The sequence below is a fragment of the Populus nigra genome, chromosome 15 (assembly GCF_951802175.1).
Source record: "Populus nigra chromosome 15, ddPopNigr1.1, whole genome shotgun sequence".
NCBI classification, from domain to species: domain Eukaryota; kingdom Viridiplantae; phylum Streptophyta; class Magnoliopsida; order Malpighiales; family Salicaceae; genus Populus; species Populus nigra.
The window spans coordinates 8,146,552-8,287,916 of record NC_084866.1 but is presented as its reverse complement, the minus strand read 5'-3'; the positions used below and the strand labels follow the sequence as shown (position 1 = coordinate 8,287,916).

Genomic DNA, 141,365 nt, shown 5'->3' with positions numbered 1-141,365 from the left:
AATGTTGTTGTGGTTGGTTGAGGGTTGTTGGAAACCTTTCAACAGCTTGGTAATCTTGGCAGCGTATAGAATCATGCAGCGCTATCACTGTCAATGTGTGAAATGATGCATTGTTTTTATTGGAGGAGAAACTGCTGAATATGAAACTCCTTTGTCTCCTCTTCGATCCCTCACTGACAGTGCAGCAAACAGACACCTGTAGAGGGAGCTCTGCTCTGTTGAAGTTTCAATCTTCTTTCTATTTTTCAGCCGAGGTCTGTCTCTTTTCCCTACTTTTGCATTTTCAAACTAACATCGATGAGAGAAAATTATAGATGATCAAAAACTACTGCATCCCTTCTTGGACTCTCCACTTGTAGATCTACAAACCGATTTCTGCAGAGAGAGCTCTGCCATGGTGAAGTTCTATATTTGCTCCTGTTTTCTAGCTCAAGTCTGGCTTTTCTGCCTACTACAGTGTTTTGATGCTGAAACTGGTGGGGTAAGTTTTCATATCGTTTGGAACTACTACATCCCCTCTTGCATTCCCCACTTGCAGAGCCATAAACGGGTTTTTGTAGAGAGAGCTCTGCCACGTCAAAGTTCGATGACTGGTCATGTTTTCAGACTAGGTCTGACTCTTTGGCCTACTCCAGTGTTTTAGTGCTGAAACTGATGAGCCAAAGTTTTGTATCGTTTGAAAGTACTGCATCCCCTCTTGCATTCCCCACTTGCAGAGCCATAAACGGGTTTTGGTAGAGAGAGCTCTGCCACGTCAAAGTTCGATGATTGCTCATGTTTTCAGACTAGGTCTGACTCTTTGGCCTACTCCAGTGTTTCAGTGCTGAAACTGATGAGCCAAAGTTTTGTAGCATTTGAAAGTACTGCATCCCCTCTTGCATTCCCCACTGGCAGATCTCCAAACAAATCTCTACAGAGAGAGCTCTACAACGTAGAAGTTTGATGTCTGTTCATGTTTTTCAGACTAGGTCTGGCTCTTCAACCTACCACGGTGTCTTTGTGCTGAAACTGATGAGAGATTTTTATAGCATATGCAACTTATAAATCCCCTCTTGCATTCCCAACTTGCAGAGCCATAAACGGATTTTTGTAGAGAGAGCTCTGCCACATTGAAGTTCAACGTCTAATCATGGTTTTTTTTTTTTTTTTTTTTGCTGCTGAACTGGAATTAAGCTCACAGTAAGGGTAACCTCCAAGAAGGCTAACGCACCATGCACAGAAGGCTAGTAGTTATTTGGTGCCATTGAAAGATGTGGAGGCGATGGACAATCAACAGGGTAATTGACCGAGAACAAAAGTTGTCATTAGTTATGACTGAAGGCATTGTTGTCGTTGTTCATGACTGCAAAGGAGAGGTGCAGCTTCAATGGGACGTGGACGAGCAGTGTTCCCACAGAAGATTGTGCAAACATTCCCTTTCCATTTGATGCTCAACACTTGTTCAAGCAGATCTGAGCCTAGCTACTTCCCCTTTGATACTCTCAACTTTCTTTGTGATAATGAGCCTCTATCTGATATCTTTCTTCATTTCCATCATCTTTTTCAATCACGTGTAGCAAACCTCGGACAGGGGAACCTATTTTCCCTCATGGTACATGCATGATAAATGTATGAACATGTAATCTATATGAAGAACTCGCCCTTCGAGGGGTGACATATGGTCGTAACTCTTGTATGATGAAACAAGAATCTTGTTCTTGTCCAAACTTTACAATGAAAATTTCTAAGTGACGGCCATTGGGTCACCCGCAAGTCCTGAATTCAAGATGCTTCAAGAAGGGCTTGCTCAAATGCAAAACAACTATTTACGAAACATACATCCTAACGGCAGGTTCTAATCTTTTTAAGTGAGACAAGAGGTAGGTTTACTACTTGGTCTCTAAAAAGGGTCTCTCGTTGTCCCAGTGATCGCCCTTGTAAAGACAATATGGGGGTTCAGCAGATAGTGGGATGGCACATGTACCAATCACTATCAGTCTAAACACTCAGCAAAGAGTTGGGGTTTACACAAACTTAAACCTTGACTCAAGTCATAAGGCAAGCTGCTAGTCCCCCACCTAACCTGGAGCTTGTGTGTACTAAAAATAAATACAAGTGATGCATGAAACAATTCTAAAAATGCATGGATAAAACAAAAATAAAACAAGACAAAAATGCTAAAAAACTTAAACACATCAAATACACAAAGCTTAGTCCGATATCGTCAGAAACAATACCTTCCCCAGTGGAGTCGCCATTCTGTCGCACGGCAAAAAATCCACGCGGCGTCTGCTGGCGATTTTTCTTTTGTCGTTTGATTTGATTGGTTCGTTGGAGTCGCCACCTAGTATTTAACTGAAGGCTACTAGGAAACCCGGGTACTGGTCTTATCAGAGATTTGCGGGTAAGGGACTGGTTGTGGTTAGGGAAGGTATTAGCACCCCTAACGCACCCTACCTGAGGTAAGCTGCTTCGTGGACTTGATGTGTTAAAGAAGTTTTAAAAATTCAGTTCTTTCATCGAATTTTAGAAATACGACTTACATGTAAGTTCATAATTCTTTATCCGTGATCAAATCAAAATATTAAATTCTTCTTTATTCTTACAATTTTATCATACAAAAAAAAAACATTCATAAACAAAGTACAAATCACACATTTCCTTTTCACTATACTTTTCTTTTCTTTCTTTTCCTTTTCTTTTTTGGTTCTTTTTATACATCACATTACAAAATTATAAAAAATTAAACACTAAACAAAAATTACATTACATAATTTAAAATTACAAAATAATCCCTAAACTCCAGAAATTGCAGGGAAGGACTTCTGCAAGCCGGAACAGTGTCGCAGGAACAGTGGCGGCGCGTGGGTTCACGCGCCGCCGCCAAAAACTCCAAAAATCAGGGGATCTGGAATGCCTTCTTCCCCTCTGTCTTCCTAAACCGGCGGTGACCTGCAAAAACACCAAAAAACGCAACAAACAAGTCTGTTTTGGCCTTGTTTTCAGATCGGCTCCTCTTCCTTCTCCTTGTTCAGATCTGCTGCTCTCTCTGCAAGTTTTCTTTTGTTTCCTCTTCTTCTGCTTCTGCTTCAGGTCTGTGGGCGCTGCTGGGTTGCTGTGGAGCTGTTGTCGTCGTGGGACTGAGAGAAGGCTGGGAAGAAGACAGCGGGGCTGCCGCTGTGTTCGGCCTGAGGAAGCAAGGAGCTGCTGCGGGGCTGGTCTCCTGTGTCAGTGGCTGTTGCTGTTTAGGAAACAAAAGGGGAAGCAGACGTTGCTGGTGGGGAAGGAGCTGGTGGATCTGTTTCTTCGGGCATGGAGATCGGCTGCTGCTGCTGGCCTCTGTCGGGTGGAGCTGGAGACCGTGAGAAGGAAATGGGGAAATGTTGGATGTGCTCTGGACGTTGATTGTTGTCAAGAGGGAGAAGGAAGGCTGTGTCGGTTTTGGGAGAGCTGTGAGGGGAAGAGGCAGAGGTGAAAGGTCCAGTGGTGGTGGCTCAGGCGAAGAAGGAGATGGGAAAGTCTTTTGGGGGCTATTTTTGTGCTCCCTGGTGCTCTTTTAGGCAAGGGAAAAGGCCAAACTCTGGCTGGTTTCGGGAGAAGGAAAATGAGGAGAGGCAGGGGGTTTTGCCGTGGCTTTGGTTCTCCTTGTTTCTGGCCAAGGGAGGGGGCAGCCTTGTGAAGGAGAAGATGATAAAAATCTGAGCAGGATGGGGGGTCTCTCCAAGGCTGGCGGCCAGAAATGAAGAAGAGGGAGGGGGCTGGCGGCTGCTGCCTAGGGTGCAGGAGAGAAAAAAAGTTCAGCTCTTAGGGGTTTTTTTTGGTTGCTTTCTTTAATTGCAAAATTGCCCCCCCATTTGTTTGAGTTGTGGACCAGTATTTATAGGTAAAATGTTGCATGGATCTCAAAATTGGTCCCTCAACTTTCTTTTTTTTTGTAAATTTGATTTTTCTTAATTTTTTTGTATTTTTTGAAAACGAGCAATATCAACGTCGACTCAATGAAGAAAATCAATGATTTTAAAAATAACGCATTAAAATTTGAACGCGTTCCAAATGTCTTTCAAAAATTTAAATTCTTTTGAGACGATGCTAAAAATGCTAAAAACGATGCAAATATATTAAAAATGTATTTTTTGGATTTTCAATGTTTTTCGCTATTTTTGGATTTTTCTGAAAATTTATCAAAACATGGGTCAAAAATTGGGTAGCAACATTGATTAATGCAGCATTTGAAAATGAAATACTTAGCTTCATGGATGGTCACTCTTGTTGTAACTAAATATTTATATTAGTAAAAGATGTTTCCAAAACTACATTTAGATGTTTTGATTGACTAAGGATGTATAAATGTGTGGTAATGCCCTTTAGACTGAAAAATGTTGGTGCAATATACCAAAGGGCATTAAACTAGATCTTTTATGCTATGACAATCACAATATAAAGTTTTACATAGATTATATTATGGTTAAGTTAAAATAAAAATCCACTCACATAAATGAACTACTTTAAAGGAGAAAAAATCTAAAAAAATAAAATACAGTTTTGGGTTGCAATGGGGTAAGAATTTAATTTATAGTTGATCAAAAAATCATGCAGGTATACAATTTAAGGTTTAATTGAACAAAATTGGAAGAAAGGGCTAAAATTATAATAAGTGCACAAATTGAAAAACCAATTATCAAGAAGAAAGAGATGGCAAAGTTTGGAAGTCTAATTAATTGAATTGAGGTCCTAATTGAGGAGAAAAAATAGAATTGATAGCAAAATTGGCTAAACTTGCAAGCCAATTATCAAAGTAAAAGAGATGGAAAAAAGATGATGATGTGGTAGTATAAAGACAAGTATAAAAAGGTTGTAAGATCATATTATATTGATTTTTTCACATCAGAAGAAGATATGATAAGGGAAAAAGATGATGTGGTAGTAATAATGAGATCAATGTGAAGATTCAGGCTAGAAGTGGTAGATAAAGATGAAAAGGACACAAGTGAGTAAGTGATAACTTGACGAGAGGAAAGCGAGAGGGACTTGGAAGAATAGGACGAAAAGGTAAAGAATTCAAAACATGTTGGTTTTTGTTACGAAATAAACATAAATAAGAAGACTAAAAAGAAAGATTGTGAAAGAGCTTGAATAGAGGTTGGGTAACCCAATTGGTAGAAGTAGAGCTTACCTCCAAAGAAGATTGAGAGGGGAAAACATTATTTAGACTAAAGGAATTAAAAAAAAATGATGATTCATAAAAAGTATAATGATGAACAACATAGATATGGTGAGAATGAATGTTCATATACTAGTAATTGATATGAAGTGAACTATAACCTTATAAGATACATGATAAGGATCGTAAAACCATTTTTTAATGATTGTATGGTCAAATATAGGGAAATTATAAGCATCCAAAAACTTTAAGTAAAGTATAGTGAGGAAAAAGTCAAAGTATCATTTCAAATGTTGCTTTAAAACATAAAATTAAAGTTGGCATTTAATTAATAAGATGTACAATGGTTTCAAGGGCACATAACCGAAAGGTAAATGGAAAGGATGTTTAAATAAGATGTGTAAGTCCTGTCTCAATAATATACTAATGATGGCATTCATAATTCTTCTTTACTAATGAGTATGAAATATGAGCGAAAATGATACGATAAATAATACTAGAATTGTAAAAAAAAGGTGTGAAGTATTTTAAATTCACTATTTGACTAAATTCATTTGTTTTTACCTTATATGTTAAATCAAAAGGTGTTAAATTTATAAGCTTTTAATACAAGTATGAAATTGATTCTCAACAAGTTTTTAAAACTAAATAAAAATATCATAAACTTTTGATTTAACGTATAAGGTAAAAACAAATGAATTTAGTCAAATGGTCCACAAAATGACAAAACAACCTTTCAACCAAGAAAATAGAGAAAAGACCCAAAACATTACTAAAGCTTAAATTTACAGGAGAAATATTAGTATGTTTTAAAGGAAATAAAGTTGATCTACTGGATTAGCCCATAAGAGGAGAAGTACAATTGAAATTGAAAGAAGATGATAACACATAAAAAAAATGTATTGGAAACTAAATGTCACAATAAATATTAATGAGGATGACCAAAATGATGATGTCAAAGTTCATGTGACACATGAATAGCAAGAATGGTATATGAACTAGGCAAAAAAGGACATAAATGATGTAAATACCATTTTAAACGGTGCTTGAAAAAAGGATAGCCTTAGAAGTGCAATCCTTGGGAAGAAAAAAAAGACCATAGAACTTAAGAAAAAAACATTATTATGAATAAAAAATTATTCCATAAAAGTTAAGAGTTCGTTATATCAAAAACATGTATGATAGATGTAAACTTTCTATTAGAATTTTTCCAGAAATGTAAAATAAATTAGATAAAAGATTATTATAATATGTCTAGATGGTTGTGAATAGAAGATGAAGAGGTTAAGGGCATTTCAGAATAAATTTATGGAATGATTTTTGGTGATAGAAAATTATTGTTCAATAAAATGAATATAATAAATTGAGAAAAGAGTTAAGAGGGTAAAAGAAGAATGGTTTATGGTTAAAGTGATACATTAGTCCAAAACCAGAAACAATCTAGCCATTTTAAGAAATGACTAAACCAATTTAAATAAAATGAACAGATCATTTTTCAAAATGTTCAGACCGTTTTGGCTACTGCCTAGATTATTTATACGGGGACCAGTAGTAAGAGAAATGGTTTCCTCTTTTGTTTCCTTTCTTTGCCTTTTCCTTAAAAAAATCTCATGAAAAATCAAGTGTGAATAGAGTGTATAGAAGTTTAACGAGAGAAAACATTTAACCTAAGGATTTAAGAAATGGCTAAACCGATTTAAATAAAATGGACAGACCATTTTGGTTACTGCCCATATTATTTATACAGGGGGCAGCAGTAAAAGGAGACCATTTTGGTTACTGCCCATATTATTTGTTTCCTTTTCTTTGCCTTCTTCTTAGAAAAATCTCATGAAAAATCAAGTGTAAATAAAGTGTAGAGAAGCTTTACAAGAGAGAAAACACTTAACCTAAAGATTTAGGAGGAAGGTTCTAAAGAGAGAAAAATAAGAATCCAAAAGAGAAAGAAGAAGGGTGCTAGAAATCTCAACTAGTTGCATTTTTAAACTCAAATTTTCACTGGATAAGGGACACTAAACTTGAAAATGCAAACCTCAATACATTCAATTAAGAATTGATGCTAAAATCATGAATTATGTATTAGAATTACAATAGAAGTTTGGGGAAAATGCAAATTGATTATAAATTGAATCAATTGGGTTAGAATAACTTGTAATGGGTGTTAAATTAGGAAGAATTAATGAAGAAAGCATGGTGACCTTAAAGGCATTTATAGTCGGCCAAGAGGGAACCAATTAATGTGTAATAGAAATGTGTTTGCTTAAATGAATTGTGATTTATCAATCTATAATATTGTGTGGGAGATGATTTTAGATAAGTTTAGTTATATTATATAACATGATTGAATTAGTTATGTTATTGTGAATTGAAACTTTAGGGATGGTTTTTAAACTTAGAGGTGAAAATTATTGTGATGTATTGATTTTTCATGTTAGGGAGGAATAAATGGAAAAGATTTTTGAATAAATCATGGTATAAGGAAGTTATGGTACCGACCATATTATATTTGAAAAACAAAATTTGTCTAATTCAATAAGGTTGTTGATCTGTGAAATGATTGATGGTATTAATGTATAGATGAAGGTTTATAATGGAAAATATACATTTTATCTTATTTATACTATTGTTAGTGTGAAGTGTGATAAATGTTTGGGATAAATTGAAAGTGTATATGATTATACTAATTTTTGTGAAATATAGTATATGTGTGAATTCCTACAATGAGTATGTTTTCCTTGAAACAGTTTTGACTATTTTGAAATAAATGTGAGTTTGGTTGATTGGTTTTAGAAGGTTGTATGTGTGATGTTATAATGTAAATAATATGACTATGGTTGTTTTGAATTGGGAGAAGTCAAATAAGAATGTTGATTTATCATAAAGTCGTAGAAAAAAATAAATAATAATAATGTAGTATACATGTTGATACATGAGAGGTCTCGGGAGTTGTGCAGTAATAAGGAGGTACAACGATAGCTTTGACAATATGTAGTTGTTTAACACTTCAATCCTTTTATTTATTAAGTTTTAAAGAGTATATCAATGGTCAAGGTAGAAAAGTGTTTTGATTTCATGCGAAAAAAAATATAAGGAATGAACTAGCTTTCTGTTAATGTGACTAGCGCCTGGTAATAGATGAAGGAACTAGCTTCTCGGTAATGGGACTAGCGCCCAGTAATTGGTGGAGGAATTAGTTATTCAGTGAAGAAACTAGTGCCTAGAAAATGAGTAGAGAGACTTAATTGCCCGGTGACGAGTTATTTTCTAGAAATGGGAAATGAAAGTATACACTCAGAAGAGGTGAGAGTATATCTGGAATAGGTTAGTAACATTGGGTCTAGGATGACTCAAATTCATAATATGTTAGTTAGGATCAATTGGTTTGTAATAGAAATTATGGATAGTGACATAATACAATGAAAATTAAATGAATATGTGTATTTCTTTTGTAATGTAATTCTGACTTGTAAATAATGAGAATCCTTAAACTTACTAAACTATTTAAATTAGAATATGTTTATAAACTTTTATGATATTACAACTCCTTTGGTATTATAAAATTATGAATGAATGTAATTAATATATGATGCTTTAATATAAATTGCATATTTGTATACTTATAATAAATGAATTATGACGTTGGAAATGTTAGAGGATGAGATTAGAGGTTATTCTAATCCATTGATATGATTATGTCCAAGATGATTGGACAATGTTTGAATTATGTTTTGATGAATATTTAAGTGAAATAGGTTCTAGTCGATAATTTGGGATCTCATGGTATAAGGAAGACTGCTAAAATTTTAGCAGATTTTCATAATTGAAAATGTATAATACTTGAATATAAAAAAAAAGTCACCTAATAAATGGTATAATCATAAGTAAATTATGTGGAAACTGCATGTATATATTAAGATTGTTACATGTGGGATGATGATAAATATAAGGTGTAAACATGTGTGTGAATACAAGAATAACTAATAGTATATATTAAAAGACCTTAACCATTCACTATTTTAAAGTGATCTAAACAAATATATGACTCTATATATAAGAGGTTAGTAATATTTGGAGTGACAGGATGAGTGGCTCTAAAATCTAGGTGTTAATCAAGAGAATCAAAATTGTCAACGCTAGTAGCTAAATTTGTCGACATTACTGATTTCATTAACCCAAATGACCACAATCTATGCCTACCTCTAAACCAATCATTAATATTGCCTTTAGGAAAAGTAAGGGCACTTATCACTATTAGTTAAGGTGTAATGGAACGAGTAAGGTGAGCTATTAGATAAAAGGTTTTGGCATCACTGTTTTGCTAAATAAAAAGGTGATGAAAAGTGTTTGTATTGATAAACTAATGGCTTAATAGTAAAGAGTACAGTTCATTAAAAGATATCAATTTTGCTTGAGAAGTAAAAGTAGTTACAAGATCTTTAAACTCTACATGAAGCCCTTTGAATATGTAAAGGTTAAAGTTTGAAGGATCAAAAGGTTTACCAACAACTTTGAGTTTATCTTCATATGTTTTTCCATATCGTAAATGGGTTTCTTTAAACTCTACATGAAGCCCTTTGAATAGGTGAAGGTTAAAGTTTGAAGGATCAAAAGGTTTACCAACAACTTTGATTTTATCTTCATATGTTTTTCCATATTGTAAGTGGGTTGCAACATGACACGATCAAAGAGTTGATGTCTTATCCCAAGTGCAGGAGTGTCAAAGTAATAAATAATCCAGCAAGACCGGGGTCGAACCATAGAGAGGTGAATTGTATAAATTACAAATAAAGAGAAAGATTTGAAGAAAATAATAACAAAAAAGGAGTTGAAGAGAGTTTTGGGATGTGATATTGGTGTAAGGATTAAACAATGATAAAACTGATGTCAAGGTTAGAGGATCCACTAATGGTATTTCAAATAAATGTAATATAAACTCTTTTTATTATGCAATTGGAAACCACACACAAAGGAGGTTCCAATAAGATGATTTATCGTTATTAGCTCATTATAAATTATTAACATGATCGTATTAATCATCTTATCTAAATAACACCATACTTATAAATATCATCAGGCATTCATGTTGCTAGCTTATGTTAACAACAAATCAAGATCCTATCATAACAACGATGTCAGTCAAAAACTATGAAGGATCAAGCATTTGATGTACCAAGTGTTATACAACACAAATCTAGATTAATCATTTACCAAGCAAGGTATTAAGAATTATTAAGATAAAAAGATAAGACATGTTAATAACAAACTTTCTTGGATATAAACATTAAAGTCCATATTGAGTTTATATTATACTTATTCTAACACCACTAGTGAAACCTTTTCACCTTGACATAAGTAACTTAGCTAAACATAATGAAGAAGAAGAACATAAATAAACAAGATAAGAATATGATTATGACATAAGTTAACTAAGTATATGAAAGGAAATGAAAAGGCATAAACAAGAGATTAATATAACATGAAAGAAAACTTGAATATCACAAAGATATAAAGAGAGAAAGCAAGAACATGGATTTAATCTGAAAAATAATATGACTAAATACATGGCAAATGCTTCCTTTTATAGGCTAAGATTCAGAACTATTGATTAGTAGGCAACCATTGATTTGGTGGCTGGTTTTTGACATTGTTGGCTGCTGGTTCTTGATATTGTTGGCAGTTTTTTGATATTATTGGCTGCTAGTTCTTGATATTATTGGTAGATTTTTTATATTGCTGGTTGGCCAAAACGTCATTGCTAACATCAGAATTTGAGCCCTTTGTTCCATGAAAGTCGTGGGCAATTATCTCAGCTTTCCAAAAAAAAAAAACAGAGCTCATTTGGACTTCTAGAACTCAAGATATGAGCTGAAAACCGAACAATGTGTGAGCTGCAGGACAAGTTCCGACTTCTCCGTTTCCGTTTGAAAACGGCAGAATTGAGTCTTGAACTCTTCATGAAAATTTTAGGTCTATATCTTATCTTTCCATCCATATAAAGTGGACCTAAATCCGAGTTCTATAACTCCAGTTATGATCAAATAACCGAATGGTGTTCCAGTTTGGAATTGAACCAGCATCTCTTCTCTTAGCCTAGTCCTCTTTTTGTCTCTTCACTTTCAATAGTTAATCACATCAATCAATCCTTTGAATTGTGAGATATATCTGCATTCAAAACAAGCATTTACCAAAAATTAAAGATATATTATATTGTCAGACTTGTTATTATAAAACATGCTTTAGTTAGGGAATTTAACGATACTTTAGTGCAATACGATGATATAAAGCCTTAATGAGAATGCATTTTTAAGTACTAATCACAACACTTTTGTCAGGTTTTTAAAGCAACTCAATCAAGATAGAGTGCATAAATATAATGCATGTTATAGAGCGAAAGGCTAGTGTCGATGCTAAAATGATTCAAATGACACGAGATGTAGTAAAACCAATAATTAAATATAGTAACTTAATGGAGAAAGAGGCAAATATTTTATTCATAAGTAGTTAATCATGTTGTACCCATATGATATAAAATGGATTGATTTTTATGGTGTTATTAATGATAATGGTTTTGGTAGGACATGAGTGGCTACCATCAATGGATTTAAATAAGTCATGACCTATCAAAAAATATTGGACTTGTGCTTTTTAAAAGATTTAGTTGTTGTTTGTAAGATTTAAAGAGAGATATCGGTAAACATGTTGAAGGCTATAACTATTATGGATTGGTAGTATGAAGCCTATGCCATTAGAATTGCAAAAGGGTGGTAGACCCAACATACAGTTTGTTGTTGGTTGTGATGTAAAAGAGATTTTATGGAGGAGATTGATTTTTTAAAGTAGTCATGCATGCAATAATTCAATAGGTTATGATGTCATAACTAAACAATAAAAAGACTTAACCTGAAAGAAAGGGAATAAATTGTTATGAGTTATAATTTTGTAGTTGTTGTCTTGTATTCTTTTCAATGATAAATATGAAAAACTACTTATAACATCCTATAATTTGGTCAAAATTGCACTTGCCTACCGAGTTTTGAAAAATTACACTTTACATCATGAACTTTATATGCATGTTAACACTTAACATTGATTAGTACTTAAAAGTGCATTTTTATCAAGGTTTTATATCATCATTTTGCACTTGAAGTATCAATAACTCCTTAACTAAAGCATGTTTTATAATAACATATCTAATTATATAAGATACCTTTAATTTATGGTAAATGTTCATCTTAAATGCAGGCCTATCACATAAATGAAATAATTGATTGATGAGTTGAAGTACTGAAATTGAAAGGACAAAGAGATGGCCACACTTAGAAAAGAGATGTTGGTGCAGTCCAAACTGGAACACTGTTCGGTAATTGGGTCATATCTGGAGCTGTAGATCTTGGATTTAGGTCCATTTTATATGGATAGAAATATAAGACATAGGCCTACAACTTTCATGTGGAGCCCAAGATTTAAAAAGGCCGTTTTCAAGTCCAAATTGTAGCCATAACGAAGAAGTCTGAATCTGTCCTGCAGCCCAGACACTGTTTAGTGTTCAGCCCATATCTCGAGTTCTAGAAGTTCAAATGATCTCAAATTGTTACCCTGGAAAGATGAGACAATTTCCTAGAACTTTCATGATTTAAGTTTGTTCAAATTATGACGTCATCAATGACCTTTTTGGCAGACAAGAAGATAAAAATTGTTACCAAGTCAAGATGTGGCCATCAACTAGTCAACAAATCAATAGTTCCGAATTTTGGCCTATAAAAGGAGGCATTTGCCATGTATTTAGGCATCTTGGTGTTCAGATCAAGATCATGCTCTTGCTCTCTCTTTTGTAATACTTAAGTTTTATATTAATCTCTTGTTTATGCCTTTCATTTCCTTTTCTTTACTTAGTTAACTTCTTTCTCATTTATGTTCTTATCTTGTTTATTTATGTTTCTTTCTTTCATTATGTCTAGCTAAATTAATTATGTCAAGGTGAAAAGGGTACACTAATGGTGTAAGAATAAGTATAATATCAACTTAACATAGACCTTAATCTTGGATACTAACATGCTTTATATTTGTTATCTTATTCACTTTTAATACTTTGCTTGTTAAATGGTTAATCTAAATTTATATTGTATAACACTTGGTACAACAAATACTTGGCACTTTCATAGCCCATACTGTATGGTATAACCGACACCTGAGCTATGAAAGGAACTTGATTTGTTGTTAACATAAGTTATAATCATGAATGCCTGAAAACATTTACAAGTATTAGCATTATTCGAATAAGATAGCTAATGTAATCATGTTAACAATTTATAATCTGATTGGAACCTCCTTGTGTGTGGTTTCCAATTGAATAATAAGAGTTTATACTATACTTGTTTGAAATACCATTAGTGGATCCTCTAACCTTGACATTTGTTGTTATCATTGTTTAATCCTTACGTTAATCTTTCATCTCAAAGTTCTCATCAACTTCTTCCTCTTCTTCTTCACTATTATTATTATCGCTATTATTATTATTATTATTGTTGTTGTTGTTGTTGTTGCTTATAATTTATACAAGTAACCTCCATGTGGTTCGACCCCGGTCTTGCCGGGTTATTTATTACTTCGACACTCCTGCATTTGGGAAAAGACATCAATCTTTTGGTCGTGTCAAGTTTTTGGCGTCGTTACCGGGGAGGTAAATTCTTGTACAAATTATAGTATTTGTTTTATTTTCTCTTTTTACTTTTCTTGTATTTAACTTTGTTTCTTTGGTGTTGTTTCCTTTTCTTTTGTTTTCTTCTTCCTTTTATTCTCTTTTTACACGTGCATGAGAGTTTGGTCACGTACATTAAGTGGTAGACTTTGTAGGGTATCCTCATCATTTTCAGAAAATATGGCCGAAGAAGATAACCAATCACTTCATAATTAAAATAATGAGAATATTCGAGTTAGAACACTTAGAGACCACATGAATCCCACAAGAACAAGTGCACCCTCATGCATAGTTTTTCCTCCTAATGCATCTCATTTTAATTTTAAGACAGGCATTATTCAACTTTTACCATCTTTTCATGGCTTAGATTTAGAAAATCCATACTTGCATTTAAGGGAATTTGAGGAGGTTTGCAACACGTATAATGACTCAAATTGTAGCATGAACACCATTAGATTAAAGCTTTTTCCTTTTTCATTAAAAGATAAAGCTAAAATATAGCTATAAAATTTGAGACCTGGATCCATTCATGCTTGGGATGAAATGCAAGAACAATTTTTAAAGAAGTTTTTTCCATCCCACATAACAAACTCTTTCAAAAGACAAATCATTACTTTCTCTCAAAAACCAGGAGAAACATTTTACCAATGTTGGGATAGGTATCGAGACTTGCTTAATACTTGCCCCCATCACGGTTTTGAAACATGGAGATTAGTTTCACATTTTTATGAAGGGTTAACTCCTAGAGATAGGCAAATGGTTGAATTGATGTGCAATGGAACTTTTGAGGATAAAGACCCTAATGAAGCAATGGAGTACTTAGATTTGCTAGCTGAAAATGCACAAAATTAGGACACCACAGGTACTTATGAGGCACCAAGTAAAACCCAACCTCATACATCTAGTGGGGGTATGTACAATCTTAAGGATGATCATGACCTCCAAGCTAAGTTTGCATCTTTAGCTAAAAAAGTCGAAGCACTAGAATTGAAAACGAGTGGTCAATTAAAATCTGTTCAAGACATTGCGTGTCAAATCTGTGAAACCAATGAACATTCAACCAATGACTGTCCAACCTTACCTTCTTTTAAAGAATGTCTCCATGAACAAGCCCATACATTAAACAGTTTTCAAAGGCCTAATCATAACCCATATTCGCAAACATATAACCCTGGTTGGAGAAATCATCCAAATTTCAGTTGGAAGAGTGAGAACAATAATGCTCAAACTTCACAGCCACCGTTTCAACCACACCATAATTTCCAAAATTCTCATGGATATGCACCTCCTTATGCTCCCCCTCCTAGAAGAAATCTTGAGGAAACATTGCATGCATTTATGGAAAAGCAAGAGGCAATTAACACTCAACTTGCTCAAAGCATGACAGATTTTAAAGATACTCTTACAAAGTTCACATCTGCTCTCAGTTTCCAAGAGAAAGGTAAGTTTCCATCTCAACCACAACAAAATCCAAAGGGGCAACACAATGTAAATGCAAGTAGTTCTGGAAGCCAACACATGGATCAGGTTAAATCAATCATCACTTTTCGTAATGGTAAGGTTATTGAAAAACCCATTCTTGAACCTTGTGAGAATGATGATGAGTCAATCTCTGAGGGTAAGGAAGAGGTTGAATCTGATCATTACAAAGAAAAGACTGATTCTCCGCCAGCACTTCCATTTCCTCATGCCATGACCAAACAAAGGAAAGTCAATCACAACTCTGAAATCTTTGAAACTTTTAAACAGGTAAGGATCAATATACCTTTGCTGGATGCTATTAAACAGGTTCCTTCTTATGCTAAATTTTTGAAAGATCCGTGCACTGTGAAGAGAAAACTGAATGTGAAAAAGAAAGCCTCTTTAGTCGAACAAGTAAGTGCTATTCTTCAAAACAATAATGCATTGAAATATAAAGACCCTAGTTGTCCAACAATTTCTTGCTTTATTGGAGAACATAAAATTGAAAGAGCTTTACTTGATCTTGGAGCTAGTGTGAATTTACTTCCATATTCAGTTTTTCAAAGTCTCAATCTAGGTGAGTTAAAACCAACTTATGTGACTCTTTTACTTGCCGATAGATCTGTAAAAGTGCCTAGAGGAATAGTTGAAGATGTGTTAGTACAAGTCGATAAATTCATTTATCCTGTGGATTTTATTGTCTTAGACACACAACCTGTTGAAGCATGTAATTCATTTCCTGTTATTTTAGGACGTTTGTTTCTTGCAACTTCTAATGCATTGATTAATCGTAGGAATGGACTGATGAAGCTATCATTTGGGAACATGACATTGGAGATGAATATTTTCAACATTTGCAAGCAACCTATAGATGATAATGATTTACAAGAAGTAGATTCTATTAAAGAATTAGTTTATAATCAACTTGAATCTACTTTGAGTAAAATTGAGCAGGATGAATCTGAAGATTTGCAAATGATTTATTCTCAGGAAGAAATCACGGATGAAAAAGACATCGAAAATGTTGATGCGGATCTTTTGTCAAGAGTGACAACAGATTCGACATCCGACATCACACCAATCGATGATTACTTTCCTGATGAATCCTTACTTTCTCTTAGTTCAATGCCTTGGTTTGCTAAAAATATCAATTTTCTTGCTATAGGAGATTCGCCAACTCACTGGAGTACCGAAGACAAAGATAAGTTTTTGAACGAAGTGAAGAAATTTTATTGGGATGACCCTTACTTATTCGAATATTGTCCTAATCAAATATTTCGAAGATGCATTCCTGACAATGAGGTAAGTAATGTCATTAAACTTTGTCATTCTGAAGCATGTAGGAGTCATTTCTCGTCAAAAAAGACAGCTGTGAAAATCTTACAAAATGGATTTTATTGGCTCACCATGTTCAAGGACACACATGCCTTCTGCAAAACTTGTGAAAATTGTCAAAAAGTTGATACTAGTCAAAAAGTTCTGCTTTATAATTCTCAACTCCATTTATTTCCTGGAAAAATAAGATCAAGATGGAGCGGTTCATTTATTGAAAAACATGTGTATCCTTATGGGGCCTTTGATATTGAGAATCCAAAGAATGACAATGTTTCTAAGGTAAATGGACATCGTTTGAAAGCTTACTTTGATAATTTTCCTAGTAAAAATGAATCCATTGGTTTGAATGATCCTGTAGATAAAGGTTGATTATTTTGTTTTTTTTTCTCACATTATTTTGTGTTTCGTTTTGCTAGTTTCTCTAACCCCGGTCAAAAGGCAGATAACGGTACTCCGTGACTTAAATCGGTTCTTTCAGTTTCCCATAATAACTGATATCTGTATATATTTGTGCAATACTTTGCTCTTTCTCTCTTCTTTGAATCTCTTCTCCAATTCTCATTTCAAAATGGACACCATTCTTGAAAAATTGAAAAAGTACTTTCCCGCTCTGCCTCAAAATGCGATTACAAAAATTTACTGTGCTAGGTGTGCAAGATTGAAGTTGTTAATGAATCATGGAATTCCTGAAGATATTCGCTGGCTGATTGAAGCAAAGGTCCGATTATCAGGTGAGCCCTTCAATTCTTTCATTTCACACATGCCTGGAACAGGTAAAAGCACTTTTGCAAAGAAACGTCGTGCAAAACGACTGAAAGTCTGTCACCAATGTGCCAGATGGACTTGTAATGCCACATGTCGTTCTTTAGGAATGGTATCTATAAACCGTGAAGATAAAATACAATTCATTAAGGATGGCCTAAGTAAGGGGTCTTTAGATAATCTTTTGTTGACCCTTGAGACGCATCCTAGTGGAGATGTGCATCGTGCAATTCATGATTTATGGCCCCAATTTCATAAAGAACATGATAGACTTAGTCTTGGGAATCTGACTAAAAAAGACTTTGTTTGCCAGTTTTTAAGAAAACTGGATGGGAAGCCTATCCCCGACCCATAGAGGGCGTTTAAGCCGTTCTTGGACGTAAAACCAAGGGAAGATGTGAGCCACAATCACAACTACCTGTACATACATATGCTTTTTCAAATAAATAAATAAATAAATAAAGAGAGTGTGTGTGTGTGACTCCAACTGGCCTATATATAGGTGATATGATTGCATTTTCAATTCCGCATCTATAAAATCTTGTCTTCTTTCCCTTCATTTCTACTCAACCCTTACATTAGTCAGATATAGAAGCGTGTAGAAATGGCAGGTTCCTCAAGTTCTCACATAAAAAATATTTGTGTTTTCGGTGATCCAGTCCTGGGAAGGAAATAGCTTTTTTAGAAGCAGCAAATCATCTTGGTCAGGTACTAGCTAAGAAAAAGATTCATTTAGTGTATGGGGGAGGTAGCCTTGGGTTAATGGGGGGGTGTGGCAATAGCTGCATTTTTAGGAGGTAGTCAAGTTTTGGAGGTCGTCCCCGAAGCTTTAACAAAAGGGGACATCATTGGAAGAACAATTGGAGAGGAACTACAAATCTCCACAATGTTTGATCGAATGAATACAATGTTTAACCATGTTGATGCCTTCATTGCCTTACCAGGTGGTCTGGGCACATTGGAAGAGATCTTTCATATTTCCTCTTGGGCCCAACTTCACATTTACTATAAACCTATAGGTTTGCTCAATGTTAATGGTTTTTATGATAATGTGTTGTCTTTTCTTGATCAAGCTGTGGAACAGGAATTTCTAACATCTTCGGCACGACAAATCATAATCTCTACTGCTACTGCTGAACAATTGATCGACAAACTACAATCTTTCACCCCTGTAATTGATCCCTCCATGAGTTGCATAAATTGGTCAACTACAAAAAGCCGTAAAAAGCTTAGATTGGATTTGAGCCTTCGTTTGTGAATCCTTGTGTCTTTTGGTTTTATTTCTAGCATAGTATTTTGTTCTGTTATTTCTTATATTTGTTTAAGTGTGTTTCAGGTTTGTCAGTGTTCGTTGTTTCAGGTAATGTCTTCTATACTCTATCTTTCTACCTTAGGACATTGAGGACAATGTCTTGTTTTGGTTGGGGGGAGAGGGTAGTAGTATTTTTTTAAAAAAAAACTAACCAACTAACTGTTTTTGTTTTTTTAAAAAAAAAACCATTTGGCAAAACTGTTATTACTAGGATGGCAGAGTAAGGGGGAATTTTATTGACTCTTGAGACGCATCTTAGTAAATATTTTCTGATGGTTATTTGCAATATTCATAACAAGGCCTATTAGAATACTTCTTGAAATATTCAGGTTTACAAACTCTCACATTGTTATCACTTCATTCTGCTCATATACTCATTTAACAAGTATTCTTAAACCTTCATTTTCACACACACACTTTAACATATGATTGTGGGTTGCGTATTGGATTATTACATTATTTATGTTCTTTTGTTAAAGGTAACAACTAAGGGATAGGGATAGTATATAATTTTCAAAAAAAAAAGAGAAAGAGAAAAAAAAATGATGATAATAAAAACGTAGATAAGTTTGGTTTCGTAGCCTCCCTAACCTAAGCAATTAAGCCCGGAGGGGTGTTTTAACACCTAATACCCTAAAGTCAACTGACTTGGAAGCTATTGGCCCAAAGCTTGTTACATGGGTTAAGGAGAAAAGCTTAAGGGAATCAAACATTGCACTATCTACGTATCAGTATCTGTAACCCGAGTTACTAAGCTCGTAGGGGTGTCTTAACACCTAATGCCCTAAGACCAACTGGTCTGGGAGTCATTAGCCGAAAGCTCGTTACATGGGTTAAAGATGCATTGTGTTTTAAGTTATATATTAAAAAAAAAAGATAATAATCACAACCCAAGGAAGTTAACCTTAAACATTAGAACAAAATATTGTTTTCTTCCAATAAAAGCCCCATCATCTATGTTTCGTAACAAGGAAGGTTTATTAATATTTTGTTTAATAGGTATTGAGCAAATATATAAATTTAATGAGAGTTTGTTTATCTGGATAGATTAATGGAAGTTGAATGATGAATGTCTTGTTTTGTGGAATTTGCAAATTGTTTTTCTATTTTAACGCTTTAATTACTAGGGACTAGTAATAAGCTGGTTGGGGGGTGTGATTAGTACTTAAAAGTGCATTTTTATCAAGGTTTTATATCATCATTTTGCACTTGAAGTATCAATAACTCCTTAACTAAAGCATGTTTTATAATAACATATCTAATTATATAAGATACCTTTAATTTATGGTAAATGTTCATCTTAAATGCAGGCCTATCACATAAATGAAATAATTGATTGATGAGTTGAAGTACTGAAATTGAAAGAAAAAAGAGATGGCCAAACTTAGAAAAGAGATGTTGGTGCAGTCCAAACTGGAACACTGTTCGGTAATTGGGTCATATCTGGAGCTGTAGATCTTGGATTTAGGTCCATTTTATATGGATGGAAAGATAAGACATAGGCCTACAACTTTCATGTGGAGCCCAAGATTTAAAAAGGCCGTTTTGAAGTCCAAATTGTAGCAATAACAAAGAAGTCTGAATCTGTCCTGCAGCCCAGACACTGTTCAGTGTTCAGCCCATATCTCGAGTTCTAGAAGTTCAAATGATCTCAAATTGTTACCCTGGAAAGATGAGACAATTTCCTAGAACTTTCATGATTTAAGTTTGTTCAAATTATGACGTCATCAATGACGTTTTTGGCAGACAAGAAGATAAGAATTGTCACCAAGTCAAGATGTGGCCATCAACTAGTCAACAAATCAATAGTTCCGAATTTTGGCCTATAAAAGGAGGCATTTGCCATGTATTTAGGCATCTTGGTGTTCAGATGAAGATCATGCTCTTGCTCTCTCTTTTGTAATACTTAAGTTTTATATTAATCTCTTGTTTATGCCTTTCATTTCCTTTTCTTTACTTAGTTAACTTCTTTCTCATTTATGTTCTTATCTTGTTTATTTATGTTTCTTTCTTTCATTATGTCTAGCTAAATTAATTATGTCAAGGTGAAAAGGGTACACTAATGGTGTAAGAATAAGTATAATATAAACTTAACATAGACCTTAATCTTGGATACTAACATGCTTTATATTTGTTATCTTATTCACTTTTAATACTTTGCTTATTAAATGGTTAATCTAGATTTATGTTGTATAACACTTGGTACAACAAATACTTGACACTTTCATAGCCCATACTGTATGGTATAACCGACACCTGAGCTATGAAAGGAACTTGATTTGTTGTTAACATAAGTTATAATCATGAATGCCTGAAAACATTTACAAGTATTAGCATTATTCGAATAAGATAGCTAATGTAATCATGTTAACAATTTATAATCTGATTGGAACCTCCTTGTGTGTGGTTTCTAATTGAATAATAAGAGTTTATACTATACTTGTTTGAAATACCATTAGTGGATCCTCTAACCTTGACATTTGTTGTTATCATTGTTTAATCCTTACGTTAATCTTTCATCTCAAAGTTCTCATCAACTTCTTCCTCTTCTTCTTCACTATTATTATTATCGCTATTATTATTATTATTATTATTATTACTATTGTTGTAGTATTATTGTTGCTTATAATTTATACAAGTAACCTCCCTGTGGTTCGACCCCGGTCTTGCCGGGTTATTTATTACTTCGACACTCCTGCACTTGGAAAAAGACATCAATCTTTTGATCGTGTCAAACATCTTCACTAAAAAAATAGTTAACAAAAATTGTCTAATTATTTACAGGTTTGCTATTATTTTTTATTTGATGACTAAAATGGACTTGTATGAATATTATAATTATGCCATCTAATTATATATATATATATATATATATATATATATATAAAAACCTTAGCCACCACAATCATCCTTTTCTCATCGCTAGAATCTGGTCATCCAAACCCAATAATCACTTGGAGACTTTGGAACATGCAATAACCCATTCCTATTTGTTTATGAACAAAATCACCCATGCTTTTAGACTTGTCTATATGAGTAATCTAAACATTGCTCGATTCCCTAGATTTTTCCATGCCAAAACTTCAAAGAAAGGTATGAAACACATATGGTCTTGGTGTTTTTGAATTAGGCACTAAGAAGATGAATTTTTTATGTTGCTTTCATCTAGCTTGGAAATTTTTAATTCCTCACCAAGCTGAATTCATTAACATGTGAAAAGACTTAATTTTAAAAAGACTTAATTTTAAAAAGACTACAAATTCAAACCATCTAACCCAATAATATTATTAAAGTCTATGTTTTTAATAGAAGAAACTCATTGATATTCTTGCTCAAAGACCTTGTACAAATGAGCTATATAAAATGTAGAAAAATTTGGTGAATTTGGATGTCTTGTTGGTTTCGCCTGCCATAAGTACTATTAGGGAGTACTAAATTGTATCTAAAACTTTGAAACCCATACGCTCCCTTACAGAACCCCATGAAATTATTAGGCAAGCATCTCTTATTCAAGATATGAATAGAATGATTGAATATATAGTGCATCATTTTGTTTTTGATAGAAAATTTGGTTTTTCTAGTTTGCAAAAATTAAATATTGACCCTATAATTTCGCAACCTCAAAAGATTTTATATTTTATATTTGATTTGATGATTTATGTTTATAAAGAGAGAGAAAATGGTGTGTAAAAGAGAAATAATCACTTGAAGGGAGAAAAGGTCATATTTGTTGTTTGGATGAGTTTTCAATTTAACATATATAAGATTAATTTGATCATTTCATTATATTTAAAATTTTTTGTTGACATGGGATGTAAAGAGTAATTTTTTAAAACTCAATAGGCAAGAGAAATTCTATCTAAAATGTAAACCCCTAGAAACTTGAAACTTCATAAAAGTCTAAAAGAAAATTAATAAATGATAATAAAAATGAGTCTAAATAAGTGTTAAATGGACATAAAAAATTATAGATTTTTTAATACAAAAGTGTATGAAATTTATCACAAATGGTGAAGATTGACAAGAGAAAATATCATAAAATCAAATGAATAAATAAAATGAATTGGAAATAAAGTGTTCCAAATGATTGTGGAAGAATATGGATGACTTTAGTCAATTTCTATATCAAGTTACATCGGGAGCAGAGAGATTTACCTCAAAAATACTTAAGGAGCATAACTAGTGGCATAAATAAATAAAGCAAAGAAATTCATCTCTACCTTTATATGGGAGGCCATTAGCTATGAGAAAGGAAAAAAGCTTCCTTCTCCTTTTCTTTTATTTTCCCACCAAAATTTCCATGAGGAAACCAAGTTTTTGGATAAGATAAGTGAGGTTATTGGATTTTAAACACATAAACTTAAGTTTGGGAGAAAATTAAGTGAGGGAAAAGTTGAGTTAGAATAAGAAAGTAAGGGTTTCAAGAGGAACAAGAAGGGTTAGTGAAAACTCGACCGGAAGACATTCAAAGTTCAAATAATCAAGAAGCAAAGTGTTTTAAGTCCATCTATCCAAATTTGAGTGAAGTTTAGATGATTTTGATTAAAATCCCAAAATTTTGAGTTAGGGTTCATTGTTGAAATATGGAGGAATTACATAATTGGTTGTAATTGAAGCAATTAAGTTGGAATAAGTTATGATAGATGCAAAATAATTGAGAATTGAATAAAGAATTATGGTGGCTTAATGAACCTAAAGGCCGACCAATGTTATAGTATTAAGGAATTGGTTGAAATTGATTTAACTTCTCACAAAATGTATGTATTAAATGTGAATTGTTAGTGTGGTAATGATTGAGAAAGAGTTAGTTAGTTACATTTATTTTTATGAGATTTTTAGTACATGTTAAATTAGGATTCTTATGATAAAGTGAGGGGGGAATATGTACATTATTTGTGATTTGTGTAAATTGATGTGTGATGATTGTTTAAATTGCTTCATATATATGTATGTGATAGAAAAAAAAGGAGGGGTATACATATATAAAATATGTATGTTTGTATTTCAATTATAATGTGAGTTTTGCTAAGGATATGTATTTTAAATGGCATGGGCTTTAATTTAAATACCATTATGAATGTTACATGAAATCAATTAAATAAGGAAGTTGTTAAGAAAATTATAAAAAGGATAAATTATTATAGAACATGTATTGATGGTTTGTGAGTTATATTGAGAAGAAAATGGAAAATGTTGGGAGTAGAAATAAAAATTGTATTGTTAGTTATGGAAATATTATGTTTGAGTTTACGATAAAAGATTTGAAGGTAATTAATGTTATCTAACATGTATCAAATTTTAGTTGAATATATGGTGAAGAAAAATAGATATGGATTGGAAATGCAAAATGCTTTAAAATGGTTTAGTATATCCCTTATGCAAATGGAAAGGAGGAAGAGTTATAATGTGAAGCATAAATCCTAAGTACTTGTAAGAATAAAAAAAAAGGTTTAAATGGTAAATTAGCAATATAATAAAGGATTATAAAAGGTTTAAATTATGGTATATCAAATATGTGCTTTAGTTGAGACAATTGAAATAAGGAAAAAATGTTGAAAAAAATATATTATATATGATGTGGTTAAAAAAATAAAGCTTGATGACTGTAATACTATAAATAGAATTGAAATAGCTTGAATTTAAATCAAATAATGGGATTAAATGATGCATTAATATAGAAATCTTCTTATGAAACAAAAAAGGCATTAGGGATAAGATCTTCTTCTAGAGAAGCCCGTATGATTAGAGGAGTAGGTAGGTGCTTGATACCTTATCTTCTTACTTTACTGTATAATTTACATTTAAATTTATATGTATTTGTTATGCATAAGAAAAGGAAAGAAGAAAGAGGAAATAAAATATGAGTTGAAAACATCATAGTCGAATGTTTGGACGTAGATTATGGATGTAGAAATGGTCAGTCGTGTAGAAGGAGACCAATGAGATAAAGTAGTATCATGGTTGGACGGTTGGACGTGAACTATGAATACTAAGTATTGATCTTTGATGAGGACAAAAGAAATGAAATTGAAATTGAAATTGAATAAATCTTGCTAATGGTAATTGGCTAAGATTATTACCATGTATACAAAAATTAAGTGTAATGAGTGTTGGTGAAATCTGTATAGGAACTTGAACTAAAAAATTAACTTTTAATAACTTATGTTAAGGATCTATATTGATGTGCATTATTTCTTTATATTTAAGAAGTGGAAATGAGTATTGTATAGATTATTCATTACAATGTTACATCTGTTACGGTCCATCATATATGGCTAGACATAGTTGATCTAGTCCCTACTTTATTATAGTCATTTAGGTATATTTATTTCCTTGTAAAGTTTTGTATGTAGGAACATTAGGATTTCTTATGTTGTCTTGTAATTAATAATCTTCTAACCATATTTTAATTTAGATTTTTTGTATTTACTTTAATGTTTGTATATATTGTATCCTTTTCTATAACAAATGTTTAATTTAATTAGATGAATGAGGAATAATCTGTTGTGATAAAAATGTTATAATTGCGATAGAAAAATTAATTGTTGAGCAAAGACTTAATGAACTGAGGTATGTCGGAAGCTACCATAAGATGTTAATGAGAGAAATAATTTATTTTTATATAGGATAATAGGAAATGAAAAATTGAAAAATATTAAAAATTAAGAGGAAGCTCTGCTGAAAATTTTACTAAAAAACAAGAAAACATCAAGACTTCTTTTAAGGTAGAAATTAAAAGAAGGAAAAGAATATCTTAAGATTGGTGAATGGGAAAGTGTCGGGAAAAAAATATAATATGTTTTATTGCTCTTAATTGTATTTAAGATATGAGATGTTTTAGTGTGTGTTTTTATACTCGAGGAAGTAGATAACTAACTTTACCGTACAATACTAATAATACAATAAATAACTAGGCCAGGGTACAAAATTATACTTGATCTTATTATCTCATTACCATTTACTATAATGCAAACCCTTTCTTAAAAATAAGAGATACTAAAATGAAGTCAAAGATGACAAAAAAAATGAAGAAGAACAAGGCAACATGATGAAGAAGAACAAGGCAACATGTCAATGCTGAAAAGTAAAAGAAAAAAAAAAGTTATTTGTAACGTTCCAAGTATAAACTTTTTAATGATCTGTTTAGTAATTTTCTTTTACAAGATTTTGACCATGTAAAAAGACTTCAATATCCTTAATAATTAATTTTAAATTTTTTGGATATAAGAATAAAAACATCATTATATTATTCCAGTAAACAATGTTTTTAATTGCAAAGCTACTATATTTTTCCAAGAGATTTTAATTTCCTTTAATCTTTTATCATGAGTTATATAAAAATTCTAACACCGGTAATTGTCATTTACTTATCTGAAAATTAAATAAAAATTTTAATTTAAGCATAAGATTGTGTCCATCACTCATTATACTTATAAATATTACTTTGCAAGATAATTTAATTAATATTTATTACAACAAAAAATAACATGGCATATCTTTATACATGTCAAGTATTTTCACTGGAGAAAATTAAATGGAATAACAGGAATGCATTTCAAATATAGATAAGTGGCTTGACCATATTAATCAACTTAATTCATGTCATAGTACCATCTCTTGATCATATTATTCTACAAAACAATCAATCAAATATAAAATTTATTTTATTCATATTTTCTTAATAAAAATCCTCTACTAATTATTTCATTAAATTAATGGCCACATGCCAATATTCATGTAAGTAATTTCAATATCAATTAATGAAAATATCTATTTGAGTTATTAGAACACAAAACAAATATATATTGGCATAGAAATTCTAATTTGAATACGCCTGGTTATATATTGAAATATTTATCACTTGCAAAATGTGTGGATTTTTTTTGGGTTTGTTTTACTCAAGGGTATTTTCTATCCATAAAAAAATGTATTTTTATCAATTCATATTTAAAAGATAAAAATAAAAATAAAAAAGATATATCATAACAAAAAAAATAAAAATAAAAATTGATTTATTTTCTAATAAAAAATATGGTTGAGAAATTGTGTAATATATAAAGACATATATTTCTTAATTTTTTCTTTCTAAGTAAAATATTCTTTATTCCTTAGTTTTTCAAAACGATAAAAAACTTACTTCTTTATGTTTGGAAACCTATGATTTAAGGATTATTTGTTTTTTTTTATTTTAAATATGTTTTTGAAAAAAATTAAATTTTTTTTATTTTTTTATTTTAAATTAATATTTTTTTAATACCTTTCAATTATTTTAATATATTTCTAATAAAAAATATTTTAAAAAATAACTACTACACCCCAACACCACCATGTTTTAATTTTACTATATTGAGATGTTAAAACCCTTACTGTTTTTTCCTCAATCTTAAATAAGAGAAAAAGAACATAGGTAATAAGTACACGTGTAGTGTAGTGAATGTATATAAGGGGAGTTGATGGATAGCCAATCTTTTCTTCTGTCGTCCTAGAAAACACTCTTTCTTTGTGGGGTTGTTGTTGCCTTGGCCTTGGAGCCTCCAAAATCAGAGGCAAATCTTTTTTTTTTTTTTTCTCTTCTGGTAAGACTCCCAAAGCCCTAACTTAACTAAATTCACTTTTGATCCGTCTTCTACCCATCAACAGTTAGGTGCGTTTCATTTGTAATAATTATCAGGTTCATCATTTCCATTTTCTAGCACACAGTATTATCTCTCTCGCTCTCCCCTTCTCTCTCTTTTTGGAGCATTATGAATTGGTTGGAATCAGGGCTAGGCAATTTCTGCTCGTAATAAATAATTCCTTAATGTTTTTTCGATTTTAGAGCTGGTCCTATCTTTCTTGATTGCAGGTTGTGTGCTTTTCTCAGTCATTGCAACAGGCATTTCGGCGTTGGCTATCTCTCTGGGGGATAACATGAGTTTTGCTGGTCCTTCCCTGGCTTCTGGTTAGTTTTATTTCCTTGGCTATGTGATGAAGTTACGCTCTGTTTGTTAGGAGGGATTGGAAGAAGGATGGATAAGAGGGTAGGGATTGGATAGGAGTGACTGATTGCATCTATTGTTTGGCAAGAAGGATGAGGAACCAAGGTGGGATTGGAGGGATCCCTCCAATCCTTCCTCTTAATTTCTTGACCTCCCAATTTGGGTTTATTTTAATTGAGAGGATTGACTCCATCCCTTTGTAATTTTGAATGCTTTCAATTTTGGATGAATCGACTCTCATCCTTCCCTTCCCTTGTTAACCAAACAACTGGATGGATAATGCTCTATCCTTCCACCTTACTCATTTCATCCTTCCTCTTATCCATCCCTCTTGACAAATATAGCCTTAATGTCATTTATCCTGCATGGATGACTACCAACAGGAAGCACTAACAAACTTGTAGTGATTGAATGATCTCTGCATTGTACACTAATCTTCAACTCATTTTACCTTTTATTATGTAACTGAACTCTATTTTAACATCCATTTAGGTGGTAAAACTGTTAGAAGAGCTCTAGAATTCGGAAGGACTTATGTGGTTAAGCCCAAAGGTAAACACCTTGCCACTGTTGTTTGGCTACATGGGCTTGGCGATAATGGCTCAAGGTAAATATCAATCACCTATTGGTTTGTAATATCAATTTTTTTGGTAAGTATCTTCTACAAAATGAAGGGAGCTCCTTTGATATGTTTAGCCTATATGAATATATAAATGGAAGTGTTTTCACAATTGTTTTTCTACAATACATTATTCATTCACTTAGCTGCATGAGATTCTTTGAAATTTAATCTAATGCAGTGGCTGCATAGACGACAAAGGTGGAGGCGGCATTCTGCACTAGATACACACATCCTTGATTTTATTTTCATAACAAAAAAAGTAGTGAGGGACGATCCTTGCATATTCTTTGTGGCATATTTCTGTGTATTAGGTTGTCCCTACTTCAACTTCGTTTTTGCTTTTGCATTGTATTCTCTTGTAATAACCAAATCACCTCTCATATTCTATATGAGCTTTTAAATGGCTTTAGGATTAGTGCTTTTCTCATCATTACAAAGATTGGTTGCTTGTCCAAAAAGGAGGGAAGGAGAGAGGGAGGAAGGGGGTGTATCAAACTGGCTCAATTTCATCCGGTGGGAGTTTGTTCTTTATTTATTTATTTTTTTAAAAAAATTATGTATTGTTTGATCTTGTTTGGCAGCTGGTCACAGCTCTTGGAGACTCTTCCTCTTCCAAATGTAAGGACAAGTACACTAAAAAACTTAGCAATACTTGTTTGAAGCATGAACTGTTTTGCATATGTTTGAATGATTGGAATTTTAATCACTGATAACTACACACTAATCATTATTATCTGGTGTAGATTAAATGGATATGCCCAACTGCACCGACTCAACCTGTAACTGTATTCGGGGGTTTCCCATCAACAGCTTGTAAGTTTTCATGTTCTGCCATATTTGATCCTTCTTAATTGTAATAAAATCACCGTAGCAACCAGATAAACCTGTCATATGAGTCCTACAAGAATTTTAAAGGAAACAATGTTTTAGAACCAACTGTGTCAACTCCTCATATCATTCACCTTTATTTTATTTATATTACATATTAAAGAGGAATCGTTTTGAGAATAGGGGTGAAACTTAATTCTGTTGCATTAATTAGGTCATTTTTTTACAAGTTAAAAAAAATTATGTTGATTACTGGAGTAATTATTAGATGATTAAATTTTAAGTGTGCAAAAATGGGTATAAAAGTTAGATTTTAAGATTGTTTGGTTGTACGATCAACACCAAGTGGAATAGGTAGATTCAATATTTATTTGAACCTGTAACAATATATGGTTTCTAAGTTACAAATGGAAGAATTAAAAGGAATAAAAAAAAAAACAGATAGAGAGAGAGAGAGATAGTAATAGGTATTCTGTAAAGCATAATTTGTTACAAAGGTTTTCACATAGTAATTCTTTTGCATTTTTAGTTTTGGGTTGTTTTAGTCAAATTAACTGGAAAAAAAAAACCTTATTAGTGCTTGGTGGAATTTAACTTGTTGGATACTTTGGTGTAGAAAATTTAGTTTTTGGTTTAAGGGATACAAAAAAGTTTTTGATGGGTTTTTAGGATAGAAGATTTTTTTACAAGGGGCTTTTGATGGTTCCTATTTTTTTAAGCTAGTAGACTGAATTAAAAAGATTATTCAAATCAGGGTTTGATGTGGGAGACCTTTCAGAAGATGCTCCTGATGATACAGAGGGTCTGGATGCTGCAGCAGCACATGTGGCAAATTTGCTGTCAACAGAGCCCTTTGACAGTAGGTTTTCTTTTTCAGATATTTCTTATGTGATGAGAGAGTTACTTGGAAATTATTTTGACTATTTTTGTCACAGACATATCCTATGTTGCTTATTTTTGGAAAATAACTTCAGTCTGGTTCAGGAAACTTGAGAGACTAGTTCATACCTTTTCATTAGCATAATGGATCGATTGACAATCATGCAAAATCATAATACCCTCTTGGAACTGCTTACTGATTTTTCACAATATTGATATCAAATATATCTATGTGACAGTTAGACTTGGAATTGGAGGCTTCAGCATGGGTGCTGCAACTGCTATGTATTCTGCTACCTGCTTTGCTGCTGGAAAGTACTCAGACGGCAGTGCATACCCTGCCAATTTGAGTGCAATTGTTGGATTAAGTGGCTGGCTTCCATGTTCAAAGTTTGGTTTTTCCTCTCTGTTTTTCTCTTTTGTAATGTACTCTTTGCATATAATTTTATGCTCTGTTACTTCCCAGGACCCTGAGTAAGAAAATAGGAGGGGATGAAACCGCAAGGCGTGCTGCTTCCTTGCCTATATTGCTCTGTCATGGCAAAGGTATTCAGCACTTTCTCTTATATGCATATCTTATTGGATATCCTGTTATGTTCTCTTATTTACAAGAGGTTGGGAGCTCTATCGAAAGATCTAGGCATGAGCAGTTTTTACTTAATTGCAATCAGGCTGTAATATAGTAATTGACAGGTGGGTCAATTATTACACAATATATGTGTGTGTTTTACCCAAAACCAGTAAACTTCTGTGAAATCCATGATCGGAAGACCCTGGTGTTAACAAGATCATTTGTGCTATGACTTATATTTTATAATTTACTTTCCTGGCACCGTCACTTGGTATCTGCATGATGCTATGTCTTTGTGGTTTGAGGCCATATTTTCTGCTATGTTTGATACCTTTAAGTTTATACCTTAGAGTACATTCTTTTGATCTAATAAAAGGAGGTAAATTATTCAAAGTAACTCTTATGTAAGCGGTTACTGAAGGTAGAAGTTAGATTTTAGTCATATTTGTTTGTAAGCTGATTGGATGGTTAATTGTTGGTTCCAAGAGACATAAGAGTTATGAATTGTTTGGGGTGCAGAATTGGTGAGGACAGATTTGGCATCTGTGTCCCATGAAAGGTTTGTGTTGAGCTAGGGCTTATTACTTACTGAATTAGAGTTGAATAGAACTTGTTTGGGGAGAAATAAGGAGAAATTGGGCTATGAACATTAGCTTGCAGCACCATAGCAGCAGAATATTAAGGCAAGAGGAAGAATTGTGAGAAAATAGATGGACAAGAGATTGAAGAAGAAACTTTAGGCACCAAGCCTTCAAAATAAAATAACTCAACTCTTACTTGATTGGAAAGAAACTAAATAGGAATAAACTGTTAAGACTAAGTGATGTTGGCCCACATAATAGATATTTTAGGGCTACTTATTTTAGAAAGAAATGTGGGGTTTAATTTTAATATTTTAGTTTTCTTATTTTCTCACTTTTATTAGGACTTTTATTTTATTTGGGTGCATGTAAATAAACTCCACAGGCAGACTTTCTGTTTAACATATTATTAATCGAAATAAAAACTTGAGTTTTACCCAAGATCTCTCTCTTGTTTTGGTTACCTTAAGATTGAGTGTCTCTTGATTTGGTGATCTATTTGTTATTCTACATCACTACGACATTAACGTTTTAAATAAGGCTAGACCTTCAAGAAATTCAGAAAGTTGCTTGAACACCCCTGATTCATTGGAACATGCAAAAGCTATTATTCTGCCCTTCTTACATAATAACCCAGGATTGAAATTCAAACCTTTAAACTAAGAAACCTATCATTGATTCATTGTAGCTTATTCTTAGACTAGAAACCTCTCTGTTGAAGAATCACACATCTTGGTTTTGATTTTCCATAGTTGATAAATCATCTTTAACCATAACTTAAGTGCGTCATTGATTCTCCCCTTCTTCAGAAAAATTGGACCTTGAGTTTTGAAATGTTGTAGTATGAAAATTCATAGAACATGCACAAGTAGGAAAGCTTGGAGGTTGCTTTGCTTGACTTATTTTAGAAAACTTGCACAAAGCCAAAGAGTGATTTTTCAAGGTAAATTGTTATGTCTTTGGCATTATAAAATCAATAGTTGACACAAATTGCTCATTTTCCTTGGTAAAAACCTCTTCATGCTTGATGTCAATTCTTATTATCTTCATCTGTCATAGGTCTGCTCTTATCTGCTTGCTTTAAAACAGCTTCCTCAAATTTCTAGCACCATTAAATTCATCGACTTTGATATCACAATCCTTTGATGTATGACAACAAATATTTGTGATTCTGGTACTTGAAAAATATAGGCTGAAAAGCTAGCATGATTGAAAGAAGCATATGGGTTGATTTTGGACCTAATTTATAAATAGGTGCCTCACTTGTCTTACAATTCTACATAGAGGAGAAGATTTGTGAGGCAAAGCTGAAAAGATCTATGGATGAAAGACAAGACCTTTAGGCCTGTTAACAATGACTAATATAATAAACATAAGCCACAACAAAAGTCATCCAAACTCAGTGACAGGGATGATGAATTGGCCATTGATCACTGATTTAAAAAATTGATATAATTGAAAGGTTTGGGACTAAATTGAGGTTTCTCCGAATAATAAACAATAAAACTCTTAAATAATACTAAAAATCTTGAATTATAATATAGCAAATAATTGCCTATACAATCATATTTTTGTCAGTTGGTCTCTCTAGCATATTGTGTGAACTTCATTAATTGATTCATAAATTTTTCATTAGAAAAACTTTTTTGTTTCACTATCACTATATTACCTCAAACCTTATTAATGGTTATTAAAAGGGAAACTTATCACTTTCACATCAATGCTTTTGAATCCCCATATATTTAAGAAGCAATAATTTTGTCCAACTCATGGTGACCTGAGAGACTGCCACACTTGGGTAGTAGGCAATCCTCCCGCAAGGTTGCGGGAAATTTATGTTCAAATGTTATCTTGTAATTTTGTACACTTGGAATGTTGGTGAAGCATTTTTGTGTGTCATCTAATGTATGCTGTGCACAAGGTGTGTTCTGTACGAGACATGTATTAATTGGAATCACAATATGAACACATCAGATTATTCTGTAGCTTTTCATTAACATTAAATGGTCAACCATTAGTGTGGCTTCCACTATTGCATCCCCAAATACCTGTCTGCTTAGGTGTGGGGAATGCTGTGATCATCTTGGTTTTGGACTTTAATTGTTTACAGGTGATGATGTGGTTCCTTACAAATTTGGTGAAAAATCCTCACGGGTTTTGGTTTCAACTGGATTCCAGGATGCAACATTCAAAGCATACAATGGGTATGTATCTTGTTTCAATTCTCTGTGACATACAGGAGTCAACTTTTGATTATTTTTGCTCCACTATACAGGCTTGGTCACTACACAATCCCTGAAGAGATGGATGAGGTTTGTGCTTGGCTTACTTCTAAGTTGGGGCTTGGAGGGCGTTCTCCATGATTTGACGTTCTGTGCATACATGAAGGATTTGCTTGGGCGGGAAAAAACTGAAGCAGAAAATATTCAGAGGCACAATCAAAATAAAGGTGCCAAAAGTGGTTCCGGGCATTTTATACATGTAATACAGTGCTCTCTGTGACAAGTTGGTACTCGTGTACCAAGGAGTTGGGTTGAACTGCATTTTTTAAGTTAGGGAATTGCATTTCGTTCGAGTCATTTATGTGCTTTTCCGCAGTTTAGCATTGAAAGTTGAACGTTCATATTAATTGCCACATTCGAGACTTGATGTTGTATTGTCTGTCGTCACAGAGGTCTGATTACATGATCAGAAACTCGTAATAAAGGCTCTTTTCTGAAATTATTGGGTGTTTCATGGAACACAAAGCATAGTAAACCTGTTTTCCACGGTGGAACTTCAAAGAGACAATAGAACACCCTTCAAGTTTCATTCTGGGTCCTCCATGTCGGTGTCGTGCTTTGACATGTTGAAATTATTGGTTTCATGAATCTTGAGAGAACAAGAAATCTCGAAGCCGAGCAAGGTTTCATTATTTGTTTTGCCACCACAAGGTTTATCCATCAGGAGTTTAATTTTCCTGTTACTTCTCATTTTCCCCCTGTTTTCCATCGGGGTTTTGTGGGAGCTTGGAGGCGACCGAATATAAGCTCCTCCTGTCCAGCACGAGTTGAGAAAGGTAGCTTCAGATTTGCCTCCGAATTATCAACTACGTCTCAAGCGGCTCTGTACCAGCTGCTTTTCCCGATTGATTTTTCCCTTTATTCAGATTTGATTAGTTAATTCCCATCGTGATCAAACGATCCATTAAAATCCAACAAATAGACATATGATATGTGATGAGGTGATAAAACCTCAATTTATGATGGAGCTTCTAACAAGGATGATATGGGCCGAGTTCTTGAATGAATGCGGGTTATGGATGTTTTGCAAAATAAAAAAAAGTTCTCTAGTTAAAGTAGGAATTCTTCAATGTTTAAGTTAATGAAGACACTAAAAAGTTGAGAAAGTTGTATATAATATGTTTTTAAAGCCAGGTTTAAAGAGAGTTTTTTAAGTTAAAAAAGTATTATCTCTTATTATCTTGATATCAATGGGGTTTATATAACATTGAGCACACATGGGTATGTTGTGGTGGTTAATAATAGGGGGCAAGATGGTTAATGTTCTTACCATCTAAAATTTTAGACAACTTGAAACGTACATTTAAAAGATCAATCAGCTATTATAAAAAGTTGATCTCATGATTTGTGGGCTTATATTATAAACTGTCTTTTGAATTAGTTCTCTACATGCCTCATATTAATGAAGTGCACGCATATTTAATACTTATATTGTTTGATTTCTTGGTTGATGAGGAATAGACTAAAGTTGACCTGGATAAAAAAAAATGGGTCAAATACCTACCTAGGCCTCCTAGAAGTGATCCTTCATAAAGGTGCTCACTAAAAGATAAGAAACATTGTTAAACATGACTTGGCATCCTATTTAGGTTCATGGTTGTATGGAGATATAAAAGGGTCCATCTCTATTCATATGTAACCTGATAAATTAGTTTCCCTTTCTAATTTTTATGGCATGGGTGTATGACGATTAAATCTTTCTTATCTGTACTTGGATTCATTGTAAACCCTAGGATTAATGGCTTAAATCTCGATAAAAAAATAACTAGTAAATATGAGGAATTTATATGATTAATTGTATGAATCCTTTGTTTTATCTTGTAAACCCCGAGTCAATTAGTGTAAACCTGAGAAAAAAAAATAAATTGGAGAAACAAGGATAAAATAGTAATTGATGAAAAAAGAGTAAAATTTCATATAAACACCATATGACTGGTGGTTGAGTGAGAAAGAGATTAAGAGAGGGGAGGTCTCATCTTCACTTCTTTTTCTAAAGGATTTCAAATTGGTGCTAGAGTGTGATTTCTAGCTCAAAATTAAATTAAAAAAACTCATGGAAATTGAAAAGGATTGAGTGTTTATTATGTTTAGTTAGGGTTGTGAAATTGTGATTATGGGTGGAAATGAAATATTATTAGTGGCTTAATATGAAGAAAAAGATAGCAGAATGTGTAACAAGAAGTGCTATTTGTCAACAAGTGAAAGTTGATCATCGAAAACTGGTTGGAGAATTACAGCCTCTTATTTTACAGGGATGAAAGTGGGAGAACATCTCCATGAATTTTGTTTTAGGACTTACGAGGAGTGATAGATGAAATTATGCAATATAAAATGTTGTCGATCGATTTACTAAGTCTGCCTTGTTTTTACCGATAAAAATAACAGATTTAGTGGACAAATTAGCTAAGTTATGCATTGATGAAGTGGTCAAACCACACAGGGTTCTAGTGTTGTTTATGACCAGGATCCTCGATCTACTTCCTAATTATGAGCGAGTATATAGCATGCTTTAAAGATAAAGTTAAGTATGAATACAACTTTTCATCCTCAAATTGACGGATAATTAAAAATGACTATCTAAATATTAAAAGGCCTTCTAAAGTCTTTATTTAGATTATGGGGTAGCTGAGAGAATTATTTGTCATTAGTGGAATTTGTATATAACAACAATTATCATGACATATAGATATAGCTCTATTTGAAGCATTATATGAGAGATAATGCCAGACTCCATTATATTAGGATGAAGCTAGTGAAAGGGAATCATTGGGATTGAAGGTGGTTTAAATGAACTATAAATAAGGTCTAGATAATTAAGGTCATGATGGAAAAAAAACTCAGGATAAAAAGGGAGTTGAAAATGAGAAAAAAGTATTTGAACTTATTTTCAAAGAAAGGTAATTACTCATATTGTAGATAAAATCTTTTTTAAAAAGGAAGCATTGTAACCCTAGGTTTAATGGTGTAAATCCCGATTGAAAATAGCTAGTAAATATAAGGAATTTAACAATTAATCATATAAAAACCCTATTTCATTATGTAAACGTCGAGTCAATTAATGAAAATAAAAAAAAATAAAGGAACAAAGGTGAAGTAATAATTGATGAAAAATAAAAGGAAACCCTTTTTTTTATAAACACCATATAGCCAGCGATTTAGATAGAAAAAATAAGAAAGGGGAGGGTTCATCTTTACTTCTTTTACTAAGAGATTTGAAAGTGGGTGTTAGGGTGTGGTTTCTAACTCAAAATTAAATTAAAAATTTATGAAAATTAAAGAGGTTTGAGTGTTTGTAATGTTTAGTTAGGATTGTGAAATTATGATTATAGGTGGAAAGAAAGAGGTGAGATTTTGGACCCTCACCAAATTTACTTTAAATTGATGCTGTTTGAGGTTGTAGGAAGTTTTATCTTCCTTTAATTTCATTTTTATGTTATATATTTTGATTTTTCTTAAATTCTAGTAGATGTTAAGACATTGTTAATATATGTGAAATTAAAAATTGATTAGAAAAATGCTTATTGGTTAAAATTCTTGGAGATTTAATGTTAGAATTGGTATAATTTATAGATAACTTGATGAATTTAAAGCCAACCATGGATTTTTAAACTATGGGTGGCCGACCATGTTGGTGAAATTTACAGGGTTTTGGGTTTGGGTATGATTTGAAGTTAATTGTGTGTTTGATTTTGATTATGTATGTTTAGATTTGGATTATGATCATTTGAGTTGAATTATAATGTATAAATTCTTGTTGATGTGTTTAGGGAGGATGAGTATGTGAAATTTCTATTAAATTGATTAGTTGAATAATGTTCACCATGTGTTTGATAAAATGTTAGACATTGAACATTGCTGACTAAACGGGTTATAAAAATTGTTGACTAAAAGGTTAGGACATTAAAACGAGTTGGTATATTTGAAATTTAAGTGTGTTAGTTGTTGTGGATGATATTTTGGTAAAAAAAATGAAGGGAGAGGAAACCTTGGTTTTGGTTGAATAATTAAGTGTTTATTATGTGAACTAATATGCATGTACAAGTGGTAGATAAGTGAGCCAAAAATGAGTAAATATGTAGTATGTTGTCTCATTCTCCTTTGCTGAATGTTGTTGGATTGACAACCATATATTAGGTATTTATAGAATGTTATGATATTCCAAATTCATAAAAATATGGGTTGTTATGATAGTTGCAATATTATAGCAGAAAGATGTACGAGTTTAGGATGATTTAGGTAGCGTTATATATGTAATTGAAAGCTATTATAATAGTACAAAAGCATGCAAATTTAGGTTGATTTGAGTAGTATTCTATGCATTTAAAGGTTGTTACAACATCATAATAATGTGCCAATTTAGGTTGATTTAAATAGTGTTATGGGTATAATTGAGGGTTGTTACAAAAACATAATTATATGTCAATTTATGTTGATTTAAATAGTGTTATGGGCATAATAGAGGGTTGTTAAGATGCATGAAAGGGGGAATTTAAGGCTTATTATAATAATGTGTTTTTATAGTTGAATTTAGGTTGTTATGGCAAAAAAAATACATATGATTGAGGGTTGTTTTGAAACTCTAAAAATGTGAAAGTGTGGGCTATAATGGCAGCCTTAAAGACATGTATTTGTTGACTATTAGAACAGTTGTGAATGTATGTTGATGGATTGATGACTAAAAATTATGTGTGTAATATTAATGATGTTTGTCAAAAGTTTTAGGGAAAGGGATAGTCAAAGATGTGTTTGTGTTTTGAGGTATGAACAACCAAATATGCTCATATTATTGTTGAAGAATAGGTTAGTTTAGCGTATATTTGTAATTGCTTAAATGGGTTAAAATTGTTAAATACTTATGGTAACTTGTGTACTTATATGTTTAGGTTAAATTGGTTGCAAAATGAATGAATGTGTGTGTGTGTGTTTGGCCAATGAAATGTTGATTTGTTATCATTTGGGATTTATAGGAGAAACATCTAGAGTGGGACCCATTCTCTCAGGAGCACACATAATAGGAGCTCCATGTAAGGGTTTGCCCCTTACCTTTTTTATTATCCAAGTTATTCTTGTAAATGTTAGAATACGAGATGTTTATATTTATGAAATATATGAAATATACGTTCAGGGTAGGAAAATAATATCATATGAAATATATCTTCGAGGTAAGAATTTAATATCAAGTGAAATACACCTTCAGAGCGAGGAAATGATATGAAAAGGAATACTCCTTCATAACGAGGACTATTAAATGATCGACATAGTTGGACCCCGGGGAAGAAATTGAGATATGAAAAGTTGGTTGCATTGTTGAAGGCTAAAGCATGTGTTTAATACAAATTATGTTGTGAAAGTGGATTAATAGGTACAAATGTTAATAAAGGATTGACATGAAATAAATCTATAAACTTACAAGTATAATGAAAGGAAAGGAAAGGAAAGGAAGATGAATATAACTGATGAGGAATATATAGTCATTGAAGATGATGTATGGATGTTGTATTGACCTTCAAATAAATATACATGGAAACTTAATAAGTGCAAAGAAAGAAAAGGCGCTTTGATAGAAATGAATCACCATGTATGGGTATAGTGAAAAAGTGTGAATACAATAATGTGTGTGTGTGTGATTATTGGATATCTCTAAAATTGATTTACAATTGTGCTAATTACCTTTATTTAAATATCAAAGTTGAATTATAGTCTTGAGTATTAATGTATTTTATATTCTACATTTTATGTGTGTCATACAAGTTTAAGTATCGAAGTTGAATTACGGCCTTGAGTATTAATGCATTTTATATTTTATGTGCACCATACAAGTACTTCTTTCTAACCATCTCAATCTTGACAACTCACATTATATCTTCCTAATATATCATTATTTAGGTAGAACTCTAAAAGGAATTATAATATGTAAATTCTGGTTGTATATATTTTAATTGTATGAGGCTTTTCCTACGTGGTTTCTTTTTTTTCCCCTCTCTTCTATATGTATCTAGCCACCTATTTATAATAACCCAATATATTCCTTTCACACCTAAATTCTAAACTCTTCCACACCCTACCATAGTTTTCTAGTATTTTTCAAAAACTTCTAATGTTTTATAAAAGTTTCCTCTATTTTTTAACAACAATGTGTTCCCTCTCCTTTTCTTTTTCAATTCAAATTTTTTTTCTAAACTAGACCTTATTATTTTTTTCAATTATATTTTAATCACTAAAACTTTTTTCTTCTGGATTGATTTATTTTGTTTTTCTTTCTCTTTTTTTTGAAAAATTTAAAAATACAAAAATAAAAAGCAAAATGGTAAAAAATTACAAAATGACCAGAGATCAGCCAAATCACTTCAAAAACATATATTTTTTAGAATTTTGGTATTTGTTGTATTTTTTCAGTTTTTTTTAAATTATATTTAAAACAAGGATAAAAACAAGTGTAGGGGTAATTTTTGCATGGGATTGTTATTGTGTGTTTTTCTCTTGATTTGGTGATTTTTTTTTTAGAATGTTTGATAGAGTCAAATTAATTTTATGAGGTTTTTTTTATGTGGTGTCTTTTTTTTTCCTCCCCTCTAACCTCCTATTTATAATAACCCAATATTCCTACCACACCTAAATTCTAAACTCCTCCACACCCTTCCATATTTTTCCAACATTTTTCAAAAACTTCTAGTTTTTTCTCAAAGTTTCCTCTATTTTTTAACAACATAGTGTTCCTTTTCTTTTTCTTTTTCAATTTGATTTTTTTTCTAAACTAGACTCTATTTTTTTTTTCAATTATATTTTAATCACTTAAACTTTTTCTTCTTGTTTGATTGACTTTTTTCCTTTTTGTTTTTGAAAAAATTGAAAATTCAAAATGATCAAAAATTATAAAATGACTAGAGAAATCACGTCAAAATATATTTTTTTATAATTTTGATATTTGTTGTATTTTTTATTTTTTAAAAAATATATTAAAAATATGGATAAAAACGAGTAATGATATAAGACATGTCAAAACATAACATTCATACATTCGTGTATGCATACATATAGACACAAAAATTCTTATTTAAAATCTCATAGTACATCCTTTATTGTATTTCCATTTTTATTTGCTCTTAACAATTATATACAATTTCTTTTCTCTCATAATTTTCACATGCCTCAAGAGGATATAATTTTTAACATATGTTTTATTAACTGGTCATTTAAAATGCTTTTAAAGAAATAAATTATTAAGCTCTTGTTTTTACATTGATGTTATATAACACCAAAAATGACAAAATTCAAATCATTCATTAAAACAAATATCATGAGGTATTCTTCCAAAATTTAATTATTTTTTACAAAATTATTATTAAAAAATTGAACTTATAATTGGGGTTTTGTTTCACAAACAAATATTACTAAAGTGTAAACCTAAGGAGAAGAAAGAAAAGGTTTGGAGTTGAGGAATATAGAGTATATTCCTTCACAAATTTAAAAGTTTAGTATCCTATATATATATATATATATATATAATTAACTCTTATCCATTAATTTTAAATAATAATTACCATGTTGGTTTCCCCAACAATTATTTTCCTACATAAATGTTTTTGGGCACCCATTAGGCATACCCTTTGAAAAAAACTACAGAAAACTACTTGGTACAAATTAACATACCCTCCAAGCTACTTCTTACTTCCTAATATTCAATTTCATAAAATGAAATAAACAATGGAAAATAAAAAAGAAAGGTGTTATTTTGACTCCATTTTTTGTTATTCTTACTTCATTATTTATTATAGAGATTAAAATAGCTTTACTTAATATTTTTCTTTTATTTCATTAAAATCTTAAAAGCAATATAAATTTTAGAACGGACTTTTTTATATATGTTTAAGAAAATCAAGAATATATAAGAAAAGGAGTAGATTATGCCTAAATATTTATGATTTTATTTTTCAAAAAATACAAGTTCATTATATAAAAAAAAATGTTTACAAACTTAGCATTAAGTTGATGGATGCTTTAAATTTTATGAATAAATTACTCAATAAATCATGACCCCTGAAGTTTTTTAGATACCAAAGAAAATATATTATAAATCTTAAGTTATTAAGAATACTTTAGTATTGTTTTATGCTATAAAAATAGATTACGAAGTTGTGCGAATAACACCATTCTATTCAATAAAGCTATTTTAGTTTTTATAATAAATGATGGATGGAAAATAAAAGTTGTGGGGTGGGAAGAACACACAATAAAAAAAGGAAAAAAAACAGAATTATGGAGTTGCAACAATTGGATGAACAATGTATTCCGCTTGCACACCATCAATCGTTCGGTGCCTCATAATTTTCAGCCTCTTCAATTAAACAAGAGCACGTCTTTTAATCAAATCCCACGTTGAGGCATCTTTAACCCAGATTCCGAGCACACAAACAACTTTATAAGGCAATTTTCTCTTTTCATCAAGAAGACAACTTCATTTGTGAGCCTCCTTAACAAAAGCCACATCCCCACTTACAGTACTCGGTGACAGCAAGTGCTTCTCTTGATCAGTATCATCAATTTCTGTTGACTTGTAGGGGGTGGTGGTTGCCAGAGAATCACTCCCATCTTCTTCTGAAGATTATTACCCAAGAAATGAAACAGCAATGTCAAGAATGCAACCAGTACAGTCAAGTTTATCCTGGATTACATGTCAGATTGCAGAAAACGAAGAAAAGGTGTTCATATTCAAGAAACAAATTACTCACCTAAGCACTCATGGTATTCAGGTAGCTGTTTAACAGTAGTTACTTGGAGGCTCTCAGGAAGCAGACAACTACAGAGAACACCTGACATCTCAACCAATAGCTAAATTAGTTTTCTTCCTGAAAAAATGGTGTAAGTAAAACTCAACAGGCGAGACTCCAGTAAAGCAAACAGGCAAAGCAACTTAATTTGAGAATATCTTTTGCACAAACACCACTTAATATGCTTGACCAACTGGATACTTAGAAGTACACACCGCGCTAAATGTATATTTGCAAAGTATAGCAATGAAGTCCACTGCAGCTGGCTCTCTGCCAGTCACGGTGGAAATGCAGGAAAGGAATGACATAGAGTGGGTGGGGGAAAACATAAATTACAGCTGAATAATGGCTAAAATTAGGATAAAACCGAAGTTAGAACAAGAAAATAGAACTTAGGGTTCATAAGAAACCTCTGGAATCTGAATAGATAAATAAAATAATGAAAAACAAGTATAATATAACCATAGCAGCCTATTTATATCAGTTTAAGCCTTGCATCCTTAGGAAAAGGGTTCTCAATCTCAGTCCCCTAGTTAACTTCTAAGGAATTACCTTAAAAGTAGATCAATTAAATAACCTAGTATCAGAAATCAAATGAAATAAATTGTTAAGAAAGCTCCTGCGGAAAAGAAGAATTAAAAACTTGATGGAAGAATTCTCCATACCTAGCCGAGCAAGCCGATTCACCCATCCTGGTATACGCTTGCCTATCAATCTACACGAGATGTCTTCTGTAAAGTGGTTGCAATTCTTAGAGATGAGGTGATAGGTATCTCCATGATACTCAGAAGCAGCACTCTCTATGAATGTTCGGAATTCAGAGGGAGGCATAGTTATCCTGCCTAAAAGGATGGAACATCTGTAAATAAAACCAGGGCAATTCCTTGGTTCCACTTCAAAAACTCCACTGACAGGGAAGTCATGGGCTCCAAATCCGTACTCCTTCCCATGGACTGTTCATACACGTAGAGAAAGTCAATGCAGTTCATTAGATTTTTAAGGGAATGGCTATGGACATTGAGATTCTAATGTTAAATCCACGTCTTTTAAAACAGACTATAGATGCATTATGACTTGGCCAAAGCTATTCTCACTCCCAAGAACATAACAGGTTTTCACAGGCTACGGGTACTCTCACCAAATCTGAGCCTCTAAAACATTGATACCATGAGCGACGAGCTCCAGGCCACAAAAATTTCATATTTCAGGCGGGCCATGAGAATCTTGTAATTAAAATATTGATAAAATCAAAGCACGTATAGATTATATTGGATGGGATTAACACAGTAAACTTCAATATTCAAAATCATCAAATCAAGAAACCAAATCACCAAAATAGAAGGGAGAGAAGACACGCACACACACCTTCAATGCCTGAATGAAAAATCCCAAAACCGAACCAATAGGTGTACTGGTTTAGAGGGGTGAGGTCGTAAACATTCAAAACCACCTGCGTCTCACTGTTATTCGAATTATCATTATCAGAGCTCGAACTCGGTATATCCTCCGCCGCCCCCATTTTGAACCCAGATCCACAATTCAGCTGTACAAACGGCCACTTGATTAGCCTCTCACAGATCCATCTCTAGCAATATTTTTATTTTTTTTTTGAAAACAACGAAAATGTTCATCCTCTTTCTGTCGAAAAAATATTATAATGATGATGAGATTTAAAAAACACACTCAGAAACAACTGTTCATATATATATATAAAGATTTTTCTTCGGTTAGAAAAAAAAAAAAAAAAGGGAAGGTAGGGCCGCAGCCACCTTTTCTTTTCTATTCTTCCCCGGTTCAAATTTTCTTCCCCATCTCTCCCTTTCCTTCGTATCTGTCCAATTATGTCCGGAGTAGCGACGACAATATTGTGAAAATCTCAATTTAAATGTTTTAAAGTTTATAAAATATCGCAATATATATAACTAAAGGAATTGGAATTTAAAAAAAAAAAAAAGAATAGAAAATCAATATCACAATATAATCCAAAAAGCTGTTGCCGGCACGCCAGAGCCTAGAAGGCATCCGTGCAATTTCCTAATAGTATAAAATATCTTTTTATTGTGTCATTGAATTCATTATCACGTACTTTTCCTTCTGGTGTATAATGCATGCTGGAATAATAGTGGGTTAATTTGTCGCTAATCAGTTTTTTTTCTTTCTTTCTTTTACCCTGAAAAATATAGGTTAGTTGTTTTTTTTTTCTTTGATATTTTAATTTCAATTTTAATTCATTTGATTTTTATTTTTTATCCTTAATTTTTTTTGTTAAAGTTTTATTTACTTTTAATTTAATTTTTCAATTTTAATTTGTCATGTATAATTTTTTTCAATATGGTCCTTTTTCTTTTTTTTATTTCTTTTCTTGATCATTTTGTAAAAGTTTTGATGGTTTTTAAATTTATTATTCAATCCAATTTTATGGTGTATTTTTTTTTAATTTGATCCTTATTTTTTTTTATCTTTCTGTTAAATTTATTGTTCTTTTCAATTTAACTCTTCAATCAAAATTTTGTTCTCGTCCTATAATTTATTTTTTATTTTATTTTTTACCCTCATTCTTTTAATTGCAATTTTTTATTTTGTAAAATTGAATTTTTTTTTTTTTCAGATTTCATCCTTCAGCATTTTATTTACTAGAAATTGGGCTTCACATTTTGTTTTTATGGTGCTTCTGGTTTAATAACATGAGTCACAGATTTGAAAAGTTAATGCGACTCAACATCATTTTTTTTTTTTGCATTAGTTTTTTTATAAAAAAATTTGCTTTGTGGTTTTTTTCAATTTATTTTCTATTGAGTTATTTTAATCTCATCACTTAGACCATGAATTTTACGTCTTAAACCGAATTAGCTTGTTTTTTATTACCCAAATTACATGTCTATCATGCTATCTTAGGTTGATTTGAGTTAATTTTTTTTAATCCAATTATGAACTTCCAAAAGTTTTTTTTTCCAAGTTATCATGTTTTTTTTTTAAATCCACTTATTATCATTGTTAATTTTTTTATCATCTAATTAAAATAAAATCAATTTATTAAACTTGATCGGTGCAATAACTCAAATTATTTTTTTATATGTTTTAAAAATGTGCTTGCATCTCACTAGATATCAATTTTTACGCAAAAAGATAGGATGTCTAGTAATTTTCTATTGGGCTCACTTGTTAATAAATGTCACAGGATAATGGATATATCAACACTTAACTTATCGAATAAAAAACCAGCAGATTCCATTGATAATTTAAGGGTAGGGTTTGGGACTCTCTTTGGATGCTCAATTGTTCATCAAATTATTAAATAGATTATGATTAGAGAATCCTACAACGTAATAGCATTAATTATTGTACGAAGATTGGCTACATTGATAGAAGTTTATTAGGATTTGGGATTTTTAAATTAACTACTTGTCTTATTCTATGTAAAATGCATAAACTTCACGGAATTAGTTCATATTTGATACAAAAATAATAGATTTTTTATTGTATTATATGTGAAAAAATAGTTGAAGTATTTTACCATAGGAAGAAAGTGTAGTGAAATCCATCTAATTATTGGGGAAATATAGCCTATAGAAAAGATTGAATTGTGTAACATAAAGATTTATTTTTTAAAAGTGTTATTTGCCTTCACTACAAAACATTTGCTATATAGTTTAAAGCAAATACACTTCTAAAACTAATATAAAAATAAATATATTCCATGTATTTTTTTTCTTCTGCACCCAACATATTGATAGGGTAAAAAAAAATTTAAAAGTGTTATTAATATGTGAATTGAAAAAGATACATATTGATGGGGTAAAAATTTTACAAAAAAAGTATGGCCAAGGCTTTCCTTTTATCTCCTTGCAAAACCTATTCCATGCATTTTTTTTTTCTTCTTCACCCAACATGCATGTTTAATTGTACACACACCAGGAGAAGAAAAGGAAATTGTTGCACAAAAACCTAGCAAGGTGAGATAAAAGAGAAAATAAAGAAGAAATATTGGAACGCCAGGGCATATAAATTTCGATGACGATATTCTTGATACCACAAAAACAGATTTCAATGAGATAAACTTGTTGACATTTTGAAATGTATTCTTTGAAGATTGGAGTGGGTCATACGTACACATCACCCTAAAGTGACGTATGACCCACTCACTATTTGGATTGTGCCAAATAGCATTCTACTTGTTTAGGCCAAGTCAAAATAACTAGAACTTTATCCATATAGGCCAGACCCAAATAACTAGCTTCTTTCCAGCTAGAATTTCAGCTCGACACCTGACGATACCCAATACTCAATCTCTTCAATCCTACTTCGACATGCACATGCATGTATTTTTATTTTTTTTTTAGGTTCCTAGGATACACACAAACTTTTCATGCACACTTAATGTTTTCTACATACACCTTTTTCTATACAAAGTAGGCATCATTTTTTATGCTAATGCAACTTGACATGTTCATGTATATGTCTTATAATCAATAGGTTGGTTACACATGGCATTAACTTTGTTAATATAAAACCATATTTATTATTAATAAAGGCTTTCTTTATCTTTAATATTAATTTATATTTTATTAATAAATCTAATGTTTGATTAATAAATTTAGAGTAAAGATAAAGTCTCTGGAACAAAAATATTTTGCAAAGAAAATTTTAAAGTTATAATTATGAGATTCTTATTGCATTAAAGCATTGTTCCTAAATGTTATTGGTTAGTGCTCTATTAGGATTGAAAATTAATTTGATTTGTTGAGACTTGTACATATTATATTCTTCCCTTTATAAAATGAAGTGGTTGTTATCATAAGATGAGGTATAAGGAATACCTAGAACTAATATGTAGGTGCTTGTTAGATGACATGTATACTAAACCAACCTACATGAAAATTCTATATGGAGAGATCACCACTGTTTATGGAAATGATTACATGATAGTTATGTAAGTGATCCTCAAACTTGAGAACACTAAGTTATCTTATATAGAGAATGTTATACTTTGATCTTGACTATATGTTGTCCTAATCAAGGATAATAAATAGTCAGATATTAGGTATATCATGAACTATATAAAAGTATTTGAGTGATTAAGAGATGATTTATCACCCTCGATGAATTAGAAAAAATATTCAACATGTTCTCAAATAGTATTGATTGTGAAATCTTTGCATAATATGGAATGATATTTGAAAAGAGTTCCAATTATTATTCGAAGAATCAATGACTATAGTGTTGAAAATAAATATGATTTGATAGAGTATACACACTCAATTATAATGTCTAAATCAAAACATTCTTAATAAATTAATAATAATTACACTAAGAAACTATTAATTATAAGGTTAAGTCTACTCACTTATAACTTTCCTAATATTTGAAGGATTATGACATATTGTTAAACAATACACTTGATCTTTAAATATAGATAAATCAATTGTTGGATTGATAATAAATTAAATTATTTAATTTATTTAATCCTATTTTATTTAGGATTATGATTTATATTTTGACCAACATATTAGGAACTAATAAGTCACATACAATAAGCATAATTGGTCAGAAATTAAACTGAGATATTTAATCAAGTGTGATTTGATTGTGAATAAATTTTAGAAATTGTAGACTATAATATAATTTATATAGAGAATTAAAATTTTAGATTGAGAAAAATCAAGTTGAGACTTGATTGAATAAGTTTCTAAAATTATCCTAAAATAATATATGTGGTGTTATTCATGGGGCAAAGTGATATTTTACCATTTATAAGGTTATTAAGTTTTTCCCATAAATAGAATGTTATGCCTTGTATTTTCTATGTATAGAATAATTATGTAAGTTACATAACAAAGAGAGCTAGCACTCATAGACATAGAAACCCCTCTCTTCTAAAAAGATTTTTAAGAGATTTTTCACTTGTAGTTTGTGTGGATTATTCTTAGAGGCCGGACACTTAAATGATTTGTGGTTTGCTACAAACAAGCCTTGAAGAAGTTGATTAAACCTAAAAAGAAGATTTAATCTTTAGGTAATATTTTCTTAAAACCTTAAACAACCCTAGGTTGTCTAAGAGGATCTTGAGACTCCTAATTTTTTAAAAATAATTTATCATTTTTGTTTATGTATGTGTTTCGGTAACCTAACATGATCATCACCTACATTTCCACTAATGTTGGCATGGCACATCAACCAACAGCCATCATGGCTAACCAATAGTTTTTTGCTATATGAAAAGTGTTAGATAAAACCGACAAGCATTGGAAAATTCCATCCAATTGATTGCTAACTTCACAACTAATGATGAGCATCAACTTCTCTATTAATGATATGTCCCTTTATCCATGAAGAAAGTTAATAAGTAAAAAATAAATAAAAAGACTAGTCTACCATACAAGCAATAACTTAGTTAGGCCATGCAACATATAAGTCCATACAAAACAATTATAGTCTATCCAGGCTAGGCCAATACGATACACAAGCTACACCTAGATACACACTTTTAACAACTTTATTTTATTTATTTATTCCTATATATTATTTCCTCCTCCTATATTTATTGATTTAAGTATTAGAGGGTCATATTCCTTATAGGACTTGTTTTTTCAAGTGAACATTCATGCATTAGTCAAGTCCATCAATCATAGGTTAACCTAGTCACACCAATAACCAAAGACATAACCATGGAAAATTCAATTTTTGTCTGAACTTTTTTCATAACTTCATTAATAGCATCGTCTATAGGATTCATTCCTTATTAAAAGCATTTTCTATGGCTAACAAAAATTTAGGACAAGAAAGAATAATAAACCTCCCCATCATAAGAATTCTAGTACTTTTAGCTCTCCAACAACTTTTCCATCAAATGTAAATGTTTATCATATTGTTCTATTTATACTAGAATAACTCTGCACTTTTCCATTCTATCAATAAGAAATACAACATACAACTCTATTATATACACCAAATGTACATAAACAAATTTAGTTTCGTGAAGACACAAGACAAAATGACATGTAAAGTATGCATGATACGTCAACTTTACAAATGAGTCGTTTTAGTTATAAAGAGCACTCCTCTATAGGTCCTAGCCATAAGTGTGACTATCTCCATTAATATCCATCTAACTCTCATTTGCATGCTCTTTGATAAAAAAATCCTAAATGCGAGACAATATTAGTAATTGCATGATCTCCTAAAAATGAACACTTGCCTCTTCAATGAATGTTTATTTACCAAGTCCAATCTAGACAACTATGATGGTCTTATAAATTCTAGATAACACATTCAAAATGTTAGAAGCATCCTGGAGCTTGTGACATAAAAGTGTGATGCTATATGCAAAATCCTTCCAACAATACTATGAGGATCTGCACGCGTATGACACCATAGCATAGAGCTTAATATATCCTTTATTCTTGTGATCTTAACTCCAAACTCGTCTTTCACTTCAGCATAAGCATTTTAGCTAAAAAAACGAATAATAGATCTAGTCATCAACACACAATAAGAACATGAGAGTATCAAGGTATATATTCAAAGGTTCAAAAAAGAAATGCTCATCGTGAAAAGACTTCTTGAAATCATTACCATAATAACCCTGAATAATAGAGCCTATAATTTCTTATAGGAAAGATTGTATATTATCCTTAATAGAACTCTCATCAATGTTAAACAAGCAATGAAGAATTATATTAGGGTGAAAGAAGCTAGCATGACCAGACAATGACACCCTTATTTCTGCTCATAAAAAATAAAGTCTTTCCAATGTCATCAATCTCCCATAAGAGCATCTAAAAAAAAGCACCAACAAACATATTTATAATCATCTAACATAATCATAATCACATCAAACATGTTATTAACAACCTTAATTATTCTAACGAAGGCTCTGATACCATCGTTAGGTTCTTGAATATCATACACGCAGTAAAAACAATAAAATAAAATTATTTGGGAGTCCCTAAAATCCTGTTAGACAAATCTAGAATTGTTGTAAATCACATATCATCCAATTATCCAGCCTCCAATGGTAATCCACATGAACCACTAGTGAGAAATCTTTCAAATCTCTATTTAGGAGAGAGAGATTATTATATCTAGAATGTTAGCTCTCTATTTTATGACTTAAGTAGATTTTCTATCTAACAAACAATCACCAAAAAATAATAGGCATAGCTTACTATTTATAGAGAAATCTGAAAAACCTTATAAATTAGAAAAATATTAATTTTTTCCTTGAATAATATCCATATATTAATTTGAGACAATTTTAGAAACTAACTCAATCAAGTTCTGACTTGATTTTTCTAAGTTTAGAAATAAAGTCCCTATATTAATTATATTTTATTTCTTAATTTCTAAAATATATTTTAATTAAATCATATTTAATTAAATCATCCTGGTTTAATTTATTACTAATGGTTCTTAATATGAGTGACCTATTAGGTTCCTAATATGTTAGCCCAAACATAAATTATAATTCTAATTAAATGGAATTAAATAAATTAATTTATTATCAATTCAATAATTAATTAATTTATATTTAAAGATTAGGTGCATCGTCTAACAATGTGTCATGATCTCCTAAATATTAGAAAATTCATTAGTGATTTGACTTAACCTTTTTATGACTTGTTTCTTAGTGTAATTAATATCATTTTATCAATAATGTTCTGATTTAACATTAAAGTATGGAGTATGTCTGTCATGTTAAATCATTTTTTTTTCTCTACATAGTAGTCATTGATCATTTGAATACAATTTTAATATCTTTTCAAATCTCATTTCACCTTAACCAAGATTTCTCAATCAATAATATTTGAGAACAGATGAAACATTTTTCCTAATTCACCTAAGGTGATGAATCCTTTCTTGGTCACTCAAGTACCTTCATATAGTTTATGTTATACTCAATGTCTTCACATTTATTACCTCAATTAAGATAAATGTAACAAGATTAAAGCATAACATTTTTTAATATAAGATAACTTAGTGATATCAAGTCTAAATATCACTTATATAACCATCACATGAGCCTTTTTATAGATATAGGTGATCTCTCCATATGAAATTTTTATGCGAGTCAATTCATTGTACATGTCTTATAACAAGCACCTATATATTAGTTCTAGATATCCCTTATACCCCAGCTCATGAGAACAGCTACTTCCTTTCATAAAGAAAAGAACATAACATGTATCAGTCTTTACAGCTCTAATAAATGTCTAGTATGTAAGAGAGTATCGACTAGGAACATTTTAGGACCAATGTTTTGATGCAATAAGAATCTCATAATATAGCAACTTTATAATTTTTTTGCAAAGTAATTTTGTCCCATGAATTTTATCTTTACTCTAGATTTATAAATCAAATATAATATTTATTAATATAATATTATATGAATATTAAAGATAAATTAAGCCTCTATTAATAATAAATATGTATGTATATTAATATACTAATGTCACATGTAATCAATCAATTGTCTATAAGGCATATTAAACTAACAATAAAAACCCCTAGTAGTGTCTAATAACATTTTAATAGATCCATGTTGACAAAGATCTGTCAATGTTTTTTCTAACTCAAGTTTGCACCAAAAGGTCCAACCCTATAATTAAAGGATACCAAGAATTTGATTCTTTCAATAAAATCCTATGATATAATTCAACATGTATTGGAACCATATTCTTTCAAATAGGTAAATATTTAGTCGTTGGACTTCAAACCAGTGCTAGAAGTTTGATCATGTGTTGATGGATTTCAAACCATCACCAGAAGTACCAAGAAGTAGATTTGAGTCACTAAATTTCAAACTAGTGCTAGAAGACTGATCCTCCAGTGATGGATTTCAAATCATCATAAGAAGTACAAATAGGTAAATCCCGAGTTGCTAGATTTCAAACTAGTGTTAGAAGACTAATTTTGCATCATTGGATCCCAAACCATTACCCCAAGTTAAAATAGTATCAAACATATCATCTTGTGATAGAGTTTAACATATACCAAAAAGAATCATATTTGATCATCAAAAGGATTCAATTCAATTAGCATGATGGCTAGGTACGTCATTCCTGAATAATAAGTTAGGTCACCTTTCTAAATTACCAAGATTTCAAAACAATTTCCCACTGAAGTCTCTTAGACTTTAGCAATATTTTAATTTTTTTGTCACAACCTTTTTTACAAGCTTACTATACAAAGTATTTTATAAAACATTGTATTGTAAGTACATAAAAAGAGGGAAACTATCATAATCCATTTTTACCCAATATACATTTAAGAAAATATATAAATTCTAAAAAAAACAGAGAAAAGAAGAAGGAAAGCTCACAAAATATATTTACTTGCTAGTGAAAAAAAATTATTTAGATTTCAATTAAGGAAGGCAACATTTTTAAGAAAGATTAGGTGTAATTAGAGGAATTTAAATACCAAAGACTAAAAGTGTTAGATTTTTAAAATATAGAAAGTCCTACTAATTCAATCAATCAAGGGTTTAATGGGATAAATTTCTATTTTTATGACTAATTTTAGTTCTAATTGAGAAGTTTTGTAAATTCAAGGACTACTATGAACAAAAGGAGAAATCAAAGGGCTTTTAAAACTTGAACAAGGACTCAATTAGAAGAATCTAATTGTTTAGTTTGGATTTCGAGCTCAATTAAAAATAAAAACTTTAAATGTATTAAGGTAAAAAACATGTTAACATTTAGGGACCATTCTATGCCTATGTCATGCCCAATGACACCATTTTATAGCTAGGTTATAAATAAATTATTTTATCTTCTTCTTTGATAAAGAATCCTAACCTCTATCCCTTTCACCCTCGGTTAAACGATTCACTATCATTTCTTATGATCTTAGCATCATTTCTCCATGCCTCCATTGTCGTCCTTTTATAATTTTATCATCGTTCATGCCTTAGTTAGCCTTTCTCCACATGTTGATAGGAAATCATGTCCTTATCCTTTACTTTTTTATTTTTTATTTGGTTATGGTTCAACAATTGTTTTATTGAACCAAGTGCTCTCTCTTGCTATAAGTCTGGCTATCCTTTTATCTATTATTCTTGATGGCTTGATTTTCTATTGGGGAATCCAATGATAATTTTGGGTAAGTTGGTGGTCCTACTCTATAAATTTAGGTTTAAGATTTTTTAAAAAATACAGTAGAAAATTTGAAAAGACTAGAGTGATTAGATCGTGAGTAAGAGAAGGGAATTAGGGTTGTGAGTTTATTTTCTCTAAATCTTAGAAAAGAGTTTGACCATTAAGAATATGTAAATCCAAACTGTTTTAACAACATTGTTTACTCTTTAAGTATAGGTATAACCCTTATCATTTGCATGTCACTGTATATGTGTAACCTTTTAACACTTTAATTAATATTGTTGTTTATTGTTGTGTATAACCCTGTAATATTAATTTAAAATTACTAAATGTAAAAAAAAAATTTCAAGTTACCATCATTAAGCTATCATGAGTCTACTATTATGGGTCATTCTATATTTTTTTTAAGTTATCGAGATAGTGAAGCTTATTATAGAGTTATATTGATTATGTTATGCCATTGATGACTTAAAAATATATGTGTTGAGATTGTGGTAGGACCCCATTTAAATGTTGATTTTAATTATTTCAATGATGGATGACCTAAAGTGTGATGTTGATTTTGTTTTGAAAGGGCTACTGATTTAGAAACAAAACATGCATCTTTATTATAGTATTTTCATAGTTGGTTGTTATGCTTGATGCATGTTTTATTTTCTTATGTTGATGTGCTTGTTCTATATGGATATGTTATAATTGGTTTCCTACAAGCCAGCCCCAAGACCAACCAAATTAGATCTTCTAAAAAACCTATCTTTCACCAAGTCCTGGATTTTCCAAAACTATTTTCATGTGTTTCCCTTAAAATTACATCTAGTTGAGATACATAGACTAGTTCCATCTTGTATTTTTATGTGTTTTTAAGCATTTTTAGTGTTATCCTAACTCAAATAAACAGCATGTCTCTTCCCATTTCATTATGTTTCAAAATTTTCCAATACATGAATGTTGTCTTATTCAACTTTTCAACAAAAACAATCGAAACCTAGTATATATGCATTTGTGGGTTTTGAAACTAGTTTAAAAAACCCAATGGGTCTTATCCCATATAAAAATGCCTAAATAGGCTGACATTCCAAACTAAAAGAAACATCATCCTTGTGTTTTCTAAGAAAATTTAAAAAGTATTTTGCTATTCACTCTTTGTATTTAGGCTAAATAGACTTAACATAGGTCATTACTTTGAATACTAAGAGGAGCAACCATCCTTACTTTATTTTAAAAAATAAAGAAAAAAAGAAGCATGTCAAAATATGTTTTGCTATTCACTATTAATATTTAGAATAAATTGACTCAGCATGAACTATTATCTTGAATTTTAAAAGAAGTAGCTCATCCTTTTAATTTTTAAATGAAAATATGCCTTTGAAATATCTAGTTCTATATTCACCATAAAATTAGAAGTATTGGCTTCTTTAATGAATTCTCGTACATGCATGCTAATAAGAATCCAAAAGGTAATTCATTTGTTGTGCATACACAAGTCATAACATCGGTGTGTACAAACATTAATGAGGGGCAACAAGTTAAAATCATAAGAAGGTGATTGTTAAATAACATGTCTAAAAAACAAGTGAACCCTAAAAGGGTAATTTGTCAAAACTTAGTCCATAAATGACTTTCATGTCACCAGATCCTATTCTAAATAGATGAACATATGATGGTCACCGTTTAGGTAGAACTGTGACATACAATCTTCATTCATTTAGCAAATATTACGAGTGAAATTTAGGTATTATAGGAATAATGAACCTTAACAAAGTATTATTTATGGACTCTTTCTAAAATCTAAGCGAGGTTCAATAAGCCCAATATAAGCTCATTAGTTATTAATTTGCAAGGTTTGATAGACTAATTGGTCATATGTCATTATCAAGAATAATAAGGTGTAGACATGTCAATTCACCAAGTATTATAAAAAGATAATAACCAGAAGTAACATAAATGAACCAGATCTTAGAATGGTTAGACTTTAAACCAACGATCTAAGGTTTAACTCTTAATAGTAGACCCACTATAACCCATGTAGATAGACCAATAGTAGATTATGCATAATAAATTATTAAAAATAAAAGGCAAGAGTAACAATCCAGGTTATCTCGGGTAGAATATTTTAGGATGATAGTATCTTTCCTATAGCATAGTTAAACTTTTATTTTAGAATTCTGAAGATCAATAAAGAATTATAATACTAGAAAGGATTGAGTGCTAATTAAGTTTTATCATCGTACTAACAATCCTTAGCTATTAATAATTAATTATCAATGTTGATCTTTTGATTGCCCAACAACTAACCACGGAGTAAAATGTTCTTTTTATGTTAAAGAAACAAAAAAAAAAAGAATATAGCAATAACAAAATAACAAAAAAGTTTCTAATAAATAATTGATGGGTTATTTTATCGATTTTTGTTTACAAATTAAGATTAACATCTAATTTGTTAAAATGATGTATTTTTAATATTGTTTCCCAAATAGTATATTTTGTACCAAGTAAGCTTCACATTAAAAAGAAAAAAATATGATTTCTTTTAAATACATGTTATGTAACATAATTTTAATAAAAAATGTAATTAAAAAAAATATTCAAAAATATATATTAATAAACCACTAACAACCCTCCACTCTCTCTTCTATTAGAATGTTGGAAAAACACATGTTTGTATGTTTATTTTGCATAAAATGTTTACAAGAAAATATTTTCTAGATTTTCTTATGTTTGTATCTAAATAATATTTTTCAAAAAGTTTGTTTCCGGTGTAAAATATTTTACAGGAAAAATAGTCAAAGTAAAATATTGTGCAGTCAACCTTAAAATTTAGTTTATTAACTGAAAAATAATATTTTCAGCTCATGAAATCCTATAAAATATTTTAATAATAATAATTCAATTACAATATTATCCAACTATGTCAATTACCACCACCACTATTGAAAAATATTACATGTAAAATATTTTACATGAAAATATATTTTAAACCAAAAATTAAAAATATTTTATATGTAAAACATTTTACAAGTAAAATAATATTTTTCATGTATGAAATATTTTAGGCAAAACAAATGAGCCCTTGGTCTTACAAAACTTAAACCTCAAGGAAAAGTAATAAAAACTCTTAAGATTGTAAAAACTTTAAACACATAAACTGTCTTCTCTTGCTGTCTTTGATCTTATCTTCTTCTTTTTTCCTTCAGTTAGAACTTATAAATTTATCAAGACAAAATAATTCCGAATTTCTACCCACTTCTCGATTGTGTTGTCATGATATTTAGTACAAACAATATTAATCTGAGGACATACATTAAATTCGAAAGAATGGTAAGAGGGAATAAATAAGTTATGAAACGTAATAGTTATAAAAAATTCTATGACACTACAAGTTTAGATAAGACCCTAAGTAACTATGGAAAGAGAGTAGAAGAGGAAGAGGAAAGGAAACAATTGGTGATATGCTTAAATTATTTTAGTCAGAAGATGCATTGAAGGTTTTAGAGAGGGGCAGAGAGAGAGAGAGAGAGAGAGAGAGAGAGCATGAGAGTGATGGTAGATTACACAAAAAAACATGCACTGAGGTTCAAATTCCCCTACAAACCATTTTTCAGGCGTCCTCTTTTCTCGTCTAAACATGTTAATTAACATTTTACCTATACTCTTCCCGACAAAGCTGGGCTGCTGTCAAGCAATTGGACGAAACAACAGCCTTCCATAGTCAACAACCAGCAAATTTATTTCCAGCTTTCTAGTAATTGAAATATAGAATATTTGACATAACCCAAACAACAACAAATGCCAAGGATATAAATTATTTAATTCTCTTTTCATCAAGTTACAATATGCTCACTCTTAGGATAAACAATCAAGCAACTTCTAAGAGAAACCATTTGATACTTCGTGGAACTTCATCCAATGCTTGCCAAAGAACCTTGGTTCCTTATGTTCCGCCTGCAACACCACAAAAGTTTATACATTCAGCTTATATTATATAATTTCCAAAGAACAAACATATAAATCATTCAACAGAGTAGTCTGAAAGCAGCATGACTTACAGTCGTAGGATCTTCTAAAAGCAACCAAAATGATACCACAAAGTTCCACAATCACAACTGGTCTGGCGTTGTCCTTCGCCTGATCCGCTCGCTGCGCCTCCAAGGGCCTGACCCGCCATCTGAAGAATCATTGTCATCCTCTCTGGAAGAAGATCCAGTTTCACCTTCATGATTCTCCCCCCAATGCCGGGTGGCTCTCCTTCTGAAACCTAGCGGTGCTCTGGCTCTTGATGTACCAGACCAGCTACTACTCCTTGGACTAGATCCAGGTCTAAAAACTCTTATAAGAAAGAATACAGTAAGCCAACCACCATCATCTATAGGCTCATCACCCCTCTCTTCTCCAAACGAAGATTGGAGGGTGCTAAGCAAGTCGCCAAGGTCCCTCTGACGCTCCAGCCTCCTCCAATTACGTTGCCGCTCTGGATCAGCCTCTGATGGTCGAACAAGTGGGTGTTCAAGCCTCGCATGCTTCCTGAGATCCGAATACGTGCCACTAAAATTGCATGTCTCACAGGCACAGCTTCTTGGTTTTGCATTCATGAAACTTCGTGCAGGTTCAGTGACAACCCACTCTTTTATCTGCCCCCGACAGAGTGGGCATACTAGCTTTGGCTGCACCTTGTTCTCACAAGAAATGGTTTCAGTGGGTAAGGATCCTTCCTCAGATAGATCTTCTGGTGGAACTATAACTGTTGATACTGAGCTGACGACTGCAGGAGAATTCATGGTTCTAAGCCTACTTTCTTGTGGTTGTGGAGTTGTTGGTGTTGTTTCTGCAAATGACTTCCGAAACTGATCAAGACAATTAGAATGACGATAGCTTGTGTCACACATGTAAGGACGGCAACCTTTCTCATGTGAAGAACAAATAAGGAGAACAGCATTATGAGGATGTTCCATGCATACAGGGCACCTGGCCTCTTCCCATTCCTTCAAATTCTCCTCAGTATCTGAAGGGATTTTAGGTGAAGATCGTCTTGAACAACTGGAGCTGCATGTATAAGGAGATGTCCTGTACCTATCAAAAGATATGGAACGATCTCTTCTATCCTTTGGCATGTTGATACTTCAAAAATATCAAGAGAAGACTAAAGAAACCAGTGCTCCTAACACCACAGCAGCAAAATGAACGACGTTCTAAGAAAGTACATAAAGATCATTTATAAGAAAACCCAATAAATGAAATAAAGGCTAGCATTTCTAAGAAAGAATAATAATAACTGAAAATAGAAATCCCAATAGACTTTTAGAGTTTAACACACCCCATGAAAATGCATGAACACCAACCCCAAACAAAAGAAAGGAAAAAAAGATCAAGAAGCCACAGCTAACAGAAAAATATCCTTTTTCAAGGCAGACTTGCAAATTTATACACAGACAAGAAATTGTTCCAGTCCACAGCAGTTTAAAGGAGAATTACATAAACATAAGATATACGTTACAAGAGAAAAAATGGACCACCATCAACCATTCTCTATGAGAAAACAGATACTCTTTATATTCCCCTTGATGAAAATTTCAGACTTATAGATATATTCAATATAGATTTTATGCATAAACTGAAACAACTACGGAAAAATAAAAATAATAAACATATCTCATGTGAGACAACCTATGTTCATAGGCATCAGCTGTGCTTGCCGAAGCTTATATGCTCCACAACATCTTGAAAAAAAATGTATCAATAAAGAAATCAACATAAAGCACAACCATGTTTTATTTACTTGTTAAGAGTGGTGGTTGGGGGGTAGGGGGGTGGGGATGATACAAACCATTCAATACTATTAAAGTGCAAGTACGTTTTGGAGGTCCAGCCACAGACTTCAAGGCATCAATTATGAGCCAAATCCATATTGCTTTTTACATCAGTATTGTTCTTATGAACTATCACTTGTAATGAGTTTATAAAGTCCAGTCCCTGAGTGATGGACAGCCACCAAAAGAAGGCATTCTCTGATCATACAACTATCGGCAGTGGCAAATATTGAAGAAGAAGAAGAAGAAGAAGAAGAGAAAGAATGAGAGTTACAAATGCAAGTTGACTGCATCCAACACCATGACAGTGCAATTATGTTTTTGAGCAACAGCCATCACCTTCATGGTATCAATTGTGCACCAAGATTCCCCCACAATGGTACGTTCACAGTCCATACTGCTCTCTGACACGAACAAGATCATTCAAACTAGTATTCATAATGAGTTTATGGAGTCCAAGTCCTGAATTAGCTATTGTCAGAAACATAGGAATTGAATAGGAGGAGCATGCACGGCCCATCTTTACAAATCTCTGAACTCAACTAGTTGTAAGTTGCAGGAGCCCTCTTAGCCTTCAACTTTACCCAAGGCCACAAAGGATGCCGCAAACTTGACCTTACACAAGTCACAACACAATGTCACTCTTGGTTTTTACCATATTCATTGTTACTCCTAGGCCACAGAAGAGAGTTTGCATTGTTGAAGACACAATTCTTCACCACAAAAGTGATTATAACCTAGCTCCCTCAATGTTCTCTTTCTCCAGGAGTCAAAACATACAGAACATCTTCGAATCACTTAAGTATGGCCAGTACATATTAATGTTTTCAAGATGATCGATCATACATACAATACCTAAAAGAATCGGCTTTATAAACTTTCCAACAGCCAAATTATCCTCCCAAACACAAATGGTTTCAACGAAAACAAAAAATGCATACACAACCCTGCACCTCACTTTGGTTAGGGGATTCAAAGAAACTTCAGTTCTAATTGAAAAACAATCACTAAAAAAATATAGTAGCCTTTACCATCTTTCCCACAAAACAACAACAATAATAATAATAATAATAATAATAATAATAATAATAAGCTCTCAACATAACTAGGACACTCAAATTGCCAAAAATCAAATGGCAAGATGTGAAATTTCTAAACAAAGTTCTTTCTTTTTTTTTTATTCCGCCAAAAGATCAAACTAAATGAATATGCACAGAAATCGCAGATAAGAAATCAAACCCTTTTCATTTCTTTTTAACTTAGTTTCTATTTCCACAATTTTAACCTCAAACACAGACACAATTAGAACACAAACAAATAAAACCTAAACCTTTCAAAAAAACCCCGGAAATTACAAGCAAAATGAATGAGTGATAAAAGAATCTGATCCCTACCTATAAGAATTAACACATAAATAATAGAGATTTAAATAGGAGAAATCATCCAAAAACAGCAGAAAAGTTTATAAGAGATATTACCACAAGTCCTTTGAGAATTCGATTCCACTTTAATAGATCGTGAATGAAAAGAGATCGATTTTGAAGGAGGCTGCTTTTTCTTGGGTTGTTCTAGGGCTCCTTTCAGTTCAAGACAGATGAAAAAGGAGAGAAGAGGTGAAAGTGAGCTATTAAACAGAAGAAAAAAAAAATAAAAAACGAAAGAGAGAAAGAAGGACAAGTCTCTCTCTCTCTCTCTCTCTCTCTCTCTATATATATATATATATATATATATATATAGACACACACACACACACACACACATAGAAAAAAGAAAAATAAATTGGAAATTCCAACGACTATTTAAGTCGCTACGGTTGTTGTCCTTGCGAAACTGATAGGGTCACAGCCTCGCAGCATATTATATTATAATCGGCTAAATTTTAATTTGCCCCTTGAAGTTTGGGGTATGTCCAATTTAGCCCACGGAGGATTCAAATGAATCGATGTTATCCTTGAAGTTTCAAGCACAAATCAATTTACCTCTTCAGTTTAGAAATCTAACCAGATCCGAAGATCCAAAACCTTTTTTCTTTCCTAAAATTCTAAAACTCGATCAAATAGATTCTTCTTGATAAAAGTTAAAAGAAAATTTTTATGGTGTTCAAAAATAATTAGCGGTATTTTATTAATTACTTTCTGTATTCACTCTTAAAAAAGGAACATATACATAAATGAAAGAAAAAATCAAATACATGACCCACCAAAAATAATAAAAATATTTTGATTTAGGCATTTTCTCTCCTACTTGTATTTATCTCTTTTTTAAGAGTTAATTTAAAAAAATAACTAATAGAATGTCACTAGTTACTCTATGAATATCATAAAATTATTTAGATGTTAAGTTGATCAAATTTAATATTTTACTTCCTTAAAAAGATTTTATCATTTATATTTAAAAATAAAAAAATTTGACAAATGTTGTCATAACTCGGATTTTGAATACCTTTTCAAAACATTTTCCAATCTTTTTTAAATAATTGTGTTTTCAATACATTTCGATCATTCACGTATATATTTTGTGATTTTCAACTATTTTTATCTTCTCGATGTCTTTTTAAAAAATCAAGATTCAAAAATATATTTTCAACGTATTTGCATCTATTTCATAATTCTCGATTACTTTTCTTATCGAATTGATGTCGATGTGTTTTTGAAAAAATAATTCAAAAAATATGAAAATCAAAATAAGGAAAAAAATAGACAAAAAGTTAAAGTGCAAGATAAGAGGAATGAATAACCAACAAAAATATACAATAGAAATATTTTTAGGATATACTTAAGATAAGGGATCAGGAGTAAAAATATTCCTGAATTAGATTATAAATAGAAGTGAATAGTATTTAAAGAGAGGAGCCACAACATAAAGAAAAACCTAACCTTATCTCCCACACAAAAAAAATCCATAACCTCCTCTCTTCCACCAAAAAAAATCCTAGCCACCAAGAGATAAAGAGAAAAAGAAATAGAACATGAGGATATAAAACCTAGCCACTTACATCAAAAACCAACCCACCAAAAAACCTTGCCTTATCTCTTTCATTTTCCTTTTAACTACAAAACCCAGCCACTATTGAAGAGCCAAAAATTAAGAAGAGAGAAAAGAGAGTGTGTAGAAAATTTAGAAAAAAAATACGTAAAGAAATAAAGTATAAAAGAATAAAGAGAGAAGAGATACGATCTCTCATTTCTCTTTCCCGCCGACACTGGATTCCAACCAACCACCAACATTTTGCCTACCACGATCTCCTTCATTACATACCTAAAAGCACATTAACTTGTGGAAACCATAAATCAAATAGAAATTGAGAGAGAGAGAGAGAGAGAAGAAAAACAAAACAATAACTGCTACAAGGAAAAAAAACAACATGACATCTAAATTTTCAAGTCATTAGATCTCCTCCCACCGATGATGGTGCCCTACATCGTAACTATCAAGAGAAAGACCAAGGAGTGGTGCAATACATAAGGTGGTCTATGTGTCGCCCCTCCCTACCAATAAGCATAAAGACACATTTGAAGCAAGGTTGTCCAGAAAAGACAGCATTAAAGGTATAAATGGTCAAACTTTGAATGACTAGATCTTCCTCCACTATCAACAGTGACTTATACCTCCTCCACCATAAAAATAAAAAAAAAAGCGGTGCTTTGTATGGACTAGGCCACGAGCCTCTTCTCCCTACAATTTGCCTAAACGACACGATGCAATTCAAGCCACCGTTGTTAAATTTTCCAGCACTATTCTAGTTATTGTGTCAACCTTTTTAGCCCTAAACTCTGACCGCTCTGAAATGTCCATTTAAAACATTAAATATCTTTTGAATAATTATTTGGGTTTATGGTTGATTTGGATGAATATTATGATGACATTTTTTGGTTTGAATAATATTGAGATTGATTGTTTATATTTATGGATACTTGAATTTTTTGTGTTTAATTCTTTTGTCATGATGTGTTTTATAAATGAATGTGCATTGCAAATATATTCAATATGTTTTTAAATATTTTATTCTTTACGCATCATGCTGATTCTTTCAAAGTTTGCATCTTGCTCATGTTTGATATTTTTGGTCATTCCTTTATTTTATTTATGCATGAGTTTGCTTTTATATTAAAGGATAATGTTCACACTCATTCATAAATTTACATTGGGTTTTATAACTCATCTATAAAACTCATTAAGGGTTAAGCCCATAGTAAAATGGCCTTTATGGTCTAACATTCCAAAACCTCTTTCAAAAACTTTTCTTTTTTAAAACTACAAAAAAAAATGATTTGTTATTCACTCGTAGTGTTTGAGATAAATAGACTCATAATAAGTTATTATCTTAAATGTTAATGAGGAGTAACATCTTAGTCTCTTTTGTTTTTAAAACATTTTTTCCTTTCAGATTTTCTAACCTTTAAATCTAATATCCATCAATAACTTTTAAGTGTCAATTGAAGGTATTAATTTTTCTTAGTAAGTCCAAAGCATTGTCACTAGATCCTACCTCCAAGTAGATCAACCCATAATACTTATTACTTGGATATTTAGATCTGGGGCATAAACACCCTATTCAATAAAAAATTACAAGTGAACCTCCCATTATTTGGGTTGGGTTTAATGAGCCCAATAAAAGCCCGCCTAATTATTCATTTATATAAACTATTAATAGTCACAGATTATGATTATAAGTAAATTGTTGTAAACATATCAATTAACCAAACAATTAGGAGTGGATAAGATGACTTATACTTTAGAATGGATAGGCTTTAACCCACTTGTTCACCTAGAGTTTAACTCATTACAATAGACATATTATGTTCAATGTAGATAGAGTACTGATATTAGACACAACAGACCATTAGAAATAGAAAATAAGAAGCGATGCAGTTTACCCTAGATAAGATATTTTAAGGTGATATTATCTTCTATTTAGCTTAACTAGTCTTTTACCTTAAAACTCTAAAAATCAGCTGGGGTTTTCTAGTAAACATAATATCATGTAGTGATTCCTTTTCAACATAAGATCTTCCCCCCCTCTAAACCACAAAAAACTTTTTTCCCTTCTAAGAAATAAAGTGTGATTGTCGTGATGTCGGGTGTGAAAGATGTAAAAAATAGATATTTATACACAATCAATTTTATATTTAATACCTAAGAATGCAATCACACACAAGTTTTTATATTATAAGTGGAATGCATTATTTTTGGCAAAATTAAGATACATAAGCATAAATGCGGCATCTTAGATGGCATATCAGATAGGAACGTTAAAGATTATCTAATCTTTAAAGAATCCAATATTTATGAAGAAAACTACCCAAATCTCACATGAAACTTTCTAAAAATAGTAGTGGGAACAAATTATAGATCAACATTTATCATTGTCGATCAATTAACTGATAGTGCATGTTTGTAAACATTCTTCTTGGATCTTATTATTTTAGGGTCACTGCCTTCTCTTTTTAACTTGTTTTTTTTTTAATTAAGAAGTGTAATCTTAACATCCATTTAGTAGAGTTTTGTTGATCTGTTAGATAATTTTTTGGATCAATTATTTTAATTGTTCTTCATTTGTTTTCTTTAAACAAGGAGAAACTATGATCATGAAATGAATCCTAAGCCAAATTTAATAGCAACCTCACAAATCAAATAAAATATAGGGAACTCTACTTGATTTTAATAAATCTAGAAGATAATGTGACTAAACTACACTAGCTAAAAAAATAAAAGAACGCAATTAAAGAAAATAAACTTGTAGAGGCTATAAATAAAAGCAATGAAAGATAAATTATATCAAGAAAATTATACATGGGGTTGGCCATTATTTATAGTAAAAGTTTTTCAATTAATTCCCAATTCATTGATTTCTTCCATAAAATCTCCAAATCTCCTTCTATAGAAACCACGTATTTTTAGAAAATAAATTAACTAAGAATCTTGAACTCTCCTTTCTTGATACCAATAATGACACATTTAATTTTTTCTCCCATATAACTCAATGTTGCTACTATAGACTTTATTAGTTAGTTTAATAAAATGCACCAACACTTTGATAAGGAATTGAAATACTAGAAAGTGTTTTACAAGACTCAACTACCTATTATCCCTATAGAACTGTTGGCTATCATTTCTTTGTTCTATGTTCATATGCAAAGACTTGACATTTTGCTATTTTTTCTTCAACAAAGAGACAACGAAGTTCATAAACATTAAAACATTTTGGAAACACTACTTATCCTCCATATCATAGTTACCAACAACAACATTCATTGTGAAGATATTTCTTTAATTATAATTTTATGGTTACCTTGATCTCATGAACTTTAAAAAATATATCTTTCCTAAGCTTTTTTGTTATTGTAATGAATAATTGTTATTCTCTTTGCACTCTTCATAATTTCATGAATGCCACTGAATTTTATAATTTAATATTAAGTTTACCTTTATAATTTGTGAACAAAACTGCTCATTATTAACCTAATTAGCTTATTTTATTGATAACTTAGATTTTTTTTCATTATTGAGAATAAAGAACAAAAACATGTTGTAGTATGAAAATAGCCTAATTGTCAGACCCAAAACACAAACAATATAAATCTAGAGCTAGTTCACACTTGTAATCTCTAAGTTAATCCCTTAGTTTTCTTAGAAATCTCATTTTTATAGTGATCTGGTACTTCTTTAAAAATTAATCATTGATAAATGGAAAATACATCTCATCATCTTGATTTACTAGATAATAAGCACATCATTTGATAACTTTGGCATCGATTTATGAGCCCTCTTAATGTGACCTTCCACACCAGTTCTTTAATTAATTTATTTTATTGAGTATGTTTATTGTATACTCTATGAACCTTCTTCTTAGGTGCTAGTAAGTGCCCTAATATAGTGAGCCTCACTTTATCCAAATCCTCTAACTCTCTTAGCATAGCAGATTGAAAATTTATATTGTTTATATCACATTTTATAACTATTCTAAGTGAATAAATATAAGTTTTATGGACAACATAACATCATGGCTATAAAATAAATTAAATGGTTAAGTTTCTAAGAAAGTCTTCTGTGAATTTCTATATTCTCAAGTATTTCTGACAATGCATCATGCCAAGCCATAACATTATTTGTGATCAATTTATGTATATTAAGAATCAAAGTTTTATTCATCGATTCTACTTGCCTATTGTCATGAGTATAATATGAATTAGAATGAATTATTTGAATCCATACTCCTAGGCAAATTATTTTATATTTTTCCTAGTAAATATTGATACTTAATCAATATTGAGGGTTTTTAGGTGTCTAAATATGTGGATGATATGTTCTTTAATGAATTTAATCATAATTTCTTAGTTGATTGATCGATAAAGAATAGCTTCAACCCATATAGTGAAGTAATTTGTAGCTACTAGGATGTAATTATTCTCTTTTGAGAAAATTGGATATATTTTACCAATTATATACGTACAAAACCCCTAAAAGACCATAATTTAACCACTATATTCAGCTTATTTGATGGCATTTAATAGACTAATCCAATATTCTATTTTAATTTCTCTAATTAGATTAAGATTGAATTAAATCAAATGTGTTTTATTAAATGTTTTGCAAATCACATACATATTTACTTGAAAAGATTTACTAGTAAAGCTTTACATAGAAAATGTATATAAACAAACAAAGCTTTTTTTATTATTATTGAAGTGTAATGTTCTTCAACATCTACAAGAATGCAACTGAGATAATAGACAATTTGCTTATGTTTAACTTTATTCTTCTATGCTAAAATGTTGCTAATTAATCCTTATATAGTAAATATGTATAGTAAAGGCTTTCCTGTTTTTTTTTTTTCAATATTGAAGATTTATCTAATAAGTTTTTATTTTAAAAAAAAAAGTAATTTGTTGTTTTTCAATCTATTAGAACTCAACTATATTATTTTCTTTCAATAACTTAGTAAATGGTTTGATCTTTCCTATAGTGTTCAATATGAATCTCCTTAGAAAATCAATTTTTCTATTAAGGCCTTATAGTTCCTTTTTATTTTATGGAAGCCATGCTTTTATGATAGCCTTTATTTTTTTTTCTTGCTTTTATTATACACTGATGTACTAGAAATTCCCTACTTGTACATTAAATGTACATTTTAATGGATTCATCTTGAGATTATATACTCTTATGCTTTTAAAGGTTGAATCTATCTCATCCAAGTGGTTGGATTTAGACTTTGATTTAACCATGATATCATCAATATAGATCTCTATATTATGGTTAATTGTATCGTGAAAGATTAAATTCATGGCTCTTTGATACGTAGCACAAATATTCTTTAAGCTAAATGGCATCATTACCCATTTAAAAAATCCAAGTGAGCCATGATATTTAAAAGCAAACTTTAACTCATCATCTTTTGCAATAAAGATCTAATTATATCATAATGTCCATCTATGAAGTTGAGGATTTTATTGCCAACTGCTGAATCGATCAACATATCAACCATTCACATTTGATATTTGTCATTTAAAGTTACACAATTAAGGTTTTTAAAATGTATGCATACTCCATTCTTTTTTAGTACTTGCACTATATTAAATATCCATTAAGCATATGTTATTTTCCTAATAAATCAACCTTTTAGGATCCAGTTAATTTTTATTTTGACATAATCAATCACATCTAGAACCATTCTTTGTGGAGGCTATTTGTATGGATTAAATACAAACTTGATTGGTAATGCATGTTCTATGAGACTTCTTTGTAAGTCAAACATTTCATCATTACATAAAGCAAAATGGTCTTTATAAGTGTGAGGTAATGATACTAGGTATTTTTTATAATCTTTTGTAAAATTAAGCTTATAAAAGTTGGTGTTGGTGATGCTCACGAATCATGCACACAAATATTAAATTTATAAAGCCAACAAGTGCACAAATCACATATAGCATATCTAAAGATTTGCTAGTTGAGTAAATTAACCTAATTAACCAAATTGCTTAACATAAAATTAAATTAGTAGTTTGAATGATTGTGGTTTGAAGATTAATTAAGCTAAATAATTCAAAAAAAAAAAGGGTATGCATTGAAAACAAGCGAAGGAGAAAACAATTTTAGAAAATATTAGGTATCTCAATTATGATTAATTAATCCCCCTATTGATTTTAATTTAATTAAATCTGACATGAAATTCAATCTTAGGTCGTATCAAGTCTGTTAAATGTGTGGATGATGATACTAAATTCAATTAAGCAAAATAGTTGTTATTAGCAATCAATCTTACTTAACAAATATTAAAGCTCAAAACTTTGAAAAATCATACATCAAATACATACTATGCATTCAATATAAGTTCATCCATCCATGACCAACTTTAATTAAGAATAATGTTTTCATCAATTAAAATCTCGCAATCAATCACCAATTATAATCAACTAGATACTAGCCTAATTAATATCATAAGCAATAAAAAATTAATATTAATAAATAAAATCAAAACTGAAATTAAATGATCATTCAATTAGACATCATTAAATCTCTCTTAAATAACCCCATAAAAAAAATTGATTTTTTTTTTAAACCTTGCCCAAATAAAAATCAAAGTTTTCTCAGTTTTTTTTTTTATTATTATTAGTAGTAGGAACACGCTGCAAGACGACCGACCTCATCAATTAATCAGTCACCTAGACCTTTTGCCCTTTTTATCTGTCACCCTCCAGCCCCTTCTGTTCCTAAATTAATATCACAGTTCCCCTTCTCTTTAATCTTAGACGCACGCCCTCCTGTCCACAAAAGAATAACCCCAGCCTCCACTAATTGCACTGCACCTTCCATTTTCAAGGCCTACACTCGTGCTAGCGTCCAGATTAGTATGCCAGCCATCCTTTTCAATACCAAACTTATTTGGATTTTCTTTGGCAGCTGCCCACGTTACACTCCCCAAAAATCATCCACCCTTTCCATATGTGAAGTCTTTGCAATGCCACCGCCTCACTTTTCGATCCTATTTGAAATTATAGTTGTGGTTGTAGTTTAAAATATTTTTTATTTTAAAATATATTAAAATAATATTTTTTTTATTTTTTAAAATCAACATATCAAAGTGATCTAAAAATATTTAAAAAATTAATTTGTATAAAAAAAAATTAATTTTTTTTAAAAATACGTGCCTGGCTGAATCATTTCCATCCACGCTACTGCCCAGCTCCTTTTCTTACTGGGAGAGGCTTCTTTTGAACTTGGGCTCTGATTAAAGTTGTAGATATGAACATGTAGATTAAATTCGGCTTCTGAATCACTCAATTTGGACTCAAGGCGCTGAAGTTATAGGTTTCTAAAGGTTAAGTGCTCCGGCAGAAATTTTACTCGAGATTTCCTGACTTTTCTAATGAACTTGGATTTTTATAATCCTGACTTCTCTAGAAAGCTTGAAATGTCCTCTGTAACTTCTCTGACAACTACATTTTAAGCTAATAACTTTCTCTATAAGTAGAAACATTGAAATATCTTTTAAGATTATCTATTCAGCTACTTGTATCTGCATCTAGAGATAAGAAACAAGTAAATTGCATAAAAAATAAACTAAAAATAAGAATAAAACACTAAATTAGGCTAGGAATGTATGTGAAACCAAGGACCAAAAATATGTATATCACTCGGATTACCTTCGGTCTAAGTTAATTTTAATTAAAAGGTCCTAAACTTTAGTTTGTTCATCTGTTTTGGATGGTGTTGGAGGAAGATTTTCCATATCAGGCACAGTGAACTGAAATCTTAATCAAGTTTTTTCTAAACAAATCTTGTTCTTGTGCCTAATATATTTATAGGCTTCATCGAAAGCCTCAGACATGCATATAAGTCATGGCAACTCATTTATTTCCAGGTTTTGAATCCCTGGACATTACCTTTCAGTTGCAAGCTGTTTGATCTACAAGCCCCATTCATGTTGTTTTATTGCTACTCGAGAAATTGATAGGGTGCCCCATGTTACTAAGCTTATAAATTAGACTAAGCCTAAAATGGGAATGTTTTTACACCTAAAATGAACATCCACGTATCAATCAAATATGAGAAAAAAAAGTTGAAATTGATCTTAAATAGTATGATAAACCAAAATATTCATGATTGACTATAGACAAAGCAATCCTCGTAAAATACTAGGATGAAGCGACTGATCATGAGAAAAAGTTCATGTGAAGAACTAGATTATCCAAGCCTATCCAGTACAGGAATTGTCAACATTTAGAGGTAGTTAGTAATACATTACTGTTAGAATTCATATGTATATATTATTAACGTAGGCGTTCGGCTAGTTTATACGTATCTTGACTAATTCTACGAGTTCTAAAGTTAATGATCATGTAAGCTTTCAGTAGTCTTGAGGTTTGTGAGACTCGAACTAATAACTTTTAAAAAATAAATTTAAAATCTAACCAGTTAAGTTAAACCCCTTAAAATTAAGATTAGAATAGATATATTTATCATAAAAGGAGCTATGCTTTAGATCTATTACAATGAGTAATAGGATTCAATACGTAAACTTTTAATCTGATATGGACAGTCTGTATAGAGATAAACAGATGTACTCCCTCGCCTAATAAATTTCATTTTATGAGAAAAACACTTTACAGATAATTAAACGACCATATGGCTTAAGCCAAATTCTCACGCTAACACATCAAAAACTCGTCATGAATCTTTGAAATCCTTAGATCCAATGCTAGACGTTAATTTTGTACATATTTTAGACTAGGAGTAAGAGATACCTCACCTAAATCGTGGAAAGGGTGTTCAACATGTCGATGAGTAGAAAAATCAACAATGATCTTTAGTATCAACTAGTTAGGTGGCACAGGTTAATTTATTTTACATAAAAAATATTAAAAAAAATAATATCTAAAAATATTAAGTTTTTTTACAAAATTAAATCCAAGAGGTTTGGTTTTTATTACAATATCTGACCCAAGAGTAATATTTATAATATTACTATTATAATACTAATAGTAATATTTATAATACAAATAATAATATTTTTAATATTCATAATAATATTAAACTTACATGATCCAAGTTTAAATGGGCTGCCTGCAACTCTAGATCCAAGAGCTTTGGGTCTAGCTGAAATATCAGACCAAAGAGTCTTGGATGTGGGTCTACTAGTTATAAAACCTTATCATGAAAGTGTGATAACTAAATAGAAAAAATTAAATATTACATAAAAAATTTTAAAAAAAAAGATTAATTGAAAAGGAAAAAACAAAGAAAAAAACAACAAAGCAAAACACTATTCCAATGAATAGTGTCTTGCAAGGAGGGGTACAATAAAATTCCCTCAAGAGATCACGATAATCTAATGAAAAGTAAACAAAATAATTCATGAAATTTAATTCTCAATCAAATCGATATCAAAAGATGAAATTGAAAGAAAAAAAACTAATGAAAAAAAATCTGAATCAACTGGGTTAACCCGTCAAACCTGGTTAACTCGTCAAACCTGGGATCCGTGTCATGAGAATATAATACTAAAAAGAAAAAATTTAATATTAACGAACTAAATTAAACAAAAAAAACTTTCAGAAGAAAAAAACTAATTAAGAAAAAGAAAAAATCTAAATCAACTGGGTTACCCCGCCAAATCAGGTTAACTCATCAAACCTGAGATCCATGTTATAAGAGTATGATAACTAAATAAAAAAAATTAATATTAATGAACTACCTTAAACAAAAAATAATAACTAAAAAAAAGCAAAAAAAAAACCTATAACTAAAAGGCCTCAGCCTTTTTTAAAAAATTCTGAATTAATTGAGTTAACCTGTCAAACCTGGAATCCGTGTCACGAGAGTGTAATAACTAAATAAAAAAAATTAATATTAACTAACTAAATTTTAAAAAAAATATTAATTAAAAAGAAAAAAAACAAAAAAAAATTATTAGAAAAAAAAAATAATTAAGAAAAAGAAAAAAAATCTAAATTAACTGGGTTAACTCGCCAAACCAGATTAACTCGTCAAACCTGGGATATATGTCATGAGAGTGTGATAAATAAATAGAAAAAAATTAATATTAACGAACTAAATTAAACAAAAAAAATCAATTAAAAAGAGAAAAATTAAGAGAAGAAAAACTATAACTAAAAGGCATCTTTCACTGTGGATTGCACAGTAAAAGAAAACCAGATTAACCCGTTAAACCTAGAATCCTCGTCATAAGAGTGTAATAACTAAATTAAAAAAATTAATATTAATGAATTAAATTAAACAAAAAAAGATTAATTAAAACAAGCAAAAAAAAACATATAACTAAAAGGCATCCGTCTTTCATTGTAGATTTTTACAGTGCAATCCATAGTGAAAGGTTGACCTCTTTTAGTTATAGTTACAATATTAAAAGATTAAATTGAAAAAAAAAAACTAATGAAAAAAAAGAAAAAAATCTGAATCAACTGGATTAAGTCGTCAAACCTAAGCGTCTCATGAGAGTATAACAACTAAATAGAAATAATAATAATAATAATAATAATGAACTAAATTAAACAAAAAAAAATTAATTAAAAAGAAAAAAACCTATCAGAAGAAAAAATATAATTAAAAAAAAATCTGAATCAACGAATCAACTAGGTTAATCCACCAAATCAAGTCAACTCATCAGACCTGGAATCCGTGTCATGAAACTGTGATAACAAAATAAAAAATAATTTAATATTAATCAACTAAATTAAAAAAAAATCAAAAAAAAAAACCCATATAACTAAAAACCTTCAGTTTTTCATTGTAGACTGCGAATACAATACACAGTACAAGGGTGATTCTTTTAGTTTATAGTTAATGGACTGATGGGAACAAATTATCTTTCTTTTTTGATGGCGTTGGTAATCCATTCAATGATGAAAACTTCAGGTTCCGGCTGTCCATGAGTCTCAGATTGCTTCTTTCCTAACATGGTGTGTGGTTTGAATTTGCGGCGAGGATCGTTTTACGTGTGACAATTCTCTTCTTCTCTGCGAGGGCATAGGGTTCCGGGCCGGCGTGCAAGGATCACTTGATGGCATTCCATACAACTGTTTGAGCTGAATGCATCTGTCAGAAAAAAATGCTGAAAGTAATAAGCTTTAAAATAAGCCTGGCGACGAGCATACGCAGAAAGCTGGATGAAAGGAATGCTGCCCCTGATTACCTATGCTATGTATTAATCTACATAAACTCGTTGCAATATTATCCCAGAAGGTACGGAGAAAATCTAGTTTCATTATATAACTGCACATGATGACAAGAATCCGGACTGCAACAAAACAAATAGAAAATCTGAATCGATTACACCCACTGGATGTTTCTATGCAGCAGCCTCCCAGAAATAACAAAGAGTGTCGCTTTCCTAATCAATGATTATTGCAACATTTGTAACCCACAAATCAAATACTTTCTCTAAGCTCTTCAGAAACAAGAGTGAAGGATAGAATCAAATACTCTTCCTGCAAGAGCGAAGGATGAGAGCTACAAATTTGACTCTGAACTACTCGGAGGTTGTTTCAGTTGTACTGCATCAAATGCTGAGCCTTGATTTGCCCAGGAAGTGATTAGGTGATGCGCAATTGCATAGGGTCCAGGAAAAAACATTGGAGCAAGTTCCCCACTTTCTAAATTAAAATCTGATGAAAAACTCTGTCCTTTCTCAATTCCTTTGCACATCTGTTCTACCTTGGCCGCTGCTGTTCTTTGTGCCTTCTTGTATTCCGCACACAATAATGCTTTTCGGACATCTTCTCTACTGTGCCATTGAGCATCTAAAACGATTCAAAACTCAAAATATTAGCCTTCTGCCACATCTCTACAAGTCATATCCAACTGTAAACTAAAGCAACCACTTCTATTAAACACGAGCTTGCTGAAGTTTAACTCATCGAAAGTGGAATGTAGCCCAATCCTCAAAAGGGATCTCAAGACTCGCAGCTTCCAAAGAGTCTTGAACTAAGATGTAAAAGAAACACTATTTGCACCTTTTACTATAGTCAAGTTCAAACATCTAGTTATACAAAGAGTAGTTTTACTTGATGGGTTAAGTAGCATAAAATCTAAAAGTACTGGTAGGACAAAGGATGATAAGAAAAAAGGACACTTAGCATCAAGCAAAACATGAGAAACCACACATTATTGAATCAGTATGAAAATTGACAAGAAAAACACAGAATTAAAATTAATCCGACATAATTGAATTAGTCTATGAAAGAGCACCTTTTCCAGATGATCGAGTGAATACATCTACTTCCAAAATACACTTCTAATTGTAACAATACTCATAGTTTTTTTGAAATGGAGGTACTTGATTGATTTTAAAACCACAAAAACAAAAAACAAAAAATAGAAAAACTCAAATACAAATTTTTCAAAAACCCAAGTGCTAAAATTATGATTATAAAAAATTAAAATAAATCCTTCCACTACATTGTATAGAATAAACAACAAGATTAGCAAAACAACAAAGGCTCAAACTCAAGTTTATTTTGTTATATGTTCAACAATTAAATCTGAAAGTATGCATCAGGTGTTTATTTATAAAAACCCAAACAAAATAAAATAGGAGAACCTAACAAAAGTATTAACATGATAAGGAAATACTAAGGTAATGTCAACTTTCAAAAAATATTATTTTGTTTCTATCACTATTTTTCTTGTTTATTCTAAAAATATTTTTCCACAGAATTTTAAAACTATATTTATTAAATATAAATTATAGATCATTCATACAATTTATATTTAAAACTAGTTAACAACTCTCATTTAGCTTCAAGAACCTATAAATTTTGTGTTCTTTTTTAATTGAGTAATTTTTATTTTCAAAATCATTTTTTAGCTAATTTTTCACATAAATCATATAAAACCATTTAAAATAGATATAATTTAGTGAATAGGTGAAGTAAATGAGATTATTTGCATGATTGGTTGACATGGCCAAAACAATTATTAGATATACACTAAATGGTATTGGTGTTGATTAATGATATAGTAAAATAGAAAAATCAAGATAATGCATTACTGGCATCAATATCATTAGACCGGATTTTTTTGCACAAGAAACATATTATCATCTATTTATAGTTAAATATTACATACCAAAATCATCAATTGCTATTTGTTGAACGTACTAAATTCTGTTAATTATTAAATATATGGTTTGATATCTAAACACAAAATGCATTAGGTATCACAAATTTTTTATATAAACAATTTTCACACAAATTAAATCTAAAATTCTTCACCTCGGCAATTCTAATTTAGGAAAAAAATTCAATTTCATTTAGCAATGTAATTTTCTTAGACAACCTCAAATTGATTTTGTTATTTATATCATTGAGGTTGTATATTTAGTTTAAGAAGAAAAGCCAATTATCAAAATTTAACTACGTAACAATTTCCTTTATATCGTACCAATTTCCTTTATATTGTACGAAAATTTTTTAAAAAGTTCTACAAACTTTCCAAGGTATAAACATTAGCTAAAGAATAACTCAAAACTCAAATTGATAATTTGTTTCATTTGACACTTCCAAAACCCAAATAACTAAAATTGATAGATAAATAAAACTCTTATTCCACTTTAAACCATCACGTTGATACAAAATTGTCAATTTCAATTATGGATCTTGTTATTTTTATATTGAGAGATATAAAGAATACATAAATTGCACCTCCTAGGGAATTTACTAATTAGTTTATATACATTGGTTGTAATCCCACTTTTGAAGGATAGTTTTAGTGAATTAAATGAAGCCTATTCTATTACCTTGTAAAATAGTATAGGTTAGTTCTAATTAAGGTCAAGCCAAATGCACATGCTTTGATACAAAATATGATGCGGGATCTTCCATTATAACATCTAAATACTAGCCTTTTACAAGTAACGTAGGTTTGATGGATTAGGAAAATGGGGAATGGGATGTATTTAGCTCAAGTTATGCTTTAGAAAAATAAGCAAATAAGAAACGAGGAATTAAGTAGGTAAAGGACAAAACAAACATAGCATCACACTCCTAAGAATTCCTAGATTTCACACCTAAGATATGATGCATCACACCCTAACCTTGAAAGTTGAAAATCTATGTTTCATTCACTAAAACCATCCATTAAAAGTGAGGATTGCAACCAATATGTAAACCCACAGTTGATCCTAGTTGCAAGTCACTTTCTTAATATTACAGTTAGCTAGTCAACTTTTCCTACTCTATGAACTAGTAAAACTAATCCATGTTAGCTCCAAGTAAAGAGCAGCATAGCCATGCCTTTGTAGCATTAGGTTTCCCCCTCTTCAATAGACATTCCATGTCCATATGCATCAAAATGAAAAATAGGGGAAAAACTTAGGATGTTTAAAAGAACAGAAAAAAAACCTATTTTAGCATGAAAGTTTTTAAAAAAGGACAATACAAGATGAGGAGACATGGAAATAAAATTAAATGTACGAGTTTCCTGTTTTATCCTACCAATCCTCTATAATCACATAAGAGAAAGACATGTCTTTATTTAGAAAGCTCAAAACTCTTCAAATTAACATGCCCCATTATAACATGCCACATGTCAACAATTGCTTCCTCAGTCATATTCATGATATGTTATAGATTCCTAAATAGTCAAATAATAATCTAATTGTTGTCTTTCTTCATTTCCATCATTCACACTTGGTTGGAAAAAACTCAACCTTGAGTTTTGAAGAGTTGAAGTAATAAAAACTCAATGAACATGCATGTACAAACCTCTAGAAACTTACATATGCTCCAAAGCTCGTTAAAACTTCTTCAAACAACAATGTAGGCAATAAGACAGTCTTCTCATCTACAATACTAAATTTAGAGAAACAACAAAGTCAATGCGATCAACTTCAAATTTGAAGACCTGGAATCTTCAATTTGTGGCGGATCAATATTTTTGCACAAAATCCATTGCATTAACTTCATCATCCTTGCAACTAAGCCCATCTTGGTTCTTCACATTCTCAATTTCCCTCAACAAGATTTCTCCAAGGACTTCTACATTGTATTCATCAACTATTTCTACAATTCATTACCTCTTGCTTCATAGGACACCCCTCATCTATCATTAACTAGTCAAGTTTAGCATTGATTTTTTTCTAATTTTGCTCCAAGTTCAGAATAATAGATTTATGAAGTTTGGACTTAGGTTTCAAAATAAGTAACAAGTTTGGTGATTTTGTAGGTATCCAGTACTTCTAGCCAATGGAGCATGATTAATAATTTCTTGTGATGGGTTGAATTTTGTTTTGAAGGATACATGGAATCAATAAGACTCGCAATATTGTACTACATTTGTAACTAAAGTTTAAATCTGTGATTAAATCTGTGAGTCGAATATCCATCACACAACATATTCACACAACAATTTTCATAAACTCGAGTGCCATTATGTCTAAATAAAGCTAGAATAGCATGCCTAACATACTGAAATTGAACTAAAGCAAACCTCCTTAAACATGAATATATCCTCCAAATATCCATATTCACTAAATATTTCATGTAACACAACCTTTCAATGACATAAAGAATATGTGAGAACCTAACCAAAATATTCAACTTAGCTCACTTTTTCATTCCCCGAGAATTCAATTCTCCAATCATAATTATATTTTCTATGATTTTCCAAAGAATGATCATAGGCTAGACATCCCTTTTCTTCTCAAAACACCAAAATTTATTTTTTGAAACCACTATAAATTTTATCAACAATCCAGAGTAGAAATAGCTTACCTCAAATGATTTGATTTATGAGATTGCCTATATCCAATATTTTTTTACATCCAAGTAAGTGGATTTATGGACTCTTAATTCTTAGTTTTTTCTATATAACATGCAGTAATAGCTTTTTGGCAAGTGTAGACATAAATGAATAAAATAAAATATTTTGAAAAACTATATAACATGCAATAATAGCTTTTTGGCAAGTGTAGAGATAAATGAATAAAATAAAATATTTTGAGTCCCTACACTTATAGTGTTTTCAATCCTTGAGGGTTTTGACATGTAACAAACTCTTTTCTCATTCGCTCTCATCTACATTAATTGGTATCAGAGCCCAGTGATCCTTAGTTGTTATTTTGTTTTGTTGTGTGTCATGGCTAAAAGAGGTTGTAGATTAGGATATGCTTGTGTAGGAGAGAATGAAGAGTTTCCCTCAAGAAAATGACATCCAAGAACTAGTGTGTTATTTTGCCTATTTCAGTTGTTGTCAATCAAAATCCTGGTGGTGGGACTCACGATGAGATGACTAATATAAAGATATTGTGTTAGGAATCCACGATAGAGTAGTACACACAAACATGTTGTGTCGGGGATCCATGATAGGGTGATCTATACAAAGGTGTTGGAAACCCATGATTAGGTGAGTTGGGTCCCATTTACAAAAAATGTTCTTGATGCAGGGCAATTTTTAATTAACGACTAAACTCGATGACGAGTTCTTTCCAACCCAGGAAAATTAATGTAAGAGCTTTTTTAGAAAAATTGATATTTTTCTATTCTATATTATGATGCTTTTTTTCCTACATGAAAGGAATATTTTTCCTAGTTTATTTTTTTCTATTTAGTCTTATTAAGGTTTTCTAGTTTTTTTCTATATGAAAGGTTGTAATAGCTTTTTGACAAGTGGAGACATAAATTAATAAAATTAAGTATTTTGAGAGTCTCCATGTATTTATGATGTTTTTCGTCTTTAAGAGTTTTAACATGTAACAAACTCCTTTATCCTTCACTCATGTTTGCATCAAAAGGACTCTTAATCGCAATAGCAATTTTATTTTATTTTTTTTCTTATGAAATAAGAATAAACCTAGCCGAATCTCTGTTGAATCCTTATAGAAATTCAAGGAAGAGATACGAGATTGAGGAAGAGAACAATCTCTGTTGAATTTCTATGAGACCAAACTAATGCAAAACTACCAAAAAGACCACCAAAATAAGAGTGGCACTCAGACGCACCCTAAGAGAACTCAAATTTATATTATTCAATATACAATGATAAAACAAAATGTCAATATAGGAAAAGTATTTATAGCCACCCAAAACAAATAAAATAGGAAAACATAATAATAGTACTAATTTGATAAGAAAACTAAAATTCAAATTTAATTACTAAATAATAAATGTTAATATTCCTATAAATACCAAAAATTTAGCACAATCATACATTATTAAAATTCTTACATGGTCAAATAATATTCCTATTGTTGTCGTTTTTTTCCCTATCACAACTTATAACATAATTCAAATAGCAACTATACAATTAGAGCACCAGTAAAAAGTATATATTACATAAATACAAAGAAATGAGGGAGACTAATATAACTAGTAAAGAGTAAAAAGTATATATTACATAAATACAAAGACATGACATAAATACAAAGAAATGAGGGAGACCAATATAACTAGTTAAGACTAGTACATTCTCACCACCAAAAATGAAATCAACTTCATGAAACTATAAATTAGGTTGCATTTAAGAGTTTAGGTGGTTCAATTAGATTAGTTTTATTTGTTTCTAATTGTTGTTATCCTTAATATTTCTTTTCTATAGTTAAGTTATCCAAACCTTTGCCACATCTAAATTTGAGATGTGCGCAAATTCAGCAACCTAAAGGTAATAAATTTGGCTACTTTTATTGCTTTAGAGTTTGTCACAAGAAGTCTCTTATTTTGCCTAGAATTTTTAGCCATACAGTGTGGAAATTCAGCCAACCTAAAGGTAATAAATTTGGCTACTTTTATTGCTTTAGAGTTTGTCAGAAGAAGTCTCTTATTTTGCCAAGAAATTTTAGCCATACAGCACAAATAGGTGATTTTGTATACAAAAAGAAAGATTTTCGTCAGGTAAAAGAAAGGCCCAAGCATAAGCAACCAAATTTTAAATCTTCAAATACCTTCTAACTCTTCCTTGTCTACATTTATTTCAAATGATTTTGCATATGCAAAGAATCCGACCATCAGCTGACATGGCATGCTGCTTGGGCCAACTGACAAGAAACCAGAACAGGTGCACAATAAGTTAGCAGCATTTGTAAATAAATAAATCAGAGAGTAACGAGAACTATAACAATTTTGCATGAAAAGACAAAATTGAAGTCATAAAATAACTGCACTCTAATCAATCTACAAAACAAAGACAGCAAAAAGAAGCCAATTGTTAGGCTAGGCCAAATCAAACTCTAAACAAATAATTCAGTCAAACAACCTTACACTTTGAAACCTTCCATCCAACTCCATGAGTGATGGAGCGAAAACAAAAGGTAAAATAATATAATTTTTTAGTTTGTTATTGATTAATTAACTTTACACTAGTTTTTCTTTTTGATACAATCTCAATTCCTTTTTTTTTCTTTTCATAAAAATTTTCTTATGTATTTACGTTCTTTTTACACAACCTCAACTCCCTCTTGGGGGGGGGGGGGGGGGGGGGGGGTTCAAATCTCCCTAAAATGGAAGCATGTAGATTCAGTTAGACCAAGTACTGATGTGACCAAATGTCTAAAGTAGATGGGCAATTGATGAATTTTAGACTGCAACATTATTAGGATCAAATAATTATCAATGAACACATTTGTCAAAGAACCATGTAGCTCTCAGTAAGAGAGAACGAGAAAGAGTAAGATGGTTTGGGCATGTTGGCCTTGATTCAAAGAACTGCTAATAGTGGAAAGAGGTAAAGGGAAACCAAAATAATGTGGATGGAAGTGGTATCGAATGACTTAGACTATAATGACATTGAGATGAATTTGGATTATGATCGCAAAAAAATGGCACAAAAGCATCTATATAACTGCCCTCAACTAGTTTGGGATTGCGGCTTGGTTGTTGTAGCAATATCGATGGGGAATATTGTGACTGCAGAATCCCATATTACTTGAAGTTATAATGAAGGCAAAATAATCTAACCTTTTGACAGTGACACTTCATGGAATAATAAGCACCAAAATTAGATGAAAATTCTAGTTCTGATACATTCTGCAGGAAGTGATAACATTATGGCTTTGGGGATTCATCTACTCAGAATTGTTAAACATTTTTTTTCTTTCCTTACAAAAGAAAACATATATATGATTTTGGAAAATCGTGTTTTGAGTTTTTCTACTATTTAAAAAACTGAATTAATAGTTTTCCAAATTTTTCAAACTTCAGAAAACTGTTTTATTAGTAGTTTTTTTTTTCATTTACCCTTTATATTCCAATTAGATAAAAAAAATAAAACCCTTCAAAACAAGTTTTCTAATTTTTTTCATTTTGAAAGAACTTTGCTAAGATTCCATTTTTCTATGGACTAAATTCCAAAGTAAATGCATTGAATTGTTACACTCATCGTAATAGCACAAGGTTGGCATTTAGAATTTTGCATTTTGTGCCCACTAATCTTATATCCAGTGAAATGATTACACCAAAGATCATGAATTATAGTGTCTGTGTTTGGGTATGGATATACTTTAACCTTTAAGGTGCTAAAAGCCTAAAACTACCAAAAGTTGCTGATCTTTGGTCCCCACTATATGACTAATGAAATGTTAATGCTGTTAGTTTTGTTGATTAAAGAACAAATGACCAAAATATCTCACTTTGTTTCATTTCCAGTAAGATCAATGACATGCAAGCGAAAAGTCGAAGAAATATGCAGTCATAAAAGAGTAGTAAAGGTAATACCAGGCCATGGTTGAGAACTATGATACGTTACTTCTCCTACTTCAATAGCAGTCTCTTCCCAAGTTTCTCTCCTCACTGCCTCTTCTAAGCTTTCTCCAGGCTAGAGACAATAAAGGATTTCAAAAATTATAATTTCATTACAGAAAAGAGAATAAAATAATTGGCAACTAGATGAGTTCTTGTGATGGAATCATGAGGTTCATCTCATATATATTAAATGCTTGTATACATTTTGGATTCTTCAGCTTACAAAATCTGCTTCTAGCTTTGTGAATGGTTGAAATTGCCAAGAAAAATACCTCTATGAAACCAGCTAGGCAACTCCACATTCGGGGTACAAATCTTGACTGTCTGCCTAAAAGAACACGGTCATTTTCTCGGTCAATAACTAACATGATGACAACCTGCAGTGAGAGAGCAGAAATTCTCAGAGTCAATGCGCCGCTAGCATTTTAAACAACATTCACAGCAGAGAGGCATATGAATCACTGTACTGGATCCACACGAGGATAAATTTTCCTTCTGCACAATTCATTCGAGCATTGTTTCCGCCTCCCAGATTCCATGGTGATAGTTTTCTCTCCACAATATCCACAAAAACGTGAGATGTTATGCCACTCCAGCAACGCTTTGGCCTAACAAATATAAAGACTAAAATGGTAAATAAAGAACTCTTATTGTTTGGAACCAAATCACATGCTAAATAGAATTCAATTCATAAGACAATTTGAATTCAATTCATATCCTATTACAATTTTTATGCTTAGAATAGAATACTAAATCACATAATTGAATTCAAATTTTCTCTTTGAAATACTTGTGAAAATAAATTGAATTAGCAATCTTGACTATTTTAACCTTAATTTAAAAATTATTTTTGTTACAGAAATCATTTCTTTTTGTTAAGATAAGCAGCACCTATAGCTAAACCAAAAACCACAACTCATTGACCTCCATGGATCTTTGATCCAACAATGCTTTGGTATAACAGCTCTAATATCAGACAAGTTAAATGGAGGTGGTGAGCCAGGATCAAATTCTATTTACTCTTCTCCAATCCCATTAAAGCCATTAACTTTATTATCTTCCTCACCATATGCAACCCCATTCGGAGCACACACTTTAAGCCCCCAATTCCTCTCCCTAAAACACCCAATTGAAAACTTATCAAAAGGAGTCAGTTTATTCTCTCCATCTAAGCTTTCAAAGATATACCAGCTATATTGATCGGTCTTGGTTTGACATGGTTTACAGAGTCTTATTAAATCTATGAGTGTCTTGTTGGTGTATAAAAATCTTGTCTTTGAAGGGTTATTGTGAGAGATGATTCCAGTTCTAGGTCTAGGCAAAATTTGAGGAAGAGGCTTTAGACCATATTTTGACAACACCAAGTTAGCCATTGGAACCCAAACTGGATGTCTCTCTCTGGCTTCAGAAAAAGAGAGAGTGAAAGAATAAATGAAGCAGGAAACTAGTTAAATATAATAAAGAATACTCTACTTGGAATTGATGAGATAAAGTTATAGTGTTGGGTTCTTGGGAGAAAATAAAGAGGTGGGTATTTTTAGAATAGGTATTTTAAAAAGAATTACTGCAGCAAATCAGAGGGGAGATCTGATTTGCTTTCGCACTTTTTTATGAATTAAATTCCATTTGGGATTCAAATCAATACCCTTCTAAGGTTAGAAGGTTCCAAACACAAGAATTGATTTAACCCTGTCAAGACAGCCTATAATTATATATAACAATTAAATAGGAGTGTGTTAACAAGGTAACACGGACCTATTAGAATTGGAGAAAATGTCATAGATTTATGTCATGAGGCTAACCAGCAGCAAGGTCATGGAAACACCCACCTACTAGGTTCCAACTCTCATTCGGAAGAAGGGGAGAACAAATAAGAAAGGGAAGAAAATTCCATGGCAAGTGAGACCTTTCTGTTAAGATGCTAAATTAAAGAAAAAAGCCTGTGAGGGGAAAGAAAGAAAGAAATAATAACGATGAGAAATTGCGACGAGCACATGTTTGTAGCCTCATGAACTCAATTAAACCTCACATCCAAATTATATCACAAGTCTACGCTTAGTTATCCATATACTTATGTCGCAATTCAGCTTCTAGAGAATAAACATGAGAACAGCTCAGGTAAATATTTTCGCTATGTTGCGTGAGTTTTGAGTTTCAAGTTTCAAGTTTCAAGACATTTTTCCATGGCTTTGAAAAAGTTGAAACATTTAATAAATAAATGGCACCATCAAATTTTCAAAACTAAATTGGTATTACAGATATATCCCAACTATAAAGACTAGAAGACAGAAGAGGAAAAAAAGAAGAAGAAGCATCTTCAGCAACTAGAAAAGCTAACATTTATATCACCATTTAACTTGAGGCACTTAAATGATCGGAAACTCATTCTTGGAATGAAGCACATAAGTTTAAGGAATTAACCAATTGAAAACCAAAACCAACTTACATGACCAGCAACAGCCAAATCAGACATGGCCTGCTCATCAGCCCAATCTGTAGCCACCATAAGTGTCCTTAACTCTACAAAACAAAACTGCTTGCTAACAGAATCAGTGACCAAACTACTTTCTCCAGAGACATTAATTGCCCAATAAACCACATCCTCCTCAGACCTAGAACCCAGATAAACCATGTTGTCTCCGCTCAATTCATCCCCAGAACCAGAAAATAAACCTTTACAATCATCCAAACTGATCCAACCCAGATGCCACTTGGGCCCCAAATCACCATCTGTGCTACTGGACGATGCCAAAGGCCTGCCCTTCCTAAAGGGTAGAACCTTGAAATTAAGAGAAGATAATTGGTGGGTATTGCCTAAAAGTTGAGTTTTGAGGGTTTCAAAGGCTAGGGGAGGTGATAATGGGTCGGTCGATTTGGGTGTTTTAAATCTTAGAGGATTGCCTGCAAAGGCATGTGATTGTAGGTTTGTGGACATGGTGGTTTTGGTACCGAAATAGGATACAGCTTTTCTTGTGAAGAAGAAAGTTGTTGCTTTGGGAGAGAGGATGAAATTCTTAGAGAGAGTACAACACCGAGTAAACGTGGATGATGAAGAGAGGAGTGAGGGCATTGCTCTCTTCTTCCATTGGGGTCTTCGGCTTTTTACTTGTAGTGTTTCAACTTTCAAGAATGCCGACTGGTTGCATGGCTCAGATTAAGATGTGTGTTCAATTTCTTGACAACTGTCAAAGACTGAATTTTAGTCATGAAAATAAAACGAACAAGTCCACGAGCCTTTTTACATGCATCACGTTTGATTTTGGTTGTTGTTGAAAATATTTTTTATTTAAAAATATATTAAAATAATATTTTTTTTATTTTTTAAAATTTAATTTTTGATAATAATATAATAAAATAATTTTTAAAAATAAAAAAAATATTTTTTAAAATACAAAAATAATTCGGCTATTAAATTCCAGGTCATGCATTACTTTGCTTGCCATCTCTTTTTAATTATGAAAAACTTTAATTTAATATAATAGAATAGTAGATGTTATTTTTTAAACGGCTTTTAAAAATATATTATAATGATTTTTTTATAGCAGCTGACACGATCAAAGAATTGATATTTTATCCCAAATACAGGAGTGTCGAAATAATAAATAATTTGGCAAGACTGAAATCGATACACAGGAAGGTTGACCATATAAATTATAAATAATATATATAATTGAACAAAGAGATATTTGAGATGTGAGATTAATGTGAGGATTAAACAATGATAAAAACAATTGTTAATGTTAGAGAATCCACTAATGGTATTAGAAATAAGTATAGTATAAATTCTTTTTATTACTCAACTAGAAGCCACACACGAAAGAGGTTCCAATTGGATGATTTATCCTTAATAGTTTATTATAAATTTTTAACATGATTATATTAATTATCTTATTTTAATAACACCATACTTTTAAATATTGTCAGGAATTCATGATGCTAATTTATGTTAACAACAAATTAAGTTCCTCTCATAAGAACGATGTCGACCGAAGACTATGAAAGATCAACCATTTATTGTACCAAGTGTTATACAACACAAATTTAGATTAATCATTTAACAAACAATATATTAAAAATTAGTAAGATTAAAAGATAAGACATATTAATAACAAACTTTCTTGAATATAAACATTGAAGTCCGTGTTGAATTTATATTATACTATTCTAACACCATTAATGAAATATTTTCACCTTGACAATATTAACTTAGTTAAATATAATGAAGAAGAAGAACATAAATAAACAAGATAAAAACATAATTATAATATAAGTTAACAAAGAGTAGTAAAGGAAACGAAAGGCATAAATAAGAGATTAATGAAAATAAAACATGAAATAAAACTTGGGCATTATAAAGAGAGAAAACAAGAAAATGATCTTGATCTAAAAATCAAGATGTCTAAATGAATGGCAAATGCCTCTTTTTATAAGCTAAAATTCAGAACTATTCATTTGGTAATTGATTATTAATGTAGTGGTCAACTATTGATTTAGTGGACTTGGTGGACAACAGCACTCAAGCATTTTGGCTTGATGAAATGACATTGATGCAATCCGAATTTGACAAAGTGTTCCTCATGAAAGTTGTTAGCAATAATCTCCTCTTTCCACCCACAACATTTCATAGCATTTGGATCACTACAACTCGAGATATGACTAAAATTATGAGTACTGCTTTTGGTGGACGTGGTGGATAACCCTCAAGCTCTTGTCTAGATGAAATATCATTGCTAACATCAGAATTGGAACAGGTGGTCCTCATGAAAGTTATTGTAAATTATCTTATCTTTTTACCCACCAAATTTGATCTTATTTAGTTTTCTAGAACTCCATTTATTGTTTTTTGACCAATCTTTTACTAATTAAATGAAAAAACATGATTTAAATTTGAATCGAAAATGAAAAACAAAGTAACAAGTTAGTATTTTTTTTTTTTTGAAATGGGAACAATTCGTTTAAAAATTAGGAAAAATGATTTTGCATTTCCTTTTATTTTAGAGATTATGTCTTATTTATCTTTATATGAGGGCTTAAATTCCTAAAACAAGAAAGTTACATAAAGCACAATATAGGGAAACAAATTCCATGCATTCCACTATAAACTAAAACAATACTTTCATAATTTTTTTAACTATGTATGCATACTTAGGCTTGTTTGGGAGTATAGTTGTGATTGCTTTTTAAATACTTTTTCTTTCAAAATACATTAAAATAATATTTTTTTTTATTTTTTAAAAATTATTTTTGAGATCAGCACATCAAAACGATCCAAAACATAAAAAAAAATTAATTTTTACCAAAAAAATTTTAATTTTTTGAAAATGCAGGTTGACCGATGTAATATTGGCAGCTAAAACACACCTTATTCATTTATTTTCTTTTCTTTTTATTCTTGGTTAGTTATTTATTTCATACCTGAAATTTTTTTTTATTTTATCTTTTCACATTATATTTATATTATTTAAATCATTATAATTCCTTTTAACTAATGTGATTCATCATATTTAAAGTATCAAAGATGTAACGACTTTGAATTAATGCTCGATTTTCATGGAATAGGATTTAAATTGTTGAATTTAAAAAATTGAAATAACAACGAACAAGTTTAACAAAAAAAGCCATCCCTTTTTTCCCATTTTTTACCATTCATTAGTAGCATAAAAGTTCATTTTGGTCTCTAATTTTCTTTAATTTTTTCATTTTTGATCCTTGTATTTTTTAGGGTTTAAGGTTTTGCTTCTAAATTTCATTTCTTTTATGTTTCAGTCTCTAAAATTTAAGAGGAAAGGAAAAATTTATGAAAAATAAGAATAAGAAGGAAAGTGATTGGTTGACCACATTTTAAAGTTAAAAAAGCTATTTTTGGGGTTGATGGGCTCCTCTTAACAAATGAGTGCCATTAAGATGTTTTTGAACTTCCATCTCACTTGAGAATAGATCGGGTTAAGGAAGAAGTTTTTCATTTAATTTTATATTTTTAAATAAATTTAGGGGTGATTTAGGGTAGGAATTGGTTTATTAAGCTTTTTATGGGTGTTTTTAGGTAAAAATTGATTGAAAATGTTTTTTTTTAATTTTTAGTCCTTGTGTTTTGTGGATTTAATTTTTTGCTCACAAACTTCATTTGTTTTACATTTCAGTCCTTCAAATGTGAGAGAAGAGAGAAAGTTATTGAAAATAGAGAGAGAGGAAAAGTGGCTAGTTGACTATATTTTAGCGGTTAAAAAGCTAATTTTAGTGTTTATAAGTTATTCTTGATAAGATGAGTGCCACTAAAATATTTTTAAGGTTCCATCTTATTAGAAATGGTAGATCGAAGTTAAGAAATAATTTATTTTTTTGTTTAATTTTATATATTTTTTAAACAATTTAGGGTTGATTTGGAGCTAATAATTAGTTTATTAAGCTTATTAGATGTTTACTAGGTGTTTTTAGATGAAATAAATTGAAAAATAAATTTTTTAATCCAAAAAATCCCAACTCAACTTTCAAGGCACCTCTTTTATGGTCAAGAACCGAACCAGCAAACGACATGTTATCTGTAACTACAAACAACACGTTGTTTATTTTATTTTTTTTAGAAAAATAAAGCTCACCCTTAAACATAAAAAATAAAAATAAAAAGAGGCAAAAAGCATTGGTCTGGCATCATGCTTATATGTTCCAGGTCTTTCTTCTATTGGGTCATGCTTATGGGCTTAATTTTTAGGCCCAAATGCTTGTCATTTTCTACGTATTTATTTTATTTTATTAAAATACACTATAAATAAAAATACCTAGCATAATATTTAAATTATTGTTCACTTTTGACATATTGCTTAAATAATTTTATCAATTTATATGAGAATGTTAAAAAAAATTCAATTACTATATGTCTAATATGCAAAAAAACAAAAATGTTCATGAATATTCAATGAAGATCAAATATACGTTTCTTTCATTTTTGATATATTTTGACATGGTTTTATCACATTAATTAATTTTCTTTGCTTTCAATTGCATGTATAATATTGAGATATTATTTTAATATTTTTTAAGACTTTCTTTTGATATCATAATAGATTATTTTTTAAAATAGTGTTTTTTATTAAAAAAATATATTTTCATTGAAACAATAAAAAATGCATTTATAAGGAAATTAAGTTTAGATTGAAGATACATTTTTACTCTTTATTTCAAATGATTGAACTTTCTTACGGACCTTTATTTTAATTGTCATTGCTTTTTTTTATCTTTCTAAAAAATGTGTTACTAATAAAATATTTTAAAACACCAAGGCTTTTTTATGATGGCGTTATCAATTGTTTTATGGGTGACTATATATTAGTCTTATACGCAAATTTTTTGAAATAATTTTCTCATTAATATTAACATAAAATTAAAAATGTAATTTTTTAATTTTTTATTGTAAATATTATATATATATTTCTCTAATTTATTTTTCTCATATAGGTGCATAAATATAATAAATTAATGATTTCTTAATGAGGTTTTTTTCTCATATTTTAATGATTTTTATCTTAAAAAACAGTATTTATCGTGAAAAAAAATGTTTTTGTCAAAATAAAAAAGAAATGCACGAATAAAAAAAAATTAGATTTTTTTATTAAAGAAATATGTTTTTTCTTTATAGTTCAAATCTTTATAGCTTTTCTAAATATTTTTCTATGATTGTTTTTTATCTTTATTCAATGAATTATATTGCTAATAAAAAACTTGTTTTGTTGTAAAAAATATTATATAAATAAGAAAATACATTTTTAATTAAAAAACACATTTCTCCTCAATAATTTTATTCATTTTCTTTTATGTGAACGTCTAATGTATTGTCTTATAATTATATAAAAAATTAAATTTAAATTTTTTTTTAAATTCAGTTATTCTGATGACTTAAGGCACGAAATAGACAAATTAGACTAGATCAATCTAAAACGTCATTGTTTCAATTTATATTTTTATTATAAGAAAATGTTAAATTTGCTTTGAAATACTTTAAAAAAAGTTAGATTGAATTTTTACTGGGTTGGCTGGGTTATATTATATCATCTCTTACCTGATTTAATTTAAAACTCAGCTCGGGCTAGGAACTAGGTTGGAAAATTATCATATTGATTTTTTAAGTCGAGTCGAGTTTGGTAACATTGTTAAAAAAACTCCCATAAATAGCTTAGGGCAACTAACTTGTGCCTTCTAATAGGAAATTAAAACAACCTAAAGGACACGAATTAAAGAGTGAATGCCCAAATCTAGGAAGAAAGCATGATTCGCCATTCAATTAGCATAAAATTTAGCTTCTCCATGGATATGCAACCTGCCAAGGTCTATCGAGCATCTCACAAGCATAATTAATAAGCAGCAAATTGATACTTAGAGCATCTCACGATTTTTTTTTTTATTAATTTTTTTAAAATAAAATTTAAGTCTAAAATACAAACTATATTTTTATTCATAAATCATAAAACCATTAAAAAAATGTAAACTTCAAATCCATGCATAAAATCATAATTATTGTTCATGAATTATAAGATGAAAATTCATGTAGTTATATTTGAAAATAAAACTAAGACTACATGAAACAAAAAAATAATAAAAAAAAAGGGTTAAAAACCTGTGATGGTGCCCTTGCCTGTCTCCACATTCAATACCAGCCAAACCGGTGGCTCAGATTTTACTTATTTTTAGTTTGACCCTAGTCAAACCAAATAAAAATCATATACCGAATGAAATGACACCGGATACCCAATTATTCATATACTGAATAAGATGGCATCGGATCCCAGATTTGCCCATCTCCACGTTCAATACGAGGGACTAGTATGTGAAAAAAACATTATAGCAATCCATCATAATTTATGAGGAAAGTTGCAGTGTTTTTTTTATATATTATAATTATAATTTTTAACCAGTTTAATATTAAAAAATAAAATCGATAAAAATAATTTTTTAAAAATAAAATAATAAAAAATATTATAGCAATCTACATTAACATGTAAAGAAAGTTACAATATTTTTCCCATATATTTTAGTTATATTACTAGTTAAATGACCCGCACCGCGGGCTCACATTTAACTTCCAATAAAAAAATGGGAGTAGAACCCAAGCGCAAGACCCAAGCTTGTTTTTAGATCCTGCAACTAATAATTTGTAAATGAAAGTAAATGTAAAATTAAGTGTAATTTGATAAAATTATTATTACAATACATTTGGTAAAATTAGTAAATGATATAATATTTTCTTTCAAATTCATCAATTATTTTATTAATAATATTAATTACAATAAAATATACTCTTATAAATTTTACTGAAAATAAAAATATTTATAATACAAATCATAATATTTTTAGTATTAATATTATTAATTATTATAAAAATAATATTATTTATAACTCCAAAAATAATAATATTTTTTAGATTAATACTATTAATTATACTAAAAACATATATTAAGAAAAAATATAATAATTATTATAATATTAATTATACCAAAAAAATGATATTAAGAGAACAAATAATAATAGTTTTGAGATCAACACTATTAATTAGACTAAAAAATATTAATATTTTTAACATCAATACTATCAATTATACCAAAAAATATATTAAGAAAAAATATAATAACTCTTTTAATATTAATTATACTAAAAAAATAATATCAACAAAACAAACAATAATATTTCTACTATTAATACTCTGAAAATTAATTATACTAAAAAAAGAATATTAAAAAAAACTAACAATAATATTTTTAATACTAATATTTGTAATTATACTTAAAGTGTAGGCAGCCCAATCACCAAGTAGCGCTTGGGTTGTCCGTCCTCGGGAGAGAACCTAAGCGCCAAGTGTCCTAACATGGTTTTTTTCATTGTAATAGCAAATTTTTAAAATTTATTAATGATGATAATAATATTTATAGTCTTATAAATTTTAATGAAAATAATGATATTTATAATACAAATAATAATATTTTTAGTAACAATAATATGAATTATTATAAAAAACAATATTATTTATAAAACCAAATATAATAATATTTTAGAGACTAATACTATTAATTATACTAAAAAATAATATTAATAGAACAAATAATAATAGTTTTGAGATCAATACTATTAATTAGACTATAAAAATAAATTAAGAAATAATATAATAATTCTTTTAATATTAATTATACTAAAAAAATAATATCAACAAAACAAACAATAATATTTTTACCATGAATACTCTAAACATTAATTATACTAAGAAAATAATATTTTTAATACAATTATACTAAAGGTATAGGCAGCACAGATGTTGCATCGACTGCATTCAAGAGAAAGAAAAGCAAGCGTCATGCGGCGCTTGGGCAGCCTTCCTGTGAGCGTGTGGCACTTGGTCTGCTCCCGGCCAGGACCCAATGCTATTTTGGGTCCTGCTCTGCCAAGCTTAGGGCTAGAGGCGGGCCAAGCCTGGTAGTGCCCACGTTAAAGTGCCAAATGGCGCTTGAACTGTAGCGTAGAGGAAGCAAGGCAAGTGCCACGTGGCGCTTGGGCTGTTTGCTCTCAAGAGGAGAACCCAAGCGCCACGTGTCCCAAAGTGGTTTTTTTCATTGTAATAGCAGGTTTTTAAAATTTATTAATGATGATAATAATATTTATACTCTTATAAATTTTAATGAAAATACTAAAATTTTTATAATACAAACAATAATATTTTTAGTAGCAATAATATGAATTATTATAAAAATAATATTATTTATAACAACAAATATAATAATATTTTAGAGATTAATACTATTAATTATACTAAAAAATAATATTAATAGAACAAATAATAATAGTTTTTACATCAACATTATTAATTAGACTAAAATAATAATAATAATATTTTAATACCAATACTATTAATTATACTAAAAAAATATAGTAAGAAATAATATAATAATTCTTTAAATATTAATTATACTAAAAAAATAATATCAACAAAAAAAACAATAATATTTTTATCATTAATACTCTAAACATTAATTATTAAAAAAAAATTATTTTTAATACAATTATACTAAATGTATGGGCAACCTCAGTTCCACGTTACACTTGGACTGCACCCAAGAAAAAAAAAAACAAGCACCACGCGACGCTTGGGCGTGGCATCCAAAGCCCCACATGCGCCTTGGTCTGCCCCAGTGCCCAAGACTAGGCAAACCAAGGGCTAGGTGGCGATGCACTTGACGCCCTGGTTTGCCCCCATCCCCGAGGCCGGGTAGACCGAGCGTCAGGGGGCAGCAGCTTCAGGGGACTTGCCTCCAGGCTGACACCCCTGCCCTCCAGCGCAACCACACTCCTGTCAAACAGTATAATCTATAGTAAAAACACTTACAATACATCCATAATACAACACAATGCAATTCATAATAAATTCTTTTACACTAAACAGTATTTCACGCTTCATTAAAACACTAATTAGATTTAGTTATAATTAATAATAATTGTAATAATATAATACAATCTTAATTTTAACAGTACCAACATGAGTCATGCGAATGTGTCATTGCCATACAGGACAAAATCCACCGTCAACATCAATGGAAACATCAGGGGCACCAAACTATAAAACAAAATGGAATCATCGCCATCCCATCTTCTTCCAAGGGTATTATCTTCTCAAAGCCAACACCATTGCGGCGGTACCCAAGCGAGGTAGTCTCTCTCTCCCCCTCTGCTCACTTCATTGTATCCATGCTTTGGACCATACTCGCGATTTATCAATTTTTGTTAATTAAATGATTCATTTCCCATTGACGAGATCCAATTCCTTCTTCTAGGAATTATTAAGGGTTTCAATTGATTCAACAATTAGATGATATTGGGATTAGGACCCAAAAGAAACTTGGGAATTTATTACTTGGACCATAAAGCTTTCACCTGATGGTGTTTTCTCATGTAGTAATGTAGAAGTTTATGGTTAGATATGAAAATAGAAGGGGGTAGAGCTCACTGGTTTAAACTTTGTGTGGAGGCCCAGGCATGTTCACAGGTATAGGGATAATTCACACTCACGAATTGCTATTTGAATGTTCATCATGTCATCAGACCTTGGACTTGTCCACCTCCAATCTGAACTAGAGATCGCATCACATACCCTTTTTGATTCAATGATAATCCTTGTTATGGGATGTCACCATTACTTAATTTGAATATGTGTCAGTACCATCAATATCTTTTTGTTGAACTATAACTAAGAATTTGAGTCAGAAATTAACAAATGATGTTTCATTTGGAGTATGTAGCAATAGCTTTGTGCTGTCCAAATATACGAATCAATTATATTGAATGTGATGGTTAATATTTCTCTATCCTGCGTGCAGGACTGCACAAGCATAATATACAGGAGTATAATTTCTTAACAGCCTAGCAGCTTTCTTCCATTTGAGGCAATTAAGTCTGTGGCTAGCTAGATAGCATTTGAAGTAGGTTTCAGTGGCAATGGACTCAAAAAAAGCAATTTCTTTTTCAAAGGGGTTATTGCAGAGTGAAGAATTATATCAGGTATATGATCTGCTAGTTTTGTGTGTTTCCCTTCTTTTTTGTCTCCACTATGAATGCACTGTTCATTCGTATCCATAATATATCCCATGGTCAAGGTCTAGCTTTGGCTTACCTTAAATTTTTTGCAACAGTATGTCCTGGAGACCAGCGTGTATCCACGTGAACTAGAGCCTCTCAGAGAGCTAAGGATGCTTACTGCTACCCACCCAAGGTCACCACATTATCATTCAACTTGTTCACCAGAAATCCACTAGTAATTTGCCTTTTACTCACGTAGGTTTTTGATGACACTAAATTTGAAGATTAATGAGCTTCTTGTTATTTCCAGGGCCATGATGGCTACTGCACCAGATGCTGGTCAGTTGATGGCAATGCTCTTGAAGCTAGTAAATGCACAAAAAACAATTGAAGTGGGAGTTTTCACTGGGTACTCCCTTCTCCTCACTGCTCTTTCAATTCCTAAGGATGGAAAGGTAAGAAGTTCTTTATTAAAAGTAATCTAACCATAACCGACCAAGGTTATGTATATACTGGTTTTTGTACTTTAAAGGCTTAATTTCCTCGTAATATTGTAGTATATTGTTTATATCTTTGCTATGAACAATCAATAATTGATTATCCTTGCTGCAGATTACAGCCATAGATGTGAATCGGGAGGCTTATGAAATAGGATTACCAATTATAAGAAATGCTGGTGTTGAACACAAAATTAACTTCATAGAATCAGAAGCTCAACCGATTCTTGACAAGCTATTAGAAGATGTAAGGACTCAAGTCCTTGAGAGATTTTAACATGGTGTAATATTTATTCTTGCTTTTGAAACCTACACAACAGTCCTTATACAATTTAAGTGAAGAATAATAGAGTATGTGATCATTTAATTGGGAGGAAAAACACCAAGCAAACTGAATCTTAGAGGTTTAAAATATGTTGCCCGATTTTTATCCATCTTTTCTATCCTCTATCATTCATTCAATTAATATCAGGTTCATTTTGGTAATAAGATTTTTTGTTTTTGAAATTTGTTGCAGCATGGAAATGAAGGCAGTTTTGATTTTGCTTTTGTTGATGCTGACAAAGTCAATTACTGGAACTACCACGAGCGGCTAATGAAATTGTTAAAGGTGGGGGGAATAGTTGTCTATGACAACACACTATGGGGAGGGACAGTTGCTTTGTCAGAAGAGTCTACTCCAGAGAATATGAAAGCAGGCAGGCAAGTTACAATTGAATTTAACAAATTGCTTGCAGCTGACTCCCGCGTCCAAATCTCACATGCTCCATCGGGTGATGGGATCACAATTTGCAGGCGAATCTACTGAATATCCGCCTGATACTCGCTTTTGCTACTGTGTGAATGCTAGGAGTGAAAGCTTAATAAGAGCCATTTTACTCCGTGATCACAAGATATAATAATATCGTGAATGAAATTCTGACTACCATTTTCTGGTTGATTCGGCTGAAATGTCTTGAAATATAAAACTTTGCTATTTGGTTTGGATTGAATTAAGTGTGTATTTGTTAATGTGTTGCAAGGTATTTTTTTTAAAATGTTTTTTAATTGAAAATATATTATAATTTTTTTTTATCTTTTATATTAATATAATAAAGCTACCAAAAAACATATAAAAATATTAATTTAATGTCTTTTCAAGTAAAAAAATATTTTAAAAAATAAAAGTTATGTGATAGGAGTTGTGGCTTTTTATGAAGTATTTTTTCTGTAGCATGACATTAAGTTAGCAGTTTAATAAATTAGTTTAGATGTTGATTTTAAATATTTAGCTCAAGAGTTAAAAGGAGGAAGCAAGTGTATTATTGCCCACCATTCTATCTCTTAGGGCTGTCCTAGCATAAATGAACTAAAAAAAAAAAAAAAGGTGCAAGTCGTGTTCTCCTTGTCACGTGCCCTTCACTGCAAAGAAAATATATGACATATGCTATCAAGCTTTCCAAGGGCCTCGTGTAAAAATTGCTTGAACTGTTTTCAACTTTTTAAACCCATAGGAATTCATTAGGCTATTATAAGAATTTTGCTTGCAATGATTTGTTCATTGTACATGAACACACTGTTTTCTAAAATTGTATACTAAACTAGTGAGGAGTGATGTTTAGTTTGTAATAATAGTATTCATAATATAAAAATTTATTCAAGAAAAATCTAGAGTGTATATAATTTTAAATCTATAAACATGCAAAAGCATAACTCAAGTAAAACATGCTTTCACCATAAAAAAAAAAAATACTAGCATGCATACTAAACATATATATTTAAACTTACAATTGATATAAAATAAAATAAACTAGAATACATACTAATAATAAAAATAAATATGTTTAAATTAAAATGAAAAAAAATATTTACTTGTTGAAGTACTTTTAAGTAATGAAATTTTTGTTAGTGTTAATGATGAATCTTTTACCTTTAACGACTTTATTGCTCATCACTTGTACAATTAAGATATTTGTAATATGTCTCTTAAAATTCCAATATTGTCACCTTAGTTTAGATACACTTCTAAATAAGATCTTTAAATCAAAGTGAAATAACTCAATTATCTCTCAACAAAGTAAACTCAAGCTTTAGATTTGGAAGGAAAGTCAAAGCATAAAAAGAAAAGAAAACACTAAGATGTGAGGTGAGGAAGACCGTAAAAAATATAAAAAAACATTGTTGGAAACTCTTCATTCACACTTTTTTTATAGTGGATTTGCGAAGTTAAAAAATTAAAGAATTAATTCTAGTAATAATGAGAATTAATTCTCATATAATTAATCTTTGATTAATCACCATAAATAAAGAATCAAATCTGAACATAATGACTATAAATCTGTATTTTTAAGCTGAAAAAAACAATTCAGATTTACAACAAAATCTTATCGAATAGACTATTAGTATTGATGAGTTAGACTAATAAACAATAGTTTAGAAGAAATGGTTCTTCATGAACTAGGCCTAAGTCCAATTTTCAGTTGGAAAAAATTATCTTTTTATGGGTCAAAATATTATGTTACAATAAATCCAAACTCAGGACTAGACCCGGTTCGAAGCCCAATCATGAGTTAGGTCAGGCTAACATGAGTGCGTGTGGGTTTAATCACAAAGCCCACTTTGCCTAGGATCTCTTCCCTTTAAAAGCTTGGGTTTCATTTAGGCTCAATTTTGACTTTTTAACTACCCCCTTTATAAACACCACGAAAGTTTTATTTCTTTCTAATGCGGGATAAAGTTCTTTAGATGGTTTTTGATTTCACTTTACCAAGTGTTTTTTTATATCAATTTGTCATTTACCCATGTGGTTACTTTATATGAATATGTGCTTAATTGATTGAATGATTAGAAAAAAGCCTATAAATTTGCCATACATAATGATAAAGAATATGATTATGACACATGATAAAAAAAAACAAATTACCTTATAGGCAATGTTTATCCATCATTTTTTAGCATTTTAATATTGTGCTAACTGGTATGAATAAGACACCGTATTCTAAAAATCTGGAGATAGATCATAAAACCCTTACCAAGATTAAATTTATATTAAATAAGAAAGGTGTTTGGGTCACTAGAGACCAGGTGGGAGCTCATGCTGAGGAAGAGCATGATGAGGAAGAAAAACCACATGTTGGTGGTGATGATGAGTTTACTGGCATATTTGAGACGCCACCTACAACTTCCTCTTCTAAAAATGCTAGTACTGGTTCATAGATATCTAGGATGAAAGATCACATAACCCATATTGAGATGAATATGAGCTATCTCTAAGACTCTCAAATGCATATCATAGCAAATCAAGAGCACATGGCCAACAACTTACAGGATATCAAGACAATCATAGCAAATTTACTTTCTCGATATCTACCAACTAAGGAGATTGTACCAAAAACATTTTCCTATTTTCATGATTTATCTTTTTGTATTTTCTTTTCCTAATTGTAATGTATATTACATTTTGAACATTATGACATGTTTTTATATTCACCTTTTTTATGCTTTTATGCTTTCCTATTACTTTTCGTTGATGATAAATGGGGATAGAATTGGATAAAATAAAGAATAGATATAAACCAATTTATATTAATTATATCATTAAGAGGGGTGTATATATATATAGATAAAGAATCCCCCTTATCTTTTGCAATATAGTGCCCTTTGGAGACTTTAACAATTATCAACAATCCATACACACACACACACACACACACACGCTTATCAATTATTTGTCATCTAAAAAAAAGGAGATTGTTGACCTTTGGGTCATATATTAATATTTATATATTTTGATAATAAAAATTAAATGAAAATAGACTAATGAAATGCTTGGTTGAGAATAACTTTAAACAAGTTTTATATGAAGATTACATTAACAAGCATGAAGAATTAAATGAAAAAAACCAATCAACAAGTCCAAGATGCAAAGCAAATTAAGATTTAGTTCTTAAAGATTCATTTTAGTGAAAATTATGTAAATCTTTATATCTTACTTGATAGCACAAATTAAAATGCCATACATTTCACATTGCATACATTATAGGATTGATATGCATTTAGTCGGTTCAAGATTCACCTGGCTCAAAACTGTTAAAACTAGATTTTACGTTGAAGTGGTCGACCGCTTGTTCATTAGGGATGAATACCTGGGAATTTGCAAGAATCAGTTGACTTGACTAATCTGAATAGTCAATTGTTTCATTTGTCAGAGGACCAGTAATAACTATAAAACGACTAGTTTTTGCTAGAAACATATATATAGCTTGTTTAATTGCATAATTAAATACTGAATTTGAATATATATTATATACAAGCTATTTTAATAGCAAAAACAACTTCAAATCATCAATCCTGAATCATACTCATATTTGTATATTAAAACCTTCATATTCTTGTATAAGAGTCTAAATTCTCACACTCACTATATTTAAACACCTTCATACATTCTAAGTGCTATTGATTGAGTTATAAATATATAAGCTTCAATTGTATTATCTACTCTTTGAGAGAGTGTTGTTACATTTTAAACAATTATAATCCTTCAAGAGTTTAAGTGAAAAACTCTTGGTCATCTTTGAGATACATTACCAAGGTGAAAAATCTTGAAGAGGGTATTTCTTCAAGTGATGAAATAAAAAGCTTGATGGGGCATCGTAATCTTTGGTTTGTATTAGTAAAGAATATAATACTCAAGATCAATTTGGTAGTTGAGTTGTGGATATATGCTTGCCAAACCACGTTAAAAATTGAGTTTGCAATTTTTATCTTTATACTATTTACTTTAAGCATTTTCATTATATTGTTGGTTAATTGTATTTAATTGAGTTAATTACAATATTTATTATTATTAGTGAAACATCCAATTCATCCCCCTTAAATGTTATTGTTATCTTAATCCTAGAACAACAAACATCCCCTACTTATACTTTTCATCTCAAGTTGATTAAATTTGTTATATATTTTTTTTAGATATATTGGTTGACCAGTTTTATCTTGTCATGCTCTATTGTTTGGAGGATTGAGAGTCTTCTAGTTGCATTCATTTGGAAAGGTTCATCCATTTCCTATTTTGGGGCTAAGGTAGCTTGAGATTTTGTTTCTTACCCTCTAAAGGAAAAGGGTTTGGGGATAAAAAGGGTTAAGACATGGAATATAGCAACTATTATTAAACATGTCTAGTGGCTCTTATCAAATAGATTTTCTATTTGGGCAGTTTGAGTGCTTAATACCTTACTTAGAGGGAGATCTTTCTGGCATATTAGACTTCTTTCAGCTCCTTTCTAATCCTTAAGGAAGATTCTTCTTAGTATAGATTGGTGCAAAGGACCATATATCTCTTGCATAGGTGATGAGAAAACTACTTCTCTTTGGCTTGATAATTGGTTATCGGATGACCAGTGTTTCTGTGACCTTCTCTCTTTTAGGGTGCTATCCTCTATGGGGTTGCCCTGCTATGCAAAGGTTTTGGACATAATTAAGAAGGGTGCTTAGGCTTTCCTCATAGGTAGTTAAGAGCTGCAACCTATTTGGGACTTAATGCACTTTCATCTCAAGATTACCTTACTAGACTTCTATGTTTAAAATGGTCACTCGTTAGGGAAGTTTACTATCAACTTGGCTTGGGAGTTTCTTTGAGACTCGAGACCCAAAGATTCTATCCATCATCTTATTTGGTTTCTAGGTCACATCTTGAGACACTCATTTATTTTATAGCTTGCTAGTCTAAGTTGTCTTCATATTATGAATAGACTTTATGCCTAACATATTATCACCTTCTTGATATGTGTACTTTATGGGTTGCATGTTAAGACTTATGATGACCATATATTCTTTCAGTGCCCTTTCTCTACTTCGGTTTGGGGTGCTCTTATGAACAAGACTTTTACAGGTTGGCCTACAATGACATGATGACCTTTACTCCATTGGACATCCTCGCACTTCAAAAAAAAAGGGACTTCATGCATTTACTTGCTCAGTTAGTTCTCTCAGCTACAGTTTACTTCATACTTCATTTGATTTGAGAGGAATAATCGGATTTTCCATTAGAGTTAATTCCCTCACTAAGATATTAGTGAGAAGATTTTCGAGCTTGTTTGGTCTTATTTGATAGAGCTCAAACCAAGGTATTAGATTTCAATTACCCTCATGTCTATATTGTCAGTATAATAAGAAAACAAGAATTCCAAGTGAGCTTTTTGTTTATTGAAAAACTGCCCCTGTCAATTCCCTGTTTTACTTCTTATACGCGAGTGTTTTCCTATACATGGAGTCTAATTGATTCCTGATATTCAGCATCTATACATGGGAAGATAATCTCTACAACTGATATTAATAGAGTCCTAAATTGTATAAGTGTCTAAATTACATACGGTAACATCCTCCCTCAAAATGATGCTGGTAAGTCAACCAACAATAATTTGCCAACAAGAAATTGATGTCGTTGTCGAGCTATAACTTTGGTGAAGATATCAGCCACTTGGAGATAAGAAGATATGTGAGGAAGAGATATCACCTGACTTTCTAAAGTGTCTCGAATAGAATGACAATCAACCTCAATATGCTTGGTGCGCTCATGGAAGATGGGATTGGTGGCAATCTGAATAGCACTAGTGTTATCAGCATGAAGAGGGGTAGAAGTAGTCTGAGGAAACCCAAGCTCTGCAAAAAGACCGCGTAGCCATAAAATTTCAGAACAAGCAGTAGACATGGCACGATACTCAACCTCAGTAGAGGATTTAGAAACACAATCTTGTTTCTTACATCTCCAAGAAATCAAGGCATCCCCTAAAAACATACACCAACCTGTAGTAGATCGACGTGTATCCGGACACCCAGCCCAATCAGCATCACTATAGGCAACTAGTTGAAGAGAGGAGTCGGTAGGAAAGAACAACCCACGAGTAGGTGAGCCTCCAAGATAACGGATGATGCGTCGAACTGCAGCAAGATGAAGATGTTGAGGAGAAGACATAAATTGACTGACCTGATGAACAACATAGGAGATATCAAGTCGAGTAGTAGTCAAGTAGATAAGACTTCTAACCAGGCGCCTATAAAGAGTAGGATCATCTAGAAGGTCCCCTTCATTTTTCCTGTATTTGACATTGACCTCCATAGGAGTATCAACCGAAGAAGTGTCCTCCAAACCAGCCAAAGTGATAAGATCTTGAATATACTTATGCTGGTTCACGAAAATACTATTAGCCCGATGATGAACTTCCAATCCTAAAAAGTATGTGAGTTGGCCAAGATCTTTCATATGGAAAGTTGCATGTAATTGCTGTTGAAGCTTAGTAATCAAACCATAGTCAGTGCCAGTAATGATAATATCATCCACATAAACCAAGAGAAGGACTATACCTGACACAGACATATGGAAGAAGAGAGAAGAATCATACTGACTTTGTGTAAAATAGAAGGAAAGGAGCGTATTGCGAAACTTCTCAAACCAAGCCCGAGGCACTTGCTTAAGCCCATATAAAGAACGCCTTAGCTTACAGACATCATGAGGAGAACAAGTAGTCATACCAGAGGGAAGCTTCATGTAAATCTCTTCCTGGATATCACCATGAAGAAAGGCATTCTTCACATCCATCTGATGCAATGGCCATGACTGTGAAGCGGCAATTGCTAAAATGGTTCGAACCGTGGTCATTTTGGCAACAGGAGCAAATGTCTCCTCATAGTCAACCCCATATTCTTGCTTGTAACCTAGAGCTACGAGGCGAGCTTTGTACCGATCCAAAGAGCCATCAGAACGAAGTTTTACAGAGAAAACCCATTTACTCCCAATAGGTTTGACTGTAGGAGGACAAGGAACAATATCCCAAGTGTGATTCTCCTTAAGTGCTTAAATTTCTGCTTGCATTGCATTTTGCCAACACTCATGTTCCATAGCCTGTTTATAGCAAGAGAGAATGGAAATAGTGGATAAAGTAGTGACAAGAGAGACAGGAGAGAAGAATCCATACCAATCAGGGGGTTGAGAAAGGCGAGTAGACCGACGAAGAGTGGTGGAAGTTGGAGCAGGATCAGGCACTGGGTCAAGATCGGAAGGGGGCACAGAGAAAGTGGAATCAGACTCATGTCGACGACGTCTTTCATATACAAAACCAGGTTTAAACTTTTCCATAATTGTTGGGGAATAAAAAAAATTAGGCAGAAAGGGTAAAGAAGCAGATGGCAACTCAACATGAGATGGAAAGAAATATTGATTTTCAAAGAAAATCACATTCCTAGAAACTCGTATACGACAAACATGAGGGTCATAACAAACATAACCCTTTTGAGGGATAGCATAACCAAGAAAAACACACTTAACAGACTGAGCAGTAAGTTTATGTCGTTCATGAGCAGGGAGATGCACAAAACAATCACAACCAAATGTGCGAAGATCAGAATATAAAGGAGAATGACCAAACAACTTAAAGAAAGGAGAAACATGATTTAATGTAGGAGAGGGTAAGCGATTGATTAAATAAACTGAAGTAGAAAGTGCTTCACACTAAAAACGAGGAGGAACAGATGATTCAAGTAAAAGAGTTCTTACCATATCAAGAAGATGACCATTTTTTCTCTCAGTAACACTATTTTGTTGTGGTGTCGAAGGATAAGAACGTTAGGAGATAATCCCTTTGCTTTGAAGAAGGTCCTGAAACTCATTAGACATGTATTCGCCGCCAGAATCAGAACGCAAGATCTTGATGCTGGCAGAGAATTGAGTCTCAAGAAGTGCAAGAAATCGCTTAAAGACTGAAAAAACTTCAGCCTTAGCCAGGAGAAAGTAAACCCAGGTAAAACGACTAAAGTCATCAATGAAAGTAACAAAGTACTTATAATGTGCATGAGAAACAACATGTGCAATCCCCCAAACATCACTATGAATAATATCGAAACATTGAGAGGCACGAGATGTATGATGAGGAAAAGGTAGAACTTTACTTTTTCCAAGTTTGCATGATGTACAATCAAAAGAAAGATCAAGAGAAGAACATGTTTTATTTCCCAATAATCCAGATTTAAACAAAGTGCGAAGTACATCCGAGTTTGGGTGGCCTAGATGTTTATGCCACATTTTATGTCTAGAACCAATAACATTACATGCAAAAGAAAGTAAAGGAAAACTAGGAATAATAGTTGAAGAAGAAATGTAAAGAGGAAAGAGTCGTCCCACTTTAGGCCCCTTCGCGATCATTTTCCCTGACACTTGATCCTGCACAACACAACCAGAACGGGAGAAATGGACATCACAATTATTATCAACTAATTGACCAACAGAAATAAGATTTGTGGAGAGATCAGGAGAAACAAAAACATCAATCAAGGAAGGATAAAGATCACCAACAGAACTGATAGACAGAGAACTGCCATCAGCAGTATTAATTTTTAGATTACCATTATAATTTCTGACATTGAAAAGAGAAGCTACAGTATTGGTCATGTGGTTAGAGGCATCAGAATCCAAATACCATGGTTTAGAAGGAAATTTATAATTACCTGAGAACCCAAAAGCAGAAAGAGCAGAAATGATCATTTGTTGTACCATTTCAGGAGTAAGTGTATTTGGGTTTGCTATAGGAACAACAGGCGAGGCAGTAGGCAATACAACAGAACTAGAGGCACCAATGGAGGCATGATAAGCAGTGCCCTGTTTCCTTTCAGGTCGAATGGGACAAGTAGAGATAATATGACCTTGTTTCTTGCAGTAGTTACAGAACTTTTTAGGGCAATCCCTAGCAATATGACCAAAAGCCTTACAACTAAAGCACTATATAGCATGCATGTCTCTACCCTTATTCCTCCCTTGTGCTGCATAAGCCACAGAAACAGGTGCACTAACATTAACCCGATGTTCCATAGCAGCCTGAGTGACAATACGCTGTTCCTCACGAAGAAGTTCACTCAAACAGGCATCCAGAGATGGTACAGGATGACGATTCATCAGATTGGAACGTGCAGTTTCAAAATCAGAATGGAGCTTCATCAAGAATTGATCTCTCTTGCTTGTTTCATGCACTGCCTGAACAACAGAGAGAGCTGCAGCAGGAACATTAGCATAAACAATATTCGAATAATTAGCCCAAAGATTTTGAAAACCAGAAAAATATTCCTCAATAGAGAGACTTCCCTGTGTGAAATTAGCCATCTCATACTCCAATTGAAAACGTCAAGTCGTGTTGTCTTGATTGTAAACCTTATTTAGATAATTCCACATAGTAGCAGCAGTTTTATAAGGCCTCAGATTGAGAACAAGGTAAGGCTCTATTGAGCTAAGGATCTAGGACATAACCCGAGCATCCATGATTTCCCATTTAGACAAAGCATCGGCATCGTTAGGTGCGAGATTACTACCATTAATATGACCCCACAATTCTTTCCCTTTGACAAATAATTGAAACTGAAACTCCCAAGCAGAATAATTTTTGCCATTAAAACGGATATGGAACGAGTTTAACCTTTCAAATGACATGATGAACCCGAAAGAAAAATAGCCCACTAGAAGATTGCACACTAGAAACTCAACAGAAAGTGCCAAGTAATTCCAAGCCAGGAATCAAAACAAAGATTGCCGAAAGATGAATAAACCAATAATTAAAATTAAAAAACTACCAAGAATTAAAGCCAAGCCAAGAACATCAAAAACTGTAAAGAGTGAAAACCAAACTAGGAATAGCACAAAGACTGCCGAGAGTCATAAAGACACCTTCAAGAGAAGAAAAAAAGAAGATCAAAACAGACAAGGATTCATAACCTGCTCTGATACCATGTTAGTATAATAAGAAAACAAGAATTCCAAGTGAGCTTTTTGTTTATTGAAAAACTGCCCCTGTCAGTTCCTTGTTTTGCTTCTTATACGTGAGTGTTTTCCTATACATGGAGTCTAATTGATTCCTGATATTCAACATCTATACATGGGAAGATAATCTCTACAACTGATATTAATAGAGTCCTAAATTGTATAAGTGTCTAAATTACATACGGTAACATCCTCCCTCAAAATGATGCTGGTAAGTCAACCAACAATAATTTGCCAACAAGAAATTGATGTCGTTGTCGAGCTATAACTTTGGTGAAGATATCAGCCACTTGGAGATAAGAAGATATGTGAGGAAGAGATATCACCTGACTTTCTAAAGTGTCTCGAATAGAATGACAATCAACCTCAATATGCTTGGTGCGCTCATGGAAGATGGGATTGGTGGCAATCTGAATAGCACTAGTGTTATCAGCATGAAGAGGGGTAGAAGTAGTCTGAGGAAACCCAAGCTAGTTTTTCTGATCAAATGAAAAACATACGGTAACATACATGACATCTTACAGTGTCATGAGGTCCCTTTACATTAGTTTTTCTGCATTGTTGTTATTGTAGAATTGGTTAACTGGTTTCGAGTTTTCTAGAAACCGATCAACTAGTTTTGTGGCATTCTTGGTTTTCTATGTTTTTGTTTGAATAACCGGTCGATCAATTCTGAATTTTCCGGATACCGATTAATTGCTACTCTCTAATGTTGTTTTAGTTGTATGTCCTTGGATTATTTTATCGTCCTTTAACTTTAGCTTTGTTTTTCCTGTTGTCCAAGGACAATTAGACCTAACCACAAGCCTTTGTAATTTTTGGGAATGCCCTTTATATTTTGTATAATTTTTTTTTTATAGAATTATACTTATAAAAAAAAAGAGTTTTTCATTAGATAATTTTTTTAAAAAATTATTATTTGTGAATGCAAAAGTTAGTTATAGTTTATGGTTGATAGTAAAATAAAATAAAATAAAAAGATATAAACATGTGGGATAAATATAAATATAAAATAAATTTATTTTAAAAATAAATTTCTATACTTCTAAAATATAAGGTATAAAAAGAAATATTACTTTTATTTTCATTATATTCATTTCTTTAACTTGAGATAATAATAATAAAAATGTTTAAATGAAAAACAAAAGAGAAAAAATGGATAATGAAGTCAAAAATAAAAAATAGTAAAATGTGTATATAATAATATGATGTATGATGTTATTTTTTAAATATTTTTTAATTAAACTTTTAAATAATTATTTTTAAATTTTTTATTTTAGTTTTAATATCATTTAGAATTATAAAAAAACTTCTAAAAAATATTTTTTAGATTTAAAATAATTTAAAAAATATTTTAAATATTAAGTTGAATCACATTATCTAAAAAGAAAAAACCCTACCAGTTTAGGGGAGTGGGGTTTACGAAGTTTTGGAACCAAAGAGCCATTGGAAGGGCAGCAGGAGCGGCAGCAGGAGCGGCAGCAGCATGCCGACAGTTAGCGTGGGGAGAGATCGTTTGTTCGCAGCCCTAGGGAAATCTTACAGTAAGCTCATTGCTTTCTATCCATCTCTCTTTTGTTATTAATAAAATAAAGAAAAAAGAATCAATGATTTAATTGTTTCGTTGATTGTATTGTACTATAGCACAAGAAGAGTTTGAGGATTTGTGCTTCAAGTTCGGTATCGAGCTCGACGATGTGGTGAGCCCTCCCTCACTCCAATTTCTTTTGATTGATGGTATTCACATTCCAAAAATCAATCAATTTGTGTTTTGTTTTTGAACTATATGATGGTGATATCAGACTACTGAGAAAGCAATTATTAGAAAAGAGAGGCACTTGGATGAAGAGGATGAAGAAGTAGGTGATGATGAAGAAATCATTTACAAAATTGAAGTTCCTGCTAACAGGTTGCCTAGCTTAAGCTTACCACCCATTTTAATTTTGATTTGATAATTTATTTTATATGGGTTGGGTTTTCTGATTTATTTATTCTCAGATATGATTTGCTATGCCTTGAGGGGATCGCTCAAGCCCTCCGCATTTTTAACGAGGAGGAGCAGACGCCCACATATACACTTGCCAACATTACACAAGACTCAATGCTTGAGATGCATGTCCAACCAGAGGTATATATGTTTTCTTTTAATCTTTTTTCCTAATTGCCACAAACATCTATTTCACGGAGACTGGCACTGTCTCTGCTGCTGCAGACATCCTTGATTCGTCCCTTTGTGGTTTGTGCTGTTCTAAGAGATATTACATTTGATGAAGCAAGTTACAATAGCTTCATTGATCTCCAAGATAAGCTTCATCAAAACATTTGTAGGTAATGTTATTATTCTTATCTGAATCTTCTTTTATTATTCCTATCTCTCTCCCTCTCATAATGCTTGCATCCATCCTATTCATACGTTTTAGGCGGAGAACCCTAGTTGCAATTGGGACTCACGACTTGGATACATTACAAGGCCCTTTCACTTATGAGGTAGAATCAACATCTTTGAAATCATCTCTTCTTCACATACATCTTGTATTGTCAATGATGTAATGTTATACTGCAAGTCTGGAAGAAAAGGACCATGCAAGTCTTTTCTATAATTATAGTATGCACAGTAGATGCTTCTTGTAAGATGTGATTGCTTCAATGCTTTTGCAATGACGTTTTTAATGTGTCCAATTACATGTGGATAGTGGCCTTTGGATTTTGTTGTTGAAACTTCTTGAGTATTTTTCCTTTTTTCTTTATGGATACAATTGTTTGTTGCAAAGCACACCCATGTGGATTTTGCATGAGTCTCTTTGATAGGTTTTCTGGCTTTCATTTGCTTCTTGAAAATCAAGCTTGTCTTACAAGTAATTGAAGGAATGCGCAATAATGTTTTGTCTGCTTATTTTCCAGGCTTTGCATCCTGAAAACATAAATTTTGTACCACTGAAACAGGTAAGTTATTCTGTGAAATTTATTTTATTATTCTCATGTTTTGAACATATTCCCATCTGCACAGAAAAGGTGAGTATTGCCCATGTCATTGGAAATCCAGTTTATAATAGGGGGATTTGAACTATCAGCATGTCTTTTTCTCCCCCTTTGCTGAGTCTTATAGGTCTTTTTATGATTGTTCTTGGCACCATTTACTAGTAATGTGTTAGGTATGTCTTGTTCCTGATATGCTCTTGCTAAATATTTGAGTGTGCTTTCACATGCAGTGAATATCTGGAGTGAGAGTGCATACTTTTGGAGTTAGAAATCTATATAGGATGTCTTCTTAAACCCTATTCACATTCCATCGGGAGCTTCCTTGTGTTTCTTTTGGTGTCCAATTCTTTACTGCTGTTTTGCCTATTATCTGCTTTGTGCTTTACATTTTCAATGCAAAAATGTTTATGACTAACCTAATGGTGATTTCTTTGTCTTTGATTCTCATAATTTAGGAGAAAAACTTCAGAGCTGATGAGCTGATGGAGTTTTACAAGGTGAATTTGATATTATGCTGTCTTCATTTTGCTGTCCATCAGTGATTTTGTCAAGTTTTGATATTGACTCTATTGTTAGTTTATGTTTGAACAATTGTGGCCTTGATGGTTCTGAGCCTATCCTTTGTTCATGATTTTTTTGTAATTTGCAGGAATTAGAAAATTAAATTTTATACTAGGCACAAAAATTGCAACTTTTCCTTTTGTCTTGCTATGGGTTCTAATACTCATCACTTGGCAGTCTGATATGAAGCTGAAGAAGTTCTTACACATAATTGAGAATTCACCAGTGTATCCCATCATATATGATTCTAAAAGGTGTGAGTAGGTTTCTCAATGAAATCTTGTAATCATTATAATTTTGAATTCATTACTCTGTTTCTGTTCCTTATTGAATGACAACTTTTATATAATTTGATTTAATGTTCAGTTTGCCTTATAGACCCTTGGTAAGAGAGATTCCTCACCCTATGGAGGATGTGAATGCACAAGTTAGATTTCTCCTGCACATCACCTTCCCTTCTCCCCATTTCAGGAATTAGGGTCCATATAGATTTTTCCTTTTGCTATTTCTTGCTTCCGTTTCATCCTTGGGCATTATTTGCCTCTCTATCTTAGTTTATGCTCCTATTTTAGTGAAGGACATCTTGTCAAAGAGGGCATGGATTTGAGCAAAGACAGATGAGGCAGAAACCTTAATTTTTTATTTGTATATATGTGGGGGGTCAATGAAATTAAGTTATGTCATTGTGCATCTGTTTTTCAAAAAGAGCAGCCTAGCCTTGTCTATTTTTCAGAGGGAGGCAGGGCAAAGCTGATATAAGCTGTTACGGAGACAACAGTCCTATTTGATGCCATTTTTTTTGGGATATCTTAGTGTATTTATTGAAATATTTCATTTGATCATTAAGTATGAATGCAATGCTCTTTTATAGCCTATGCATCTCTCATTTGTGCTTTAAGAATTTCTGATCATTCATGTATTGAGTATAGCATGTTTCTTTCTGCAGAACTGTTTTATCTCTACCACCAATTATTAATGGTGCACATTCAGCTATCACTCTGAAGACTAAGAATGTTTTCATTGAATGCACAGCCACTGATCTGACAAAGGCCAGTATTGTTTTGAACACAATGGTAAGAAACTGTGAAGTTCAGGTTTCGTTTTAATGGTTAGGTTGTGGTTGATACCTATTAGATTTATGTTCATGAATTTTCCTTGTTTTCTTAGGTAACAACTTTTTCAGCATATTGTCAAAGAAAATTTGAGGTGGAACCCGTTAAAGTGATATATTCTGATGGAAAGTCATACGTCTACCCTGATTTATCTGTCTATAACATGGAAGTTCCTCTTTCATATATCACTGGCTCAATTGGAGTCTCTTTGGCGGCTGAAAAGGTATTGTAATTCCTGTCATTCTTACACTTGTTACCAGGTTTGTGTTAAAACATGCAAGTGTGCGTGCATCTGCTTCATTTAAAAATGAAGTGCCAGCCCATTTTATGTCAGAATTGTCACTGATTGAATGATGTAGCAGAAGTAAACCAATTCGGCTTCTGATCATTTTAGGCTTAAATCTGAAATGATAATTGATGATGTCAAGTTTGCTCATTTTTCTGAAGCAAAAGACCATTGTCGATTGTTCAAATGTACAAAGCTTTGAAATGCACAGAACATTAAGAAAAATTAATACTTTGATTTTCCTTTGATTTGCAAATCTGCTCAATGACATCTGGAAGTATACTTGCACTTGGCTTTGCTGGGAAAAAAAAAACAAGATTTACTGATCTAAGACATGATTTAGTGTACTGTATTTTACAGTCTGTCTGATTTCAATGAGCAAGATTATAATTTAACTTTGGATAGCTTTCAAGAAAATGCAGGTTGGTTCCTTGCATGTAAGCTTATATTCGATGGTAGCATGTTTAATTTTTGGTGATACTTTTATTAAGTGAGGATTAATATAGGCAATGCTCATTTCAAGCAAATGTTAATTTTGAATCTATCTATGATGAAGAACCACCAGCCACAGAATCATAAACTTCGTATTTTAGGAAGAAATTTAGAATTTAATTAGTTTCCTTTTTGTTATATATTTTTGTAGAGACTATTGGTTAGTCTTTTATTCCTATTGGGTTTGGTTTTCCTATTCTCTATCAGGATTTGATTTTTCCTAGTTTCTAGCTGCTTCAATGCCAGTAAATAGCACCCTGGTTAGACATTCAAGATGAGGGATTATTCAAATAACTTGAGTTTTCAGAGAATTAGTTTTCTTGGGTTGTGTTAGTTTGTTCTTCTCTTGGTTCGCCATAACTTTACATACAGTTTATATCAGGAGTATCAAGTTGGGGCAGAATTCAGTCTAGGATTATGTCTAGTTCGTTTGAGTCAGTGGCTTTCAGGTGAAGTCATCTACGATGTTTTAGCCGTGTAAAACAGAGATCAACAAATGCTGCTATTTGAAGTGTAATTTTATGTGCTATCAGTGTTGAGGAAAGAAAACAGATGTTTAGGCGGTGAAAATAATTGAGTTTCTGATTAGTTATAAAAAATTACACAAGTTGTTTGAAGCAGTTGAGATTTAAGAATTGTTAAGCTGTGTTCACAGCCATAGATTTCATGTTGATTCATTCTTTAGGATTGCACTTCCATAGGTCATTATCCTTGTACTCATTACTTCTCCATTGTCATTTACCTTGTAAATTTTTAAGAAAAGTCTTCTTGTTTTTTATTTTTTTCAATGACCATATCTAAATTACTTCTGTCTTGAATAAACCATCTCTCATCAGAGGATATTGTACAATACATGCCTTCTGTGCTTGGAGTTTCTGCACCTGATGGGTATATTAACCCTCTGGCATACTTTCTGGATTTTCTGTTAGCTATTTGTTTATGGATTATGGCATTTTATCGCTGACACTGTTCCATTGTCCATGCAAGAAAATTTGAGATTGTAATATTTGTTCTTTTGTAATTTTTTTCTTATCATTTAGGTCACTAGTTTATTAAATCGGATGCAATTGCGTGCTGAACATTCCGTATTTGATGACAACAAATGCAATATCAATGTATTAATACCTCCAACAAGAAGTGATGTTCTTCACCCTTGTGATGTTATGGAGGTAATTACAGCAATGGTTACTATTATACTGTCTTTAGAATATAGCCAGTTTGCATTCTTTCTTTTTGCGAATGACAAGGCATCCTTTTATTTATTTATTTATTTTTCTCAAGGATGTTGCAATTGCATATGGGTATAATGACATTCCGAAGAGAAGGCTGCCATCCATGAAGCCACTGCCCCTGAATCAGCTTGAGGATCTTATCAGAGCAGAGGTACCAAAAGGGGATCTCTTTCTCATTCCCTCTCTCTCTAATTTTTGTGCTTTGCTAGCATTTTCTTCTTGTGGTTTTTATTATTCTACTTTGATTATCCTGGCTATTTTATTTTTATTTATTTGTTTTGTCTGTAATTTCTAGATTGCAATGAATGGGTTTACAGAGGTCTTAACATGGATTTTATGCTCTTATCGAGAGAATTTTGCCTCATTAAATCGAGAAGATGATCAATCAAGTGCAGTGATTATTGGAAATCCCCGTTCCTCGGATTTTGAGGTTTGTGCTGAATTGTCTTTGGTGATGTTCCAAGCCTACTATGTTTGCATGGTCTAGTTGGCGTTTGGTCATTCCAAACTCTTTGAACTGGCTTTCCTTCATCCTTGTTTTAACTTTTTTACCTGACTTGTGCCTCTACTTTTTCTTGTTTTGCTGCTAAGATTTTTGAACCAACAATCAAATTATTGTGTAGGTAAATTGTGTATTGGTGTTTGGACTATGGTTTTACCATATAGGGCCTGCATATTAAAACCCCTATATTTTTGTAATCTCATGTGATTGTGGAGTGTGGTTGATATCCTCATAAAAAATCATTCTTTCAATTGGCAGATGTACTTATTTGTTTCAATTATTGCAAGACTTGCTTATATCTTAAAGATACATCCTTATGACTGTTAGACATCACTGGCACTTCACATGATCAGTTATGTATTGTGAATCAGAAACCAGTCGCTTTTGCAGTATTTGTGGTTAGGTAATAATGTGATTGTCTTAGAGTGTTCTGGTGTTGGAATGGAGAGAGTTCTAACCAAGCTTGACATAATGGGCAGAAATTAACTGTCTGAATTGCTATGTTGGTTCCTATGACATTACATAGTCTACATAATCTTTGCAGCTTTTGCTTGCTACCTCTTTTGGCATAGCTATCCATAATTTTTTCACCACGTATTAAAAGCTTAAAATTTTAGTTTCCTTTATATTCCTGTAGGTTGTCCGAACCAGCCTCATGCCTGGTGCTTTGAAAATTATCGGACATAACAAAGACCATCCTAAGCCAATCAAGGTACTTTTTTCTGGTTCCTTATAACCATTATTATTAGATAGTTGTATATTTCTTATACTAGTTTGACAACTTGATTGGATAGCCAAATCTTCTAACCTCTGGAGTGTGCTCAAATATCTATCAAGTATGATAAGGCTCCTGATATTTAATAGCAATATTATTTATCCTCAGTGGTAGGAGGAAGTCTCTTCACCTAACACAATAACTATCTAGGGCACAATGTTTTTATGCACGTCCAAGGTTGGTTCGTTAATGTGTTTTGAGTCCAGTTCCATTGCACATCAGGAGTTTATTCTGTTCCTTTTAATGTGCACATTTGTACATCTTCCCCATTATGCTGTTGTTAGCTGCTATAACAATGAGAATCAATAATAATTTTCTTGCTGTAATTATAAGTTCCTGCTTTTCGCTGTGTGTGGATCACTTCTCATGTTTGAAATTGGTCAATAGATTTTTGAAGTGGGTGACATAGCCCTATTGGATGAGAGTAAAGATGTTGGTGCAACAAACCGTCGCCATCTCGCAGCTTTGTATTGTGGCACAAACTCAGGATTTGAGGTGCAATTTCTTAAGTTGTTGAGTTTCATTTCCAATACTGTATGGAATAGTTTTCATTGCAAGTTTTGAACATTAATTATTTGATCTCCCATCAGTTCATTGATTTTATTTCTTGTTTATTCGTTTCTTATTTTGATATCTTGTCCCCCATCAAAGATATGACAATATGATTTTCTAATTTGAAGGCATGTCTTTGCTTTTACCAAACACTATTCAAATTCTTGTGCTTTTGTGCAGCCATTTTCTAGCCCAAGGATTCAAGTGTGATTTTGTGAATATGTCAAGGGGCCAAAATGTAATTTCAGTATTTGCTGGGAGGCGAGTGTTTTTTAGCTAGAATTAGGAAGCATAAAGTATCTCATGCTTAGTAAATTTTAAGTTTTTTGCTCATGTATTTTTCAGTTCTAAATTGAAGTGTTCTTTTTAAGAGTCAAACTCCATTTGCATCAGCAATATTGCAAGCCTGTAAATGTGCTTGTTATTTTCTAATTCCAGCATGCACAATTTTTTGAGTAAAATTGCAGCCAATTTCTTTAATTGTTTGGACAGGGTGAGGCTTTAATCAATGGAGTGCTTTCTTAACACTACAAGTGTGCAGCTAGTATTTCTTTGAGCTCTACCCCTTGATAAACCTAAAATTCTACAACCCTAAACTCCAAGAAAAATCATTCGAAGACTTTACCCCTATACTGCTCCACATTCAGCAATTTGTCTCTGAATTTTATCATTCTTGTAGAATTTATAAAGACTATTAAGTTAATGGATGGCATTTTAAACCTTGTTTGCAGCTTATTCACTCTTTGGTGGACAGAATCATGGAAGTGATGGGAACCCCTTTCGTCCCGATTGGTGACAATACAGGTTACTACATAGAGCGGTCAAATGTAAGTATTTTGTGTAGCTATTGCTTCAGGTCACTGGTATTCTTGGTTATGATACCTACCCTTTTTTGGTATTTACTGAAGGAACCTGAATTTCTTCCGGGTAGACAAGCTAGCATCATTTACAAAGGGAAGCATTTTGGCAATTTTGGTATTGTGCACCCCCAGGTATCTAGCGATCTCATGCTTAGAAGAACTTTTTATATCCACTGTGATTTTCATAATAATAGTCAGTAACTAGTACTGTTGTGTGCCTCTATCAATTTGCTAAAATCTGGAATGTGTTGTAAATTTTATTGAGTATGCCTTTATGGATGAAAGTGATTATTCTAGTCTTGCATTTTTTATTGATTACTTTGTTGTGTACTGTAACAAATTGTTATATACAGTTGCACAGTGTTCCAGAAGTGATTTTTAGTGAAAACAGTGATGTGTAATGTTTTGTTGTTCATACATTTGTGGATAATATTTTATATAATTGGTAGTATTTCTGGTGGCTGTCAGCAGCTATTTATTATGATTTTTGGTGGTGGTGAAAAGGTATTGTTTTAACACAGTATTTTTTTTTTTTTTGAATTTAAGCTTTATTTTATGCTGACATCAATGCAATAAATGAAAAATGAATTTCGGAGTTGGTTTACAGAAAACAGATGGGCCTTGCTTAATACACTATAGAGATGTCTTCCATTCAGAAGTTACAACGATTCAATTTTCTGCAAGTTCTCTTTTTCTGCAACTCCTTTTGTATGGTTTAAACATCCTTCTGATTTGCTATGATAACTCAGGTCTTGAACAACTTCGTCATTACTGATCCATGTTCCTTCTTGGAAATCGACATTGAGCATTTCTTGTAAGGTCTACAGTCATTACAAATGTAAGTAATTGTTATTTTCCTTATTTCAAGGATATTTTTCTTGAGAGCTTATAGTTTTTTTGAGCGATGCTATCTATACTGGTGTGTGGGTGTCTGATATCCATGAGCTGGGTTAGTGTGCTCCCACCAGACTGCGTATGCATGCACACCAATCAGCTCACTGGTGTTGGACAATTGCAAGTGTCAGTAGCATTTCCCAGATCAGTTTTTAGCATTCTTGTTATTGTTTTTTTTCTTCATTTCTTGCTTTTCTTGCTCCTCAAGCATGCAGATACCTTGGCCAATTGGTAATTTGGCGCATCCACTGCGCAAGACATGTTATGCCTGAGATGGTGATTTTGCAGCCTAGAGGCCGGAGAGGAATTACTGGCCAACACCTGCAAGTACTTTGTTTTATTTGACAATTCATTTTCTTAGACAGCTAATGAAATTATTGGCATTGACTTTAATGCAATTAAAACTCTTTGATTTTGATGTAAAATACTTAATGATGTATTGCTTAGGACTTTACTTGAAAGCAGATGCTGTGGCCATTTCGTTTCATATTCTGATTTCTCACAAAATTTGACAAATACTTACTTTTCTTTCATTTTAAACACTGCTCTTACATGAGGGAGATTTTTAGGCTAGCTGTTTGGCCAGTCACCGTCGACTCTGCATTTTTTTCACACGAAGGTAACGGCTAGCTATTTTTTAGCTGAATCTTAACTAAAATAGCTAGAAAGTCATTTCAGCTAGCTCTCTAAAAATTGTGATCACATTTATACTGTCTAAAATAGAGTCAAATATTTTATTATTCAAATTATGTGTTTTTTTTGTAGCTAATTCCTTTCAAGTTGTTTTAAAGAATTTTCTAATTATTTAGTGACACTTTTGAAAATTAATGTTTTTATTATAGTAGAATTCATAGTTTTCATACTCGACCTGGTTCAACTCCTGAGTTTTGACCGGGTCGCCTGAGTCAATTTTTTTTAATCAAAATGATGTTTTAGTAAAAAAAAAAATAACAAAAAGCAACGGGTCGCAATTGGGTTTTTAATTGAGTTAACTTTTCAGGTCACGCCGAATTTTTCCTTCTCTTATTTTTTTTTTTAACCCGGCTCCAGCTCTGGATCCCGGGTCGACCTGCTAGGCCGAGTCGGGTTTCAAAACTATGATATAATTTAAAAATAAAAAAAAAAGAAAGATACACAAGTTTAAAGATATAATTAAAATTTAAAAGATATAATTAAAATTTAAAAGTTAATATTTTCATTTGACACATGTTGAAATATTCAGTTAATCAAATGTTGAGGCATGCTTGTTGTATCTGTTAATATCATTCTTTTTTCATCTTGTTATTTTAATAAAAAAAATTTTATAGCCCTGTTTATTTGCTGGAAAGTATTTTTTTTAGAAAGTAAATTTTGAAAAATTGAATTATTTTTTGATGTTAATAAAAAATAAGTTGGAAAACACTTTTCAGTGTTTGGTTATGTAATGAAAAATAAGTTGGAAAATAACTTATTAATGTTTTATTTTTTTCAAGTTTATTAAAATAATGAGAAACAAATCTTACAAATTAAAAAGTTGAATGAGAATGAAATTGAAAAAAAAATATAATTTCATAAATTATTTCAAATAAAATAAATAATAATCAAAATAATAAAGATCAAATCTAAAAAATAAAAAAATTGAAAGATGAAGAAATTAAAATAATAATAATTAACATTTCATAAATTATTTCAAATAAAATAAGTAACAATTAAAAGAATGATGACCAAATTTGATAGATAAAAAATTTCAATTAAAAAATGATAAGAGAAAAGCAAATAACAATTATAAAAATAAAGATCAAAATTAATATAAAAATTAAATTCTAAGGGAAAACAAATATTCAAAACAAAATATATATAGCAATCAAAAGTTTGAGGATCAAATTTGATATAATTAATTAATCATATGATATTTCTAAATTTTTCACAATTTTCAAAAAGTATTTTCCGCCCAAAATAAAAGGAAAACACTTTCCTAAAAACCAAGTCAAATTTTTCTTTGACCGAAAAATATTTTTCATTGACTAACTTTTCTAATTAATAAATATAAAAAAATTTTAAAAATAAGTTTTCAAAAATCAATTTTCAGAAAAGAAACATAAGCTATGGATATTCTTTCATAATATCAACAATCTCCTCATTTCATGATACTGTGAATTCCATAAATTGAAGAGTGCAACGAGTATTGATGACAAAGAAGATTATTATTATTATTATTATTTTATTATAGTAGAACTTAAAATTTATATAAAAAAGATGTATACATTTAAAGAAATAATTAAAGTTTAAATAATACATATTAATTAAAATCACAATTATGTTATTTAACTGATATTTATATTTAACATATCTCATAATATTCAATCAAGTATTAAGATATATTCATCGTATTTATCAACATTATTATTTGAAAACAATTTATTAAATTAATTTTTTTTAAATTAATATTTTTTAAATTATTTTGATGAGCTAATGTCAAAAATAATTTTTATAAAATAAAAAAAATATTATTTTAATATATTTTTAAATAAAAAACACTTTAAAAAATAATAATAACTAAATAAAAAATAACAATACCTACCGACACGCTCGAAGCATGTTAGAAAGAAGGAGAAAATTACATATAATATTTGCGCTTAAAGAACATAGCTGCCACGTCACAAAAAAATATTGACTTTATTGACATATAAAAAGAGGCTTACCTGGACTTAAAAAACAAGCGGGATTAGGGTTTCTTTATACTTGAAAATTGAAAAACAAATTACAGCTAGGGCCCCGTTTGTTTGCAGGAAAGTAGTTTTCTTTTGAAAAGTGAATTCCGGGGAAAGTGAATTCCGGGAAAGTGAATTTCAGGAAAGTATTTTCCGATATTTGGTAGTGTAATGAAAAATAAGTTGGAAAACACTTTCCAGTGTTTGGTTATGTTATGGAAAATGAGCTGGAAAATAACTTATTAATGTTTTATTTTTTCAAGTTTATTAATAAAATAATGAGGAACAAATCTTACAAATTAAAAAATTGAATGAGAATGAAATTGAAAAAAAATATAATTTCATAAATTATCTCAAATAAAATAAATAATAATCAAAATAATAGAGATCAAATCTAAAAAATTAAAAAAAATGAAAGGTGAAGAAATTAAAATAATAATAATTAATATTTCATAAATTATTTCAAATAAAATAAGTAAAAATCAAAAGAATAGGGACCAAATTTGATAGATAAAAAATTTCAATAAAAAAATGATAAGAAAAAAGCAAATAGCAATTATAAAAATAAGGACCAAAATTAATATAAAAATTAAATTTTAAGAGATGAAATTGAAAAATAAATATTCAAAACAAATTATATATAGCAATCAAAAGTTTGAGGATCAAATTTGATATAATTAGCAAATAATGACATTTCTAAATTTTTCACAACTTCCGGAAAGTGTTTTCCGCCCAAATTTTTCACGAAAACACTTTCCTGAAAACCAAGCCAAATTTTTCTTTGACTGGAAAGTGTTTTCCGTTGACCAACTTTTTCAATAGCAAACAAACACAAGAAAGTTTGGAAAGTGATTTCCCGGAAACCACTTTCCGGAAAACAAACACAACCAAAAGGGAAAACACTTTCCTAGAAATCAAACCAAATTTTTCTTTGACTGGAAAGTGTTTTTCGTTGACCGAAAAGTGTTTCCGTTGACCAGAAAGTGTTTTCCGTTGACCGGAAAGTGTTTTCCGTTGACCAACTTTCCTAATGGCAAACAAACACAGGAAAGTTTGGAAAGTGGTTTCCCGGAAAATGAATTCCGGGAAACAAACATGGCCTTAATTACTTTGCCCAGTTGAAGGGGAAAGAAGAAAAAAAGAGAAGGAAGGAGAGCACTATCCGAATCCACATCAAGAGAAAAACAAAGTCTCACTGAAAATAAGTTCGATTCAGAAATTTTCAAGGAACCCGGGTAATTATAGAATCAATTTGTCAATGCTACTCTAATGTCCAATGAGAAATTATAGTTAAATTATAAAATGTAGAAAGGTAATTATAAAATTAAATCGAGAACTCATCAAAAAATATTTCTATCTAGAATTGATAATCTAGTGAAAATTCTCAAGAATCCTGATAATTGACACACATCACAATACAATGTTACTATCTCTTAAAGGCTAGTGAATTGCCTAGTTTTCTCTTCAATAACCACTACTAGTTGCAAGTATGGCACACACATTAGTAGTACCATACCAACTTTTCTTTTTAATCATCCACAAGCTCCAATCTTTCTCACTAATAACACAAAAAGATGCAACAATTAACAACATATTTTATAGTTTACTTGTGTAGTAAAGTAATAATTTTTCATGATTAGTACTACTGCAATTTTGCGTTGCAGAAGGTAATCTCACATAACCGAGGTATATAAATACTCTGGGGCACTACGTAAACACATGGAACACAAGATTACAAAACAAACAACACAACCATACATGATATTCACTCTCCTAAGCTCTTGCTCTCTTAATTATATTTATTGACCTAAGTATTAGAGAGTCTTATATCATGATAAGGGACTTGTTCTTACTGGAAAGTGTGGAACAACAAGCTCATACACTTTAGCCTAAGATACAATCATAAAAAGCTTAAATTCAATTTGAGATTTTTACAACTTCATCAAGAGCCTTCCTATGTCGCTGGAACAAAAAATCTTTCAGAAGTACTCTTTATAATGAAGTTCAAAGTTATCAAGAAACTACCATATGTATGGAAAAGAAATTTCAAAAAATTATTGAAGAAACTTATCTGATTTTGAGTTGGTCTTTTGTAATATCCGTTAAGTTCTTTTGATTTTCTAACCTTATTGTTGTCTAGCTGCATGTACCAACTTAGCACAGCTCCACTCAGATTTTCTTGGAAGAAATGGATTGACAACTTCTCATCATTCATGACCTTCACTATTTTGTTGCAGTACACTTTCATATGCATCATAGGACACCATGTACTAGTATATTAGTGAATTATGAAACTTTAAGATTTTTAGGAACCATAACTTTTAGGACTAAGCATATTTCCATAACTTTTACCACATCATAAAGATTTGTCCTTTCAATAGCTTTCAATCTTTCTTATATGGTAGATAGCTTATTGAAATTAACATGTTTTATTATCTTTATTTCTTATGACTTGTTAGTCATCAAGTCCACAATGATTGGTGCTTATAAGGGAGAAACATGTTGTGTGAAAAAAAAGTAGTTAGCAAGTTGAGACTCAAACATTGTGTCATTTTCTCTCAAGTTTTGTGAATAAAGACAAAAAAAAATTGTTTACACAAGTGTTTGTTGTGTATTAATTGCAGATTGTGTTAAGGGTCCTACTACTTAGACTATGAAGCTTTTGGTGGATTAGACTATAAGGTTAGCTTGAGTAGACTAGCAAGTCCAACGATATCTTTTTTGAGACTATTAATCTCGGTTTGGTCTTGGGCCTTCTTCAATTGGGTTCTCTTCTTGTTCTGCATTTACCTCTTGTAGAGTCAAGCATTATGGATTCTATAATGTCATCTTTTAGGGGGACTTATATCTCATTTGAATAATTAGAATGTATATAAATGAATGGTATGTTCTAATAGATGCAAAATGTTGGATTAAATATGTATGTTCATTATTTATTCAATTTTTCATTTAATTGTTGGTTTGGTAACTATAAAGACAAACTGGATTGGATTTTCTTGAGAGGTTCTCACTAAGAACTTTAAACTTATAAGAATCTTAAACTTATAAGAACCTGAATCATTTATAAGTATGAAATAAATTGAGAATACTTTTTTTTATTAATCCAAAAGGTTTGATTATAATAACAAAGCTTGATACAACATGAATTTCCTGAGAAAATTGGCCTAAACAAGACTGCTTTACTCCTTCCAAGGTTTCATGTTGGAATATCATGCAATTTGGTCAAGTCCATCTCTAACTTCACCGTAAAGTTATAGAAAAGCATCCCGAGTGACTAGCTTACCTCCTACTATATATTGTGCATTGTTCCTCAATTTTATAAGATAAGCTTTAACCAGCTTGTAAATGATAGTGTATGGTCTTAGATGTCTGCTTTTCTTACTTTCTTTCTACATTTTCTTTTGCCAACATCAAAGGCTACTCAACAAAAAAGAATTAATCGATTTGCTCATTTAGAAAAGCAATTATTCTCTCTTGTTGATGACTATATTATCCATAAAGTGTTTCATTTCCCTCTTTCAATTTTGTTATCCTCTCTTAAGCCTTAAATGTATCTCCCATCACTTTTGACATCTTGGAAACTTGCTTTTTCTTAACTAAACTTCTCTTGCGGATCTTAAAATTCTTCTTGTTGTTATTGTAATTGAAATGTCAAAATTTTCTCTTCCATTAGGAATTAGCTTGAACTCTACCTACAATGTAATGCGAGATACAAACTAATTTTGACATTACAATATATTGTCTTTAGATATGTGTGTGTGTGTCTATATATATATATATATATATATATATATATATATATATATATATATATACACACACACACATTAACCAATACACTAAAAAATTAGTGTTTTATTGTAGATGGTTTACTATTCACATAAACACAATTTTATATTAATGATTATAGTTAACTCAAACATAACTTGCTATTGACTTGATGGCAATTTTGTGATTTCCATGACTTTGATGAACCATTTAGTTTTTTAATTAGTGATTTTAATCTCATCCTTGAAGTTTATTTGAGTTTCGTTTTGGTCCCTATCTTCCTGCAATGAGAGAGAAGAAGAACATTTGAGAGAGACAGATAAAGAGAGAGAAAGATTCCATGTTTCTTGACTCAATTCTAGATTAAAAAAAAAGGAACACAAGATTCGATCCAAAAACGAGGTGGGGATTAATAAATCAATTTCTCTCCTTAAATTAAGAAAATAATTTCTAGATTTTTATTTTTCAATAATATGCATCGTATAAACTTTATGAAATTACATTTTTGAAAGAATTTTTTTTTATCAAATGAGGTTAATTAAGATAAATTATCTGAAAAATTCAATATCCTTCTAAGTTAATTTTACTATATTTATGTTTTAATATAAATTTAATAAGAGAACTTGTAACAATTCACGAGATTAATTACTCGTATCATTTAATTAGGTTAATTGTATGTCTCATATCCTATAATTAATTTGGTTATTTTATTAAAAATACGAGTATGATTATATACTGTAAATAAAATAATTTATTTAAAAAAATATCTTAGTTTTGGTTATGTTAATAAAAACTACTTGAAAATAGCTGTTTTGTATTTGGCATCTATTTGAAAAATAAAAGGACAATAATTAATTGAGGTGAAGCCCATGATCTATTGAGGTTAAGCAGATGGGTATAAATGGAAAGCGAACAAGTGTATCGATTATTGTGGGTGATTATGGGCCAGCGGCCTGCGGGCCAGTGGCCCAGAGAGCCTAGCGACGGACGTCCATAACAACAACTGAGAGGATAAAAAAGTCATTTCGTTTATTATAGATGAATATTGACGGTTGACAAGCTAGGGTTTTCTTTCTTACTTGGGCCATTTTAAGTGGAAGCTCTGCCTCGGTAGCGCCTCTCTCTCAAACATCTGCCTTCTTTCAACCACCAAGGTCTCTCTCCGTCTCTCGCTTAGTGTCGAGTTATTTTGTTTATTACTGATCTTTGCAAATTTGTAATGCAGGCAACTCAGTCAACACATTGAAGGGAAAGAGAAAGTGAAGAATGGTGGAGAAAACAAAGGGGAGAAAGGAGGAGGTGGTCACTAGAGAATACACCATTAACCTCCACAAGCGTTTACATGGCTGGTATTATTTTCTTCTCTTTTATTTTTGGCTATGATATTATTTTTTTTACTCTTCTTACATTTCTTTTTGGGCAATTTTTGCTGCTTAAAGGTTCAAAGTTTATTATTTGGCTATATTCATTTTTGTTTGTAAATAAAGTAGGTTCTATAAAAATGGGTATTTGTAAGTAATGATGGTGCGTTATAGAGATGAGGCAATGCCTTAGTTTTTCCCACCGGATATATTACAGGCTTTGGAATAGTTATGTATTCGCATTTAGAGAAGGAAGTGTAATTCCGTTAAGGATTCTTGATTGCGAAAGGTTTAATCTAGTTTTATGGGATAATATGATCACTTTTCGAGAGATGTGCTGCCATTTACAAAATACAAAATCTAAAGGTATTTTCTCCCAATTTTCTTCTGTTAAATGATTTGATTAGACGACAATGGAAAGATTAGAAGTTAAGAATCACTGATATTTCCGTTGACCGGTGACCTTCCTCCCTTTCGGGTTACAAAGGAGAGTTTCAAACTTGAGACCATATGGGAGGAGGGAGGACAATAATGCCAGTTTAGTTACAGCTCATTCATGGTTATAGAATAGTTTACTTTTTTGCATCTCCATGGATTACTATTTCAGGGTTTTTACAATAGTTTCGTAAATGGGCACTCAGCTTGATCTAAAAGCACTACAAGTAATTTCCCCTTAATTTTTCTTTTTGCTTATTAACGTGCCTAGTTCACCCTGCTGTATGTTTCTTTCTTTCTTTCTTTCTTCGTGTAAATCTTGGAGAATAGAATTTAAGCAGTCATGGGTTGGGAGCCTTAGCAATTCCTTTAGTCACCTGGTTCCTTGTGCACATGGGGCTGCTGATGATTTGTGTGGGAACAAAAATTATTGTATTCTCATTGCAATAAGAAAAATTGTTTGCTACTTTGTTGGGTGTGCATAATTTTTCCTTCACCAAAATGAGGTATTGATCTTTGCTGATACATGTTTGTTTGCTCACATTCTGCTATTAGATATCATTAGGATGTTTCTGCATGGATTTGGATGGTGTTATACTCCCATTTTCAATTGCTGCCTTTAAACCTAGTGGATAGGAATATGTGGAATCTTTAGTTCATTGCAATTTTCTATTGTGACATCAAATAAACTATTATTAAGCACTGAAATATTATGTCTGATTTTGTGTAACAGCACCTTCAAGAAGAAGGCTCCTAAGGCCATAAAAGAGATTAGGAAGTTCGCTCTGAAGGCTATGGGAACTAAGGATGTGAGAGTGGATGTGAAGCTGAACAAACACATCTGGAGCAGAGGGATTCGAAGTGTTCCAAGGAGGATCAGGGTTCGCATTTCTCGCAGGAGAAATGATGATGAAGATGCAAAGGAAGAGCTCTACTCCCTCGTAACTGTTGCAGAACTCCCACCAGAAGGAACGAAGGGGCTTGGTACCAAGGTTATTGAAGAGGATGATTGATTCTTCTACTAGTGTTTTATGAAACACCATTTTAGGCTAAAGGTTTAATGGGAGTCTGGTCGACTGTTGGGTGTTTTCAGACAGATCAGTTTTATTCAGATAACTAGTATCGTTGTTATTTACCATCTGGATTGCTAGACTTTGTTACTTCTTGTGGTTGTGGTTATTGAGGTTAATTGCTAGTGCTCTTTGCCATGATTTTCCTTTTTTTTTTCCCGGAACATATAGAGCTTTGACATTCCATTGACCACTTTCGATTGGTGGGTGAAAAACTGGGTGTCTTCTGCTGTGCCTTCCCACCTCTTCTTCCGAAGTCGGTGTGCGCTTACTTTCTGTTGAAAGTAGGTTTTTGCAGAAGAAACTGACACAATTTAGAGGCATTCATATCGAACATGGACACACATTCAGTAACCAATCACTAAATTCTGGAATTTGGGCACTAAAGCAACAAGGAGAAGAACATTGAAGTCTGGAATTTGGGCCCTGCAGAAAGGATAAAAGATAAGAAAACAATGAGACGGAAAGATTGATGAACAGAACGTGTGGTAGAATTTGCCCTGAAAATCGAGGTGCGATGTAATATAACATCTGCTCCACGGTAATTTTGCAGTTCACAGTTTATAGCTACCGTACATGTTTGAAGTCTCGGAATTACTTTATTCTTTTTGGATACGCACCATCCCTGCTCCAATTTGGCTAGTCTTGCAAGTTCTGACCACAACTGTACAACACCACATCAGATGTTACTCATCTGCTCTGTATTAACGATAAAGAGTAAGCTTGTCTCGTCCCACGGACCTCACCTCTGTCTCTATCTCGAGGGACTAGAATCGTGGTAATTTACTCTGTTCTTTGTGGGTTGCACCCGTGATACCTGACATCCTAACCGCTACCTGTCAAAGAAGTTGATCGTGATCCTGACCACTGTTAGACGTGGCAGCGGTCTGCTACACTTGAGATAATGCATTCCTGATAAATGCAGATAAACCAAGCACAAATAGGTATTTGAGATTACAAAAAGGTGAAGAACTGTTAAGATCATTCGCTAAGTGGTAGCAAAATGTCGATATTGGCCTTTCGTAAGATAACAGAAGCCAACTCTGCACTTCACTAATTACAACTCTTAAAACATCGAGCAGTGCTTTACTTTTACAAGAAAACAGGTGGTGGAGATCTGCCCAAAAATTCTCCTTGAGGTACAAGAAAGTTAGCAGTCCAAGTAGTTCTCATTAGCCAACCTGCTTCTGCGTGAAAGTCACACTGTTGAGTTCAATTCCAGTAAGGCGGAACATGAAAAGGTGGGTTGAAGATTGGTCCAGCCACACTACCTCTAATAAAACAAAACAGGGATTTGAGACCTCAAACTCTCAGTAAGAGTAATTTGTTCTTAAAACATCGCCTCGTAAAGAAAACACACTCAAAGAAGAGAAGATTTCAGGAATTAAAGTTTGGGAAAATAACAAAAAGAATAAAGGAAAACTAAGAGAAAGCAATAAAAATCATATGGAGAAACTCTTTTAGAAAATTGAATATGTGGGATTGACTGTCGTTTATAATAATATTTGGGTCCTATTTACACTATTACGTAGTTTAAATCCACTTACATATTTTACGCATGTATTGGTGTCGAATAAAAAGATTTATTGAATTCTAATACAAAGTAAATATCTCTTTATCAATATCCAAGTGAGTACTAGTCTAATCTCTTATTTCTTATTACTTTTTTTTTGGTTGAGCATTCATTTTTTAAATAAAATTGTATCTTTCTCGTTGTGTGTGTATTAAACTCTATTGGCCAATCATTTTTTTAATTGATCATGTCTTCTTATTGCTTCGTTAAATATTCAACAACTTCTTAAATACTCTTAGTCAATCAAGGATTATTCCAACTCAGTCGATTCTTCTGACTCACAATTAATTTCAGCTTTATTCCCTTACTTTGCGGTGGAAAATCAATGTTCTTTACATTTTTGACACATGTATGTTTATTTTAAATGTAAACAATGCCCCCATCTTTCTTTGTTTCTTCAATGAAGGAATCTTAAACCCATCAAACTAGTACTGAAATCGGTCAATCAAATCAACCAAGTATGATGTGACAAATAACATTGTTCTTCTAAAATTAATCAATTATGTTTTAAAACATATTTGACATGATAAATGCTTTAGCCAATCAATTTAATTTAAAAAGAGGTATATCGTTAGTGTTATATTAAGTGGTATGGATGAAGAATTTCTTAACCCGTTTTATGAGCGAAAATGCCATAAGAAGCAAAAGACAATCACTTTGCGTCCTTGGTATTGAATTTATGCAAATTGATCATTAAACTTTTAATTTTCTTCAATTTCACCTCTGATTTCAATCAATTAAATCTTCATAGTTTGATGTTTTTTGTAAAATGATCATTGACTGTGAATCTCTTCAATTTAGCCTTTAATTGATCCCAAACTTTTGATTTTCCTGCAATTTTACTCTTGATTTGAATCAATTGATTTGATAAAATTAAATTTGGTCTCCTAAAATTCTAATATTCTCAATTAAGCCTAAGTTGGGTTTCCAAACTTAATTTTTCACCAATTAAGTCTCTGATAAAATTAATTTGACCCATTTAAAGTATAGTTAAGTCCTTGCACTTAATTAAATCCTTTAATTTGACTCAAATTAACTCTTAAACATAATTAATTTTTATTTGATCAATGATTAAATCAAATTGGCCTATTAAAAATTTAATTATGTCTCTAGACTTAATTTTTATGCAGATTCGTCAAATAATAATTTAATTTAACTTTGAATCTATATTGTCTCTCTAGTCTTGGATATAATGGGATACGATTAAGCTCATAGTTCCATTCAAAATTGCAACTTGATTTTTCTGTTTATTTGGAATCATTGTCAGTCTGTTTTTGCCAAAATATCAGTTTTCTTGCTATATTTATTTATTTTTTATGGGGAAGGAAAAAAAAATAAAATTTAGGGAATAACCCAAAAATAGATTATGACAGGTGTATCAGTGCTTCATACATAACTATATGCATATCTTTTCTATAGATCACATGGCATCATATAATGGTCACAATTAGTTGTGCCAAATTCAAGTATTGGTGGCTTGTATATGATTATCATAATATAAGTTCAAAATTTTCTAACACTGATCTGACGGCTCTTTGATGGAGATGAAAAACACATTAAATACAACTTTCCACAATAATATCATGATGATTATGATGGAAATCGAATTATACAGGCCAAGTCTAATCAATTAACTCAAATACAAAATGAGTTATGTCACAATAAATCTATAATCCATGGGCTTATACATATCTAAAGTAATTCCTAGGATATTCTGAAATAACAAGAACTTCAATAGAAATGTTTAGAAGTACTCAATCTCACCCTAAATAACACATACCCACCACACAAGAGATATCATCGCAAGCATAACATAATATGGGCGTGATCACTCACGATGTACCATTTATTTCACAAATATATAGATAGTCTTAGACAATTACATGACCCAACCACTTTATTGATGACTGTCTCAACTTGTAATTGGGAAGATCAATGCCCTATAGACTACTTTCTAGCAAGGAAATCTCAACCTTTTTATATCCCATGGACTTATTTTTTACCAACAAAGAGAATACACTTATTCGGTTAATTAAAGAGGTCACAATGGGTGATTCATAATTTGATAAAAAGTTCAAAAAAGATCAACATCAATTGATACCGATTATGGAATTTAAATTTATTTATGAAAATAAAAGACACTCAGGCTCTTGTTCTAAGATAACAAATACGGTGGCTACACTTGAATAAAAAATGTTTATTAGTAAAAGAAAAACACAATAGATTAGGCCTTCCACCACACCAAAGGCTTTGGTCACTAGTAATGTTATATATATAAGGTGTATCGATCATGATAAGGCTAAATTATGGGCACAAGAAAATTATAATAAACATCTTTGTGGAGTATACAAGTGTCTTCTTGTCATATAAAGTAACCAACCATAACATAAAAAAAATACAGGAATTAGCTATATGTAGAAGTAAGCTAAATATCAACTATGCAGTGGCCTTAAACCTTACTAAAAAGATTTTCCAATTTAATTCTTGTTTTTTAATGAGTAGAAACAATAGAAAAAATGAATGTTTTGGCTCAAAATAGGTTGGAATATAAAATGACCTTTAATCATTATAACATCATCCTTATGAGGATTATCGATCGATAAGTAATACATGATATGCAATAAAGGTGTAATGGTGAGAAAAGAAATAGACTCTATGGTCAAAATGGTTAAAAATACATAAAATAGTGAAGATAAAACTATTGCTGAATTTTTTTACCAAGTACAAATAGAGGATTTATATTAAAAAAAAAGTGTTATTATCTATAAAAATATTGAAGACAAGAGATCAAAGGTTGTTTGTAGAACCCTTTACAAACAGTTTCAAGATCTTTCAAGACATTCTATAGATTTCCATGGAAACTAAGGGATCAACTTGGAGATCACAAGTGGGAAGCTCTCCAGATCTATTGTTTATACATTAAGCCTGATAGTTAGATTATTACTAATTTATAAAGTTTTTTCTATTGTTGTTGATTCTCAATAACATCAAAATTTGAGTTGTTTATTGAGTACAAATAGTTAAGAAGTACACATTATAGAAACTTATTCAAGAAAATCCAAAGCACATCTCAACATTTAACATGTCAAACATATTTTAAAACATAGTTGCTGATTTTGTTTGAATAATATCCCTTGCCACATAATTTTTGGTCAGTTTGATTGATCGATTTCAATTATAAACATGATCAAATGAAAGAATATAGGAGGCATTCTTTACGCAAAAATAAATATTCATGCTTAAAATATATGAGAACAATGATTGTTCTAACAAACTAGAAAAAAAAAGTTGAAATCGATTGAGTATAGTATATTGATCATATTAGAAATGTCCCAATTGACTAAAAGATTTGAGGAAGCATTTGACTAAGCGATCAAAGAGCCATGATTGACCAAGGAAAACCGATGGAATAATAGATTTTAAATGCACACAAGGAACCAGAAGGTTTAGTTCTATTTAGAAAGAGTCCTTAATAGAATAATTAATTTTAAAAAATTTGTAAGATTAGCTCAGGATCATATAGTATCAATAGAGAAAGAGTTTAGCTTGTATTAGGATTTAATAAAATCTCCTTATTTTATATCAACATCTATCTAGGATTGGGGTTATATGTTTAAATATGATTCAAATTTTACATCGTTAAAAGGGCTACACGATCATTATGAATGATGGTTAGCCCTATATATTCAAGTTCATGCAATTTATTCTTCTTTTCTCTTATAGGGTTTTTATTTATATCATTTATTTATTACTTTGTTTATTTCTTTCTTCATTTCCTTCACTTTAAGATTCTTGAAATCTACTTTTCCCAAAACTCATGTGCTTCTTTCCGGGTGTTGTTTTTTAGAGAAAATAACTATTTTTTTAGGGTTCGAGATCTAAAATCTCCACTTCTTTTTATAGAAATAGTTATTGTCTTATCACAAGTTTCATCCTAAGTAAATTTAATTAGAAATATTGTAATTTTTATTTAAAGAAAACTTGCATTTGTTTTTTTATCATTATATATACATAATTATATAAAAACATTATGGATAGTAATGAAGATTTTATCTTATTACATATTATTCATAGTGTCAAATATATATAAATTAATTAATTTTTATAGACTTTCAAATACAAAGAAATACAAATAAAAAATTATATAAAATTTAAAATAGTATTTATCTTTTTCATATTAATCTAGCTATTAAAGATATTATAATAAATTTTTGTGCTTTGTAGTCAATTTAATTCAAATAATATAGTAATATATTTATTCACATTGTATTATCATAATTTATTGCTGAATAGTTTAAATATTCCTTTTCATAACACAATAATCAAAGCATAGGAAGCTCAACAAAACATAAAAACATAAGTCTTGCAAGATTACTAAGAACATAAGAATTTGATTCACTTAATCTTGCAAGATTACTAAGAACATATTTGGGAACGCGGTGCATTCCCAAAAAATTTAATTTTTTTTATTAAAATTTAATATGATTTGTATGTTTTGATTTGTTTTAATGTGCTGATGTCAAAAATAATTTTTAAAAAATAAAAAAATATATCATTAGCATGCATTTCGGCACAAAAAGTTATTTGAAAAGCAACCACTACTACACTACCAAGCACCCTCTAAGTCCCACCGTAATTTTTTGATTTATTAAAAAAATAAAAACCAAATCTAAAAAATAAATTAAAAAAATTAAATAAGAATGAAATTAAAAAAAAATCTGATTTCATTAAAGATTTAAAATAAATAAATAATAATCATCATAAAAAAATTATATCTAGCAAATAAAAAAATTAAAAGATAAAAAAATGTAATTACATGAATTATTTTAAATAAAGTAAATACTAAATAGTAATGAAAAAATTTAAAAACAAATTTAATAGATAAAAAAATTTAATTAAAAAAATTAATAAAAATAACAATTAAAAGATTAAAAACTAAAATTAATGTAAAAATCAAATTTTAAAAAATAAAATTAAAAAAAATCAAAACAAAATACATAACATTTAAAAAATTAAAATTAAAATTTAATATAATCAAAATGTTATAATATCTTTTGTTTATTTCCAGAAAACAATAGGTGTAAGAGGTAAGAACAAATGTTGCAGGAAGCAAACTCGAATCAAGTAACCGGGAGAATCAGCCAGTTAGTTTCAGTGATACTGGTATACGAGTTAGCCTTAGTTGAGGCTGTAAGCACCCAAAAACTGCAATAGGAGACAGACAAATATCGCCTGCAGAAAATCTCACGCAGCATCGTTGACCATATAGCATAAAAGACGTTTTACAAAACAAGAAAACTTCACCACCTATGATTTGAGTTTGCAAATTAGGTCTGCATCAAAAACCAAACAATTTAGGTTGGGAAGTGGAGCAGAACAGACTGTTGAATTCTATAGGCAGAGTGAAAACATTGTTGTGTATACTATCAACTAAAATATCACAGATCTGCTCTGCCCGGGTATCTGGGGAATGGGATGACATCTCTGATGTTGTCAATTCCAGTGGCAAAAAGTATCATCCTCTCAAAGCCCAAGCCAAATCCACAATGTTTTACAGTCCCGTAACGTCGCAGGTCAAGGTACCAGTCATATGGCTCAAGAGGGAGTCCCATCTCAGCAATTCTGCAATGGAGAGTGCCCCAACAAATAAAAAATGCACTAGTCAGTACATAAATTACAGTTAAACGAAAAACAACTCTGCATAATCTAATGTTGGACCATTCAAGCAGACTCCCCATACCTCTGCTGGATAACCTCATAGCGCTCCTCCCTTTGGCTTCCACCAATCAATTCTCCCACCTGCAATAAACCACAACTCCGATTTGAATGGGAAAAAGGTAGGCATATAACTACCATGTTACATGTAAGAACTGAGCACATGGCGTACAAACTTTAAAATGTGCGCAGGGAAAGGTTTACCTTTGGTACAAGGATATCCATAGCAGCCACTGTCTTTGAATCATCATTGAGCCTCATGTAGAAAGCTTTTATTCCTTTTGGATAGTTGTACACAATTACAGGCTTCTTAAATATCTCCTCTGTCAAGTATCTGTATGCATAGACAAACCAAGTCATTGGTGCATGCAAATCAAATGGACAGAATGTGCTATGGAGGCAGATTTCCATACCTTTCATGCTCGGATGCCAAATCAATCCCCCATTCCACATTCTTCTCAAACTCCTTGCCACCCCTCACTGCCTCCTCTAGCAGTCGCACTGCTTCTGTGTAAGAAATACGCTCAAAAGGGGTAGAAGAAACCATTCTTAGACGGTCAATGCAACCTTTATCATAAAGCTTTGCCATAAGTTCCATGTCATCAAAGCACTTGTCGAGTAGCCATTGACACATGTATTTCACATATGCCTCCGCACAGTTCATGTCATCCTACAAAATCATGCAAAATCTGCTCACAACTAAAATATATTTTACATAACATATATACATAACAAAGAGGGAAGGGAGCATCCTACTCCATGTCAAGCACAAATGATTCCATCACTTTAGTGAAAAACAGAGAGACATTAAAAGAATTAACCTTTGCTTCATACATAAGATGTTGGCCTTTATTCAAGAATAGTGTTTTTATAAACACAAAATAGCAGTCCCAACGCCATATTTTACGAGACAGCTGAACAGATCCATAGCATATAATATAAATCATGTAGTTAAGTAAATTCGTTGATAAACAACACATCACTAACAATTCGGTTAAATGAAGACCAAACCCTGCAATTACTGGCACAAACTCTAGAGATCTAGGGTCTTAAGAGTGTACAAAAGCCAGATAAACCAATTAGAATAGCACATAGTAATATACCTGAAGATCAGCAAATGCTATTTCAGGCTCCACCATCCAAAACTCAGCCAAATGCCTTGAAGTGTGAGAATGCTCAGCTCTAAAGGTTGGTCCGAATGTATAGACACTAGTGACAGCACAGGCATATGTTTCAACTTGAAGCTGGCCAGAGACAGTCAAAAAAGCTTGACGGGCAAAGAAATCTTGAGCATAATCAATCTTGCCATCTTTTTTAGGGATACCAGGTTTAAGCTTAGCTCTTTCCTCCAGCCTTGAGAGATTCTCTTTAGCTATTTTTAGTCCTGCGACTGCAGCACTAATATCGTCCCTGGTTGCCTTGGCAGCTTTGAGTTGAGCAACAATCTCACCTTTCTGCATAACAGTAAGCCTTGCAGCTTCTATGTCAGCCTCTGTAGGAGGAGGGTTCTCAATCAGCTCCTTGTCGAGCTTTTCAGCTTCGTTAATCAAGGTAGTAACTTGAAACATTTCACCGGCACCTTCACAATCACTTGTGGTGACAATTGGGGTGTGAACGTATAGAAAACCATGCTCTTGAAAGAAAGAGTGTGTGGCAAAAGCAAGTGCATTGCGAATTCGAGCAACTGCAGAAATCTACAAAGAAACATCTGTCAAACAACATAATGGGAAAAAAATGCTAGCACATACATACATACACATATAAATATGCTTTCAAAACAAGAATTAGTAGGATTCAATAACACAAACTAGAATAAACAAAGAAGCAAGAATTCGATAATACCGTGTTAGTTCGGGGCCGAAGGTGAATATGATCCCTCAAAAACTCAAGAGAGAGCTTCGTTTTGGGAATCGGGTACTTTGCAGGATCGGTGGGGCCTACATGGAGCACCCTTTCAACACGGAGCTCAATCTTCTGCTTTGTACCCTCAGGAGGAACCTTAAGCACGCCCTCAACGGACACGCAAGTCCCAGTCTGCACAAGCGTGCTCAGATCTTCTACACCAGCATCCACAATAACCTGAAGGTTGGCTGGACACGACCCATCGTTCACCTCCAAGAATGCGAAGGAGCCCTTCCCTTGCTCTCTCCCGGTCTTCACCCACCCACCAGCGCGGACTCGATTCCCGGCCAGTCCAGCTCCACCATCGGGACGACACACGATGGATCGGACCGGGACTCTGTCGGAAAATGGGTGCTTAAGAGATGCGCCGTCGATTATGGCCATCGCTGCGAGCTCTGATGCTGGCGGCGTGGCCGGGTCTCCCATTGGTTGGCTAAGGTTTTGGTCTAGGGAGAGAAAACTGTAACAATGCCCTAATTCAAGTTTTCCATGCACTCCCTCCACATTTTATTGGTGATTGGGTGAAAAAGGAGAGAGAAGATTAAGCGGCAGTGAGGACCCTAGTAAATAACATACGTGTCATCATACTGTTTGGTCTGATTTATTACTATGCTGAACAGAGCGTATGATCGGTTCTTTCCGTGTCCGTTGATTCTGGGGGGAATAAGTGCCCCACCCTTTAAAGGCTGGATTCTTAACGCTTGGTATCTTTTGATTCTCCTACGAGCCCGTGCATTTGGTCACTACTAGTCAACGGTTGGGTCAAAATTATTTTTTAACGTAAAAAAATGCAATTTATTATTAACATGTTTATGTCTTATAACAGTAAAGAAGAACTATTATAAACTTAAAATTTAACCTGTTTGTTTATTAAAGATGTCAGAAAATATTAAAAAAAACTTGATAACTACATATGAAACGGGGGGAGTTTAGAAATAAATACATATTAAAATATTTAATTTCATGTTAGGAGCCCTTTAATTTTTTTTTTTAGAAAAAATTATCTATGACATTCTATAATTCGTAGAAATTACATTTGCTTATCAAAATTTAAAAAATTATAATTTGCAACGTGAAAAAAACAAATTTTAAATATAATGAAATGACCACAGTATCCCAATATAATCTGCATGTTTTTTTCAATGTATATAATTTTACTATTCCTCCTCTCATGTTTCACTATGGATTATAATAGTAAGATATTTAAAAATTTTCAATTTCATTTTTGAACTTTGTTTTAGCACAATTAAGCATAAATTAGAGCTTAATTGAATGTTGTTTGTGTGTGAATGTTGAATTGAAAGATAGGGGACTAAAATGCAAAACAAGGGTGACTAGGTGGTGCATTCATATTTATTTGTGAAGTACATTTTTGTCCCCTATATATTTTTTGCTATAAGATGACCAATCCTTTGCATTTTTAACAACTACATTTTGGTACTAACTTTGGCCTCGTTTGTTTGTTGAAAAGTAGTTTTTTTAAAAAAAAATAAATTATTTTTCAATGTTTGGTAGTGTAATGAAAAATAAGTTGGAAAACATTTTCTAGTATTTGGTTATGTCATGGAAAATAAGTTGGAAAATAATTTATTAATGTTTTATTTTTTTCAAGTTTATTAAAATAATAAGGAACAAATTTACAAATTAAAAAGTTGAATCAGAATGAAATTGAAAAATAATATAATTTCATAAATTATCTCAAATAAAATAAATAATAATCAAAATAATAGAGATCAAATCTAACAAATAAAAAAATTGAAGATGAAGAAATTAAAATAATAATAATAATTATCATTTCATAAATTATTTCAAATAAAATAAGTAACAATCAAAAGAATGAAGACCAAATTTGATAGATAAAAAAAATCAATTAAAACATGATAACAGAATAGCAAATAACAATTATAAAAATGAGGACCAAAGTTAATATAAAAATCAAATTCTAAGGGATGAAATTGAAAAAACAAATATTCAAAACAAAATATATATAGCAATCAAAAGTTTAAGGACCAAATTTAATATAATTAGCAAATAATATGACATTTCTAAATTTTTCATAACTTCCGAAAAGTGTTTTATGTCCAAAATAAAAGATAAACATTTTTCTAAAAACCAAGCTAAATTTTCCTTTGACTGAAAAATATTTTCCATTGACAAACTTTTCTGATAACAAACAAACACAAGAAAGTTTAGAAAGTGGTTTCCAGGAAACCACTTCCCATCAACACAAACAAGGCATTCATTTCATCATTTTTCAGTCCTTAGTGGATGAGATGAGAGAGAGAAAATGGCTAAAATCCAGCTTAGAGAGAGAAATCTCATTTCTTCAATTTTGACAATCAAAACGTTAGATTTTTGTTCTAAATAGTTCCATCTGATGGGGAAAGTTTGACTTGAGTGTTTATTTTACCTTGAAAATTTCTAAAAAAAAAACCAATTCTGAGATAGGAAAGAAATTGGTTGATTTTGGATTTTTTTTTTACCCCTTTTTTGTGATTTTAAAGGTTAGGGATTGGTTTAAAAAGGTTATTAGGGTGATTTCTAAGTGTTTTAGGTTGAGAATGAGTTTCTAGAAGAAAAAAACCAGCCACCTTGATTTTCCGGCCACTATGATGACCGAAATCTAGGTATGATACGCAACATGTCGCCTACCCCTTCTTAAAAAAAAAACAATTGTCGTCCACCCCAGTATCTAACAAAAATAATAATAAAAGCCCGCGTACGGGGCTTTTAGGCATGAGCCAAACTCTAGGCTTGGCCTAGCCTAGCTTTTTTTATTTCTTTATAAATTTTGATTTTTTTTAATGATAAGCATTATTTGATATGTTATTTTTTAAAAATAAATTTTGGGTTTATGTTTTAATTAGATTGTGGTGATTTGTTTAAGGTTATAATTTTTCTAAACAGGTTGAATAAATCAATTAATAGACAAAAGGATCATTGGATTGCTAGAGGTGCATATCTTTTTTATATGGCATGAATGTGGAATAGAATAAATTGTCAAGAAAGACAAAAGGTAATGAACATGTAACATAGGTGTTGTCTTGCGTGCATTGGGGGTGAATCGATGGTTTTTCACTAACTCGACCTAAAATTATGTGTACAAGCCTACCATCTTTTTTTTTATTGGTTACCAACTCTTATCAAAGTTCACTATATAAACACTAGAAGAAACTTTTGATTTTTCAATGTGGGATTAAAAATCCATTAGTATATATATTATATGTTTACAAGAAAAAAGTTGTGTTTTTCCAATAAGAGATAAGAAAACTTTTTAGTTTAAATACTTTAACTTAAAAGGAAGATAATATCTTTTTAATGTGGGATAAAAAATCTTTTGAAATAATCTTTTAAAGTTCATTATTTATAACATGTATAATTTACATCCACATGAGTTGTTTCTTAAATTTTTAACATGAGAAATTAAAACCCCAATTTGTTTTTAATTTTCCTAGGTTTATTGGGTTAATAGGTCGGGTCTGATAACTATGGTATTAGGTTGGTATTTTATTCATTAATTGTTTTTAATAGCTTTTTCTCGATTTTATCCTTCAATATTAGATTGGTTGATGAATAAACTGTATGATTTATTTTTTTACAGGGTTATTACTGTCTCAAATAAGTTTTTATTTTTAGGTTGGTTCACAATTTTGCTACCATATATTTTTATCATATAATTAAAAAAAATTATAAAAAAAATTAGTAAACTCAATAGAGTCTATGACACGGTTCACTAGCGGACTAAGATCGATCCAATATGTCATTATCTCAATAATTTTTGTTAAAAAAATTATCATCTTGAAATTTTATCAAAAGTTAATCCATATTTTTACCAATTATCAAGATTGCATTTGAATCCATGAAATCAATCAATTTAATTCAAGCTAACTCTTGCATGATTTCATTTGAAACTCGAGTTAGGCAAACAGTTAGATTGCGAGATTTTAAATTTGACCCATTAAGTCAGGTTGAATAAAACAATTAAAGAATTCTTCAGGCTCTTAATAATTTTTTTATATTTAAAAACATTTGTCCAGCCTGTGGCGTAGCGTGGGCCAATGGACTAGTATTATAACAAATAGAGACACCAAACAACCAATCATGAGACTCTCTCTCTCTCTCTCTCTCTTTGACAAACAATGAGGAACTTCTTATTTCTCCCAAATCGAACAACAAAATCACTATTAAAATCAATTTCTTACATGAATTCCTATTTTTGCATGGTTGTTTGCACTATGTGGTGGAATATACACATGTTTCACCCTCAAAACAAATAATAAAAAGGTGTTATTTTAGTTTATTTTTGTCTCAGAATATATTGGTAGCATAAAGAGTACAAAAAAAAGAATGTTCAAAAGTCATTTTTTGTTGAATCTGCCACAGTACACAAACAAGGGATAATTTGGACCAAAACATTAATAAAATTATCAAATTTAGTATACTATTTTTAGGAGTCCTAATTGCACCCCAAATAAAATTTGAGCTCATTTGGAGATCGTTTTCTATAATAATCAAGGTTGGGATTAAAACTTGTTGTAACAGATCATATTCATATTAGAAGGGAATTTCAGGTCAAATAAATTCAGAAAATTTCTCAAGTTTTATATACTAGGTTTTAAAGTTCTAATCACACCCCATATAAAATTTGAGATCATTTGGAATTCGTTTGCTATAGGAACTAAATTCAAAATTAGAATTTGTCGTAACGGGTCTAATTCGAGTCAATAATTCAAAGTTGTCTTGCCGCTATTATTTTTCAATTATGACAATATAATAACACATAATTGATATATTTAGGTTTTATTTAAATTTTATATATAACCTTTTCATCTTTTTTTCTTTCGCGTCTTCAAAAACGTTCATTTTTCATACAAATTCGCTTATTACTCGTAAAATTATAATTGTAGTTTTGTCTCTACTTGTTTTCATATTGTTCTTGGTTCTAGATTCATAAATACATATTTGAATACATCGCTAAGGTTGTTATATTTGGTGTTGATTTCAGTCCCGTAAGAGTTGAAGAAAGGTGAGACAAGAGAAAAGGGGCGTAGCGAAACATATTTGAATAAAAAACCTTTATTTAAGTGAAACATGAGAGAAGTGTAATGAGGAAGTGGGTGAAAAATATATATTTCTTATCAACTAACCAATTTTCATATTTAAATATATCGAAGACAGGCAACAACATTGTACCATAAAGAGAAGAAAATGAAATTGTAACTTAGTTACGTATTATAAATCAGTGAATGGATTAAATGATCAATGAATTTGGAGGTAAGTTGGAGAGGCATCATGTTAATGATCATGATAGAGTTTAAATTAGGCTTGAGCAAAGATAAATTAATGCTAGGATGGATGTGGGCAAGTTAACATTAATGTGGATGAGTTTGTGGCTGATAATATGAACATAAATGATGTGTCGGTAGGGCATGGGGAACATTTTGGATAACAACAGAATTGTCAGTTTGTAAAGGAAAGTTATGGTGATAGTTTTGGCCAGAGAGATAATTATAGGTATTATAACCATAATGAGGAGTTGAAGGAGATGATGTATATGGTTGTAAAGATAAAGAAACAACTTAAACGAAAAGGTATCATTTGATAAAGTCAACCATTAGAGCCTTCAAAATCTTGGAAACCCAATTGAAAGGCTAACACTAGAGGTGTTCCATCACATCAAAATGAGGAGGGTAAGGTCAAATACCTTAGAGAGAAAAAATACACCTCGGTCGTTGTTAAAGGTAACAACGTTACTCTTACTTCATGTAATCATGATGTTAAATGCTTTCGTTGTCTAAGTTTTGATCATACTGCTTCACAGTGTCCACACAAACGAGTCATGGTTATGAAAGTTAAAAATGAGGTTGAGGCCGATGAGGAGGATGAAGAGGAGAAGATGTCACCATTAAAGGATAATATTTGTGTTAAGTATCTAGTTGAGGGAGAGGCATTTATGGTGACGAGAGCACTAAATATGCATATCAAGGTGGATTATTTAGAAGGTTAGGGGGAGAACATATTCCGCACAAGATGTCATGTTCATAATAAGGTACATAGCTTAATTATAGATGGTAGTAGTTGCACTAATGTAGCTAGTACTAAATTAATGAGAAAGTTGAACTTGTGCACTACCAAATATCTCATACTTTATGAATTACAATGGTTGAATGATGGTGGTAAACTAAAAGTGAATAAGCAGGTTTTAGTTGTTTTTTCTATTAGTAATTATTGTGATGAGGGTTTATGAGATGTTGTGCCAATATAAGCTAATTACTTGTTTCTTGGTAGATCATGGTAGTATGATATGAGAGATATGCATGGTGAAATGATAAATATGTATTCTTTTAAGATGAATGTAAGACCTATAACTCTTATATCTTTGACAAATTAGTTGCAATCTTAATACACATCAATTGAGTTTCAGCATAGAGTGAACCCAATGCAAACAAAGCCAACAATAACTTACAAAAAAGCATTCACTATGAGAACCCAAATGTCAATGTCTCTAACTAAATATAGGAATGAATAGGGAAATACCTTATTCTTTTTTTGTAGTTGTAATGTATTAACTTAAATGAACAAAGTAAAAAAAGCAAATCAAAACACGCATGCAAGCATCAACAAGAAAAGAAAATATAGAATACTTGTTTAATATGCTAGCTTAAAAAGCCATAAACGAAGTATACAGAACAAGTAACAAGCGAACAAATGCAATAGCCTAAAAGAAAAGGCAAAAGATTAATAACTTTAAGAAGCAAATCCACTAATAAAAATATTTAAAAGAATAACACATAGAATTTATAGAATATTTATAAGGAAAAGGTAATGGCAAGTTAGCAAAAAGCATTGCAAGTATAATAAATAATTCCAAACTATAAAACCATAGAAAAAAAAAGGAAAGAAGAAATTTTATTATAAATAAAGCTAAAAGATGTAGGGAAAACATTGTTTCCCCACCCCTAGCAGTATTGTGGATTA

General features: G+C 31.4%; 8 protein-coding genes across 14 annotated transcripts; 4 read left to right on the top strand and 4 right to left on the bottom strand.

The window, feature by feature from the left end:
- Positions 1-27,175: 27,175 nt before the first annotated feature.
- Positions 27,176-33,888, top strand: LOC133674553 (uncharacterized). Of its 2 annotated transcripts, none has more exons than XM_062095732.1 (10): positions 27,176-27,352; positions 27,572-27,649; positions 28,179-28,293; positions 28,890-28,926; positions 29,052-29,121; positions 29,891-29,995; positions 30,255-30,405; positions 30,482-30,561; positions 33,278-33,371; positions 33,443-33,888. In XM_062095732.1, the coding sequence occupies exons 2-10, from the start codon at positions 27,619-27,621 to the stop codon at positions 33,528-33,530; spliced, it is 771 nt and encodes a 256-aa protein (XP_061951716.1). In that variant the 5' UTR covers positions 27,176-27,352; positions 27,572-27,618; the 3' UTR covers positions 33,531-33,888. The 2 variants fall into 2 exon arrangements, with proteins under 2 accessions (XP_061951716.1, XP_061951715.1); XM_062095731.1 differs by having other exon boundaries at positions 27,554-27,649.
- A 7,694-nt stretch (positions 33,889-41,582) lies between these two features.
- Positions 41,583-44,119, bottom strand: LOC133673932 (deSI-like protein At4g17486). Of its 2 annotated transcripts, XM_062094869.1 has the most exons (5): positions 43,987-44,119; positions 43,583-43,760; positions 42,883-43,170; positions 42,179-42,259; positions 41,583-42,044 (listed from the first exon to the last, which is right to left on the bottom strand). In XM_062094869.1, the coding sequence occupies exons 2-5, from the start codon at positions 43,734-43,736 to the stop codon at positions 41,905-41,907; spliced, it is 663 nt and encodes a 220-aa protein (XP_061950853.1). In that variant the 5' UTR covers positions 43,737-43,760; positions 43,987-44,119; the 3' UTR covers positions 41,583-41,904. The 2 variants fall into 2 exon arrangements, with proteins under 2 accessions (XP_061950853.1, XP_061950852.1); XM_062094868.1 differs by lacking the exon at positions 43,987-44,119 and having other exon boundaries at positions 43,583-43,910.
- Positions 44,120-57,019: 12,900 nt separating this feature from the next.
- On the bottom strand, positions 57,020-60,867 carry LOC133673803 (uncharacterized). 3 transcript variants are annotated; one of them, XM_062094695.1, is made up of 3 exons: positions 60,596-60,867; positions 57,360-58,468; positions 57,020-57,255 (listed from the first exon to the last, which is right to left on the bottom strand). In XM_062094695.1, exon 2 carries the CDS (start codon positions 58,419-58,421, stop codon positions 57,411-57,413), a length of 1,011 nt encoding a protein of 336 aa, XP_061950679.1. In that variant the 5' UTR covers positions 58,422-58,468; positions 60,596-60,867; the 3' UTR covers positions 57,020-57,255; positions 57,360-57,410. The 3 variants fall into 3 exon arrangements, with proteins under 3 accessions (XP_061950679.1, XP_061950680.1, XP_061950678.1); XM_062094696.1 differs by having other exon boundaries at positions 57,360-59,732; positions 60,596-60,826; XM_062094694.1 differs by having other exon boundaries at positions 57,360-58,499; positions 60,596-60,826.
- A 12,453-nt stretch (positions 60,868-73,320) lies between these two features.
- Positions 73,321-84,987, bottom strand: LOC133674590 (nudix hydrolase 19, chloroplastic). Its single transcript, XM_062095789.1, has 6 exons — positions 84,255-84,987; positions 82,276-82,416; positions 82,081-82,185; positions 81,782-81,881; positions 80,014-80,106; positions 73,321-73,876 (listed from the first exon to the last, which is right to left on the bottom strand). Exons 1-6 carry the CDS (start codon positions 84,876-84,878, stop codon positions 73,587-73,589), a joined length of 1,353 nt encoding a protein of 450 aa, XP_061951773.1. The 5' UTR covers positions 84,879-84,987; the 3' UTR covers positions 73,321-73,586.
- Positions 84,988-93,357: 8,370 nt separating this feature from the next.
- On the top strand, positions 93,358-95,846 carry LOC133673899 (probable caffeoyl-CoA O-methyltransferase At4g26220). 2 transcript variants are annotated; one of them, XM_062094829.1, is made up of 6 exons: positions 93,358-93,490; positions 94,159-94,339; positions 94,471-94,550; positions 94,668-94,812; positions 94,970-95,101; positions 95,372-95,846. In XM_062094829.1, exons 2-6 carry the CDS (start codon positions 94,277-94,279, stop codon positions 95,660-95,662), a joined length of 711 nt encoding a protein of 236 aa, XP_061950813.1. In that variant the 5' UTR covers positions 93,358-93,490; positions 94,159-94,276; the 3' UTR covers positions 95,663-95,846. The 2 variants fall into 2 exon arrangements, with proteins under 2 accessions (XP_061950813.1, XP_061950814.1); XM_062094830.1 differs by lacking the exon at positions 94,970-95,101.
- Positions 95,847-107,011: 11,165 nt separating this feature from the next.
- Positions 107,012-116,360, top strand: LOC133674832 (phenylalanine--tRNA ligase beta subunit, cytoplasmic-like). 2 transcript variants are annotated; one of them, XM_062096099.1, is made up of 20 exons: positions 107,012-107,172; positions 107,273-107,328; positions 107,431-107,537; positions 107,627-107,756; positions 107,841-107,956; positions 108,049-108,115; positions 108,530-108,571; positions 109,063-109,104; positions 109,346-109,422; positions 110,115-110,241; positions 110,336-110,503; positions 112,099-112,227; positions 112,340-112,441; positions 112,586-112,720; positions 113,430-113,504; positions 113,955-114,062; positions 114,851-114,946; positions 115,028-115,111; positions 115,729-115,817; positions 116,089-116,360. In XM_062096099.1, the coding sequence occupies exons 1-19, from the start codon at positions 107,115-107,117 to the stop codon at positions 115,795-115,797; spliced, it is 1,788 nt and encodes a 595-aa protein (XP_061952083.1). In that variant the 5' UTR covers positions 107,012-107,114; the 3' UTR covers positions 115,798-115,817; positions 116,089-116,360. The 2 variants fall into 2 exon arrangements, with proteins under 2 accessions (XP_061952083.1, XP_061952082.1); XM_062096098.1 differs by having other exon boundaries at positions 116,082-116,360.
- A 6,987-nt stretch (positions 116,361-123,347) lies between these two features.
- LOC133673659 (large ribosomal subunit protein eL31) lies at positions 123,348-125,338 on the top strand. Its single transcript, XM_062094501.1, has 3 exons — positions 123,348-123,485; positions 123,557-123,680; positions 124,861-125,338. The coding sequence occupies exons 2-3, from the start codon at positions 123,598-123,600 to the stop codon at positions 125,138-125,140; spliced, it is 363 nt and encodes a 120-aa protein (XP_061950485.1). The 5' UTR covers positions 123,348-123,485; positions 123,557-123,597; the 3' UTR covers positions 125,141-125,338.
- A 6,665-nt stretch (positions 125,339-132,003) lies between these two features.
- Positions 132,004-134,906, bottom strand: LOC133674437 (asparagine--tRNA ligase, cytoplasmic 1-like). Its single transcript, XM_062095536.1, has 6 exons — positions 134,328-134,906; positions 133,589-134,179; positions 132,899-133,155; positions 132,690-132,819; positions 132,511-132,569; positions 132,004-132,392 (listed from the first exon to the last, which is right to left on the bottom strand). The coding sequence occupies exons 1-6, from the start codon at positions 134,811-134,813 to the stop codon at positions 132,209-132,211; spliced, it is 1,707 nt and encodes a 568-aa protein (XP_061951520.1). The 5' UTR covers positions 134,814-134,906; the 3' UTR covers positions 132,004-132,208.
- Between the last annotated feature and the right edge of the window lie 6,459 nt (positions 134,907-141,365).

What these genes read in the sequence shown, in the direction of transcription:
- LOC133674553 (XM_062095732.1), top strand. Translation starts at nt 27,619, where the DNA reads ATGAGTTTTGCTGGTCCTTCCCTGGCTTCTG. An exon ending in AGACTCTTCCTCTTCCAAAT is followed by an intron (nt 28,927 to 29,051) that starts GTAAGGACAAGT and finishes TATCTGGTGTAG; the next exon opens with ATTAAATGGATATGCCCAAC. An exon ending in ATTGCTCTGTCATGGCAAAG is followed by an intron (nt 30,562 to 33,277) that starts GTATTCAGCACT and finishes AATTGTTTACAG; the next exon opens with GTGATGATGTGGTTCCTTAC.
- LOC133673932 (XM_062094869.1), bottom strand. Translation starts at nt 43,736, where the DNA reads ATGGGGGCGGCGGAGGATATACCGAGTTCGAGCTCTGATAATGATAAT. An exon ending in GAATCGGCTTGCTCGGCTAG is followed by an intron (nt 42,260 to 42,882) that starts GTATGGAGAATT and finishes TTGAGATGTCAG; the next exon opens with GTGTTCTCTGTAGTTGTCTG. An exon ending in TGAATACCATGAGTGCTTAG is followed by an intron (nt 42,045 to 42,178) that starts GTGAGTAATTTG and finishes AATAATCTTCAG; the next exon opens with AAGAAGATGGGAGTGATTCT.
- LOC133673803 (XM_062094695.1), bottom strand. Translation starts at nt 58,421, where the DNA reads ATGCCAAAGGATAGAAGAGATCGTTCCATATCTTTTGATAGGTACAGG.
- LOC133674590 (XM_062095789.1), bottom strand. Translation starts at nt 84,878, where the DNA reads ATGCCCTCACTCCTCTCTTCATCATCCACGTTTACTCGGTGTTGTACT. An exon ending in TAGTTCTCAACCATGGCCTG is followed by an intron (nt 80,107 to 81,781) that starts GTATTACCTTTA and finishes GTTTCTTGTCAG; the next exon opens with TTGGCCCAAGCAGCATGCCA. An exon ending in AGACAAGGAAGAGTTAGAAG is followed by an intron (nt 73,877 to 80,013) that starts GTATTTGAAGAT and finishes GAATCGTTTTAG; the next exon opens with ATGCTCAATGGCACAGTAGA.
- LOC133673899 (XM_062094829.1), top strand. Translation starts at nt 94,277, where the DNA reads ATGGACTCAAAAAAAGCAATTTCTTTTTCAAAGGGGTTATTGCAGAGT. An exon ending in CTTACTGCTACCCACCCAAG is followed by an intron (nt 94,551 to 94,667) that starts GTCACCACATTA and finishes TGTTATTTCCAG; the next exon opens with GGCCATGATGGCTACTGCAC. An exon ending in CAATTCCTAAGGATGGAAAG is followed by an intron (nt 94,813 to 94,969) that starts GTAAGAAGTTCT and finishes TCCTTGCTGCAG; the next exon opens with ATTACAGCCATAGATGTGAA.
- LOC133674832 (XM_062096099.1), top strand. Translation starts at nt 107,115, where the DNA reads ATGCCGACAGTTAGCGTGGGGAGAGATCGTTTGTTCGCAGCCCTAGGG. An exon ending in AGATGCATGTCCAACCAGAG is followed by an intron (nt 107,757 to 107,840) that starts GTATATATGTTT and finishes CTGCTGCTGCAG; the next exon opens with ACATCCTTGATTCGTCCCTT. An exon ending in ACCATCCTAAGCCAATCAAG is followed by an intron (nt 113,505 to 113,954) that starts GTACTTTTTTCT and finishes ATTGGTCAATAG; the next exon opens with ATTTTTGAAGTGGGTGACAT.
- LOC133673659 (XM_062094501.1), top strand. Translation starts at nt 123,598, where the DNA reads ATGGTGGAGAAAACAAAGGGGAGAAAGGAGGAGGTGGTCACTAGAGAA. An exon ending in CACAAGCGTTTACATGGCTG is followed by an intron (nt 123,681 to 124,860) that starts GTATTATTTTCT and finishes TTTGTGTAACAG; the next exon opens with CACCTTCAAGAAGAAGGCTC.
- LOC133674437 (XM_062095536.1), bottom strand. Translation starts at nt 134,813, where the DNA reads ATGGGAGACCCGGCCACGCCGCCAGCATCAGAGCTCGCAGCGATGGCC. An exon ending in TTGGCATCCGAGCATGAAAG is followed by an intron (nt 132,820 to 132,898) that starts GTATGGAAATCT and finishes CTATGCATACAG; the next exon opens with ATACTTGACAGAGGAGATAT. An exon ending in TATGAGGTTATCCAGCAGAG is followed by an intron (nt 132,393 to 132,510) that starts GTATGGGGAGTC and finishes TCTCCATTGCAG; the next exon opens with AATTGCTGAGATGGGACTCC.